General features: G+C 41.1%; 6 protein-coding genes across 12 annotated transcripts; 1 reads left to right on the top strand and 5 right to left on the bottom strand.

Annotated features, from left to right (window-relative positions):
- The first annotated feature begins 9,905 nt into the window (after positions 1-9,905).
- Positions 9,906-26,771, top strand: cplx2a (complexin 2a). Its single transcript, XM_085773172.1, has 4 exons — positions 9,906-10,139; positions 11,763-11,847; positions 22,883-23,061; positions 25,035-26,771. The coding sequence occupies exons 2-4, from the start codon at positions 11,817-11,819 to the stop codon at positions 25,224-25,226; spliced, it is 402 nt and encodes a 133-aa protein (XP_085629298.1). The 5' UTR covers positions 9,906-10,139; positions 11,763-11,816; the 3' UTR covers positions 25,227-26,771.
- Positions 26,772-27,608: 837 nt separating this feature from the next.
- Positions 27,609-48,287, bottom strand: tmod1 (tropomodulin 1). 3 transcript variants are annotated; one of them, XM_085773126.1, is made up of 13 exons: positions 48,013-48,287; positions 44,008-44,088; positions 43,822-43,897; positions 43,225-43,361; positions 38,548-38,704; positions 36,767-36,883; positions 35,038-35,127; positions 34,183-34,313; positions 33,663-33,770; positions 33,090-33,233; positions 32,383-32,527; positions 31,433-31,532; positions 27,609-29,829 (listed from the first exon to the last, which is right to left on the bottom strand). In XM_085773126.1, the coding sequence occupies exons 4-13, from the start codon at positions 43,345-43,347 to the stop codon at positions 29,811-29,813; spliced, it is 1,134 nt and encodes a 377-aa protein (XP_085629252.1). In that variant the 5' UTR covers positions 43,348-43,361; positions 43,822-43,897; positions 44,008-44,088; positions 48,013-48,287; the 3' UTR covers positions 27,609-29,810. The 3 variants fall into 3 exon arrangements, with proteins under 3 accessions (XP_085629252.1, XP_085629257.1, XP_085629260.1); XM_085773131.1 differs by having other exon boundaries at positions 43,822-43,913; XM_085773134.1 differs by lacking the exon at positions 31,433-31,532.
- An 892-nt stretch (positions 48,288-49,179) lies between these two features.
- tdrd7a (tudor domain containing 7 a) lies at positions 49,180-64,454 on the bottom strand. 3 transcript variants are annotated; one of them, XM_085773191.1, is made up of 22 exons: positions 64,394-64,454; positions 62,377-62,581; positions 62,049-62,193; positions 61,678-61,792; positions 60,287-60,379; positions 59,890-59,927; positions 59,287-59,327; positions 58,772-58,942; positions 55,828-56,580; positions 55,395-55,591; positions 54,919-55,111; positions 54,693-54,804; positions 54,321-54,532; positions 53,919-54,053; positions 52,995-53,078; positions 52,773-52,907; positions 52,550-52,660; positions 52,160-52,340; positions 51,868-52,022; positions 51,363-51,556; positions 51,002-51,162; positions 49,180-50,157 (listed from the first exon to the last, which is right to left on the bottom strand). In XM_085773191.1, exons 2-22 carry the CDS (start codon positions 62,578-62,580, stop codon positions 49,928-49,930), a joined length of 3,660 nt encoding a protein of 1,219 aa, XP_085629317.1. In that variant the 5' UTR covers position 62,581; positions 64,394-64,454; the 3' UTR covers positions 49,180-49,927. The 3 variants fall into 3 exon arrangements, with proteins under 3 accessions (XP_085629317.1, XP_085629302.1, XP_085629310.1); XM_085773176.1 differs by lacking the exon at positions 64,394-64,454 and adding an exon at positions 64,120-64,143; XM_085773184.1 differs by lacking the exon at positions 64,394-64,454 and having other exon boundaries at positions 62,377-62,598.
- Positions 64,455-64,683: 229 nt separating this feature from the next.
- stra6l (STRA6-like) lies at positions 64,684-74,288 on the bottom strand. Of its 2 annotated transcripts, XM_085773198.1 has the most exons (18): positions 74,136-74,287; positions 73,642-73,714; positions 73,188-73,288; positions 72,929-73,059; positions 72,699-72,819; positions 72,501-72,546; positions 72,275-72,400; positions 71,954-72,027; positions 71,102-71,210; positions 70,820-70,973; positions 70,630-70,705; positions 70,390-70,471; positions 69,865-69,913; positions 69,249-69,366; positions 69,016-69,135; positions 65,821-65,984; positions 65,422-65,565; positions 64,684-65,229 (listed from the first exon to the last, which is right to left on the bottom strand). In XM_085773198.1, the coding sequence occupies exons 1-18, from the start codon at positions 74,159-74,161 to the stop codon at positions 64,991-64,993; spliced, it is 1,953 nt and encodes a 650-aa protein (XP_085629324.1). In that variant the 5' UTR covers positions 74,162-74,287; the 3' UTR covers positions 64,684-64,990. The 2 variants fall into 2 exon arrangements, with proteins under 2 accessions (XP_085629324.1, XP_085629327.1); XM_085773201.1 differs by lacking the exon at positions 65,422-65,565 and having other exon boundaries at positions 74,136-74,288.
- Positions 74,289-74,729: 441 nt separating this feature from the next.
- On the bottom strand, positions 74,730-76,821 carry spink4 (serine peptidase inhibitor, Kazal type 4). Its single transcript, XM_085773233.1, has 4 exons — positions 76,728-76,821; positions 76,204-76,235; positions 75,942-76,060; positions 74,730-74,887 (listed from the first exon to the last, which is right to left on the bottom strand). Exons 1-4 carry the CDS (start codon positions 76,777-76,779, stop codon positions 74,842-74,844), a joined length of 249 nt encoding a protein of 82 aa, XP_085629359.1. The 5' UTR covers positions 76,780-76,821; the 3' UTR covers positions 74,730-74,841.
- A 1,366-nt stretch (positions 76,822-78,187) lies between these two features.
- On the bottom strand, positions 78,188-111,624 carry LOC146991463 (phospholipid-transporting ATPase ABCA1-like). 2 transcript variants are annotated; one of them, XM_085773222.1, is made up of 48 exons: positions 111,523-111,624; positions 110,230-110,323; positions 108,847-108,988; positions 108,480-108,598; positions 104,224-104,345; positions 101,933-102,124; positions 99,921-100,010; positions 94,719-94,962; positions 94,486-94,625; positions 94,277-94,393; positions 92,905-93,099; positions 91,094-91,302; positions 90,815-90,991; positions 90,510-90,732; positions 90,044-90,265; positions 89,718-89,922; positions 89,483-89,596; positions 89,190-89,364; positions 88,939-89,070; positions 88,706-88,845; positions 88,480-88,617; positions 87,791-88,020; positions 87,455-87,527; positions 87,125-87,327; positions 86,967-87,018; positions 86,747-86,851; positions 86,369-86,517; positions 86,084-86,208; positions 85,555-85,653; positions 85,234-85,423; positions 85,015-85,109; positions 84,884-84,916; positions 84,658-84,763; positions 84,277-84,351; positions 83,678-83,847; positions 83,399-83,576; positions 83,123-83,238; positions 82,893-83,037; positions 82,654-82,777; positions 82,396-82,525; positions 82,046-82,229; positions 81,784-81,890; positions 81,477-81,618; positions 81,152-81,286; positions 80,875-80,978; positions 80,610-80,702; positions 80,098-80,341; positions 78,188-80,001 (listed from the first exon to the last, which is right to left on the bottom strand). In XM_085773222.1, exons 1-48 carry the CDS (start codon positions 111,586-111,588, stop codon positions 79,858-79,860), a joined length of 6,807 nt encoding a protein of 2,268 aa, XP_085629348.1. In that variant the 5' UTR covers positions 111,589-111,624; the 3' UTR covers positions 78,188-79,857. The 2 variants fall into 2 exon arrangements, with proteins under 2 accessions (XP_085629348.1, XP_085629340.1); XM_085773214.1 differs by having other exon boundaries at positions 86,738-86,851.
- Between the last annotated feature and the right edge of the window lie 14,316 nt (positions 111,625-125,940).

Raw genomic sequence — 125,940 nt, forward strand, 5'->3', positions numbered from 1 at the left:
AACATACAGACACACACTTAGTGAGCACACTGAAAGCTCATGCATCTCTTTCCATGTTGGCTCTTCTTCGTCTTCATGTTTTCTTCTCTCACCTGACTCAGAAGTCTGTTCAGCTCTGCCTCTGACTACATTTCAAACAATACCAGGTTGGACGCTTAAAGTGTGCTTTTAACACAGGTGCAAACGAGCTATGTTTTTAAGTCCTGTTTGATTTGCGTCCACTATAAAGTTATGAAAAGATTCAATTTATTCCGCTGCCAAACTCCCATTTGCGCCACTGAATTTAGAGAAAACCATAACTTACCTTTGATTGGACAGTTTAACGGGAGACAAACCTTGTTAAATATCAGTTACTGTTTATTAATTGGGCAATGTTTCCGTATTGTGGAATAAAAATACAAACAAACATTGTCTGTGCAGCACCCTACAGTCCAGTAAAATACAGTCACTTCCACTCATTTAACTAAAGGAAGCGTATGTTTGGACAGGCACTATACCTGTCAGAGGTGTTCTGCAAGCCTCTGCCTCCAGTGCACTTTGTCTGCTCAGGTAAATGTGACACTCTGTCCTCCCTGATTCAGTTCTGTGTGTGGTGTGGTGGCTGCAGCCAATATTGCTTTAACAATAGGCTTATGTGAGCGCTGCACGGTGGTCTGTGAGCCAGCTTAGAGCACTGTCATTTTGAATTGGTGGCACATCCTCAGACCTTGACATTTGAGCTGCATAAATCTGATGAGCTAAAAAGGCAAACCATTGATTGCTGTAAACCACATACTCATCTATTTTTCACCCTGTCTAAGCATTTTATAGTGTCCAATAAAAACTGCCACCAAGTCTCAATAAAACAGTTATTAGAGTTAGAGTCAGGGAAACGTGGGCATGTACTACATGGCCATGATTCTTTTATCCCTCTATGTGTAAGTGTGAAAAACCAGTTCCGGCCCTTTCCCTGACCCCTTACTGGGCCAGGTAGTCCCAGGCCAGCTTCTTAACACCATTTCAAAGCTTCACATGTTATTATACATTTTATTTAAATGTGTCTTAAATCTCCTCTGAGATATCCAAATCTCTGCTCTTGCTGTCTACTGCGCTACCTTTATGTTCACATTTGGTTGTGTGGTGGGCGTTAATCCAGCTCCCACCATCCTGTCACGTTCCTCTCTTCACTGCATTGCTCCGTGACAGTTCTACTGCACTAGCTTTCTAGGGCACGATGCGCTCCACTCTGGACGCTTTCCAAGTGTTTTTGTGGAGGAGAGTGGGGGGCCCAGCCGCTTGCAGTATTTTATTCCTATTTCAGACAGGTACAGGGGGAAGATACAGAGGCGGCAGGAGGATTCACGCAGCTCACACGCTGCAGATGAAAGATGTGGACAGCACATGCAAACACTACAGTCCAGCGACTGGGCCACCATGGCACAGCGAGGACACAAACTTCGTCTACCCTCGACAGACGGCACAATGGTTACTGTCCTCATACACCTGCTGCACTGTAGCTGTGTGCTGTGCCTCAGTCCCCAAGCTGCAGCCTTCCTCTCCTTTTGTCCCACTTATCAAGGGCAAGTGAGCAAATCCAGTTAAGCATATTCAGTAACCTCACGCTCTTTCACTTGTTTATGTCATCCTCTATCTTTTCTACACAAGCCAGCATTGTCTCTTTGCACTGGAGTGTTTCCAGTTGTCACACTGAGCCACTTCCTTCACCACTCCTTGGTTGTGCTGTTGGACCTCAGGGAGCGAATGATCTTTTGACACCACAATATGGTGAGCTCTGATGTCATGCTTGAGTAAAGAACCTTGTAACTCTAACAATGGTAATTTACATGATTAATTAAAGCATCACTGTGCATGCTGCTTTAGCTTGAAGAATCGATGGATAAAACCTCATGAAAGATAATGGTGGGAACTCAACTCTAAGTTGACATTTTGAGAGATTTCAATGTGACAGCTGTAATAAGAGTGACTAGTTGGGAAGTGATAACAAATTCAATCCAAATTTACCTCTGCTGGCTTTTGGTCAAAACACATGAATTGATCCATTTAACAAAATCCCAATATGTAAAAGGATGCTATGGACAAATGTTATCCCATGTGCATGCACAGCAAAAATGTGAAACATGAAAGACATTTCTAAATGGGAACATATGGTTCAATCCATATTAATGACTAGCAGATGACGAAAACAAAGCCTAATGTAGCACAAATTGGTGATGATGGAGTACAACTGTCTAGATGTGAATATATTGCAAATTACTGCACTTTAGTTTTGTGTAAATGCATCTAAATGAGAATAAATGACTACACAAAAGGAATAGCCTTGGAGAAGAATATGACACCCTACCAGCTTTAGCTACTCCTAATGATGAAGAAAAAGGCACAAGAAAAATGTAATACCTGATGTTGTGTCTTCTGTGAGGTGGGGAGCGATGCAGGGGCACACTAATGAATGTGCAAAGCTTCTTCTTCTAAAGAAGTAACCAAGTGGCTTGTCATCCAATAAAATCTCAAAAGCTTTGCAATTTAACACTGTAAAGGTCTTAAGATGAGAATAATTGAATGTGATGTCGATCTGATTAATTATTTAATATTTTTTTTGTTAAACTCAAATGTCTGTCAATTGCAAAAACAGCACCATAATAGCAGAGTAAATGCTAAAATTCTGACTCCTTGGATTATGGGTGAGTGCAAAAGGCTGAACACTGCAGTTTCAGTTGGGTCGTGGTCAGTGCTTGAGCCCTGATAAATTACCTGCTTCATTTCTGTTTGACTAAAAGTACATAACCTGTTTGTATGGAATACATCATATCATTTATATATTATTTTGTTATATGGACTTCAGGTCAGAAGAACCTGTTCAGCCTCCCACCTCCCCTAACACTGCATTACACATTATGAGAGCATAGTCAGAAGGATTTAAATGTACTTTCTTCATCATTTTAAAGTTTTGAAGTATAAAAGTGGGGGAAAGCTCCATTTTTTCCACAGGTCAGATATTTTGTTTGTAGATCTGGCCCATGTGCCTATGGACTGCAACTGTTTTGAAGCTGTAATTGTATCATTAGAGGCTGACAGCAGAACAAAGGCCGGAACCAATTGTTGGCAACATCAGTCTGCCTTTTTCTGAAATTTTTTGATAAAAGGAAAAAATTAAATGTGCTGACAATAAGGAAACAGAACCAACAATGCTAAAGATGAAGCTTATTATATGTTTCAGATACATGCATGTGTAAATGAATTAATAATTCTCATCAGGTCATTCACTTTTATAAGACTGCTCAATTGACTAACACCACTATCGTATTCAGGTCTCTCTCCAAAGCTTGGTATATTTAGTTTTATTTGTGCCGATCTCAAGTGGACACACGCACACACACAGATACACAAACACACAAGCACACACAATACAGTATTCCTGATACAGTCAGTCAACAAGTCATTCAGCCTTTCAAGTCAGTCGGTCTCCTCACTGCATGAAACTGTGAAGCTGCGATGCCTTTACGCATTGCAGCAGTGTACACCTCCCTCTGTCTGGGACTTCAGAGGTCCTCTACGGGTTGATGGACACACATACACACACACACACACACACACGCACACACACACACAATTACATGCAATCCCTCCGCCTCTTTTTTCTCCTTCTTTCCCTTCCTCCGCCCTCCTCCTTTCCCTCTTTCAGTGTCTCTGGGGACCTCAGAGTGCAGCAGGAATGATGGACAGCAGAGTAATATCCAAAGCTAACGACTCCTCCCCTCTGACTTCAGAGAAGAGTCTGACAGAGGCCAGTGTGCCCTTCAGATGCAGGGATATGACCCACCCCAGTATAGAGGAAATGCTGGCCATGCCACAGTGTAAAACCATGAGGGGAAAAAAAGGGGAAGGGTTTGCTAGGAATCATGAATATTGTAATCTGCACATTAAAATATGAATACTGAGCCTCTGCATTCGAGGCACTGAAGTCACATCACAGGGACATCACATTTTGTTCGCCTCACAATGCACTGATTCAAAGGGGAGTTTCAGTCAAAGAGGTCATACAGTCATCATCAAACAGAGAAGATTTAATAAAGCACGACTTCAACACACCACAAATGTATCAGAAAATAATTTTTGATTGATTTTTCAAAGAAATGAGGAGGATCAGCCTTGTTCTTTATCTTCATGCAGATCATTTTAGCTACCTTTAATAACACGCAGGAAAGGATGAATCCTTTGTGCTATTTTGGGACAGTAACTATGTAGAAACTTGCTTGAGTCTGCAAGGGGATAGGGTGAGAGCAGGGATGTCATAAAGGTTTATCAAGGAGGCACCTCCTATTACAGATGTAAAGTGTCAGCAAGAATTTCTAGCGTCCTACAGCTGACCCCCTCCTACAAACAAAGGAACAAAAGAGAATCTGTTTATTCCGTTATCTTCACTATGGTTTATATTTGAACATTAAGCATACAATCTGATGGGATAGCGCCTGAAACGTGTAAAAAAAAAAATGGAGGATTTATTGTGCGTGATTATCTAATTCTGTTGGCTTAGCTTCAAGGTAAAGAAGAAGCAAAGGTGGTGTTCATTGTGTTGAGGGTTCATCTGAAGAAGATAACCTCAACAATCTACGATCAAAACAAGGTCCCAAAAAACAAATCATATTTGCACAAAATATGACAAATACATTTGGAGAGACTTAGGCCTAACATGACAAAGACCGGATGAGCAATTGGCAGTGGAATCTGATTCAATTGGAGAAGCAGAAGTTTGTAAATGATGAATGGACAGATACTTAAAAACAACTCAGTGGCATAATGGATAAGGCATCAGTCTCCAGAACTAGGTTTGCATCTCACACGGGTTACATTTGTGTCCATGTGTCCAGATCAATGAGACAGTGTGGCTCAGGATGTGTATGCAATAATTGCTGTCCAGTGATGACAGCTAAAAACCTGAAGAGCTTAAGTGCTTTTTATTTTATTTTATTATTTTATTTTTTTTTACTAATGTGAGCATATGCAGAGAATATATGTAGACAGTATAGTATTTCTTGGCTTAATCTAACAGGCTCTTTGATTACTGTCCAGCCTACTGTCAACATCCCAAAACATCTAGTAAAGGTTAGTCTGTTTACAAGCCCAACTGTGTGTTCACCACCAGCTCGGTGTTAATGTGTGTATGATTAATATATTTTTTAAAGGATGTTTTGGGCTGCCACTGCGCAGCACTGTGTTTCATCCTCTGAATTATCTTTCAGTGTACTTCACACAATTCAATACTTCAAAGTGACTCTGTCCTCGTGGTGCTCAGTCGACATTCTGCTAGCTTGCATATTCTATCACAATGAATGGGATTTGATATGGAGTCCTTATATATCCACTGCATGCCTCCGTAGTTGATACTTAGGGGCCAGGAGGTAGGACTGCTGGCTCTTTGTCAGCAATAAGACAATCTGTTGTGCACAGAGGTGACTGCCTGATGAGGGACTGTAGTAATCAATCAAATATTACATAAGCTACATAAACCACACATGCAGGGATATCGTTATCTTGTGTTTGGAAAATAATTGCCTATTAACTAAAATGTTACTGAAAATATGAGCACACAGATGTACTCATCCAGGAAATATAGGTTATGTTATATGCTGCTATTAGCACGCAACTATGAACGCACTCAAAAGAGTGCTGAGAAGATTAGCAGATACCTAAATTGCTTCCTTTTTACTACATCCTGCCTCAAGAAATGGCACAGTGGCACTATGTTGCTGCCCTGTGACATAATCCACCTCCCATTTGACTGCAGCTGTGACGAAAGGCAGAAGTTCAGCATTCAGCACTGTGCCCTATTTCGATATCAGCTCTTCTTTGTCCCTGGGCAACAGCTTCAGCAGTTCAGATGAAGGTAAGTATTTCCATAATGGCCATGCAAAATTGGTTATTTTTTTCTGCTGTCACTAATTTTGTTGTCCCAAAAGACCATGGGACTATAGTAGGCCTAAGGTATGAGTCAACTTAAAAGACTTAAGACTAGAACTAGTCTCTACAATGGATCACCAACTGGAGATCCCAGTTGGCTGGTGTCAAATTATTTCTATCAAATGCTAACATCTCTTCTTTATTTATTTAGAATGTTTTGGCAAAATTTACAAGAGCAAAGGTGAGGAAGACACAGCACAGCTTTGAGGTCGGAAATGTTGACTCCTAAGTCGGCCAGTCCACCGCTTCAAATTAATTGATAGTGCAGTCGAGAGAGAGAGACAGGAAATGGGGAGGCAGAGTGGGGGAATGACACGCAGGAAAGGGCCGTCCGACACGGGACTTGAACCGGGGCCGCCTGCACCGAGGACTGAGCCTCAACATGGGGCGGCTCTAACTATAACTATTTAAGACTTATATTAACGCAAATATTCCGCTTACTTCTGCTTCACGCTATTTTATGTCAAGAAAATGCAAATTCACATCATTTTCAGTTCACGGATAGAGAAGGACAATCAGACTTTGGAATTAAAGAAGAGTAGAATTTTTAATTAGTAGGCTATGCTAGTCATTTTGTGGCTAGCTAATCTGATGTCAATATGCTAATATCCTCATAATGACAATACTGATGTCATGTGGGTATTGTGCTAATAAATGTTTTTTGTTTTTTAGCATGTTAGCATGCTATCATTTGCAAACCAGCCCATTAGCAGAAAGTAAAGCTGGGGCTGAAGGGGTTAAAGGCAATAAAAGCCAAAAAAATATACTTAAAAAAAAAAGTTCTATCTTCCGACGGCAATCACTTACATTGAGTGTTTGGTCCGAAACACGGGTCTGTCAGTCACTCTGCTCTGCTGTAAGCTGAGGAGAAAACTTCTTGTATACTTCCTTGTATCCTACAACCTTTATCCAATGAGGAGAGAGAACGGCATAAAGGGGCAGTCCTCTCCATGTGTGTGCAGCCAAGGGATGCGCGTGAATGTGGTGACGTAGGGACGAGGACCAATAGATCCATGACGAGGGCGGGGACTGCTAACTGCATCGGCTGACAAGAAGTTAGCCAAAACGACCGGATGGCTTAGGCCCTACTTCTGCTTTAATGAGAGCAAGAAAACCAGCCTTTTCAGCAGTGGTATGTTAATTTGCCCTTTTTGAATGGCATACAATCCCTGTGGAGTTCTGTGATACATAAAGTATTTTGGTATAAAATGCTGGTGCAGAAGCATCAAATAGATTCACTGTGATAGTGCACCACCACAACCGTTCATTCAACATCTCACAGAGTGTACCAGTACCCTAGCTCAGGTAATAATTGGTAACTTTTTATATTTTGGCATAGGCCTACCCTACATATATATTCATGGTGACTCATTACTTGGAGACAGGCCACATGCTGACTTGCAGATGATCAAGGGAAAAACAGCTGTTTGAATTCCTGTTGTTAGAGTAACAAAAGGTCTGCAAAGAATAAATAAACAAATCACATCAGATGAAGAGACAGCAAAGCATACCAACCTGGTAAACAGAAGGCCAAAGTGAAATGCTTTCAAAACCAAAATAATTTACATTACAGTAATGAAAAACTTGGAAAACTCAGCATTATTATGTAGATGTTTTGGTATGCATGGGAAAACTGTAAGACAGCACAGAGTGGATAGCTACGTGGTTAGATATGATACAAAAGTGGATATGGGTCAAGAGCAAAATGACATTAAACCAAGAGAGTATAAATCATAGGCACATAAAAAAAATAATAAAATAATATGACAGTAGTTTTGGACAGTTGGAGGACAACAACAGCATGTGCCAGTGTGTGTGTGTGTGTGTGTGTAAGCATGCATGCTGCTGATGTTTCAAAGCCTTTCTTGGCTATAAACAAGGTGATGGATGCTTGTCCCAGAGGGTGGTGACTGGACGCAGCCTCCTATGTCTTGATTAATTGATGGGAGACAGAGCAATTTAAGCTCCCCTCGTTCCCCACGGTGCTCCCTCTCAACCTGTCTTGCCTCACTGTGTGTAAAGTGCAAAGTTACCAGGTTGAAAAAACAAAACAGAAAAGGTTTATTTTAGAGCTATAGAGTTAGTGTTGGATTGGAAACACAGTAAGTGTAATAAATCATATTCTTTGTCCTGCATGTTTGCCCTGTTCTGCCATTTGCTCTGTTTGGGATATAGGCTAAGTAGGCCAACGTTTGCAAACCATAGCATCATATCATTAGCAAAAATGCCACACTATGCTAATAATAGCGTATCAGGACTTGGTGCTCTGAGGGTGGTTTGTAATATTTCTACCACCTAGTGGCCAACAGTTAGTTAACTGAGCTTTAACGATGAATTTCCAGCATAGGCTTGGTTGATTTTTCATCTTTTCAATCATGATTGTTAAACATGGGGAATAAAATAAGAACAATTGAATACTGACTTCTCCGTGGAGCTGTTACTTCAGCAGTCTTTTCCATCCTGCCAAGACAATATTTTCAAGGGAATCTTCGAGGACTGATGACACTCCACTACTACAGCAGATATCTGCAGCCGAAGATGAGATAAATTGTTTAGAACTGTCTTAAATGGCTGATTTTTCATTTACACTCTCTTCTCAAGCCTCTGACAGTAAAAAGGGTTTTGTTTTTTCAGATAAAATAGAGATGATGGTTTGTCTGTGATTTATTTCAACTTAATGTCATCAAGAAAAAGAAGAAAGAAGAACAAGAAAATAGGCATTAGAGCAGAAACAAAACAAGATGTTGTTAGCAAAAACTGAAGAACAAACTGTCTGAACTGAAGTTCTACGGTGTCTTTCAGCTCATTGTTTTGGTTTTGGCCACAGTACACAGTGTTTCCTTTAGCAAGGCCTCCAACCTTAACAACCTTAATAGGTGATTTTTTTTCACCTGGTCCTGGATGATGTGTGTCTCCAGAAATAATGACCCATCTTACTAAAGGAAACATTACTGTGTGTCATGAACTGTATAGATTTGGGCAAACAGCTGCTGGTTAGGTTTTGGAAAAGATCATTATTTGAGTTAAAGTCAATCTTCAACATTTGAAGATTTTTACTTAGACTTTGGCTTAAGTTAATTAATCGCTCCTGGATAAAACCAACAGATTCAGAGCTAATTTCATATTGGAATCAAACACCAATATCTTGCATGAAAGCCCTGTGTTTTCAATGGACCAATCCATCCACCCCAAATCCCTGATAACATGGACTTTGGCACTCTTGGCACTACGTTAGTGTATTTGCTCCTTTGCTCAAGTCACATGGTCAAGATATAACGTAATTATGGATCATGTGTAACCTGCACCATAAAGGACTTGTTGGGCACAGAGGAAAGCCTCATTTTGCTCCATTCTCACTATTCTCATTAACCTGATTTCCAAAATATGGCAGTTAGATTGTAAATATGGTAAAACATTTAGCAGCCTGATATTATTTTTTATCAGAAGCTGGTGGTGACCAAACCAGAGCGAGAGAGTGAACTTACATTTCGGGGTGTGTAGAAAAATGACTCCAAAGGAACTATATATGCTTCTCTGTATCTTTGGATCTCCAAGTTAGCATTAACACTTGCATGTCGACATGATGTGAACAATTTCTTCTGTGACTAACTGGCAAAAAAAAAAAAAAAAGAAAAAAAGAAGAAGAAGAAAAAAAAAACCTAATAAAAGAGAATAAAACTGTGAAGGATATTAAAAACACAATTTAATAAGATAATGAATGAAAAACAAAAAGGCTCCTTTGATCTTTGTTTGCACTTTGTCCTTTGTTACAATTATTAAGTTATAGCCTTAATGTTCACTCGCCAGTACTTTCTTTTATTTCCAAATGTTTTATATCATTTCTGTTGATTTTTTCGAAACCTGAACAGAGGCTTGGCTGAGGTGATATTACATTGATGTGCTCCCTCCCTCCCCCTCTCTCCCTCTGCATGCTCTCATCTCCTCCTGCAGGGAATTCAGCCTCTTCCTCCGCCGCTGCAGCCTGACTCTGCCACAACCGGCATGTCTGCAAACTGAGAGCCAGAGAGAGGCACAAATCTCCTCCTTTCAGACGCACAACTTGTGTTTTCCTCCAACACCGCGGAAGGCGAAAAAATAAAGGTGATTATAGCATTGCGACGAGGCTGTTTTTTTTTTTCTCCATCTCTCTCGGAGATACAGACTTGGAGCAGGATCAAAACAAGGTAAATGATGCTCGAACAAACCGTAGACTGAGATGTTGGTGTGCAGCTTTACTGTACGGGACGGGATGGAGATAGGTTGGTTGGTGCACTTGGTGAAAGATGCTGATGCTGATCTAAAAACAGCCTAATGTGCATGCAGTCAGCCTCCTGATTTATGAATATACAGCATAATGTGCATGCAAGGCTGTGGTGGGTGCAGGAATAAGACATTTAACTGAGTACGTATATACCATTGTAATTGCGCCGAAATGCTGCACCGCGCCAGGAGCAGTGAGTTAATACAGTAAAGGGTTCATGTGAGGAGAAACTGATGCTGCTGCAGATGATGGTGATGGAGGCGAAGGGAACCAGGAAATGATTTAAAGACGCTCGGCTGGTGCAGAAACGACTTTGGGCGAATGAAAATGACCCGCGGACGAAACGGCGCTATAATGAGAGCAGCAGCAAGTTTCCAGCAGGATTTTTTTTTCTCTCTCTGCCTGTTCTGCAGAGGGATGCTGTCAAAATGCACCAAAACTAACCGTCTGCTCGTTATGTCATAAAAAAAAAAAGAAAATGTAAATATAGCCTAGGCTATATCATAAAGTGCAGTAAGATCGCCATAAAGTAGGGTTTAAACAATCCAACTCCTACTGAAATATTAGCCTATATTTCAGATGATAGTGATTAATGATATATTTGATTAACCTACCATAAGTTCAAGGTTTGTAAACTCACATAAATTGAGCAGCACAAAGTCCCAGCAGCAATGTTATAGAAACAAGGCAATTTCCACATAAAGTTATAAATTCACCGTGGAGCTGTCCTGAGTCACTATAAATCCCAGAGCAAATACAACAGAATTATTATAGTGATAACATGGGGAATAAAATGCCATAATGCCTGTTGTAAACTCACACATAAGAGCCATGGATACGCTGGGAGACACTGTAATGCATATTTTAAAAATTCCCCTTTGTCCTGTCATGTAACGCTCTTGCAGATTGTGTGAGGTAATGCTCTCTAAGACTCCAGCACTGACAGAAACCATGTCTTCATTTGTTCATCTTTGACCCTGTCTTTGCCCCCTCTCCCCTCCCTCCTCCCTTTTCCTATTTTATTTAATTCTTGGAGTCATTTCCATGAGGATACATCAGAGGCAGTCAGGCAGCGTCAGCATAAATCCATCCAAGATGGAGTGCGGTTGTAAATCGGGGGCGCAGGTGCCTTGACAAAACTCAGGATACAATATAGTACTGGAGGGCAAAGCCATCTTAACCCAGTTTAATCACCTTTGTTGTTCCTGGGACTAAAGCTGATCACATTTTGAGGGCGTTTAGATGTAAATGAACACTATTCAGGAAGTAGAATTAAAGTGAGTTACGGAAATTTTGTAATTATCGTTTTTGTGGTCCTTGTCGACAGAAACCAAGATTTCTGTCTGGAGGTCGTTTCTTGTCCGAGTCAAGCCTCCTCCAGCTCCTCCTCCTCTTCGTCATCATCATCATCATCATCATCATCATCATCATCTCCCTCCCCCATCCCATCAAACTTGTACATTAAACCCTCTAGAGTGAAACTGCATGTCCTAATGGTGGTATTCATCCAGTCACAGCTTGTGTATTTTCTGTCCCCTGGCTACAGGTCTGTCCCTCATAACGTGACCAGTAAAGGAAGAGAACACAGAACTGCTTCATCATGAATTTTGTAATGAAAGCTGCGCTCGGAGGTGAGTAGTCTGTTGGACTGGAGGTTGATTTAACAGCACTGCAGTGTAAAGGATTTAAAGGGATGTTTAGGGGCAGTAGCAGCAGTAGGCTACTCTAGTAGTGGCCTGGTAGTTATGCGGACACTGAAGTGATAATCCATCCTGCACCACACTACCGACTTCAAACATCAGCTACGCATTACCCTCTTTTTTTTTTTTTGTTCTTTGGGGCAGGGTAAGTTTTTGACGGTGCCACAAGCAGGATTATTGAAACCTGTTCACCATTTGTTGCTCTTTATTCCTGCCTTTAGGACTGTTGCTGATAAAATGGGACACGAGCAACAGCACCAGCAGCAGGTCTAGCCATATACTAAAAATGAAGTGAGAACCTCCAAAATATCTCACCTTCTCAGGACAGCAGCTGCCTTTTGATCTTTATACATTTTTGAAGTTATGAGCACAAGGAAAGCTCACATTTGTCATAATCCCAATAATGATGCGACAAAAGTTTAATGTGGTCTGAGGTTTTATGAGACATTATTATCCTCATTTATCCTCAACCCAGCAACATTTGAGGCAAGAAAGATATAGAAAGGCTATTTTGCCAAGAACCATGACTAACATTTTTTTTTCATGAGACTTTTGTCCTTTAAAGCCTTCAGGTATTATGCTTTAGAATATTATCTCAGCTATTATTTGCCCCCTAATTAGTCTTCATTATAGCCCTGTAATCCATCCTCCTTCCCAGCTATAGCTTCAAGGGGAAAGGCAGGAAATAAGTAGCACCAGCAGATATATCGTAGCAACTGCACACACATACTGGTCAGTCGTGATAGTGATGCTGAGCTGTTGTTGTCCAGGTTACTAAGGTGTTATGCGGTTACAGTTGGGATGTGGAGTTGAAGCAGAGCCTCCTCGGCTCCTCATTGGGATGCAGGGGATGCAAGCGCTGCCTCGCTCTGCAAAGCTGCTGCGCCTCGTGTCTGCACCATGAATTCTTAAATCAACTGCATTGCACTGGATGCTTGCTTTTACTCCGCAGAAGTCAGGCTCACTCTGCCTGCGGACTTTGGGAATACATCTGACGGTGTGGGTGTTTGCTTGTGTGTGCGTGCGAGTCTGTGCTCTGCTCTGTGCAGGAGAGATGTTTTATAGATACCGTATAGCACAGAGAGTGTGTGGTACACTGCATCTCCAGGCAAGATAAATAATGGAGGCTGCCCACGCCTACTTTTCTTTTTGAGTGTGAGGGAAAGGTGAGAGAGTGAGGGCAGATGCAAGGAGGAGACGTTTTGATAATGTGCAGGTATGTTTGATAAACGATGGCGTATTTCGGGGGACGATCGTTCTGCTGTCAGTGCAGTTCTACTTTTGTGGTAGTAGTCCTTTGGTTCTGGTCCAAATTGAATGACTTGGACACAGTGACCCCTTTCCACAGAAATGTCTGCAAAAATGCTGACGGTGCACTGATCACTAAAGCTCCCCGCGGGGCAAAAAAAAAATCCAATAATGAAACAAACCAATTAGTCAGGTAATTAATCAGCTGAGGCTGTCAGTCAATACATCAATGTTAGTGAAATATTCTTCAATCAATGAAGCTGCATTATCGGGTAACCCTGGGAATTTGTGGTCTACGCCTCAAAATTGCCTGGTTTGATTCCAGCTGGGAGGCAAAACGATACGTGCCGTCCCGTCCCACCCCTCTCCACATTCCCTGTGTGGCTTCACTGTCAGCTAGCAAATAAAGGCAAACAGATGAACACATGTGCACCGCCATGAAATTGCACACAGTCATGCAACTTTTACTCTAGCTCCACCATGAGGTTGAGAGTTTTTATTAAAATAAAAAAAAACCTCAGAACAAGAAACAGTCACAGTCGACAACCAAACAATACAACTGCACAAAGGACACTAAAAAAAATCAAGAAACAAACAATAATAATAATTAAAAAAAAAAAAATCGAGAATCATAAAATACATCAGATAATACAGTAAAGCTTTAAAATCTCTGAGGAAAATGTAAGGCTCTAGTTTGAGGGAGCTTACTGCTCATTTCCTTTGAATAGTAAATAGTCCTTGACTTGAATGAGCATTAGAAATAAGTGCTAAATAAATGAGGTGCTATTAGTTCCTGACTGTACAAAGGTCAAACCCATGGTGCGATACAGAACAATATGTTACGTGTCATTTGTTATAAAGCACGTTGATACACAAGGTTTAACTGCTAGAGTGTGATGGGGCAACATGGCAATAGAGAGCATGCACGTAAAGTGCAGACATAAAGGTTAACTGCACAATAGCTTTATGGCTGAATCAAGACAGAGAACATTTAATGAAATACAGGAAATCAGATGTTTAATATAAAACTTGATTGATTTGTAGTTTTGAGTAAAAATATCAAGCAGTTAGTTCAAAATTATAGGTTTTTCCAGTTTATGACCAAATACTTGCAAAACTAATACTATACTAACTAATACTAATACTGTCCTTGAATTTATTTAACTAAATATGATAATAAATAAAGAAAAATGGCCAGCACAGAATAAATTTAAGATTAAAAAAAATAATGTCATGCTGTTAGCTGCTCAAGTTCAGTTACTAGCATGTATGAAATTCCTACTCCAGACAGATTCATAAACAGTCACTGCAAAAACATCATATTAGGGATGACTGCAGTGTAAACAGACAGAGCTTCACCCCTGACAACCTGTGTCAATACAGGATTTAATCAGTGTTATTGATTAGCCACACAAGGTCTTCAGTCTCAACAATGGCACTGCCTGTTTGTCTGTTTTTGCCGGAAAATTTTAAGCACAATTATCTAATATCCATTCTAAGGGCATTAGTCTGCCTTGTCATTAGCTGTCAGCTGATGGAGAGGCAGACTAAAACAGACTTAGCAGTGTTCGTTAAACAGCCTGAAACACAAGGAAGCAGTGTGACTGAGGTTAAAAAAGAAATGCATCCCTGCAGTTTCAGTATAAAACCATCCACAGTCTAAAATGTAGAGCTCTGACCAGTTCACTGGAAATAATTCTCGGATATATGGGCTAAGGGGCGAGTTTCTTTCTTGAGATAATGAACATTTTCCTCTCATTATTTCTGCAGTTTGTGTAGTTTTAGGCACAAAAACAACTTTTTGTTGAGCTCCCTCAGTCATTTTTGGGTCATTTTCTGCCCCCATGCATGCCTACGCAGTGCACACACGTCTCACTGATGACATCGCCCAGAGACCCATCTATTAGCAAATGTTAACTTGAAACAACTAACACGTGAAATCTGTGTCTTAGCATTGTCATTGTGAACATTTTATGCTGATGTTAGCATTTAGCTCCAAGCACAGCTGTGTCAAAGCACAGCTTCACAGCACGCACATTCTGTCATCTGCCCATCCCTGCTCAGTTCATGACAAGATCATTGAACAGAAATGTGTTTCTGTGTCTATATTTGGACTATTTACACACCACTAGTCATCAGTCAGCCCAAATGAAATAATTAATCCAGCATGCAGAGACAAGTAACTTCCTGAACTCCTTAAACTCAGACTAAATCAAGATGGATATAGTTTATTTTTTCAATTTAACACCCGAAAGGAGAGTCAGAGTCAGACCTTATGAGCTGTTGTTAGCTTGGTCTTTACCATCCAGTGGTTGTTTCACTTTTGTTTGAACCTGGATTTGCTTGAGTGTTTCTGAGTATGTCAGGTGATGGGTGTCTGGGCGAGAGGCTCTCTGAAAGGGAGGATGTTGCCAGTGCATTAGCTAATCCTCCGAGGCTTCTCTGGTTTCCCATACTTGATAGAAAAGAGCTGTGTTTAACTATGATGATTCAGCATAAAATCCAGAGCTATAGCCTACATCTGCTGTTGGGATGTTTATTGGATGTTACTTTTTTTTTTTTTATCACGGTGCATCGAAACGGTCATTTCTCTTTTCTGAGTTACTTATAGGTGTAATAAATTTAAAGGCTGAGTCTGGAGTTTTTTTGCCCAAAAATAAACGCAGTGCCCCCTCCCCCTGCCTGTATTTTGGTCTTTTGCTTTGTTTTGTTGTGCACAGGGACGTTTCTGGGTGGAGAGCAAGAGTCAGTGTTTTCTCACCAGCCAATGGGCTCAGGTGACGCTACACAGCTGCTAGCCCCACTAGCTGTCCCGGATGTTAGCGAGTGCTATGTCTCTCTCTCTCAGCAGCAGCAGCCAGGACCGCAAAATAAATACAGTCTGAGTGAAGTGGCCCTTATAAAATATATAGCATATAGTAGCCTATATATAAAATAAATAAAATATACAGCATCTTTGGATAACTGAAGCAAAGTTTTTTATTTCTTTTAAGATCTCTGATCAAATTATGTCCCTTTCTACAATTATTCATCAGTCAAGAACTGTTGTTTTTGGGAGCCATGACCCATGAAAACCTTTTTGGAGCTTTTGCTCCAAACCTTCAGCTCAGCAGTGATTGATTTTGCTCTTGAGTGCTTCAGTGCTGACTCAGCACTTCCTAACTCTTAAAAGTTGGAGTAAGGTTGACAGAATAGGGGCTAAGTGGGGTAGACTTCAGCCCCAATGATGCAGCTCATTCAAACCCTGAAGGCCTCGGATAGCAGCCAAACCTCAAATATATTGGTAGGAAAGTTTGCAGTGTAGCCACTTCATAAAATTACATTTCAAAATGATTGTTTAACTCATTTATTATGCCTCTTTTACAAAATGTGTGATTTGTCAATGTGGGATGTGGGCATCTTAAACCTTTTGATTTTCTAAATTCATACATTTATAAAATCATATGAATGATTTAACATGCTACTAAGTCAAGATGAATGGGTTTATTAGTGGAGTCTCTCTGTATCAATATGAAGGGTCTAGGGTAGAGGGGATAGAGTGTGTCCTGCAGCTTGTTAAGCCCATTGTTTAATAATTTATCATGGCCAATTCCAACTTGTGGTTGGAGTTGTTTTATTTACATATAAAAAATGAAATAGTTTTGACTTGAATAAAGATGGGAGACAGTACTTATTTTGGACAGCTAAATGAAGATGCAAACATGAATGGGATTACTGACTCATCTCTTCTCCAGGCTGACACCAGAAGTGGTAAAATGTATGTGCTGTCTGGATAAGACACCGTACAGCGTACTCTGCTGACGATACTTAAAATAGCTTATGACAGCAAATGGCCTTGTCCTGACTAAAGCTTTGTGACAGACTCAAAGACAAAAACAAAACTTATTTAATTTTTAATCCTTTTGGAGACGACACTGACAATTGAAGTTCCAATACAAACCCATATTTTTTTTCACTGTTTTTGCAATGGAATGAATGCAAGAGATGAAAGACAGAGAAGAACTGAACTATAGACGACCCTACCACACTCAGTATTGTGTATGCTGAAGAATTATCAAAACAGTTAGCCTACTTTCTGTTGATACTGAGCCAAGAACAAGACCAACACGAGTGCAGTCAATCAGATGGTCCATCCTGACATTGAACATGGGTCATTGGTTTATTTTGACTCAATACACTGTCCTACTGTCATCAATACTAATTAGGGAAGGAAACATGTATCAATTTGTGGCTGGAAATAAACTCCAATACTGAATACTCAAGTTTGAGAAACCCAGCTGTTTCAAAAACGGCAACAACAACAAGAAGTAAAAATTAAACTTCAAACTATATTGTACACAAATGATATACTTTCCTGTTAATAAATCTTTTTGTTTTTCAAAGTATATATTTGGGGCTTTTTTCGCCTTTATTTGACAGTATAGTAGAGAGAGACAGGAAATGGGGAGGCAGAGAGAGGGGGAATGACATGCAGTAGCTATACAGTATTGCGATGCGAGATTCGAGCTGAGGCCAACTGCAGCCAGGACTGTATATGGGGTGTCTGCTCAACCCACTGCTACCTTCCCCATTAGTTTTAACGTACCTGTGCTGTTGGAGGTGAAATTAAAGAATACAGGACACCTTCACATGCTCTTGTTTTACCTTGATTCCTCAAAGTACAGGTAACCCCATTAAATAGCACTCAAATATGACTGGTTGAGGTCTCCTTGATTAGTCTACAAGGTCATCGCTGACACACACACACGCACGCACACACACACACACGCACACACACACACACACACACACACACACACACACACAGAGAGAGAGAGAGAGACGCACACGCACACTTCCCCATCTCCTTGTGCATTACTCCAGCAAATCAAATTCAGTTCATCAAACTGACCTTGAGCTTGAATGCAAGGGGGTGTGTGTGTGTGTGTGTCTGCACATGTGTGTTTGACAGTGCGTCCAGATTCTATAAATAATGCATTCAACCATCGAAGTCACAAATTGTGAGAGACACTGACAGAGAAAAAGATACAGAGCAGAAAGCCTCTTCTAATTACAACCTCTTTATGGTGGTTTTCTTTTTACTGTAAAATATACTCCTTTCTTAGATCTAGAAGAAAAAATGTTATATTTCTGTTATGTGTTATGTTCAGTTGTCAGGTTGGTGAGTCAAAAACCAAATTCTGCAAGGTTGGATGGTGGGTCCAGGTCGGCCATGTTGTGGGCGTGGCTGAGGGCAGTCGGTCTACAGCTGTGACAAAGTCACTGAAGTCCTGATGGCATTTTCAGAATACCCTTTGTGTTTCTCCATCGACTGAGCACTTGTACTTATTGATAGATAGTACTTGACCTGCTTCATGGAAAACTCACTTTATTCAATGTGGGACCTTTAAGTTAAAAAACTTGAGACACACAAGCTCAACCTCTTTTTCATAAAACCCTCCAAATATAATGGTACCAAACATCCTATATTTAGGTTAATGTTTAGTCACGGTTCTGAGCAAAGCTTCCTGCATTTAGAGTCCCGTTTGATACACTGTGCATTGTGCTCCACCTGAGGGAAATATGAGGTGGCTCAAAGGATAACTGCCACCAATAAGAGGAAGAAATAGTGGCTCAACAGTGAGCACACTCCTACCAGCTTCCCCCGCTGCCACATTTTTTTTTCTTCTGTGAAATAAGCTGTGTTGAGACAATGGTTTTCTGTCCTGAAGGCCAAACCTAAATCTTAATACTCATCCGCTTTCCCACCACACTTTGAATTTAGAGAGGGATTTGCCTGAGAACCTTGAATTGGAAAAGAGTAGATAAGTACCGTTTATCTGATGCTGTCAAAAGTTCAAGCACTGGGAGAGTTAGCTAAGGTTAGTCTACTTTCCTGCTCTGCCTCAAGACTTTGGATTTAACAAAGATCTTAGTCAAGAACCTTCAGAAGCTAAAGGATTAGATAGATGACACCGTTTATCTAAGCAGTGAACCAATGTCCAAGGCATTGAGGAGAGAATTATATTTTCATCTTTGTTGGCAAAGTTAGAGGCAGACTGCTGCTACAGGAATCTGTCCTAAAAACTCAGTTTCCATCTTTTGATCTTGTTTTGGATCTGTGTTTGTTTCTCTTATTAACCAGCACTGTATGTTGTAGGCTATTCATGTATGGAAGTATCAGTGTTACTGAACTCCCAGTCAATTCACGAGCAGCACTACATTTACATTTTATTTAGAGTCAAATTTCATGCAAACACACATGCAAAACTGACTTTGGTTCTGCACTATGGGAGTTGCCTCGCAAGGCGCTTCCTTGTCTGTACTGATGTTTCCTCCTATATATTGTAATGTGGGTTATACTAAAACAAAAGGGGGCTAAGGCCAACCCATCTGGCAGCTTTCAAATGCATACTTTATTGGCTAATATATCTGATGTCATTTTGTCAACTACACCAACCTAATGTACTGCGCAGGGCTAAAGTGTAAAGACACCTTAATCAAAAACACTCAAACATTGCTCGACGCAGCTTATGTGATGCCTGAGAGCTTAATAGTATTATTCTGCTTGAAAAGGACACTGCTGTATCTCTCACAAATGGCTCACAAAGTAGGAGCCAGTATCATAGCTCAATTTAACTTAGGGCTTTGTCTCCCAGGATCCTCTTTTTATTTTACATTCGAACAAAGACCATCTCAGTGTGTTAATAAGATTTTGTGAAACCAGACCAAGTTTGTCTTGGTTTGGCTCAGTGTTGTTAAAAGAGGTACTGGAGGGCTTTTTTCTGGGCCATGCGTGGTAGGGGAATCATTTGACAATGAGGCTTAGCTGGTTGTGAGTCATTGCTCCATTTACATGATTCAATAGCAGTGTTTACATGGGCTTTATTGATAGAGATAATTCGGGTACTGGGCTCATAAGATGATCCTGAATCCTGCTTGCAGTATGTCAGATAATCTCTTACACTTGTTCTGTGAAATCTTAATGTGTCACTCTGGGATATTTTGCCATTAGGCTACTGAGGACACCGGTGCATGTAAACATAAAATTATTTAATTTTGCCCCTCACAGAAGCTCATTGTTCTTCTCACTAAATCACAAGTAAGACATAATGAATTCTATACTATGTTGCTCTGCTGCAAACACCGATTCTTAATTGGTCCAGTTGTAATATCTTGAAATGACAGGAAATAAATGTAGATCTAAGCTGTTTCCTAGCAACGCAATTAAGACACAGGAGTCCAGTAGTCTCAGTACAGAGTCTGAATGTGTATGGCAGAGTAGTTAGTGATTAAAGTTGCATATAAAGTAACAGATAAAGTAATAGAGTAACACTTAATGATTCACCATCTAGAAAATAAATGTTATAATTAACGCAAAGTTACACCAAATATTTTTCATATACATGCATTTTACATCCACAACTGCATACACAGGCTAGTTCATGTATTTTTTTTTGCTCAACCATACAGGAGCTCATATGTGCGTGCCTGAAATAGAACTACTTAGATATTTGACCCTAACGTGTGCATAGGGACACTATAGATGCACTTTTATCTCTCCTCCTACACAGACTCACACTTGTGAAGAGCAAAGAAAGTGTATCATGGTCAGGCAGATATTGTTCTGTCAGCTCCTCTGTACCATTTATCAAATCTGATAGAAGAAAAAGAAATCCGATACAGCCGTACCTCAGTTTACTTTGGATTTTTATCTGAATGCCCTTCTCATCTCTCTCTCCAGATAAAAGTGGCTCATTAATGTGACGGATCAATTGTTTCGTTGTTGATTTTTGAAATTCAGATCCAGATCTTGGGGCTGGTGTATAATTTTAACCTTTTTTGATGGTAGTGTGCTCTGTATTTACCAGAAATCACCTGTTTAAGTGCAGCCTGTACAGGGGGCCATCTTTTTCTCTTCATCAGTTGGATGTACAGATGTTTTTGGCAGTACGCCTATTTTCTTCCATGCCGAGATTGAAGTGGAAAGATCGATACCACTCTCGTGCCTGTATGAAATTATAGCCAGCAGACAGTTATCTCAGCATAAAGAGTGGAGAACAGCAGCTCGCCTTTCTGACTCTGTCTACAAGCCACTGTGCCCAAGAAACAGTCCAGCACATACAGGAACCCCACAGGGCAGGACTACTTGTTCCCCAATTTGCTGTCTTATGCTGATTCCAGTTTTATATTTATAGAGACTCTGCTGCTATGAACTATTTGCTCCAACGTGTTGCTCTCTGATTTTCCTCCAGATCTCATATGGGACTAATGAAATCCTGAGTGAAGGGTTTGATCTGAAAATGTATCAATCACAGTATTATAATGAAAACACAAAAGTACTTGTATAAGAGACGACAAAACCTCCCGTTTTCCTCCTATGAACAGCAGTTTCTTGATGTTTTTATGTCCTTGTCATACCTTCCCATTTGCCTTCGTTGTTCTTGCGCGCATCCCTTCCTTCTTCATCCTTTCTTGTCCTCCACCTCTCCTGTCTTTTATCTCTGCGCATTTTGCTGCACTTCACTTTTATTATGCTGATGAGTCAAAATACCAACGGTACCGGGGGCAGCTGCAGACTAAGGGAGTACTCTGTCTTTCTCTCTTGGTTGCTTGCGTTCTCTCCTTAGATGCCCTTTTTTTCTGCCTCTAACCCTTCTCTCCTCCTCCTCCTCCTCCTCCTCTTCTCCCTCGTCCTCCCATCTTCACTCTCCACTCCATTCCTCTCCTTCTTTATCACCCTTTCCTTCACACCTAATTTCTTCCCCTCCTTCCTTTCCCCTGCCTTCACTTTGTCACTTCCCTCTCACTGCACCCTCCCTCTCCCTCTTCTCCCTCCTCTCCATCTTTTCAGCTGTCACGCTCTTGCTCCCCCTCTCTCTCTGGTCCCTCAGAAACTGCTGGGTAATCCCACTAACTGGAACAGCTCAGCTAATTGGACTGAATAGTTTCTGACAGATTCTCTCCCTGTCCTCATGCTTGCCTTGTTTTCATAAATGTCTTGTTTTTTTTTTTTGCAGTATACTGGTTCCCTGTCTTCTGTATCTTTCTTTCCTCTTTTCTTTTTCCCTCCCCCTCACCGCTCATCTGCTCCAATCTTTGCCCAGATCCTTTAGACCACTGGCTTTCTGTGTTCATCTTCATTTCTTGTCTGTTGATGCTAAGTGACAGGATTTTTTTCCCCCTTACTCATATTTGCCACACTCAGCATTTCTCTGCCTTTGCATCATGAGGCCTTATGGGATGTCGGCTATTACTCCTATAGGAAGAGGAAGCAGCTTTGCATGAGACATTAGGGGCTGTATCATGGGGTATAAAAGAAAAATGGCCATGTTTGATGAAAAGAGCAATGTAAGTCATCCTGAAATAACCCTAAAAGAAAATGTGTCCCTGATGGCCTAAATGGGGTTTAACAGGCTTTTCCACCCAGACAGAAATAGGGTCCTCTGGAAAATAATGAAACTTTAATGGAAAGAAAATGGACGAAGACACTGAACTTGACATCGAACAAAAAGTTAGCACAGAATTACAGATATTTGCTTTTTTTATCCTTGATTTTATGACACTCTTACAGTAATACTTCACTCTGTATCTGTCTGCCTGACTGCCGTCTCTGCGTCTACTTGTTTTACTCATCGAGTCTTACTAACTAATTTGATAGTTTGACACACCAATGTGAGAGGCCTAGTAGAGCTGCCGTTGTGTCTCATGCCTCTTCTTCTCTCGCCCCTCTTCTCAGGAGGACCTCCTGATGTGGGCAAGATGCTGGGAGGGGAGGAGAAGGAGGAGGACCCTGATGCAGCGAAGAAGGAGGAGGAGCGACAGGAGGCACTGAGGCAGCAGGAGGAGGAGAGGAAGGAAAAATATGCCAAGATGGAGGCTGAGAGGGAATCGATGAGGCAAGGCATCAGGGATAAGGTACAGTGTAATGACAATAACATTCTACAATAGGCTATTAACTAATTCAATGAATACAATACAGAATCAATAAGACAAAGACAGCCCAAACAGAGATTAAAAATCATTCATTAGACCTACATTGGCTACAACCAGCTCTTTTGACTACTGACATTTTCAAAATGTTCTCACATCCTCGTTTGATGATTTTGGATGCTGCCCTGTCTCAATGATAATGCAGCTTTAAAAAAGGCTTCACATCTTGGCTGCATGACAGCAAAATTCAATGACAGACCTGTGTTTGAAATAGATCATTATCCCACTATTTTTGTTTGCTTTTATGCTATTTTTATCTTTTACTGAGACAGTGAATATGCACTGTAAAGCACCAAAGACACGTAGAAAACAGTAGATGAATAAAATGAGGAGCCATGATCAATTAAAATCAGTGTGGGATAAACAAAAATGAAAGCCAGTGTTTTACTGTGAACCAGGGCACAATGATTAATATAATATGCATTGTGTGTGGTACTGTATTATGAAGACAGATTGTCTTTCTGTCTGAAACAATCTCTAGTAGGTCAGTATTAATGAGTATTTTATTGAATAAAAAGTGAGTTCGGCGACAGTTAGCATCAGTCAGCGCAAGTGCACTGTTTTTTCCTGACGATAATGACAGGTTGTGGAGCTGCTGTGAAGGTAATGGCTGCAGTGTAACCACTTCACTGTAGAGGCTGTGAAAGACTGTGGTTCAGGCAGGTCTAAGGGGAACACTGTGAATCAATGGGATAAAAAGCGGCACTCCTCCCCTGGCTCCTCACATCCCCGGTTCTCCTCAAGTCCTCCCAAAGGAGAACAAAGAGCGAGGAACAACTCCCAAAGTGCTCGTTACTGAAAGGTTTCTGTCAGCTTCTTCCACAGCTTTATCCCAACGTGCCAGATACTGCGGGGAATGTCCATATTATAGCTGAAGCCTGTGACTCCGCGTGTTCACAGTATGAGAGCTGACAGAGCAACTAGAGCCACATTTGTAAATCTGTTTCTCTCTGATATCGTTGGGAAATTTAATGACACAGAAATGTTTGACAAATTCTAGCTTGTTTGCAGAACTGCTTTTGTCAAACAAATCCATAGCTACCATACATACATAGTTTTGACATGAACTGTCATGGTGTGAACGATGAAGCAACACCTACAAGACACCTACACAGGCTTTCAAGTAGGAATGGGCAAAAATATCGATATGGCAATATATCGCGATACTTTATATCGCGATACGATATCGATATTCAATATTTAAATATCGATTTTTTTTTTTTCAAATAATAAATCATGTTTCAGACATAAATCCAGTACAACTTTCGCACCTCTGCTCCGCGAGATGTCACTGTACTGCTACCTCAGACAGTGTGTTGTACATGCAAATATATGTTGTTGTAACTTGCACTTGTATAAAATGGCATGGATAATTTGAATGACATTGTTTTGACTCAGTTTGTCCCATAAATTATCACTATTATCTGATGTACATACAACTCGGATTTTAAGATGCATAATGCCTTTTACATTTTTCAGTGAACTAGCCTATGTAGAATATCGTAGAATATCGCAATATATCGCAAAATTTGGATATCGCAATATCGTATCGTATCGTGACTCAAGTATTGTGATGCGTATCGTATCGTGAGGTCCTTGGCAATACCCACCCCTACTTTCAAGTGTATTTCCAAATGTTGCTGATACACCCAGACAAGAACTAGATTTTAAAAAAAGAGAGGATAATGGGGTTAGCAGCTGAAAATATGAAAAATGGAAAAGGCTAGTAGTTGGTGATCAATCAATGTGATAGGCTACATTTAAAATTTGACACATAGCAGATGGTGGTTCTACCTGACAAGTGGCCTGATCACTGACAATAAGATGAATGTGGTTCTCCTCTGCAGTTTCCCATCATTCAGCTTCCCAATGTTTCTAACTCTGTGTTTGATCACCAGTATGGATTGAAAAAGCGCGAAGAGGCCGAGGCCGAGGCAGCAGCCGCCGCTGAGGAGCCTGCAGCCGGCAGCTTGACCCGACCCAAGAAGGCCGTGCCGGCTGGCTGTGGTGATGAGGAGGAAGAGGAGAGCATCATGGACACAGTGATGAAATACCTGCCAGGCCCACTGCAAGACATGCTGAAGAAGTAGACTAGCAGGCAAGCTAATGCTAACATTATCTAGCTTAGTTCATAGGCTACATTCACAAGGTTGGCTTAAGGTCAGGGTTTTTTTTCTCCCCCCCATCCACGTCAGTGCGTAAAAATGAAGTTAAAACACAGGGTGGTCTTTTGGTGTTCGGACAAATCAAAGTTTCATGTTTGGGGAAAGGAATGAGATGTGAAGCAGCAGTGTGAATTTCAGCCATTAGACTAAGCTAGGCTGACCCTATGGCCAGATGAATGTTAGCTTGACTGATGTTGACGTTAACGTTTCACTATTGAAGCTGACAGCAAGCGGAGGGGCTTAGCCTTCTAGTCTGTGAAGTTTTAAACTCCTTTTTCTCTCCTCTGCGGTAGCTGCAGAGATCTCTCGCAGCACTGAAAAATAATCTCCTTGTCCACTACGCTGTTCACTCAATTTGTACATAATTAAATGAAGACATGAGAAGCCTCAAGATGGGCAAACAATCATAAAATAATATATGAAATTATTATACTAACTGTGTGTCTGTCTCAAAAAAAAAAAAAAAGTGATAACTTGATAAGCCATATTTTAAAAAGGAAATTTAAAGACTATTGTTGTGTGCTGCCAAAGCTACTGTTTTGTGTTCGACCATGTCTCAAATTTATGTAAAACTTTTTGCACACAGTGTTACACATTCTCTGTAAAACCTATTGTCTATCTACCCTACACTCCTACAGTGCTCAATATCAAAGTGTGATAACATTCATGTAGCGTAGTGTTAAAAAAATGTTTCTAATCCCCCTGTTCAGTGCGTCTCCTTCTTATGTCTTGCATGCCATTTGTCTGGACAAGTTTGTTGTGTGAATATGTAAAAACTCACCCACCCCCTCCCTCTTCTTTATCATGCAAAAAATATTAAGGCAATAACTCCTAAGTTTGAGTGTGTTTTCACTACCATGTCAATATAACCGTTAATATCAGTAATAATAATTAAAAAAAAAGACATGTATGCATTCAGGAAAATTTTATTTACAGGTTTGCAGGGTTTTCTTTTATTATTGTTTTTTTGTTTTGATGAAGAATGACCATTATAGCCAAAACCTTAACCTTTCAGCCATAAAACAGGAACTTATAGTATATATGTTATTACTATCAGGATCTACTACTCGGGAGAGGATGCTGAAAGAAGCTGTATGGAAAGATAAACAACATGTGTTACTGATTTTAAAACTAAGATAAGCAGCGTAAGTAAATAACATAAAAGTCTGAATTTTGAATCATGTGAAGATAAAGAGGTAACTTCCCCAATACACACACACGCACGCACACACACACACAAACATACATACATACACATTAACACTGCAGTTTGGCTACTGATTGAGTTTCACAGCAAAACCAGACGTGTTTTAAAAGATGAATTGAAGAGATGCTTGATTCAGTTCTAGTTATTGTTTTAGCGGTGACAATAAGTCGCCGAGGGTGACGTGGAATGCTATGAGCAATAAAGGATTATCATGTATATTTCTGCCTGAGATTCAATAAAAACTTAAACCCTGTTCACAGACATTAAGAATGTGTTATCCTCTTTTCTGAGTGATGTGGGGGTTGGCACCGAAAAGGGCGTGAAAAAGTGAAGGTGAAAAGACAGCCAATGAGCTTTAAGGTCCTTCCACTGATCTACTGTAGGTAAATTCAGGCCTTACTGTACTTCACACATTGATTGTCAGTCAGAAAAGCACAGATCTAAGTAATAAAATGCTTCTTCTGTTCCACAGTACTGGTATTGTGGAGTCGAAAAGAAGAGAGAGGATTTCAATGCTAATGCCTGTGCCTTTCCTATCAAGTAATATGAGCTATAAATCTCTGCCGTAAAAAAATTACATCACTATTCTGGAAAAGATGATCCTACTAAATTATTCAGAAAGCCGCAGCCTCTCGTTAGTGGTTTCAGTAAATTTAGGTTTTTTTCTTTTCATTTAACTGTCAGTGACACCAGCACTATCTATAACTCAAAACATGTCAATTAAATCAGCAGGGTACATCAAATCATAAATAATAATATTCATATTTGACAGCTTAAGGTTTCATACTGTAAGTGAGCCGGCACAAGCATTTCGGTCACAGGAATAGATTGGAATCTGCACATTGAAAATATAAACCATCACTGAGAATAAATAATTAAAAATAACAGAAATGTAATGCAGTGCTAGTCTTGGTCTGATGAGGGCAATATATGGTCAGGACAGATGGACAGTCCAGCCTGGTTGGTGTGCTGCATTTCTTCCATTTCACCACTGAGTGTCACTGTTGCCTCTAAATGGGAGAACACTGTGCTCTACACATTTATGTATTCTGTTCAGCGGAATATGAATTGGGTTTAAGCACAAGGACATTGCAGAAAAGTTCTTTTCAAGCTTTATTTATCCCATAAACAAAAATTCAACCAAAAGAGGTGAACTATCTAACAAAAACACAGAGTCAAGCATTACAATACCAGAGAACCCTCGACAGAAGAAAAGAACAGGACACAAAGACTGTGAGCAACAGGGACAGAGCCCTCACTGACACTTAGCCGTCAGTTACTTATTGTCGCACAAACGTTTACATCCATTAATAACCATTTGTTCAACGACACTCACAGCACTGACAAGAAAGTAACAATGCAGAGATACTGTACTGCATACAATGACATTAAATGGGTTATCAAACCCTGTAACATGCTGTCAGATCTTAAATCTTTGTCAGTCAGTTTCAGGTACAATTGTTAGTTGTACCTTCAAGTCTGTGAAGTTTATCCATTTTCTCTATGCAGTAAATACAGACGAGTTTCATCATGGAAAAAAAGGAAAAAGTGCAGACCATTCCTGGTGATTTTGACTGTACGTTTTAGCTCTAGTTCCTGGTTAGACAGTAGCTCGCCTTTCTTTTCTCTCATTTCGCTGTTGATTTTAAAGTTCTGAGAAATCCCATTGAGTGCTGCCAAATATACATAGCAGCGTTTATCATGATCAACGTACGGTTGGGCGTCGGTGTCGGTAACAAGGATGTAACAGTGTTGTACCTTAAAGAACATTTTCGTTTATGAAATTATTTATTTATCATTTCTGAATTCCGTTTTACGAACTCTTCGTGGATCAAATCAAGATCAAAGTGTAATACAATGCTTCAGATGTTCAGTGATTGATTTAAGACCCATCAAAGAGGTAACAGGTATTTTTTAAAACTGCTAATCATCTGAAAACATTTTCTTACAGTATTTAAATAAAAATGGTTCTGCATAATGTTACAGCTGTAAAGACTTAAGAGGTTTCCTGTGTTTTCAACTCTTTTTTATCTAACATCCATCACTGAAACAGCCCAAAACTGGACTGAGGCATTAATGTGAAACCTGTAATAAACATAAAGTCAACAGTACCAACCAGTTCATATTATGGCACACTTGTTTTTTTTTTTTTTTAGCTCCAGTAAATAAAAATAAACAAACACAAACAATCAACAAACCGGACCTGGTTCAAAGTGTAGCAGTAGCAGAAATCCATTCAAATACTTGTATTGTACACTGAGTATTGTAGAGACACAATGGTGTTTGTATGAAACTTTGCTGCAGGTTGATTGGATCTGATTTCAGTGAACTGGCAGTTGTTCCCAGCCAGTAGGATTTCTCTGCAGAAACTGCTAATATGAAAGCTTGATAGTGTAACAGAGTAAATAGTAATTAGATAGGAACATTTTCATTTACAGCAACCTGTTTTACACTCTTTATTACACTATCCAGCACATTGGATCCAAGTTTTGTCAAGTATCTAAATTTCTTTCTGACTTTTTCCCTAGGTCTGTCACAAATAAATATATTCTATATATATATAGCAACAAATCTCACAGTAGCCAGGTTTATTTATCTATCTGTTACTGAAGAATCTGTATAGCGAGTCACTAAAATACTGTTTAGACCAAATTGGAAAACGGCTGTAAAATCGGAATATCCACCAATTTAATATGGGCTTTGGTGTACCATTGATAGTAATACCTTGAATGCTGACATTGATGCCACCTCAGAAACTGCTGGGAGCAACCGTAATGACAGCACAGATCATTTACAGCACAATAATAATATTTAGAATTCATTCAACTCAGTGGGAACACATTGCCATTCACCTGTCAAATGGGTCCTCATTCAAAACCAGACCTCCAGCCCCTTTAGTATGGAATCTAGACGTTTCATAGGATATTAAAAGGATTGACACCAAGCAATGTCTGGTTAGTTTCTACAAAGAGCTGCAGATATCCAGATCCAAAGTCCAAGGCAAAAAGATCATCAATCCAATGTCTCTTTTTGCATGAACTGAAAGCTCAGAGAGACGGTGTTGATTAATACCATTGCATTCTTTAATATCGACTAAAAAATGTCTAGAAAGCAGTGACAGTTCAGACGTTTACTACAAAACCTTGAACAACTGAACCTGGCATGGTGGTCTTGGTGGCTTGTGAGGCTGAAGAAGGGAAGAGGTCCCGGAAGAGATGATGGCGATCAAGGGGGAACAGGGAATCGAATGACACCCTGGTTTCTAGACATTCGTCCGACACTTAGGGAAGATGGGTCCTCCCTCAAGCCTTCTCTTTCTCACTATGGATGGAGAGCAAGATGGAGGGAGGGAGACAAGGGGGAAGAGAAAAATTAGACAAACAGAATCATCATCATCATCTTACATGTAAGCTAAAGCAAAGCAAAGCTGGCCTGGTTGATTTAAAGCAAAGAGAAGCTGAAACTGAAAAGAGGGACAAGCAGGACAGAAAGATCAAAGTTACACAGGTGGCTGCAGATGAAAGTAAAAAGCTGTCAGGGGAAAAAATAGCAAGAGACACAGTGAGGATGAATGATGAATACTATGGGGACCTTGGACAGTATCACGCTACGGGCACCTGTGTATTTATTTGTTACAGTAGCAATTAGGAATTTAATTGTACTTTAATTAAGCTCAATTTTATTTTGCAAAAAAAAAAAAAAAATCAAATATATCAATGAAATATATTGACACAATAAAGTTAGAACTAAGTTTTTACTTGTTGTAAAATAAAAAAATAAAAAATAATCTTTTGATCTACAAGATAACTGCCACACAGGGAAGGTCCAAATGAGGCCCCTCATACAATCCTTTATACTGTATAGGTTCCCAGACTGCAAGCATAGTTTTCAGTTGTTTTGTGTCTCTTTATGGTCGTTTTCTATGGCAGCTTTGCGTCATTTTTCATCGGTTTGTATCTCTTTGTACAGGTTTTGTGCCTATGACTTTCAAACAAGAAATGATAAATACTAACAGTAATTTCACACAGAGGTGCTGTCACAAGGGGCTCCCACCCTGACCACTCAGGCCCTTGGACCATGTTTTCCCAGTTGGTAATCCATCTTTGTGCAGTGTTTGGAAGAGGAAACAGAAGAGCACAGAGGCTGAGCAGAGAAAGCATCATTTCTCCAGACAATGCAGGGACAATAAAAAAAATACCAGATGAGGAGAGAGAGAAATCCCACAAAGACCGAGAAGAAAGAAATTGCCAAAGATCATAAAAAAGCACAGATTCACTACTTGGAAAGTTGTTGAATGAAGGCCAGTTAAAGACCATGAGGATTTCTGGAGATTCACAGTGCAGCCAAAAGAAGAGACAAGTCCCAGAGATAGTTAAGGTGAGCACAAAAGAAGAGTTTCATCCACACAGTCAGAGTTCAAACACTAAAGAGGCGGACAGTCAATGCTGTTCTGGGATCAGTGTCTTGGGTATACTGTATGTGAAGTTCCCAAGAACTGTCAGAGTTTAGATGTCCACTTTACAAACTTTAACTTATCTGAAGTTTGTTCTTGTGTATTTCAGTTCTGGATGTAGTGGACAAAATATGAATCCATATAACCCAGTGTATTGCCTTTTAGAGCAGAAATGTGGCAACAAAATGTAGCCTATACTCTGACTGCAGTGGAGGCGAGAGAGCAACAGCTAAATTTGCGAGGCACCGTCGGAGGCCTTTGAAAAGAGATGACTGGAAGAGGAGAGGAGGGAAAGTGATGATAGGTGCTGTGGAGAGGCAACAGAAACTCTCAGAGGAGGATGACAGGAGGTGGCAGCAGTTTGTGGTTTGGAAAACGACCAGGAGATGTTGGCAAAAGAGAGACAAGGCTGAGCGGTCAAATGGTGCTGTGTTTGTGTTCAAGGTTTTTTTTCTCTTTTTTCTTTTTTACTTTGTCTTGGACTTGAACTTTTTCCCGAAGGCCCTCTCCAGCTCAGGGACAGATAGAGTGAGGGTGAAGGAACCGTCCGTTTCTGACCTGATGACTCGGGCTTCAAGATGACGGGGGGAAGGGAAAATCATGACAGATTATGACACACCTTCAAATGATTGCTGACACAATACAAGAATAAGATGAAAATGTCAAAAACAAAAGGAACCATAACCTGAACTAAATCATAACCATAACTGTCATTTTAACCTCTGGGGGAGGATTAACTGCATTAATTCAGCTGGTTCTCACAGGCTGTTGAAGAGCAAACAACCTGACACATAGGCTACAGTAAAAAAAAGTTGCCTGGACTCGCATAAAAGGCATGAATACAAGCTGAGGATGTGACTGAGAGCGAGCCACAGGTCATGTTACATGGTAATGAGACAGGAAACCAGCCTATTGACATGAATGACCGCCTGTTTCTCACTATGTACATTTGTGTTCACCCTGTGTAAAATAAAAACATTTAGCTCAAAGTACTAACCTATGTATCTAGTGGCATGTGCAGGAAACATTTTCTCCACTAGTTTCATTTCATCTTCCATCTCATGCAAGCAGTCTTTTCTTAGTGTTGATGTCATAACTTAGGAAGGCACTGTTTTGATTGGCTGATGCTTTCTAGCCAATGATGTCACTCTGATTCCTCCATTAGAGTCTGATTAAAGTATAACTCAAAGAGATATAGTGGAGATAGTGTCGGCACTGACGCACGTAACAACCAGCACTGCCAAATACGATTCTGCTGAAAGAAAGTTATGAAACGGACTAAAGCATAGTGAGTCGAATCAGTACTGAAATACAGTATGTGCTTGAAATGTTATCACTTTGAGAGCCCAAGGACTTTTGTCATGTTCCCATTTCTGTTTCCTGTGTGTGTGTGTGTGTGTGTGTGTGTGTGTGTAACCCACCCAGGTCGTTGTTGTTCATCATGGCGTTGGAGCCTCGGAGGCGTGGGCCCTGCTGGGTGAAGTGGTAGCCAAACTTCAACAGCGTGGTGTTTTTCTCCAGCATGCTGGCGATCTCCATCTCAACCTTGTTGCCTAACGGCTGACTCTGAGAGGTTTTGGAGGGAGAGTGCGGGAGGGAGCAGAGAGGGGAAAGGAGGAGATGGAGAGATGCACATGTTAGAGGAAAGGAAAGATAAAGGATAAAAGATGCCAAGAGGAGGAATCCGCAAACTGAAACATTAGTGGCACTACTGATAACACGGTGAACTGATAGCAGACGATGCAGCGGCGAGGGGGCAACATGCTTTGTCAATTTTGGGAAATTATCGTTTCAATTAATCAATCGGTGGAGCCAAATGGCAAAGACGTACAAGAGAGAGGAGAGAGATACAGAATCAGTGAGTCATTCAACAAATTGCACTAACAGGCGAGCGAGCAGTGAGTCAGAGATGTATCACTGTGCAATATGAAACATCACAAGGCAGTCGAGGAGCATTAGGCTGAAGTGGCAAAGATGTCCTGTGTACACAACGTGACTCACATACCCACACACACACACACACACACATTTTTGGGCATGTTAAGTTTGTATGAGTCTGAATGCACCCTATGCAAGTGAGTTGCCTGTGTAGGTGTGTGTGTGTGTGTCTGTGTGTGTTTGCTGGTACCTGATTGTCTATCTTCAGCTCCAGTAGCGTGGTGTTATTCTGCAGCGACTCTATGAGGGCCAGGATTCCAGTCCCTGTAATGAAGTTGGACTCAACATTCAGGCTCTTCAGCGTCGTGTTCACCCTCAACATCTCAGCCAGGGCCTGAGGAAACACACAGCACATAATGAAGCTTCATTCACTCACAGCTTTACAGTCATTTGCTCTATAATCCTGCTATTACTATGCCAGAATGAGGGATACAGCACCATAAAGGCTCTGTGAGACTCACTGGCGCATATGTCTTATTAGTCAGAAAAAAAAGGAATAGAGAGATATGTGTGACATAAATTATTAGGATGATCTCAGACAGACAGATAGACTAGACAGATAGATAGATAGATAGATAGATAGATAGATAGATAGATAGATAGATAGATAGATAGATAGATAGATAGATAGATAGATAGATAGATAGATAGATAGATAGATAGATAGATAGATAGATAGATAGATAGATAGATAGATAGATAGATAGATAGATAGATAGATAGATAGATAGATAGATAGATAAAACATATAGCTATAACTTACATATGCTACAGGGTCATTGCTTCTGGTTCCTACAATACTGAATCGCTCCACCACAGTGTTCTTCATCAGAGCCTCAGCGTACGCCTTCAGAGTTGGGATGGGGATGTTCTGTGAACAGAAACAATTAAACATTACATATTCAAAATATTGAACATTAGGCACTACCATAACGTATTAATATTTACAAAATATATGATCTAATTTACATTCAAATGTATTTGTGCATGAAATGGTTTTTTTTTATTTCATCTGCAAAGTATAAACATAAACATTTGTGCACCAAAGTTAATTTTGCTGTATTTTTTTGGACAAGTTTCAGTTAAGTTGATACTAGAAAAAACGGTCATGGACAGATGTCTATAGTAACTGAGGAACAGATGTTTCATATTCAATCAAAAACTTGTTTCACTTAAGAAAGAAGCCAAAGTAAATCTTGGTTATTTTGAGATTGTTAATGCAACATGAAGCTCATACTCCCAACATGATATTCACTCACTCTCTCTCACACACACACACTTACCCTAATGTTGTTGAGGTTGACCTCAACTAAGTCAGGGTCGTTCCTCTTCACTCTCGACAGGGTCTCTCCTACATCAGTGGAGTTGGGCTCCTCATCAGGGACTGGTTTATACTGGGTGCACTGGATAACACCTGTGATACAACACAATTATACAGTACATAATCCACTCTAATGAGTTTCCACTTGAACATGCAGTTATAAACGTGCTTCATGTAGTGTCCTGTGTATCAACTCTGAAAACAAAGCCAGGGAGTCAGGTGATTCTGAAGTTTAGAGCTGCCTCTTATTCTGCAATGAGATTTTCTGACTCTGAGCTTTATGGGAATCTATAGGACGAGAGATTTAGTCAAACAATGGTTCATTAATGTGTATGTGTGTGTGAGGGGGGATAAAAGTAATATCAGCATACAGTCGTTTATACTATGCAGTGAAGGATACATAGATGACTCCTGGCTAAGGGACAGGACAATGTAAGTGTGTCTGTATAGACTAGTTTTAAAGTGTGTAACTTTATTTGTGCATGGATGAAGCACAACAACAAAAAGACTGAGTCTATTATCCTTGGTAAAATAAACCAGCATTCTGCCAGGATGAGATCATTTCACTTGATTCAAATCCAACACAACTCCAACTTTAACATTTTTCCCGAGTGAGGTGATATTTTCTTCAAACCCAGTGGAGTGATCTGCTGTATTTCAATCTACTATTACTAGTTTCCTACACCAGACATCTGTGTTTAAATCAACTGAAGACAGCTCATACACCCTGCACATTTCTCCAGATCAAGACATATGAGTAACATATAATACATAGATTTTTGGTAGATGTGTGCAACAGAGTGTGTGTTTTATGTACTGTTGAGGCCTTGCTTGTTGACTATGGTGCTGCTGGCCAGGGCTTCGTAGTACTGCTGGTTACTCATCAGGGTGTGCATACCAAGGATGGCTGGAAAACAAACAAGAAGACAGAATGAGGATGGAGAGACAAAGTGAATAAACGGAGCGTCAGAAAAGAAAGAGCGTCAGAGATGGTGAAAAACGTCCAGTTGCATCCGTACAATGGACCGACATGCTGATACAAATGGCACAAAATCACCAGCAGCATAGCAAACAAGTCAGTCTGACACTTTATGAGTTTAAACAATCAGGCAGTTGAACTCTGTGAGGTTTTATGTGCAGGGGTTTCATTTGTAAAATGCACTAGCTTGGGTTTTTTGTTGGCTGACGACTACCCCACTACATCATAACTATAGAAGATGTCAAGGTAATGTATGAGCCTGAGAAGCCACCAATCAAAGTGTCCTGGCAGCAGTGAATCTCAGATATGTTCTTGGAAGCAGGATACAATATAAAAGATGTGATTTAGAGCAAATGATCACCTCATCTGTTTGTCAGAGAGGCCGAGAGCACGAGAACAGACTGTGTTTACAAAGGCATAAACAGTTAGGGAACACAAGCTACCGTGGGTCTCTGGGGGCTGGCAGGATAATAGAGGTGACTGTGGGACAGTAGTAGATAAAACTAACTCTACACAAGTTGGCACAGTATCACAACTTCAACTTAAAGCCTGGTGCTATTACTACTACTACTACTGTTTCAAGAAAATCACGATTCACTAGACCGGGACTTGCTTATTTAAAAATGTACATTTTGGTAGTGATGAATTTAAAATCTATTATTTAAATGTATGTCAAAGGTTAATGACACGTCAGTGCTCTTATCTGCAGTTTAAAACATCAGTCGTACTGTAGGCTCGTCCTGGCAACAGACTGAAAATTTGTGCATGCAGCAAAATATTTGCCACAGTAACAAAAATGCCATGCATCACACAGACTGCACCGTTGTCTTGTGTAATGCACGTACGGTTACAGACGTCCGTCCGGTTGTGAGCTGAGCTGGACGGTTTTGCCAAATATTTGTTTAACACAAACCGACAACGTGAACATGACAGAGGAGTAGAGTCGTTTCATGCAAACACTTTGTGCAGTCTACAGATACCCTGGATGGTGTTCAGCTAGCGAACAGAGAGATCCGGCAGGGATGGAGGAGGTGGAGAAGATGGAGGGGCTGATGGAGAGATGGAGGGGAAGGGTGGAGGAAAGGTGGAAGGAGTGCTGGAGACGTGGAGAAGAGTTAGATTGAGGAAAAGTTGATTAACACGGGCGAGTTAAGTGAGATGGTGTGTTGACAGTGATTAGTGAGTGTGAAGGTGAAGATGAAGAATAGTCAGACACCTGCTGTTTAAAAAGATTCAAAACTACAAATCAAGATCATTCAAAGTTTCATTCAGAGGCTTAAAGCTCCTCTTTGTGTTGATTTTCTTTTTTTTTACATTTAAATACATTTGTATTTTAAACATCAGAAAAAAGACAATTCATTACAAAATGATAAACCACAATAGCAATAACCCCAATTTTACTTTTTGGTGCATAGAAATCAGTTGAGAAAGATCAACATGTTGAAACTATTCTGAGTGTATATGTGCATACTGGAGAGAACTAGAAGCAATAAGCTCTGTACATACAGTACAGTACTGTATAAAGTATGTGCAGAGATTTGTTTGAAGGTGTGAGTGTGTGTGTTACCTGCAATATCACAAAGTTCAGCATCACTTGCACTAGCGAGGGCTTCCTCTAGCTCCGGCTCCAGAGTCACGTTCTCCATGATGGGGTCCACCCTCTTTTTAGGTACCCACGCTTTCCCTGCAACATTGATTCAGCAGACGAATATTACATGAAGTACTACTACCATGATGGCTAGTGTCACTACCACCTCAGTCGTAGCTCATCTCATTATTGAAAATGGCTTAAGTATTTGTGGGGAATTACATAAAGCCAACAAAGTCCATGTACAGTACTAATGAGGTGCAGGTTGTCCTGGATGTTTACATGAACACATCAGCGCTGCATATTTAGACATATAGAGCAGTGGTTCTCAACTGGTGGGTCGGGACCCAAAAGTGGGTCACGGACCCGTTCTGGATGGGTCGCGGACAGCTGGTGAAAAAAGTAAATAATATTTAATGCACATCTGATGTTGGACATGTCTTTTATTTTGAAAAATAACTTGTTTTGAAAGGCACACGCAACACGTGAACACATGCAGTTGTAATGGTCCTCCTCAGTTTCTTATTATTTGCTCCATTTGCTCTGAATGCAAATATCAGTTTCTTATTAATGTGGCCTGAATGCAGTGAAAATACCTTGTTTTGTGGGTCTTTATTTTGTGCAATTTGATATTTATTCACTTTTGTGAATATGCTCTGAATGCAGAGATGCATTGGAAGTCAAATATATTGTTTTGTTGGTCTCCATTTTGTGCAGTTTTATTCACTTCCGTACATGCAGTTGTCATGGTCCTCCTCAGTTTCATTCATGTGCCCTGAAATGCACTTTGCTCAATAAAGAGCAAAATTAGTTTTTAAAGGCTTTAAAAAACAATTCTTGGTTTGAATTCTATAAAAGTGGGTCGCGATTTAATGACCATGGGAAAATGTGGGTCCCAGAGTGAGACTAGTTGAGAACCCCTGATATAGAGAATATAGCTCACTATGAAAGATAAATCACTGTCATAACTTATCACCTTCATGTAGGCAGAGAAAATATTCCTTCAGCATGCCAGTTTGAAAAAATCATATGGAAATACAGTGTGTAAAATGGGATCTGTTGAAAATACAAAGGTCAAACCATGGTGACACATCACACACACAAAGGCCAGTCTTGTTGACAAACCAGCTCGCTAATGCAACAGCTGAGTCGTCTGAGTGAGTAATTCCTTCATGTCACACCTGACTACAGTTTTTTTTAACCAACAACAAGGAAATCTCCAGTGGGTTTTGTCTGCCGCCCCTGGCTGCAAGTGGAGTGGTGGCGGCAGAAAGCTCAGACCAGGGAAAGGAAATCTACCGTCTCTTCATGCAATTCATATGAACCAGTTTGCAGCTACTTTTTTGTTCCACATGGAGTTTTATTGCAAGTCTGTGGAATTAAATTGAGATTTTGGGGGTGTAGAGTTTCACATAGGGATGTCTGGTATCTCCCACCATCCATCACATCCCTCTGTGTCCTCACTAGAGTAGAATCTACCTTTAGGGGATTAAAAAAACAACAAAAACACACACACACACACACACACACTCATGGATGCCTCAGATTCCCATTTGTTTATAATTATGTTTCTCTTACGCTACCTCTCAGGGATTGGAGAGTCCACCCTCTCCCTAGCTCACATACTTGGATATCTCAGTTATCTTTAATATGCAGAGAATACAAACAGTGTTGACATTCAGTGTTCTTGTCATTTGTTCACATTGTAAAAACAGTCCTTAGAGCCAGCTCTTCATCGGAGTGGTCTGAGGAGCTCTCACCTCTCTTCTCCCCTGTGAAAGGCACCAGGTCTTCTTTGTCTGGATGCTCTTTGGCTTGTTTCTCCAGATGGGCCAGGAGGTTATCTCTCTGAAACGTTCCCGTTGGAGCTTTCTTGGTCTGGTCCTTCTGCCTCATCCCGGCTGGCAACAATGCATTCTGGACAGGGACAGGAATTTAGATTAATTCAAAGGACTGACACTGGTTACTGGAAGAAAAGTTCAGTTGTTTGAATTTGTCTCACTCCTTTTTTTTTTTCCTGTAATACCTTGTAGAACAATGAGAAACAAATTGGTTCAAGATTTCTTCTTTGTTACAGTAGTGTTACTAACAAAACAGTAATGTGTTATGTCTTCCCAGCATCAGTGGCCGTAATGTTTTGATAAGCTTCAGTAAAAATGATGGAGACCTTTTTAGGCTGGAGTAAATATTCAACCTTTCTCATCTTGATGACGCTTGAGAATGAGGACACCTATAAGTCATTGAAGCACCAAGCACCAACCTTAGGGACAAAAATGAAACAACACGGAAGTACTAAAAACTGCTCTTTGTCAAATGGCGAATGACGAGGGTTCCTGGGGTATTTTTCTATCTCTATTTCTATTATGAAATTGGATGTGTTGCATGTATGGGATGCTCCAACATGATCTAGTTGTTGTTTTTCCAACAATGGCGATAAAACTCTTGACTTCACTTGACTCGAAGACACTTCTGGGTACAGCCCAGCCTGGTACAAAAAATGGGTTTTGGTCTCTACAACTAATTCCTTCATTTATGACAAATCTAAAGGGTGTGAATATTTATGTACCACACTTTTAAATCTTAATACGGCTTAAAGTTCTGTGTGATTCAGGGCATGCTCCTTTGAATGACAGATGGCTGAGTGTATACCTGCTACAAACTAACATGCTCTAAAGCCTTGGCTCCACTCTTGCTGCTCCCGTTTGCCCATTTTTATGTTTGCCTGGAGTTGGACAGAGGTCAGGTATGACATCAATACGGCTCATTTCACAACAGATCCCCAGAAACCTTTGTGTGTCTTCACTTCACTGAGGCTATGTCCACCTTTATTTACAATCTATGGTCGTATTATCTGTAAAACGAAAACGGCACGTGTGATATGATGCAGGTCTTTACAGTACAGAGTTACAGAGTCAGACATGGAGATGGTGATGCCACATCTTTTCTGGTATCTCTGCTCCGGACCAACACAGGACCAAGACGTTTCCCAGAGCTTTGCTGCATACCAAGTTATTTTAAACGTACAGTAACATTCAAAAACCAAGCTCTTCAAAGTGCTACTTATAGCTTCATATCTTATCTGCCCTGTCAGCACTCAGAAGCCTCTCTCTCCTCCCCGCTTACTTGTCTCTCTCACTCTCACTTCATTTGCTTTCAGTCTCTCTCCTTTAATTAGAAGCTTCCCAAAAAAAGACACCCCAATAACCCCAAAGCAGCATTTTCAAAATGATGCCAAACAACCTACGCTGACCATACTTTTACAGTTGTTTGGTTTCTGTTCCTCTCATTCAACACCTCCGGTCCAGTATGGTTCATAAACATTCACGTGACTTACACTAGTATATATGGTAAAGCCAAGAATATATCACTCCAGCACTGACAAGCTTTTTGGGTCACACGCTTACACAAGCTGTAAATAACAGGCCTCTTACACTCAGCCCCAGTATGTTTTTTTGTTTTTTTTTACCAGCATGAGACCGACTCACTCTCCTGTCTCTTTAACTGTACTCACTTCACTTCCGTTGTTTCTCCCTGTATTTCCACTCCCAGCTGAACTGGTCTGACTCTCTCTCACAGGCCACAGTAGACATCTACATATAAGCACATGACTGTAACTTTTACAGTACATGTCTCTGAGTCTCTGACATCCAGGGCCGAACTGTTAAGACATGAGAGACATTTTCTTTTCAAACCTGCGTTAAAAGATTATTTAGCCACTTTGGGGGGGGGGACCAAGATTGGGAATTATTAGTCTATCCAGCAGCTTTATTGTTTGTCACTTAAAGCAGAAGTAAGCGGAATGTTTATGTTAATTTAAGTCTTAAATAGTTATATCTTCCGACGGCAATCATTTATATAGAGTGTTTGGTCTGAAACACGGGTCTGTCAGTCACTCTGTTCTGCTGTAAGCCGAGGAGAAATCTTTCCTTGTATCTAGAGCACTGGAAAAGAGAGTAAGGACACCACCATCGACTCCCGTGGTAAGGGTTTTGCGCCCAGAGTGGCAGGATATGGGTATTGCAAAAGCGCCCAGAAAACCCATCCACTCCAATGTATGTGTGTTGCCCACTTGCTTGTAAATTGACGAAAAAGGCTGTGTTTTTGTTTTTGGGTGTCTTGGTCATATCAAATTATACTTATAATTTGTTTATTACAAAATGTAGATTGAAACATTCATGTAGACAACTGTTTTTTTTTTGTTTTTTTTTTACTCGCTTATGTGTTAATATTTATCTGTAAAGGATCCTCAATGATGCTATTAACGTGGGTGATCTATAAATGTCCTTAAATTATTGAAAATACCACACTTGCTCATTCACCAACAATGCAGAGATGTCAGTTCTTGGGCGCTTTTACAATATCCATATTCCTCCACCAGGAGGCGCTTCCATTGAACCAATGCGTGTCGTTACTCTCTTTTCCAGTGCTCTACTTGTATCCTACAACCTTTATCCAATGAGGAGAGAGAACGGCAGAAAGGGGCGGTCCTCTCTGTGTGTGCAGCCAAGGGATGCGCGTGAATGTGGTGACGTAGGGACGAGGGCGGGGACTGCTAACTCCATCTGCTGACAGGAAGTTAGCCAAAACAACCGGATCACTTACTTCTGCTTTAAGGTAATGAAAAAATGTAAAGTTAAAACAAGTTTTAGGCTCAACAATATTCAGTAATGAATTGTGATAATAGCTAGTAGGTGAGCGGAAAATGGCAAAATTTCCCTTTTCCATGACTTCATTACATGTTCCCAACGAAGATACTTGTGATTGTTTTTGTTTATTTGATAGGAATAGATACAATATACATGGACACACTCAACAGCTGCACAGTGTTTATAACAGATGCCTTATCGCAACTCCCGCCACTAACGGGCCTTAACTCTTAAAACAGGATGTTGGAGCAGGGACCCAAAGAAATCTTTAATTTCAAGTAGTTTTACTAGTGTGTAACCACATGACTGTGACGCAGTACTGCAAGTACTAATAACATAAGTGTTCTTTGGCTGATTGACAATGTATTTATCTCTCTACGATCACAGTACAGCTGGCAGACACAATGTTTTTATGCCCGGCATAATGAAGCCTTTTCAATGGTCTTACTGGAACTGATGTGGGAGGCCTAGCTACAGTAGGAGGGGTATAGTGCGTCTCAGAAAGAGGACACTCCAGTGTTGCGTAACAGGTTACCCTCATAAACAGGCACAAACAAGGTAAGCATGCACACACTGCCTCTAACTGCGTGTTCTGTTTATATCATGGAGTCCCACTGGTCACTCAGTGCTGGCATTAGTGTCTCTCTCTCTCTCTCACACACACACACACACACACAGTCAGCCGTCCAGACTATTCCCTTCCACTCATCCCCTTGGCATTGAGGGGGAGTCCAGTCACTTTGTGGGCAGTTAGACATTCATCAGAAAACTAATACAGCTGCTGTCCCCACCCATGATGACTCACTGAGGCTACGAAGCTGGTGGTAAATGTAAATGCTGAGATAAATACATCTTAGAAATCAACAGAAACGCAACACAAGGACTAATTAATGTGCGGAAACTGTGAACCTCTCAGATGAGACTGCGCTCAGTACAAGATTTGATCCCTGTAAACCCTGTAAATAGCTTTGATAACCAAAGTTGTCTCCTATAGTTTCTCACTGATATACTGACTAATGGTTATTTTCAGGATGGGGACCGTCCATCTATATTCATTCATTATTATTTTTTTAATAACTTATCAACAACAATAGCGAAGAAAAAACTCAACTGCCATTGTCCAGGTCCAAAGTTAAATGACTGAAACAACAACTCGATTATTAAAACATTCTGTCAAACCAAACATACACCTGTTATATACTGTATAAATCACACCAGGTTAAATTCTATTGGATGCTAAGAGTACATTCAGCTACTTACACCTTCCTTATAGGATTACTGATTTTTTTTTTCAGTTGTTACAATTCTGGCTAAACCATATCCTCTCAAACAAACCTATGAGTCATCATTTATACTACTGTCTTAGTCGTCTTTACATTGAGGGCAGTCAATGTGAGAATATTAACTCTAACCATCTAAATAGTTAGTTAACACTAACTTCCCGCAAGCTGCATGGCTCTGCAATAACTGGTTTTGACTGCATAGCATTCGAGGCGCAGTCTATCAGCTGCCACCGAACTAACACTGGTGAAACATTATTTACATTACAGCCATTTACGTGGGGGTATGTGCAAATGCATTCAACACAATTTGACTGGCTTAGAAACAAAAAATGACCAGCTAACATCAATTCAAATGAAAACACATGCACATGTGGGTGTTGTGATATACTGTAGACTGCAGTATATTACATAAAGGGGCTCCATTAAGCCTGAATGACCCCATAATTCTCCACTGACACCAACACAGAGACAGGAGCGGCTTCTTATGGACTTTATATTGTAAACTTACATCGGGATCCAGCTCCTCTAATTCATCCTCTAACCGCTGCAGCTCCTCCTCTGAGAGTTTATTTAGCAGCTCGTCCTCATCTATGTCCCTGTACTTCTCCATCTCCTTCCTCATCACCGACATGATGGAAAGCACACCTGGAAACAGGAACTATTTCAACATGAAATGCATACAAACTCTTTTAAAAAAAATCCCTGATGCTGCATTTTCTGTTTGTCAAAGATGATTGCGTGACATCAAATATCAGTAATGCTAAGTAGTGAGTTTCAGAAGATCACAGTCCATAATCCCAAAAATCTAAATACTGTATATTTAGTCCAGCTTTCTTCTGATTTCTGGCAAGAGTTAACTTTCACATTATGTCACAATCTTAATCAGAAATTTAAACGATTTTGCGCTTAAACTTGCTTTGGATGAATTCATTTGCTATTAAGCCAATCTTCTACTTCTATCACCAATATCTCTTGTCTTTTATTCTCTTTGCAGGGTTTAGGTTTCTTAGATGAGCCAGAGAAATGAGATTCAGAGCTGCCAAGGCGAGTTTACACTGTACAAACACATGCAGGGATTTGAGATGCATTCCAATAGTTCCCTTACCTCAGTAACCCCTGCACACGCAAAGATGAAATGTAGATCAAGATCCTGGAAGACCCTGGGGTTTGAAGAAAGAAATCTGTGGATGGAGACAGCTGGTAAGAAAACAACGAAAAGGCTGATATGATACAGACTAACCAAGCATCACTCAATGTTTTTCTGCGGTAACATCTTGACTGTAGTACTCACCTCAATGACCCCTGGCTCAGGGGTAAAATAACAACGCAGGCAGCCAAGTGCCTGGAGAGCTCCTGGGAAAGACAGGCAGACCTAGAGGAGGCAGGAGCAGAAGAGTGAGGAGAGACTAATTAGAAGGCAATTTACATCTCTGAAATAAATAATGGAAATAATAACACATTGCTGGTGGTTAGGGCTAGGGGTGACCATCCCATATTATCTACTGTCATGGACTGAGGATGCATTCTTCTGTTTCACATTCATCTAATAGTGTATATTCTGTTATGTGTCCGAAACGGGGTCATTCCTATGTTCCCTCAGCCCTATGTTCCCACATTTCTAACTTTTGTTGTCACTGAAAATTAGGCTCTGTGTTCCCACAGTTCTTTGGTCCCACGATTGGTTGGGTTTAGGCAATGAAGAAAGGAGTTGGTTAAGTTTAGTAAAAAGACCCGGTAGAGGCTAGACAGGCCAGATAGATAGAGTCCAGTGGGAACATAGGGCTGAGGGAACATAGGGCTGAGGGAACATAGGCACGCTCCTGTCTGAAACAACAGACCTTATGCTAAGCTAAGCTAACCAGATGCTATATGTAGGCTACATCTTCCCATCTCAACCACCTCTTCATAAACACTTGGGATTGTTGTACATGGTTTCATTAATGCACATGATTAAGAGAAATATTTTTTGTGAATTAGGTAACCAGAGCAGAACATAGCAAGACGCTTACATAAGGCTGCTCTGACCGTCTAGTCTGAGCCTCGGGGTAATGAGGAAGGTGTTGTGAAAATATATTTGACAAGAAGAACAAAGCTCGAAATATTTGAAATCACTGACAGAAGCCATCAGAGACTCAACAGGAGTTTAGGTTGAATATTAGGTTAGGTTATAGATAGACATGAGATAAAATATACAAATCAGCTGTTTACATCAGTACCAGACCACACAAGTGTGATTTGCTGCAGTAGCTATATGACCTATTTGCTTTTATTTTCCATGCCTGTGATAGCAGACAAATCTTTCACTAGCACAAGTTTTCACATGTTTGCAACTCATTTTTTTCCCTGCTGAAACAAACAGTACATCTCCTTCCACATCATATCCTGTTGCTGACCTATCTGCCATGAAGTGGTGTCAGAATGCAGCTCTGCTTTTTCTCTCACTGCACTCTGCAGAAAAGTATAAAAGTCAACCCCCGGATAAACCAAGTATCTGGTCCGGAAATGTGTTTTTTGTTGTGCTTTCCCTCTCAGATGGCAGTGTGGAGATCTGTTCTCCTGTCTCTCTCTCTCTGTCCAACTCTCTTCTGGCAGGTCTGAGCACTGCAGATGACTGATGATGGTACGCTGCAGCGGAACATTTGTGGGTCACAACACCAAATGTTTTGGCATATGTGCTGCTTCTAAGTCCTGGTTCCTTACAACTCTTGGTCAGGGTTTGAAATGCGTTGTGAGCTCATGCTGATGGATCCCCACATGACAAGACTAAGAATAACTTTACAGGGCCCGATGCATGCAAGGCTGAGAATGGACTCAAATTAGGCAGGAAAAGGCCTGAGCTGGAGCTTAGAAAGCAACACGGTGCAAGAGATTCAGCATTCAGGAGATCACAGATGTGAGTGCAAACAATTCTTTTTGATCTTAAGTATATCAGCAAGTGTGTTTTGGCTAACCTCCTAAAAGGCAGGGTCATGCATGCCATTCTTTTGTTCTGCTTTCTCTAAGCTCTGTGACAAGACAAGTTTCCAAAACCAAAGATGAAGAACTGGGCTGAACTCCAAAAAATGCTGCAAGTCTCCTGGAAGACACAGACCTGCTCTGATGATATCAAACAGACCCACGCCTGTATTTATAACGCTTCTGCTTCATTAGAGGACATTCATCGGGCAGAAAGGAGGAACCGCTATCTGCATGTACCCTGTAAAGTCAGCATCAGTTGACTTGACCCCTCTAAACCAGGCCCGTCCCATCCTCCAGCCTCTGAGAATAGCAGCACTGAAGCAGGATCATTAATCAAGACAGATGAGTGTAAAACCTTGAAAAGTGATGTTATATGGCATCTGCTCTCACATGAGCACAGCCGCTCTCAGGCTGAAGTAAATACTAAGATACTATTCGCTTTAATGTAATGAAGCCACTTGCGCAGAACAAGCTGCTACGCTGACCTGCTTCAACTGCGATGTCTGGGTAAATCTCTCTGCTGGATATTAAACGTAAACCCCCGGAGAAGCTGCGACTTTTTCAGCCATGAAATACCCATAAATCTCAGTTACACTCACACATGCTCTCAGAGTGGCCGAAAACTTTTACAGCCAATATATCAGCACATAAACCAAAGTGAGGGCACAGCAGTGGTACTTCACTTTTTTAGCAGATGACTTCCTGCTAAATGTCTTGAAAAACCTGTCATGAAAAAATGTCACAGAAGTAGTGTGTGGACATTTCTAGTTGAGTTTCTTTAGTTGAAGATACTGCTGCCTGGTTTCAAACTCAGTTTACAAATATGTTTTCTAAAACTAGCTGGTCTGACTCTAACCTTCACAGATTTGCATACTTATACAACTATTGTATGTCTTTTATCAACTGAACACACACATTAAGACATGAATATGCTACAACCCGATCTCTGTCAAGATCCAACGGAATTCTGACCAAATGCAGATTGCAAGTGTGGGTGGGCCACACGATCATTTGTCGACATTCATATGCAGTTGTTACAGTTTCACAGGTCTCAGAAAAGGCCCAGTAGAAAACAGCTGAGAGCAACTGTCCAGCTCTGCTGTCTCCCACATGAGGCAGAGATGAGCTACAGCACAGAGAGTGTGTTTTTTCTGCTCTGACAGAAACAAGGGTGTCCCCCTACTTGGTAGATTAAAGATAACATTGAAACATATCATAGATAGACCATTACTCAGATAATTAGATAACTAGGCTGTGCTATGTAGTGTATCTGGTATTGTTACCATATAGTTTATATTATATGTAAAATTGATTACACTTAAGGCTGCTGTGTTTCTTTCTAGTCTCTACTTTGGGGACCAGTATGGAGTTGTATATCATGATCTGTATAATCAGGGGCCTGGCAGCTCACTTGCTGCCTCAGACCTGAGGTCAGGCCATTTGTGCATTCTGCAGAGGTCAGAAAGTTTTAGCACATCCAGGTTAGCCCTCGATGTGTTACATTACTCAACCACACAGATGAAAAATAGACTGATGAATGCAGGAAAGCATGTTTTAGATGTCTTTGGTCATACAAAGACGCTCTATCAGGTTTGTCAAGATGAACTACGGAACATGCAGGGCTATGCTACAGAAAACAGCTGAAAACTAAAACTATAACAATGGCCACAAGGCTCAATTTAATATAGTGAAACATCTAGGTCACAGAACAACTGACGACATATCAGCAGACAACTGCTGCCCCTCGCTGCACTTGTTGACTGAAATCCAACTTGTCTAAGGTGGCAGTACCCACAGTTGACATACACACTTGATTGTGTTATACCATCATCCAAAGAGTCACAGTTTAAGGTCACGAGCCCACACCTGCCATGGATACATCAGACAAGATAACCAATGCATTAGTTATCTGAAAGTGAACTCGTGTTTCCATTTAAGACTGCAAGAGATGAGGGGAAATTCATAGCATTATTAATGATTATACTGAGATATCATCACTTTAGAAATGCAACCATTGTGTCCAGGACCCCAGTGAACTTTAAGACTATTGCAGGGACCGGTGCAGGGTTTTGGTGTTTGGACATGCATTCAAGATGAAGCCTACAACAGCCATTAAAGCATTCTCCAACAGGAAGGAAAACACTGACAGGAAAACTAAATTAAAAAAAGAGGGGGAGAAAAAATTCCCTGAAAGTCCCATTTTACTCCTAGTGACCTCATGGAAACTTATTTTATTTAAGCAATTTATAAACAATTCTCCTGCTCATTATTTAACTCTAGAAATGCAATCTTCACTCATTTGACTGTGCAGTATAATTTTTTGCATTTATTTCCGTACCTCCTCCAGCGCTATTTATAGCCGGACGGTCCCGCTGGGTGACAGCAACGAATACTTTGACCAGATATGGTTTCCTTCAGAGCCGCCTGGAGTCACACTGCGAGCTCCGCTCCGCTACAAGCGCGCAACCCGGGAAAGCGCCAACGACTCGGCTAGACGACACCGTCCATGACCGGCGGATAATCCCAAAATTCAGCAGGTTTCAAGCGTGTTCGCAAAGTTTCCTCCCCCCCGTTCCTGGTCGTCTCTCGGCGGGTCTACGGAGGCTGAATCCCATCTCCCGCAAAGGGCAAAGTAAACTTATGGGGAGAGATCCTCCTCCTCCTCCTCCTCCTCCCTCTCCCTCTCCTCCCCCCACACACGGCTGCCCTGTCACTCCAGTGATGTCATGAAGCGGCTCTGAGCCCATTATCGGACACAGTTGTTTGACTAATGCCCATCCCGCGTCCAAGTATGTAAAGTAAATACCGCAACGATGCTAAAAGTCCTACAGTCAAGCTGCCACTGGAGAACAGAAGAGTCACTGGTTAAATACACAGATACATCAAGAGATAACTCATCAAAGCACAGCAGAAAACTAGAATCAGCTTCTTACAGTTGTATCTACCTAAACAAGTACAGGGTTAATGAGCATTTGAGTTGTTGAGTTAAGACCAAAAAACATTTGTTTTGTCACAGAGCAAAATAAAGTCCAGGTGACTGTGCCTAATTCAAAGTAATTCCTTCAAGGTTGTCTTGAGATATCACATTCAAGAGGCCAAAACCATGTTTTGTGAAGTGACGGTGACCAGATCCCTCCGGAGATTTTACTGTAGAAAATTGGGATTAGACAACTACAAAAAACATCAACTTTAGTTATCATATAGTGTAGATCTAGAATAGTGGGTGTCCACTATAAAAGCTCTATGGGTGAAGTAATTTAAGTCCTGTGACTTCCATAAAGAAGATTGTCATTTTTGTTCAACACACATTCACTGTGTAACATTTTCTTTTGTGTGGTTTGATTATTGTGGTTTTGGGTTGTTATCTTGGCCTGGGCTCCCTCTGAAGTTTGAAAGCAATGCTTTCAAGACCAGAAATAGAGATATATCACTAATTCATTGGCAGATGTCTGCACAGTGCACACATAACTTTTTTTTTTTAAAAGCTTGCAGTCAAAATACATCCTCAATTGTTTCAGAATTTTAATGGAATCAATCTGTGTGAACATATTTTCATGTTGAAGAAACACTACAAAAATTACAACCTATTCATTTAGTTGAGTAACACAAGATAATAAACCAAGGTGTTCCAATCAGTGAAGTTTTACCAACTACACAGATTAATGCAATGAAGTCATTTCAGTTGGATAAATGTAAAATATGTACATTACATACTCAAAGGTAAGTGCAAAATGAGAAAACACCATCACATGCATAAGGCACAGCAAACAAAAACAAATCAGATAGAGGCAAAGCCAAATTACCAAACCATGCAACACACAGGTGGTTTAACTTGAAGGAACAAAGTGTTGATGAATCAAAATTACTGTTTCTAAATTATTTGTTATGACATGCAAAGGGAAGATCTAGCAATGTACTTCCTCATCAAATGTTAAATTTAACACCATTCAAGCCAAGTCCTCCGACGAGACAATGGTCTGTCAGTCCTTAATTTCAGGAAAATGAATTCAACAAAAAAATATCCTTCATCTCAATGTCACAAGACCCTTGGCCATGACAGAATTAGGAGGGTTTCACTCGAGTATTAGATTATGGGAATGATCCAGAATCGTGAAAAAGGTGAGAATGCTTGGCTTCAGAAGTTCACTGAGCACCGTCAGCTTTTAGAAACGAAAATACGGTGGCTGGTTCAAAAATACATGTACAGTCTGTTTTCTGGCTGATTAATTTCCCACCGTGTTCGAGGAGACATCCTAGGCAGCTGAAGACAGCTCACTGCCGATGTCAGCCATGATGCTGTGGATCCAAATGTCCCGGTCCTCTAATGTGGTGTCCACCAGGTAAACTGTCAACCGACGGTCCCGCAGCTCACCTGTGTCCGAGCCATCCTGCACGCTCTCCACGTGAGCAACCAGCGCTCGCTTCTCCACGTGGTTTCTGAACAACATGGAGGCTTCTTCTGACCACTGACGTGTCGTCACACCTGGAGGATGGAGGAGAAATGTCCGGTATGAGGATGGATACCAAGTCACCACCAAGATATTTCAACATTTTGGCAAATTTGACTATTGCCATAATACCTACAGTCATAGGAGTAAGGTTTATCACCTTTAATTGTTGGTGCATGTTGTTTTGAGATCCGTGGAGCAGAGACGTGAGCTGCTCAGCGGATACAATGAAGGTGAACGGTACAGGTCCCTTGTCCCTCAAAACTCATCAAATATACAGTCCAACAACTCCATGTGACCTGCACATTCACCACGCTATGAAATAATCATGTACAATTATGTAACATTATGACACACAATGCAAATACTCTGAACTACTTGCACTTTTTAAATCACTCCGCCCAGGAGCGATGTCTGAAACACAGTTCCGGCTACGCATTTGCCTCGAAAACAACTCTGTCTCATAATGTTACAGGATTATTTCATAGCGTGGTGAATGTGCAGGTCACAACTTGTCCACAAGCATGTTTAGGAGTTGTTGGATTGTGTATTTGGTGAGCTTTGAGTGACAGGGGACCTGTACCCTTCACCTCCATTGTGTTACCTGAGCAGCTCACATCTCTGCCCCGCAGATCTCAAAACAACATGCACCGACAATTAAAGGTAATAACCCTACTCCCAAGACTATAGGGATTATGGCAATAGGCGAATTTGCCACAATGTTGAACTATCCCTTTAATATCCAGGAATTCAAAACTAAACATGAAGCATATAACCTTCAAATGGAAATAGTGGCGATGTCCCTCACATATAAATAACAGGACCTTAATGCCTATAAGATCAGTCCAGCCACGTAAAGATAATGATGACTGCACTCACCTGCCAGTTGTGCAGCGATGGCCTGGAAGGGCAACTGTCTGAACTCCTCTATCAGGGGCCTGATGCAGTTACTCCGCACCAGCTCATGTTTGCCGTGATCCAGCTCATAGACGGACACCAACCCGTTGGCTAGAATCCCCTTCACCTGTACGCGCTGCCAGCTGAGTGGAGACAGTTGTTAGCTGAGTCATTAACCATCAAAACATAGCCACAGCACAGGACAGACGCATTCATTTACAGACAGTTTTGTCATACTTAACACAGCAGTGTCATCATATTGCATACCTTAATACTCTTTCAAGATTTGCATTAAATACACAAGAGTTTTGCACAAGGTGCAAATTCATATTAAAACACTTACTTCTTGTCTATTTTGGCAGCAAACACATCTCCTTTCTGGATGTGTGTGGTTGTGTTGGTCTTCAACGTCTGGTTATAGTAGAGGATCATCTCCCCCATTAACACCACCAGCTTATGCAGGTCCTGCCAGGGCTGCAGCACAAAGTAACCTGGGTGGCAGGCCACTGGCACAAACACATCCAAATTCTGACCGGGCTGAAAGGAAAAGGGGGGAGGAGACATCACTACATAGTTTTGTTGAGAATTTCTCGAGATCTAGTTATTAAGTGTTAAAATGCACATCAAATGGTAGATAAACTATAGTAAATTGCTCATACATACAAACTACATTAGGTTATATACGAAAATAGTCACAAACAACTAAAATACTTTACAACCTACTGGCACAAAAAATATATTCCCAGTCTGCTTTAAGTGGAGGCATCGAATGATTCTTCAAACAAAGACAGGACGTGTCATAATACAACTTCCTCTACAAAACAAAAGTTGGTCCTTCTCCACCACACCTGAGGAAGCTCCAGTGAGGGAGGCAGCTGAAGTGGCCGCTGCTCAGTTTTGCTGTTTGTATCCAGATGAGACAAGTCGTCAGCTCTTTGAGCAGGCTGGGTCGGTTCCTGAACAACACGTTTCCGGGCCAAGCTGCTCAGAGTCGACTTCTCCACTAGAGCACCCAGACAGGAGCAATTACACAAAACACAGGCAAACAAAACACACTCATGTTCAGAGCTTCAAAATTAAAAATGTCAAAACCAGTGTGATTAAATGTGAATAAAAAAAAGAACAAAAATGTAGTCTTACCTGTGTCCATGTTGGTGTTGCTGCTTTTGATAGTGTTATTGTTCTGTGATATGATTTTCTGCCACAACTCTGAGCGAATCAGCTGATGGTTAATGCTGCTGTCCAGTTCCTGGCTGGCAGAACCAACGAAGAGGTACATGTAGACCAGCACGCCTCCTTTGTGCTCCTCTAATTTCAAGATCTGACAGAGACACACACAGACACATACAAAGTCAGAGAGACCTTGAGATCAGCATGACTATTTCACATTGTTGTGAAGAAACAGCCTCATAACCTGAGTCCTTTAATAAGGCCTTATTTGTAGGTTTCATTTGAAATGTGTGTATATATTTGGATTATGACACAAGTTTAACTTAGCCGTGTGCTTAGCTTTATATTAGAGTATGTTACCTTCATTTTGCAGTCTTGAGAGTCAAGGACAGCCTCCTTCAGCCACAGGACAGCCTCTGGACTCCAGTCTCCCTCAGGAAGGTTGAGGTCGGCAAGTCGACATTTGATAGCCTGGACAGAGAAAGAGCGATACAGCATTAGCATCTTTAGAAACACAGTTTAAATAAAGAGAGGTGCTGTGCTGACTGAGCCTTTCAATACTCCAAACAGACAAACAACTGACCTGTGGTGGGATTATGGTGCAGTCTTTGAGCAAAACAGGTGGGATCTCTCTGAGATCAGTCACCTCCACAGTTGCTGGGATACCCAAGTCAGTGTAGAGGATCTCAATCACTCTGTTGCTGAACATGTTGGTGATCTGAAGACAACAGAAACATCTCTCAGTAGTTTCAATGTCCCAAATAATTAGGCTTTTCAAAAAGATACTCATCATTCTGATCTTTACCTCCACTCTGGACCACTTTCCTTTGTAGCGGGCTAGACAGAACTTGCCACTGAAGGGTCTGGACACCAGGGACTCAGACGTCATCTGATTGGAGCAATTACAACGGCAGTTTTAAAGGAAAAGAAAAACTGAGTTGGATGTTACAGCAAATGCAGCAGGAGTGGGTGTCACTCTCGTCACAGCATTGACAATGGCTCAAATCACCTTCAACAGATCTGGATCTTATGTGAAGAACAGCTAGAGCTACCTGACAGATGTATTTTGGAGGTAAACCGCTGAGTGCTTTGATGCAGATTTTTGACACAGATTCTGTATTACATCAGGAGAAAGTGAGATCATTCAAGTACTGCAGTAAAAAATCTGTACTGCTCTGAGAATCAGAGGGATGGCTCTGACTCGTGTGTGGCTGCTTTTGTGTTTGCATCTCTGTCTTGCAAGTGCTTTTCATCAGCCATCAACAGTGGAAAAATAAACTGCAACGTGTTGGAAAGGTTTCAGAAATGTGTGACAACAGTATTGTGTGTTTGATTTAGTGCGGGTTTACTCTCAGTCTAAATATTTGGATAGAGTCATCCATGCTTTTATCGCATCATATCTCAACCACTGTAAAACCTTGTTTGTCTACCTCAGTCTCTTAACAAAAACAAGCTGTGCAATCAACATAAGGGTCTATTTACACAAAGCACAACAAGCCACTGCTTTGGAGAGTGCTGTTTAAGAACATAGTGTAGTTATGATAACCAGGGACTCATCTGTAAATTCAAACTTGTGTGTTATCGTGACACATCTTACATCCTCTCTGTGCATCAAGCAGCAACTACAGAGCCACGCCTGGCAATTACACTGCAGCTACCCTTTATATCACCACTCTAAAACCTGAACTGTGAAAGTGGAGGTATTTTTGTACTGTGAAACCTTGTCTACCTGGGAGATGAAGAAGGCCTCGACTTTTTCCAGTAACTTGCCAAGTCTTGCTGTTCCTCTGGAGGGCAGCTGGCAGTAAATGATACCATCTGCGCATACATTTGTGACGCACACATCCTGGTAGGTCACATTTACCTACAGGCAACAGAAAGAGTCATGTTCAATTAAATGAGGAGGACTGACAACAATTATATGTCAATGAGTGCTGACAAGGGAAACCTGCAGACTTCCTGTAACACATAATTTGGCCACGGCAGCACAGAACAGATTCATATGTGAACGGTGCAACAGCACCACTCAGTGGCAGTCCTGATATTTTAAAAAAAATCCTCCTTGTGGCACAAGAGTGCTGCCGTAATGTGGTGTTCTATCCCACTACATGTGATTAATGCTATAACTCACAGTCAGGGGGTTGTTCATGGTGCTGTCCTGCAGCGTTTTGAGGCAGGTGGAATTAATGTCGACATCTTCATCTTGTGAAGTGTCGTAGAGCACCGCCACAGGCATCTCGGACTGTTGACAGGGCTCCAATGTTTCCATCAGCAGAATCTTCCCTACTGCCAACTTTTCCAGGGTGGACAGGACCAGTGGGTGGGAGCTGAAAAGCTCTAAACCTGATGGGTTAAGAAAAATTGGAAGAAGGGAGCAAAAAAAATAAAAATTAATGACTCATTGCTAATACTGGCAAATTTAAATATTTTGTACTTGATAGACAGAGAATACTGCTGTGATATCTTACCCCAACATGAGAGCAGTACTTCATTTTGTACGTACCTGCGAGTCGAACATTCGTAGCCTGGAATGGCAGACTGAAAAACTCTTGGTGCAGCTCAAACAGATTCTTCCAATTGGTCTCCACAGAGAAGCCATAGTCCACATAATATACCTGCCAGACAGACATGCAAACTCACTCACCCATGCTGTAGCTACAAGATGTCTTCTCTTCTAGCAACTTGACAACCCCAACCCTTACTACAATCAGCTATGGTAGGTTCATTACCTTGACCTTGCTGGGCTCCATAACCTCCGTGATCTGAGCCCTGGCCAGCTCATCTGCATCCTCCCCTCTGACTGCTACCAGCTGGCCGACAACAGGCTTAGACAGATGTTGCCGAGGTGGGCCTCTGTTGTAGAAGGAGCGCATTGCGTCCTCCATGGCCTCCTGGGAATTGGAGTAGTTCTCACCGACATATCTGATCAGACAGACAAATATTTTAGGTTCCAACTCACCTGATTATTATCTCTACGAAATCTGTTCATGGTTGTAGTTGCATATATTTGTTTTTATGTTAAGATTGCATCACGATTATAAGAAGAAGTTTAAGATGCTTGAATGCAGCCTGTCGCAACTGACACCAATGTATGATATGGACAAATATGAAGATGGCATATTTAACAATTTGCACCTTATGTTAGCTCATCTTAGCTGCACTGCCAATTTAAATTGCATTAATGCGTGATTACATGATGTCCTACCTTACAGTGACCACATTGCTGCTCTTAGCGTCAGTGATGAGCACAGAGGGAAACTGCTCAGAGGGAGGAACCAGACGGGGAGGAACCACAGGGCCCTGCACCTCCAGCCCAGAGGGCAGGGGTTGACTTCTGCACTCCTGGCTTTCTTGGCTGTCTGTGGCTTCCATGTCTGCTTTGCTGGAGTTATACAAGATGGCCTGACCACCACAAAATACAATACACAAAATAAATGAGACATCAATATGTGCAAATAAAGACAAACGGGTGAGAAAGAGTGTCCCTGAGCTGTCAGAAGAATCAGATCAGGGACACTAGCTGAAAGGCAATGTTCACTTGTCACCATCAAGAGAGTCAATTATGAGAGTAAGAAAATCAATCTTTCAAGGAGACAATGTGGTACTGTTGATGATGATTGCTTATCGCTTTCACTTACCTTGTTCTTATTGCCTGGAATGGGGTACTCCACAGTGCATATATCCAGCAAAGCAGACAAGTTTTCGAGCACATGCTCAGGGAACGGTGTCTTGTACGTGTCCAAAAACAGTGCAGGCAGAGCATGGGCCCACAAACCAGTACTGTACTTCGACAGAAGCTCATTTAGTCTCTGACGCACCTCAGCTGACACAGTGACCGCAGAAGGTTTTGGAGTGGGATCAGAGGGCGGGGAAAAGGTGACCTTCATAAGGGATAAAATATCAGAGGCCGGTTGGACAGGGGCGGCTGGTGCAGAATCCTTGGCCGGTGAAGTCCAGCTATGGGCCAGGGGTCGAGTGTTTTGGTTGTGGGCAGGCGGAGTCAAGTTGGGATTATCTTTACATCCACCACCGGGATTGATCACAAGACCGGCACACGGGGGCAGTCGGGGAGCGAGCGCTGGGTTGCGGGCAGGGCTGCGCAACGTGACTGGGGATAATACCTTGACTGGAGAGACAGAAAGGCACTGTGGGGGGAAAACGAAAGTGGGCTGAGCCAAGGGGCTTCTGGGGAAAAGCCTGGGTTTAGGGACAGGGGGAGACGGGGAGAGTTTTACAGGTGTTGAGGGATTTGATGAAACGTGCAAGGTGTTGGTGCTTGGTGATGTTGGAGTGGAGTTGACGGTGCCACTGCTAGAGACAGCAGATGGCTTGGGAGGCAGAGGAGGGTAGACCAGCCGGTCAACTCGGTTGGTGCAGGAGGGTTGCTCCACCTGTGAGGGCCAAATGAGCAAGAGACGGTGACAGAAGGAAATATGATTAGACTCCTTTTAATTCATGTTGAAGGGATAGTTCACCCAAAATTCAGATTTCACTCATTATCTACTCACCCTCATGTCGACTAAGGGCTGGGAGAATTTTCAGAGTCCTCCGTGCCTTCTTGGAGTTAAAGCAGTATTTGTCCATATAACGGTTGTGAATGGTGCTCACTTTCAAAAAGACACCAAAAAACATCCAAATACCTCCATGCTGCTTGTCTGTAATGTCCCTCTTGTATTGAAGCCCCAACATGAGAAATTGTTCCACCGGACACAGGAAGAGCAGTGTCAGTGAGACACTGGGAGCTTCCGCTACAAACAAGCTTAAAATATAGACTTATTTAACTTTTTTCAGAACAATTTCTCATGTCGGGGCTTCAATACAAGAGGGTCATTACAGATGAGCACTATGGAGGTATTTGGATGTTTTTTGGTGTGTCTTTTTGGACGAAGAAAAGTGAGCACCATTCACAACCATTATATGGACAAATACTGCTGCGCGGACCCCCCGTAACTCAGAGAAGGCACGGAGGACTCTGAAAATTCTCCCAGCCCTTAGTCGACATGAGGGTGAGTAGATAATGAGTGAAATTTGAATTTTGGGTGAACTATCCCTTTAATGCTCTATAATTAAAAAAAAAAAAAATGGCACAATAAATTTCTGTGCAATTGTGAATATTCAAACTGTGTCATTAATGTTTTCTCTGGTTAAGAACTAGGAAAATTAAACATAATTTAGCAGGGGTTGCGTTAACCGGATATTTTCCGTCATTGACCGTTTTTTTAAAACGGTGACGGAAAGATTTTGAGGCCATCCGTCATTTTGACAGATTGCAATTCACAGCCATGGCTGTCTGGCCATGTGCATTTGTTTACAATGAAGCTGGCGGATAATCAATAAATGGAGCGGTGGATAAAGATATAAAACATATACAATGTCTCAAAGTCACTACGGTGAGAATTAGATTTAAAAAAAAAAAAAAAAACCTCACAGCTGGCTGGTGCGCTCAGTAGAACGTTGTAGTACCTACCCCAGGCCTGTGTGGAGCGTGTGTGGCTGTAGCGCTGCCACACATAAACACTAACAACAGAGAAGAAGACAGAAAGCTTCCCGCAGTATTCAAACTCCAAACATTACAAGTGGATTAAATGTTGATGGGAGTCGCGTCAGTGCAAATATGACGGTCGATAATGATTTAACGGGCGAGATTCAGCTGCAGTGTCCGAGGGGCCGACAGTAGTCAGCTGTTGTTAAGTTACACAGGTGTCTCTCGGTACAGGTAGAGCGGTGGGGGTAGGACACACTCGCCGCGCACAACTCTTCTAAAGGTAACGTTAAGCCTTCTTTTAATGTATTTTGCCCGCCGTGGCATTGTTTATAACACGTAAAGCTGAGTGGGTTTTGTCTTGTCTGAATTTGTGCTGCATCTGGCTGTGTGGTCTATAGCTTCAGTTGTTTCAGTGATGCGCAATGGCTGCGTGCGTGCGTAAAAGAGAAATGAGAGGCACAGAGAGAGAGAGAGAGAGAGAGAGCTAACGCCAGTGCACTATGCGGTGCCTATGTGAAAACGTGCTCCTTTGGATGTTTTGGTATAACACATGGGTTAGCATGTTGATTGTTGACAGAAAACTGATGTCATCATCAGGTATTTACGTTGTATTTAGATGTTGAGTGGCAGAAAGTGACCCCCGCATTCACTGACTGACCCCACAGTTAGATGTGCTCTGACGCAGACTCTGCTCCGGAGCATTCTCTGTTCAATTTGTTTGGACTTGATATGAATTAAACATGAATTAAAATTGAATGCTATTGAATATGGCATTATTATCATTTAAAAAAATAAATAAAGTGACCGGTAAAAATAGATTATGACGGAATTTTTATGACACCGTCAGTCAAAATGACCGGCGACGAAAAAGTCTAGCGCAACCTCTGTAATTTAGAGAATGCAACTGAAACACACTCATTGAAAAAATAAATCTGATCTGAACCATTGATTTCCTCACAGCATTTCCCCAATGTCCCAATATTGGATTTGTTTCAAATGCATCGCAGTCAACAAACTGATTATAACTCTATGTGGGTGGCCACTGCAGTGACAAACCTTGGTGTTGATGTGTTTTTACATATAAAGTACCATCTCACCATGCAGATGTGTGTCCACTTTTCCAGGTCTTTGAGCGCCTGAGGGTGGAGCGTCTGACCAAACATTTCACTGTAGACAGTGGATATTTTCGACATCCACAGTCCATTGTAGTAGTTCTGCAGAAGTTTAGTTATCCGGCTTTGCGACAGCTCCACGTCATACACACCAGACTGCAGGAGGAGATTTGATTCATCACCACAAACATGCCCCCATGTCGTTTTCATTTTGATTGTCTTGATATGATGATATAAAAACTAACAAAATACAAACTGGAATAAATAAATGCTGTGACATCACTAATCGGTGTGGGGCTACAGGCTGTATTCAAACACACAAGACTTTAAATACCAAGCAAACACACATTTTCTTCTTGCAGCTTTCTTTTGAACTCACGTTGTAGGTGCTTGCCTAGTGACTAAATATAGTAGAGCTCCTAGCTGGCAGCTCCTTAAGATAGTGATCAAGGCTGTGCAGTCGATACCAGTACAAATGGCACGAGTGAGTTTTTCTGTACCTGTGATTGGTTCTGTCTGGGGGCCGGTTCAGGAGGCTTCTCTGTGTAACAGAGCAGAGGAAGAAAGAAATGTTAACAAGATCTGGTATCAGTGAAGAGTCACCAACAGATTGATTTCACTGGCTGTTAGTTAATCTGATTCTCATACTTCAACGGATTTATGTTTTGGTAATGTTGTCAAATGTTATTATTATAGATAAGATATTATAGACCGCTCTGCAGTTACTTTCCCAATGACACATGTAAAACATTTCAGCTGTTTTTTTTACTAAGCTTATCTAGTGCATCATTATCAAGGCAGATGGTTATTTCTTTTAATCAACTGTTAATGGCTCCATAAAGCCTGATTCCTAAATAACATCTATTTACTATGACCCCAGGCCGGCCATGTGTGAAAAGGCTCCACTGCAGTCGAATGCAGCCTTGTACAGTACAGTACATCATACAGAAGTATTCAGTGGTAAAATATGTTGTATTTAAAATGTTTTGATGACGCTGATTCTAAAATGTGCCATTCACAATACACTACCTGGAGCAGAGTCCACTTGGTTAATAAACTGTGGTGAATAAAATGAGAATACAAAGCAAGAGGGTCCAACATACCTTGTGGCTTGTGGCAGTTTGCAAAGTTCTTCTCTTTCCTGTTGAAAACACAGTCTGTTAAGTAAATTGTGATTTTCATAGCATCGTTGTCATTCAATACAAATGTCTTTTGCAGTTCTAGATACAAGGATAAGATAATACAGATTTGTTTAGTTGTGTATTCCACATAATATTAATAATACTGTCTGTATACTGATATAATGACCCCATATCCGAAACTAGACTCATCTATGAACTGTTTAAGAGGGGGTATATCATTGTACATGATATATCATGACCTATATATCATTGCTTAGACATTGAATAATTGTCCGTAAGAAATATTTTGCAATTTAAACCTTTTTACAAATGAGTTTGTATGGCAACTTAAAAGGTGTGTCTGTATGTGTGTGTTCACCTGACAGGTATGGGACATTGTTTCACAACTTGTTGAGAAACCGGCTGTCGGTGTTCGACTGGTGTAGCAGCACTAAACCTCTGGTCCATCTGCCTGATGTTTGGGCAGAACACAAGTAAAAACTTTAGTTAATTCATCTTCAAAGTCTGAATTAACTCACATTTTGGTTACAGAAAGAACTCACTATTGGCGCATTTCCACTAGCGCGCTTCGGCTCGGCTCGGCTCGGCGCGCTATTTGCGTGTTTCCACTAGCACGCAGTACCTGCAACCAGGTACACTTTTGGTATCACCTCAGCCCTGGTTCCAAGCGAGCCGAAGCGTTACTAAAACGTGACGTCAGCCGACTGCCTTCCACTGATTGGCCGATGAGTGTCGTCACTGGAAGCGACGACCGACAACAGAAATGTTCCTGCTGAAGCCTGAAGCCTGTTATTACCAGAGAATTTCTAATATTTAGACTGGCTCTGTTATTACGTGATTTTATTAAGTTTTAATATTTTTTCATGCGAGAAAGTAACTGTTTAGATCCCCATGTGCGGTTAGTTTATCCAAACGACGGCTGTTTAGAAGTTTGCCCCGATGTTTTTCGGAGAAGTGAAGCTCCAGGTCCGAGCAGCGACCGCGACATCATAGAGGCAGCAGCCCGGCTCCTGACGTGCTCCGCCGGCCAGCCTACGAGCCTCGCCCCGGTGGAGACACAAGAGCAGCACTGCCTTGGGGTCTGTACGCACAGAAAACACCACATTTACATCAATAAATAAATGTTTTACAATGAACCAGGCCGATCTCAGAGCTGGCAAGACTCTCCGGTAAGGCATATTGAACGGTTAAATGCCGTTAACGGGACGAGAGCAGTCAAAACGGCGGTTTAAAGCTAGCTACAGCGAGGGTAGGTTCACTTCCTGTTTACAAAGTAAAAGCACCAATTCTATCGTAATGGCTTTCCTTCTGATAAAAGGCAACGGGTGTTTTATTTTGTGAAGATAACCGGAAGTGCGTTGCTCACTACGGCTAGCTTTAGTAACGCCGACTTCGTCGAAACAAAATTGTAAACAGCTGGTATTTAGTCAGATTTTCAACACGTTGGGGATCTAAACGACTACTTTCTCGCCTGAAAATGTTTCAAATGTTGCTAAAGTTATATATTTACAGAGTTTAGAGCGTTGCTCGGCGCCGTGTAAATGACGTCACGGCGGCACTAGTGATACTCAGTTGTAATGGAAACACAACCAAACCGAGCCGTGCCGTGCCGAGCCGAGCCGTGCTAGTGGAAATGCGCCATATGTTGGTTTTGTGGCTGGTTTAGGTATTTGTCTTGTTGACAATCTAACCAAGTGTAGCCAATGGTGATTATCTAAAAGATAAAAGCTGCAGACCAACGATGTCTACCTGTAATCCCCCGCTGCACTGAAACCTCTGTGGCCGCCATGGGAATAAGAACGGTTCCCTGCCCAGTTAGAGACACCAGCAGCTGACGGCTGGCGGAGAGACGACCTTGGCCTCACTGAATGCGTGAAAAAAGTGATAACAGAGCAGGTTAGGTGATGTGATGTTGAAAACAAAGTTATGTATTGATGAATGATAAGGAATCACCAAGAGGGATTTTGGAGGCTCATGCTGTCGCCTCTCATCCCGTCTGCAGATCCTCATCTACTATTCACCAGAGACTCTTTACAGTGTGTTGCTATTCTGTTAACTTGAAGGCATTTGCCTGATAAAAGAAACAAAGCCACATTATCCTTGTAGCAAGTGTCTCCTACCATTGAGCATGTAGGGGTTGGAAGGTTTGAATCTCATCTTGCAGTTGATGACTTGCGAGCGACCAGATTTCTTTGTGGTCTTCTGCCTGGCCACGAGCTCAGCAATGTGGGCCGTCTCTTTGCACACGGCAGCAAAGCATGTCAACTGCAGGGTAGATTCATTGTTACGCTTACAGACACATGGAAAAAAGTCACAACACTGCTTATAAACAGGCTACATATGCCAAAGTACAAAACAACAATTTAGAGTCTCTATGGTTTTTGCTGATGCCAGCTGGCCTGAGGCAGTAGAATAAAAGATGCAAAAATATTTTAGGTCAGCCCTCACCTCACCCATTCGGTACTCCAACCTCACCACAGACGGGATGCTCCTGAGAAAGTCCTCCAGTTTTGAGTGGCCGAGCTTCTTTAATGGGATGGGCTCTCCACAAAGTGACCGGTACTCTGACTGAAGCTTGTGCACGGACACGCCTGACTTGCTGGACTGAAGTACAGACCGCAACATTCTCTTTATGGACTCACTGTCCGACATCCTGGTAAAAACACACATTGAAGAAGAAACTAATTAAAGATCATTGAGGTCAAAAATGTACATTTTCCATAGACGTGTTATGTCATTGGGGTCAGTTGCATTTCTGTCAATACTGGGCCCAGAGCCATGTTTCACGTGACTTTCTTAAAATGCCAATAGAGGAATAATATGACTAGCCTGATGCATCAGCCGCTTATTTCATTACATTTCAAAAAGTGTCTGAACCTGAGCCATAGGGATTCGTTTGCTTCCGGGAGGCGGTTGCTTACATTTGCTTCAACTAATCGCTGCTGCTTGGTGGTCACGTGTGCTATACACCGGTTAAGCTCATAGGTTAATCTTGAGCGCTTGAGTTCAACGTCATCGCCTTCACTTACCCGTCTGTTCGCTGATTGGTCCGTCCGCTCTGGCGGACGGAGCAAACCGAAACGCATTGCTAGTGTCCTGACTACATTGTTGAGGCAAATGAAATTTGCCGGAACCAGTAGGCGGCGCTAGCCTGGCTATAATATGACAGCAAACCAGTTGATTTAGTCTACACTGTATAATGTAATGTGGTATAATAATAATAATAATAATAATAATAATAACTTTATTTATATAGCACCTTTCACAAACAAGTTACAAGGTGCTGTACAATAACAACAGAAATAAAACAGGTCAAATACAATGTCCTGGCAACAACATAATAAAACCACCAGAGGAATAAAAATTGGATTTAAAATTATAAAATCAACCACCCACAAGAAGGTAATCATACAATAATGATAAAACAAAATTAAGTTCCACAGCTGTGGAGGTATGGTAAAAGCAAATCATGGATGTAGGCAGGGGCCTGACCATTCAGGGCTTTAATAACAATTAGTAAAATCTTGGAATCAATTCTAAAACTCACGGGCAGCCAATGGAGAGTTATGTGGTCACTTCTACCTTAACTACCTGTTAAAAGCCTGGCAGCTGCATTTTGAATGAGTTGCAGTCTGCAGATGTTTCAATGCTGTGTTCACACGGAGATCGCGCCGCCCGGCTTTTTGCTGATCACAGCGTACAGAGCGGTACAGTTATGATATAAAAGCATGTGTAGTGGTATAGTGGAGTTCAGTGCATGAATGTGAGAGTTTTAGGTTATTTAGTAAATTTCATACACAACATCATACACAAAGGGAGAATCAGTGACATGATGAAAACAGCAACAGACATACTGTACCTGGAAATGACAATCGTGTCTTTACTTATTGCCCTCACCAATTTTAGTTTAATCGTGTTTGGTTATCAGTAGCATTTAATGACTAAAAGTTTAATCCAAAAACAATGGACCTTGTCTCCAAGTCATCGAAACAAGGTGCGGCGGGGAAACCAAATCTGTCGCGACGTCCTTCAGACTGAGGAACAGCACATATAGTAAACCAAGATCTAAGTTAACGTGACACGTGATGAAGTGTGGTCTAACAGCTCGGTGCCTAGCATTTATAGATCTAGTTTTATAAATGAGGTTAAACTGATTTTAGACCAATCAATACCCTGTAAAAAACCACAGACCTTGCTGGACACCGGGCATCTATCCGATCAACTCTCATACACAAATTAACATTGAACATGTGGACGTTGCTAACAGCTAGCTTGGCTAACACCGGCTAACGGTTAGCGCCATATGGCTTAGCGCGTGGTAGTTTGTTCGGCGCTAGCCAGAAAATAAAGTTGTTGTTTTCGACCCCAGTTCACATTGTACAAAGAAACAACATTCATCTGCGATGAGCAACTAAACATTAGCTCGAAACGTGTTGACTTATATATATTTTCATTTTAAAATTACCTTTCACTTATACGTAGCTCGCCAAACGCTCCTTCGTCTTTTTCCACCAACTCAAACTCACGCAAGTCACGCCCACAGGGTCAAAAGGTCACGTCGATGCGTTTTTCTTAATTAAATTCAACAAAGTTAATTTTAATATTTAAGTAGAAAGCTAATTTAAACTTTGACAGAATAAAATTAAGAATTAAATTAAAAAAAAAATACATTTTTGTTTTTATTTACAACTGTAAGCATTTGTAGCCTACTAAAAGTAGCTTATTGTATGTGCAGCAAAGCCATATTTACAAGTGCAATGTTGAAGCTCTGTTTAATGCTATACAGTCGATTTAATCTTTACAGCATAAAAGTTTATTTACAAAAAACACTATAACAACAAACATGACAAGCAGAATACTTGTGCAATGTAGCTCACATGATTTTAGTAAAATAACATAATACAAAAAGAAGAGGCTACCCATAAATATACTGGATGAATGCCAATCCCTGGATAGGCACAGTAGGCTTCCTCCATTCACAAAATTAAGATGCACCAGTTAAGTCCTCATACAATTCTGGGTTCCTAACCATATGCATAATTCTTTGGTGATACGGCAATGTTTAACAGTTCTCTGGTGGTGTGACTATGATTTCTGGAGGTGAGTGTGGTTCTTCTTGGTGACCCTGTGTTTGTGAGGCCATGGCCCATGCTTGCACTGCTATGTTGGACTGGGGAGACAATGGTGTCTGTAATGATGTCGAGGAGAGGTGGTGCTTTCTTAGCAGAATCAGATGAGGGTTTCTCAGTAGAGTATAACACAACATCCAGCGTCTCCTAGCCCTGCTATTCACAAGGGGTTCTGCAAAAAAAAAGGAAAAGTTAGACTCAATAAAACTTTAAATGAAGAAAAAAAAATCATCAGAAAATGAGCTTCATAAATGGCACTAATAGATGATATTTTGGTTACAAGTTTTGGTGCATATGCAGTGAACAGGTGCAAGCAGTGAATTATGCATGTCAGAGCTACACACCCACATACACATACACCTACCAGATGGCATGTTGCTGAATGTGGAGTATGCAGATACTGTGTGTTTCTCCAGCTTATAGGAGACCAGCTGCTGGCAGAAACACACCATGACTGGATTGCTGTGATAGTGATCAGCAATGATCATCCCGATCCATGTACTGTAGCCTGGAACAGGAGGGAAAGTATGTTAGATCCACTCACCATACATTAGAAATAGCACTGCTTTTACAGTACTGTAGCCTATATCACAGTACCATTACATCACATTTATTTTTCTTTCCACTTATATCTCTATTTTCTGTTCTTGTCTTGAGAGACACTGCATGCTAATGCTTTGTGAAATGCTGCCATCTCTTGGAAGTTTTGGGTGTGACTTAATTTTGACTTGCACATGTTTTTGGGTGAAATAAATAAGCTCACCAGCGTCCATGTGTTCATATCCTCTCTGCATGATGGTTCTGTCAATGCGAGACACCAGCCATGTTCCTACAATCATGCTGCACAGCAACCTCAAGATACAGTTGCTGACCCCCATCACCACATTGTAGAAAAAGAAGAAGTAGTTGAAGCAGTGGAACGCCTTCCTGAAGAGGAGAGGGAGGAGAAACTCTTAAGCCGCAGCACTGTGAAATGCCATCATTTTTACTGTATCAGTCTTACTGTGTGGAGGTCTGGGGAAACATCTATAAAAGCACTCTACAGCCGATATGCACACTTAAGAAACAAAGCAGGATACAGAGAACACGAACCTGATATTTATAAAATCCCACACATTGACATTTATGGATTTGGTTAAATTCAAAACAGCGCAGATAATGTACAAAGCAAGAAATAATCTACTACCAAAAAATATCTGGGGAATGTTCACAGAAAAAGAAGGAGGCTATAATCTAAGGGGTGATCTAAATTTAAAAAAAAAAAAACATAATGTAAGCTGTGGGGTGACTTTGTGGAACAGTCTGGAGCAGGAGATAAAGCAAAGTACAAACATGAATATATTTAAAAAGAGGTCTAAAAAATATTTCTAAATAGGTAAATGGAAAATGAAGGATTAAAATAAATAGCTAAATATATTGGATATTATATTGATATGGATATGTAGGCTAGTATATGTTTTATGTTTAATGTATGTATATTGATATGCATATTTATGTGTAGGGGAGAGTGGGGTAATTTGTGCCATGGGGCAAGTAGTTCCACCCCTGTTATCTAGAAAACCATAGAAGAAGAAGTTGGTCATGTGACCACATATTTTTTAAGAGGCATCCATTTCACTCATCCTATCAAGAAGGGAGACACATGGCTTGAGAGGAAAGCACATTTATGTTCAAAAAACAAGTTTTTGCCCTCCAAAGTAAAAATTTCTATGATCAAGGTTTTTTGATTGCCATGTTTGAACAATTATAGATAACTTTGAAAACAGTTCACACATGTTTTAGTGCTTTATTAAGCTACACCATGAGTCTATACAGTTAGCATGATGCCAGCTCAAAACAGCTGGGGAATCCTTTTTTCTCAAAATGCTGGGCTTGGGGTAATTTGTGCCAAAGGGCCTGGGTTAAGTTGTGCCAGTGGCAGTGCTGTCTGTGTATAGGAGAAACATGGCAGTGGCACTGATTTGCTTGAAACTTAACATGTGTGATGAGGGACCGCCCCTGAACACACCTGCCCAGTCTGGTTGTGCTCGTAGCCTGGTGGATGAACAAAACATGGCGTTTCTTTGCGCCACAGCCCCCAGCGTGCCTCAGGCCTCCGCGACTACATGGGGACAAGCGAAGGCCCGATCATCGCCGCTTCTGGCTTTAATTTTGTATTGAATGTCTTGCTTTTATATAGCATTAACATTTGTGAGATTAAAATGATCTGTTTTACTTCAATTATCAATGGCACAATTTACCCCAGTGTATTCTCTCTAATGGCACAACTTACCCCGCACCGGGGGCAAGTTGTGCCAGAATTTTTTTTTTTTCTAAAGCTATATTTCTGAAACGGTTGATTTAAGATTCAAAGTGATTGTTCCCAGGGATGCACAACATCCTAAACTATATGTACATATATTAGTTGGGGGCATTATTATAATGCCCTTGCTTTAAAGGCAGTTTAAGTAAAAATTGGCACTACTTACCCCACTCTCCCCTACACACACACACATATATATATATATATATATAACCCATGATGAGCAGAAAGGGGTGGGAAATCTTGTGCATATTATGATTTGATGATACTTATTTTACTTATTTATTTTAGACACTTTTGAAATGAAATTAATTCATCCACATCACCTGCCTGTTTCAGCAAATAATTGAAGTCACTTTATATTGTTGAGTAAGTAAGGAAATGCTCAACAAGTTACTGTGTTAATCTACTGTCCTATTACCAGCACTTCCCTCTTCCATTGTTTCACTGTTTGCTGACAAATAAAGGACCACGGTTTAGTGCCAGATCAGTCTGATAAGAATAAGAATGAGAATGACTTTATTAATCCCCAAAGGGAAATTAGTTCGTATGTCAGCTCATCTACCATTTGCAGAAGAATTAAAAAGCCGTTTGGCTCAGTGGGTAGAGCAGGCGTTCCTGCATCCGGCTCCGGATCAGATTCTGACATGGGTGGCCTTTTGCTGCACATCATTCCTCCTCTCTCTGCCTCCTCATTTCCTGTCTCTCTCAACTATACTATCAATTAAAGGCAAAAAGGACTTTAAAAAAAGCCTTATGGCTGTAGGTCTGAAGGATCTTATGTATTTCTTCGTCTTGCAGCGAAGAGAGAGGAGTCGTCCACCACCACTTTTTTGCTCCATCAAGGTGTTGTGAAGGATGATCTGAGTTGTTCAGAATGACCTCTAACATCTTCAGTGTGCATCTCTCCACCACCTCCCCAAACCTGGCTGCAATCACAGAGCCAGCTTTCCTATCTCATTTTTTCCATTCTCCTTGTGTCTGATGCTGCCTCCCCATGCAGACCGCAGCGGAGAATAGCAGCACACTTGCCACCTCAGACTGATAAAACATCTGCAGCATCTTACTGCAGATGTCATGAGATCTGAGTTTCCTCAACAACAAGATGCTGTTTTGCCCCTTTTTGTAGAGTGTGTCTGTGTTTAGGGACCAGTCCAACTTATTTTCCAGGTACATACAACTAGATATTTATAGTTTGACACAACCTCAATGTCCACCTCACAGGTATGCACAAGCTAGAGGGGGCTTGGATTTGCAGAAATCCATTATCATTTCCTTAGGGGGCAGTTTTTATGACTCCAGTCACTGATGGCTTGTATCAGATCCCTATATTCAGATTCCTGTCCATTTCTGATACATGTCACAATAGAGTGTCAGTCGAGTATTTCTGGATGTGGCAGGACTCAGAATTGTATTTGAGGTCTGCTGTATACAATGTGAACAGGAATGAAGCCAGGACAGTCCCCTGTGGAGCCCCGTGCTGTTCATTAATGTCTCAGAAACACAGTCCCCCAACCTGACAAACTGTGGCCTGCCTGCCAGGTAGTCAGTGATCCAGGAAACAAAGGAGGGATCTACTCCCATCTCTGTGAACTTGTCTTTGAGTATATTGGATTGGATGGTGTTGATGGTTATATGACCGAAAAATATACCAACCTGTTGTTGAGAGCCAGGGGTTTTTGTTTATCTGTAGGAGATAGTTTGTCCTGGAGGAAGAAGACCTGAACCAGAACTATCTGGAGAATCACCAGGGCAATCACTACACCAATGGTCAGGCTGAGAGACATGTGAGAAAAGAAACAATTGATCGGTCACTGTGCCTGTCTGTCAGTCAAACCATTCACTCATATGCTATCATATGTCTGCAGTTACAGGGAGGGCAGACTTACATGATGATCCCCAGGTTAGAGAGCATGCTCAGGACTCGTCCATGCTGTATAGGAAGAACCAGCCCATAGACCAGGAGCAGGGCAGACAGGAAGTGGACAAAATGAACAATCAGATAGCCTAAGAAATAAAAGGAAAACCACAAGAGAGAATTATGCAATTATATCATATATCTCATTATGTTTTACCATTTCAAAATGCAGAGGAAGCTTAAATGTGCAATCATATCTCGCATGACAGAAAGAAAGAAATAGATTAATGCAAATGATCTCAGCAAATGAAATGTTTCAGCCAGACTTTTCACTGCATTCACATTTACACAAATGCTATGAATCTGTATTTTGATTCAAATACCAATATTTTAGAATAAAGCCGTCTGAATGATATTTTAAGGCAGTTTGCTGTTTATTTTTCATACATTTCCTGTCAAAAGAATCAAATAAATCACAAGTATCTGGTCTGTTTTTTACTGAGATACTTTGTTTTCTTCCTTTATGTTTGGTCAAGACATTTTGATGTTATTTGTGAAACCACATGAAAAAAAAAACACAATCAGATGATGTTATGATCATATCACATCTGATTTTTTTTGTGGTTGTTTTGGTGGCAGAAACTCACCCCACAGTGTAAATGCTATCTGCCATCCAGAGTATCTTGCAATGGAAGCCTGTGAAAATCAACCATAATTGTTTGTGGGTCAACAGTATGTGTGAACTCGATATATGCATACTAATATGAAAGGCTTAACAGAATGAGATGAAAAGATTCACAGATGCACACAAAAAACAAACATTCCCATCTGTTTAAAACACCCAAACGGACGTTCACACATTTAAAAATGCTCAGACGGCCCCAAATGTGTGATTGGTTGAGCTGTGTTTTGCTTCTGTGTTTAGACAAGCAGCCACAATCTGTTCTCCACTGTGGGAGCCTTGTTAAGATGGCTGAGAGCCAGGACCAAACTGTGATAATCATGTTGTATTTCTGCAGAGCTGCTGGGATGCAGCAGCTCGGTTGTGTGGTTTTCAATGTGGAGCCCCCCAAAAAAGTCACACACACTGACCTGCAAACGCTATCTGGGCCAATGTCACTGTCAGTGTGTGTGTGTGTGTGTGTGTGTGTGTGTGTGTGTGTGTTACTTACAACGCTGACAGCCGAACTAGGGTTATGGAACTTCTCAGGGATAAAACCTCTCTGTCCTTTCCACAGTCTCTTCAAGTGTTTCCTATAGCATCAGTACACCATGTGATAGCTGGTGAAAAATTTCTCTTTAAACCTAAACATGTTATTCACTTCCTGATATTTGTTTTTCAATTAACACGTTTGAATTAAAATATCAATACGTTTTCTTTGTTTCATATGTTGTAGGATGTCCTACTGTACCTGTAACAAGCCAAAACGTGGAAGGTGTAGGCAACCGAGTTAAGACTGGCAAAGATGGTAGTAGCCAGCCAAGACTCTAGGGGGAATAAAAAAATATGGATTTATCTGGAAACCAAAATGATGCTGTCTACCATGCAGCTCATAGATGCACCAGACTACTGTATATAAGGGAGTGTATAGGCCAACTCACTCCTTGCCACATCAATGAACTCCTCCAGCTGTGGTATCATGGCTCCCAGAGCTTCTGTCTGGTTACAAGAGGTAACCAGATATTCCAGTGTGTTCTTCCAATTTTCTATTTGGTCAAAAGCCACATCACTAAGGCTGTAGTCCGCTAGAGTCATCTAAGAAATTAGAAATGGTCAAATGAGTAGCTACACCAGGACCTGAAGCAGATGTATTACTTGTGTAGCATTTTCTAAAACAAAGCCTGTTATTTGGAATTTAAAAAGATGTCTTGCTGTGTCTTTACCGTGTATAGGCCTATGAGAGATATAATGACGGTGCCGATGATTCTGTTGGGAAACTTGAAGTAGGGGTCCCACTCATACACTTTTCTCTTGAACCAGCTGAGTGGCTTCCTGCAACACAGAAACCACTGTAAATACTATGTATTGTATATGTCCATGCCTATTGCTGATGTCAAGTGGTATGTGAATCCTATAGTTACATTGCAACATCTGGAATCTTTAATGTAGAATGAGTAGCACACATTTCAAACTCTGACATCGATGCAGTTGAGAAACTGACTCTCAAACATCGGATGCTTAAGCTTGAACACACTAGACTGGTCAAGATTTCATGTAGGGATACATTTAATTGCCAAACAACAGGAAAATAATTCAATGTGTGTTTCTTTAATATATTTTGTGAAACACGCATACCACTCAATATTCAATACAATTTTTCACATCACAGTGAAATTAATGGCAAATTGTTTTTTTTGTTTTTTTTAAATATTCCTATTAAATGCACATGATTATTGGCCACCTGGTTAAGAGCAAAACTAGTGGGCATCATAACAGACATGCAAGAATTGTCATCATCAGAAGAGTTCATTTGCAAAAGCAGATAAGTGCCATTTTGAAAAAAATGAGCTGAGGCTTTGTAATTATTCTTTGAATAGTGTTGCTTTCAATAAAACTTTTTTTTCTGTCTGTTTTGTTACATCTCAAAGTCACTCAACTTTGGTTTGACTGATATCACCTCATGTAAATAAAAAATAAAAAATGAAGATTCTAGAATTTTTTTAAAAACGGAGTTATCTGCTTTTGCAAATGAACTCTTCAGCATTGGTGCATGTGCGGATGAGAGTGTGTTCTACCTGTGTGTGGGTGTTTTTGTCAGCAGTCTCTTAACATGCTGCACCTGGTGTAGCTCATTCAGCTCCTCAGGGTCCTGGCAGCAGATTCAGCAGATTTATTCCCACACAGAGTTTATTATTCAGGAATTCAGGAGGGGGGGAAATAGTTATATAATCACTGCACATGCTTCATTAGCAACAAAAAGTGTATTGGTTAGTCAGTGTTCCCTAAAATGTTAAGTAGTTATTATGTCACCACATATTTTGGGAGAACATCCAACCAACCATATCAAACTGACAACAAGAATCACTTGGGTAATTTTATTTTTTAGCCCAGCTCACCTCCTCTTCCAACTGCAGACGTATGCGAATAGCCTTGACCAGAATGTACACAAATCGACCCAAGAGGAAGACGAGGGACAGGATGCAGGGCCACTGGACAATTACCTTCTGGTGTTTCCCTAAAATCTTTAATTTCATACAGATTTATGCACTTCTCTTTCCATGGACACACACACTGTTAGATGTATATACACTTTAGCTTTCATAGTTTTTAGTGTTCGCCTACCTGACCACCAGGACAAGTGAAAGTATCCCAGACTACAATGATGATCCTACAAACACATTATTAACATGTTATTTTGGTGTTTTTGTCACTTGTATGTTTTATTAGTTGTTATGTTGTACCATATAAAAACCCTTCTGTAGAACTAATCAACATTTTGTGAGATATAACGTATATCTGAACATATAAATGAATGTCTACCAGCACAGAGAGTAGAGTATTCCCAGCACAGCACCAGGTGCTCTGAAAGGTGTGGACAGACAGGCAAAGAAAGGGAAATACACAAGTCCCACTTCTAAAGCTCCAACCAGGAACACTATGGCTGAGGAGAAAAGGCCGGAAGCATCATGTCAGGCAGTGTACAGTATGTGTTTACTAAAGTATTTGAATTAAGAATGATATTTACAAAAAACAGAAAATGGAGGGAGTACCTCTGGCCCAGGCTGGGACCGTGAAGGGGATGTAACGTTCAGAGAAGAGCAGCAGGACGCTGCTGGACACGGCACCAAATGCAAACCCATAGGACCAACGGTTACTGAGGCTGCCTATCGTATCCAAAGGCCTGGGACACATTAATGACAACGCACCATGAACATGAATAAAGCTACACTGCTGATGTGGTTACAGTAACAGGGAGGTTGTAACTTGTACTCCTTCTCGACATATTCACTGTTTTTGTTGTTGACTTACACCACAATGCCAAAACGCCCCTGCAAGAAGGGCAGTCTGTGGTCGATGGCCAGTCTCTGGGATCTTCTCTGAAGGAATGAGAGAACCCCAACAATCACCACCTGAAAGACAAACAGATCACTGTAACTCTATGTGACAATGAAAGATAATAGAAAATAAATGTCCTATCTGAGTTTTTCAGCTCAAGCTGCTGTCCCTTCCTGCTCATTCACTGCTGTAAATGTGTAGTTTTGTGTGAACATCACAGTGTTAACCAAATTGAATCATTAATAACATGCACTGATGTTTATTTTAGAGTATGATACAAAACAAAAAGTCCCATTTTCATATGGCTATAACTTTTACAAGAAAGATGAGTGTGATTATAGTAAGTTAAGTTGACTTTTCCTTTCTTTTCCTTTTCCTTTTTTTGTTTGTTTATTTATGTTGCAGGTTAAATGGACAGACAACCTACTGCTGGTATGAGTGACAGGTGCAGGAAGAGATCCATTGAGATCCCATTTTGACAGTCCTCAACTGTGAAGACCCTGGAGACACAGTGACAATAATTGTAAGCACAGCCGACAGGATTTAGGGTTGAAAAGACAGGAATAAAATGAAACAGAATGGACCTGAATGAAGCAGAGACGAAGCTACGATGACCTGATCTGACCTGAAGCAGACTGAACTTAACCAAACTGAAAAGTTAAAAACTGAGCAGATGTGGACATCAGAACAGATGTGCATGTTTATGCAACCTGCAAGTCATCAACATATAACAATACGAGTTCTATCCTTCTGATGATATAACCCCATGTTCACGAGCCTGCAGGTTTACTATTCCTGTCCTAAAGAGCTGCTGGAATCAGCTTGTTTATCCCAAATTATACGCAACAGTGACACAACCAACTGACAGCTGAGAGTAATAAAGGAAAGAGCAGCACCGTAATGTTAGTAATGTTTACTTACTCATGCTCCAGTTGGTTTCTAATCATCCTTAAAAAGTCAACTCTCTCAAGCCTAAAGAGCCTTGTTCCTCCTCCACAGTAAAGATAAAGGAAGTGACTGTGGATTGATGCCTCTGCTCTGTTTCCTGGTTTTCAACCATGTGACTCGTACATTTGACCTTTGACCTCGGGATACAACACTTTGCTTTACGTCCTTCACGTGTGTGTGTGTGTGTTGTGTGCCCCTGTTTTCTCTTTCATTTTTCTCTATCATATCATCACCACACACACACACACACCCATACATGAGCATTATTGACCACTGTGTTACTCAGTATAAGAAGTGTAAACAATTACTTCACCAGAGGAGATAACCAACCGATCATTCACCTCCTGTCTCCGCTTTAGAAAGGATCATGTACCTCAGGCTGTGTTATAGTAATCACAAAGAAGCCTTTCCCTCCTTCTCCTCGTCTTTGTTGCAAAAACTGCATGTTTGAATTTCAATTACTTTTAAATTCTAGCATCTGTCTTAGGCTACTACTTCATACATGATCCAACTTACTGAGTTTTGGATTTATTTGATAAAAAGAAAAAAGACAACATTACAAGGATGTTCATGCTGATTCATTTTTATTACACATGACATTTATTTCAAAGATCCATGACAAGACATGTTATCCAGCTCTGATTTGACACTGTGGTGGTGACATCGCCTCCTGCACAGTTTAGCAGCTCCCATCCTTGACGATCAGAATTTCCATCTTGATGTGTCTGTAGAGAGAGAATGACAGCATCACTTGACTATGATTCATACTGTGCTGCTTGGCTCAGTATAGGTGCAAGAAGTGAAATAAAAAAGTATTTTTGGAAAATCTCCACATCCACAAGATTAAAAAAAAAAAGCCTAATAGTAGGCCTAATGATTTTCAGCCACAACAGCAGCATAGCTTTATGGATGATAATGTTAGATCTTTGGTCCAGATTTAAATCTACTCAATGGACTGGTACAACATTTATTACAGACATTCATGTCCCCATCATGATTATTTATGACAACTATCCACTCATTTTTCACCTATGGCTGATTAGGTTACATTTTTATTTTTCAGATGCTTAAACACCAGCAAAACACATCCCCAGCTTCAGTTTTTGTTTAGTTCCTATCAGCAGATAATGGCATGGCACACACACACACACACACACACACGCACACACACACACACACACACACACACACACACACACACACACACACACACACACACAGAGCAGCTGTTAAAGAATACAATTAGCCTAGTGTTGTGACTGCCAGGATGTTGCCATGGTCATGTTAGCATTAAGCTCAAAGCACACAAAGCTCCTGCTGGCATTGCTGTAGACTCTTGCTGTTGACGCATTACATCTGCAAATAAGGCAGTTTATTTTGAAGGCTTGGGAGTGACATTATTAATAAAAATTATTATGAGTCATTAAAATATCAAATACACATTACAGTAGCTTGCAAAGCACTTATCTGCAAAGATCGCATGAAACATTAGGTGTGGATATTATTTAGTCATCAGTGGTGTTAGGGTTAGGGTCGGGCAGGTTATATGAAGATAACAGCTCCACTCCCACAAACCAGAACATGATTTACAGACTAAATATGATTTTTTTTCCTGTCATGGGTCAGCTGTTGTTGCCAGTTAGTCAGAGTTCAGGTTTATGACTGCACTCCTTGCATATTTTTCACCACCAGATGGCGACTGAAACACTTTCCCCCTACATGAAGTCAACTTTGGTGGTGTGTGAATGCCATGAGAGAGCAGCAGCTGTGTATACTCACTGTCTCTGGACACACAGGGCACACTCATTGGGATAAGTGTTTCCATCGCTGCCACACACAGGAGCAAAGTTCATAGGACAGGCCTGAATCTCACCCATGTCGGATTTTGGGCAGGAGGGCTGTCAGACAATTGTAACATCAACGTTCAATGTAACATCACTATTCAACTGTGATGGAAGCTTTGGGGGTTAAACAGGTTCATACAGGTGAAATAAAAACACACTGATGTTTACGTTTTTGTGTGTAAAGGTATGTGTCTTACCTGTCTCATGGCTTCTGATGCCTTAGTTGCATCTGTGAAGAAAAGCACATGTCTTTTATAATCATACACTTGTAATAATTAACCTCATTCCTCATAAAGAGCCGATACCGCAAACAGAAACATATCATGTCCAAAACAACACAGTGCAAACAACATGAATGTATCTAAGACTAATTACTCCATCTCATATATTATCTTTAATAAACTATATAAACAAATGTATCTGAATTCCTATTATGCAATCCTAAAATATGGTTTTAAATGTAATAATCCAAAATATGAATATATAAATTTATTATATGGTGCTCATAAAAAGTATGCAAACACACACACACACACACACACCTGTTTACTTTATTCAAACACTGTAAGATAATAAAAAAGGAAAACTTCCTGTTAGTGTAAAAACTTAACAAGCTTTTTATGTTTGATTCAATGGCATCTAAACAGAACTAAAAAAAGCTGCCTGTAGACACAGATTCCATTCAAACTACAGAACAAGAATACTTCAAATTGATTGTTACCTGCAGCCACGCAAATGAGCAGCAGTCCCAGGAGAACAGCTCTTCCAATCATGATGCTGGTGGATGAATAACTCGGAGTGACTGAAACCTCTGAGTGTGTGTCTGTTTTAACTGGCAAAGGGGCTGTCTGTGTGTGAGGGGTGTGTGTGCGCACGTGGGAACACAGCAGGTGAAAGTAGACACACAATCACATGCACAATCTAGAAACTCATAGTCATCAGCACACATTAACACACACGCCCAAACATACCGTAAACATATCCTTTGTTTAGTCAGTAGCTACAAACTTCCATTTGACAAACCCACATTAGCTTTTTTGTGTCTGGCTCTCAACTACACAAAAGTACCATGGCACAAAAATGATCAAATAAGGAGACATCATTCAAAATGTGTTATTTTTTATTTTATTTTTTATTAATGTAAAGAGTAACTATACACAATGGGTAACAGACTCAAACTGTTATTTTAATACTTAAAAATGTAAACAAAGAATAATATAGAGCACAAGAAGAGAAATAAAATCACCACCTTTGTACTGTTTCACTTTTCTCTCTTTATCGCACTTATGTCTCTACTTTTTACTCATTTCACTCTTTTCTCTCAATCACATGGAATCCCTCATCCTCTGATTCCAGTTTCAAACAAATCTTTAAATGCAGCGGTGTAGCTTCAATTTGTCTGAATCATTACCTGTTTCTGTTCCAGTGCAGAGATTTGTTGTTAAATATTTAATTTACCACTTATCCAAATCCCTACTTCTACATGTTTGAAACGAACGGCTATTAAGCCAATAAAGTGCTCACTTTTAAAAGAGGGGTGAAGGTGGGTTTCTGGCTCAGACCCTCAGTGTTGGTAAAAGGGTCAGCCTGAAGCCCCACGACTGTTACTAGATCCCCGAGATAACGGACACCGCCCTCCAAGATTCCGTATGACATAGAGCACCCGTAGTGACAATCTAATCAATTTAAACCCTGGATATGGTTTCTTTTTTTTTTTGGAATATAAAGCATCGCAAGCACAACTCTAATTGACGTGGTCCCTGTTTATGAGTGGTCTGGCTTATTGACTGGGTCTGGAAACATAATATGTATCTTAACCTCGTGTGTAAAATTTGAGTTAGTGACAGTACAGTTAACTTCACTGTGGCAGCTTATTAATGAGAACAGACAGAAAGGTTGGAATTTGGCAACATCACTAGAAGATAGAAACAACAAGTAGTCTAATGAAGACTGAACTGACTGAACGAGCGTGTATATCACAGAATCAGTTTTTCGAGCTGCTGAAAATGAAAAGAGGACTTCTGTTCGGAGCTGATAGAAAAATAGAAAGAAAATTTGAAATGAAAGCACAAGTTAAACTTGACAAAACAGTTGCCTCCTCACAATTATGCTGGTTGATTTAAGATACATATTCAGTTCCATTTTGGCACAGATAACTTTTTGTTCACTCCACTGGTAACATTTTCTTTTCTTTTTCTTTTTTTTTAAACTTGACATCACACAATTGCTACTGTACATAATATCCACATCGGTGCTGGCTCAGGTCTAAAACACTCCTATCATGCCCTCACATGTATAAAAGTACATTACTAGAAGCGTCTCCTCGTTGTATGGGAACTGTAGCTTCAAGAACATTTCCACATGATTCATCTCACCACTAAAATCACATTTTTTTTTACAACAGAATTTGGATGTAGACTCTCCATATATATATTTATGTGCCAGTAATCCAACAACAATGAAGCAGAGTTCAGTCCTTTACAAGCTGATCTGACGGCATGCTTTGGCAAACACAGAGGTGCCGATAGTCGAGGCGTGTTCGCCAGTGGAAAGCATGCATACGTGTCCAATGAACTTTCAAAAAACTCCTCAACAATCCTCAGCTTTCTTGTGTCCGTTGTGATTATCGCTCAGTTCCGCTTAAAGAGGGCAGGGTGAGTAAACACAAGCCAGTACAGGAGACTGCACATCTTGTACAGACATCAAGCAACCACATGTTTTTTTTTTTTGTTTGTTTTGTTTTGTTTTGTTTTATGACAATAAAGGACACCGATTAAAAAAAAAAAAACAGTCAAGTTTTCATTCGTCATCTGGACAAAAAGCTCCTTTTTGTGCTTTGATGTCTGTTGGTATCTGTCTTATACATTCCTTGGCAGCCTACGTACATTGTTGTGTTTAATGGAGTGCTCAGATTTCTCTCTCCACCATGATACAGTATAGGCACTGTGCTGGACGATGTCAAGGACAAAAGAACAACAAATAATAAAAAAGACAACTTGGTTATCAATCTTAATTGTTATCCAAAAAAGGAAAAAAAAAACTCCACAGAGGTTATATTTGTCAAATACAATTAAATTATCTTTAAAAAATCTAATTAGTAAAAATTAATAATTTTGCATGATAGCATGTTTCTGACTGAAATCACTTGGATTGAAAATGCTTTTTTTTTTTTTTTACCATCACCTCCATTACAAAACAACTGTGCTTGGTAACGAAGTGAGATTGAGAGAAGTTTGACCCTGAATAAAAAACCAGTCAGTCAGTCAGTCAGTCAGTCCATCTTGTAGCAGTTGGCAGTGAATGATCCAAACTTGGGTTTGTTTGCTTTATGCTGCTGTTTTCATGACAAGAGTAGCACGTACACAGCCCCACTGACTACTGCAAACTACTTCTAGGATTGGGGATCAAAAATGAGATATTTTTTTCTTTCATCCCCGATGCCTTGTCCATTTTCCAGTCTGACAGCATTGTAATCCTGCTGTTCTTCAAGTGTTCTGAGTCTTTTTCTCTCTCTCTGTCCACATAGTGAAGGAGAAGCACCAGTCTCCAACCCTCACAGGAATATCTTCTCATTTTAAATATATTTATATATGTCTTGCATTGATTTGCATTGAGTTTTCATTGTTTCAGTGTCTGTCACGATACCTGCAGTCTCTGCCTTTTTCAAGAGGCTGTGCGCTTCTGATGTGCAGGTCCACTGAGAAATGATAACAATTAAAAAAGACTAAAAAATAGAAATAAAAAAAATTGAACATGTTCAGTCTCCCCCTCAGGATAGTGGTCCATACTTTCTGAGGTCAGGGGAGGTGTGGGGGAAGCAGAGCAACTCCCAGTGATGCTGTGTTGAGCAATCAGACGCAGCTCTCCCTTGTCTTGTTGTCCGTGAGGAAGGAATTTAGCTGGGAGAAGTCCACTACCACAGCGTCTCTCTTGTTCAGATGGACGTCTTTCAAATGGTCCTCATCACTTTGGTCCTTGGCAAAATTTACAAACACCTGTGGGGGAGGAGGGGGACAAGGGAGAGGAATAAGTCTTTGCTAAAGTTGAAGATGACATGAAATCTATTTAGAGCCACAGGTAAATTTGCTTACTTGGTCTAGAGTGGTCTGAGAGACGGAGTAGTCCTCTATGCTGAGTGCCTCCTTGTTCTTGGAGAGCAGGGAGAAGATGCGGGCGAGGGAGGTGAGGGATGACGGCAGCTGGTACTGCAGCATGTTGCGGTGTTTTTCCTTCAGTGTGCTGCCTGGAAGCTCGTGCTCGATGAAATCCATCACCGGCCGAAGATCTGGGTCCGGCCCCGCCACCCGCAGAATGATGGTGTAACCATCACCAAATCTAATGAGGGAAAAGAGGGATAGGACTATTTTATCAAACTGATGTGGTAACATGAAGACAACTTTGTTCTTTTCACATCTCCCTCGTGGCCTAGAGATAATCTAGTTTCTCTAAGTTAGAATACTTACACAGAAATAAACTAACCTTAAGATCTAAAGGGGGAACACTTAAAAATATTTCTGTATGTGAAATTATTATCAAAATATATGCGGCGTTGTGAATTATTATGTTTGTAGTTGTGTGCTGTTGCTCAGGTGTGTGTTCCTACCTGTTTTTGAGGTGTTGTACACTTCCCAGGCAGCGGAACCTGCCATTGACCATGATGGCCATCCTGGTGCAAAGTGCTTCACACTCCTCCATACTGTAAGAAACACCAAGGTGAGGTTAGTCACATTGGGGAAAATACAGAAACTAACAAGGATGAAAGGGAAGAAATTCTCTATTAGATGCAAAAAGAAGTTTATGGTGTTTGGTGTGCAGTTGCAGTTGCAGTTGTACAGTTAAATGGATGTAGTTCGGACAGTGAGTCTAACCTGTGAGAGGTCAGGACTACAGATCGTCCCTCTTTGATGATGCTGAGGATGGCGTTCCATAAGGCTCGCCGTGCTTTAGGGTCCATGCCTGTTGTTGGTTCATCCTGTGCACAGCAAAAAGAAGATATTCAGCTGCTGCTGCTAGAATACAGTGCTGTACATAGTCTCATGTCCTCAGAAACTCTGGCCTTTACATGTGACCTTGCTACACTGTATATGAAATAAAATATAAATAAAGTATTAATTATATTATAATATTGTTATTCGTGTAACTGACCAGAAACACAACAGGTGGTCCTCCTATGAGTGCAATTGCAGTTGACAGTTTCCTCATGTTTCCTCCACTGTAGCTGCCGGCTGACTTGTCCACATATTTGACCAACCCCAGCTTTCGGATGCCCCACTCTGCCACCTGGTGGACGGGATAATGCTTTGATTACAACCACACAATATACTGTATACATACATGCACTGTGTTTCTATTGTTTATTGGCATATCTCATATCTAATATAGGATTTTAAGAACAATTTATACATAACAACACCAACAAAACAATACAGTCCATTTATGCACGTGTAGTGTGTGTTTGTTTGTTGCTGACCTCACAGACTTCCTTCTCAGGCACTCCTCTCAGGATGGCGTAAAACTCGAGATGCTCTCTGCCGGTTAGCAGATCATTGATCGCGTCGAACTGAGGACAGTAGCCCATGTTCTGATGCACTTCGTCTATCTCAGAGTTCACACTAGAATGAACATAAAGAAGAGCCTTATTAAGTCATCTCAATGATGCAGGGGAATTTCCCAATTCCTTGTGAATCAGACAGGCTACAAGGGAGAATATTTTATCTAGCATACAACAAATGATTGGAAGTACAGTATTTTTCCTTTGTGATATGATGTGTCCTCACCTTTTGCCAGCAAGGTAGGCCTCCCCACCGGTCACATCAGAGTCGCCTGTCAGCATCTTAAAGGTGCTGGTTTTTCCTGCTCCATTCACCCCCAGCAAACCGAAGCACTGCAGGAAAACAAGTAACTTCAATTTTCAAAGATATGTAGGGCTTTCTCCTTTACCCAGTCTTAGAAAACTCAAGATATTAGCTGGTAATCATTTGAAAACAGCCCTTCAACACTCAGGTATAACAAGTGTAGGAGTCTGAATCTGTGTCGTACCTCTCCAGGGGGGATGCCAACACACAGCCGGTCCACTGCTGGCTTCTGTTTCCGCTTGTAAATCTTGGTAAGCTGTCTGAGCTCTAGGATGTCTGTATGTCCCCCTCCACTCAAGATCCTCTGTCGCTCTCTGGCCACATCCTCATCTTCCTCACCGATAGGCTTTAGATGACTGGTGGATGACCTGGAAGATCACAGGCAGCAAAGTGAGAAGAGGTCACATTTAAGACAGACTTTGTGTGTAAATTATTGAGTTATGAAGACATATATGAGGTCTTCAGTATTCTGTGTTATGCGGAGAAGGGATGTTAAATGAATCTGTAGAATACAAAAGTACACGTTTCACCCACCTGGCCTTGATGCAGAAGCGGTACTGAATGAGGACAGTGATGCAGAAGAAGATGACGCCCTCTATGGCCATTGCAAACAAGTTCTTTCCAACCATGTCCCAGGCCAGAGGGGAGCGGAATCGATTTTCACCTGCAACAGAACCAATGTTTCAGCACTTTGAGAAAATGCTCTTGAATACCTTGTCAAAACCAATACAATAACATTTTATTAACATAAAGAATACAGGGCACTTGTTTGTAGAGTCATGCTGTATTTACCAAATCTCTCCAAAGCATCAGCCATTGCCTGATTCTTCACCATGTCAATCAGTCCTCTGCCCAGACAGAAGTGCGGGAAGATGAGGAACACGTTCTTCAGGATGTCGTTGATACCACCGATCTCCTGAAACGGGAGTGAAGTCAACATCTACAGTTAATATCAAATCCAGTTTAATCATCCTTCCTGTTTTTGAATCAACAATCAATCGATTGACTACTCCAATGAAGCCGTTACTCACATTGCTCCCAAACAGCTCCAGTACAAACGTGGAGACGCTGCCATTGATTCCTATCAGTATGTTAACGCTGGTCAGAACCACGTAGGCAGTGCTGGGAATCTTGAAGAAAAACGAGGCTGGGTACATCAGAGGGGTGATCGACCATCTGGAAGGAGACGCAAAGATCATTTCAGGTGAGAAAATTCTGAAAGAAGGAAAAATGACTCAAAGTGAACTTGAGTCCAACTCACCCGTAGAGCAACAGCAGCAGAGCCAACACAGGCAGATTGGTGGAGGAGACGTAAGCGTCTTGTTGGAAACACACAAAGATGATGATAACGAGTGTAGCTGGGACAATGTAGTTGCACTGCAAGAGAAGAAGAAAAGGGGGATTCATAAGCTTCAAAGAGATAAAAAAAGACATTATGTTGTAATTGACTTTGACTCTTCTCTTTAATTTCTTGTTCAGTTTTGAGAGAAGCCAGTTGAACAAAGAGTGTGACTGGCTGTGAACTGGACTGTCTTACCATATCCCAGACGAAGTTGGCCAACCAGTAGAGGAAAGGCTGCACTCCACTGATGAACTGCATGTGTTTCGCCTTGTTCACTCTCTCCTGGATGAGGAAAACCACAAAACTGGCAGGGACAAAAGACATGGCGAAGATCACGCAGATGGACACCAACACATCCACTGATGTCGTCATCCTGAGTGAAAGAAAAAAAGAGCAAACGAGAATGAGACACGATGGCATCTTTAGAAAACCGTTAAGAAATGACAGGATTTCCAAATGTAACCCAATACTCACAGTGCGACCTGGGACAGCTGCTCCTTGGTGAGGTTGAGTGGGTGATTGTAGGCAGTGATGCCAAACTTTGTGGCGTCTTTGCCGGCTGGCAGACTTGCCCGCAGGATGCCGTTGTTCATCACGTTGAGGAAGGAACCGATGCTGTGCCAGCCCTTGTTGTTAAACCAGATCTGAAGAAAAGAGAAGCAGATGTGACATTTTAGTCTCTGTAGCCTCTGGGGAAAAACAGAGCAGCCTGGAGGGAAATTACAAGCTTGAGGATCGAAGTAAAAAGTGGAAGATTTTGTCTTTGAAAAGTGGCTCTGTTCCCACTAAATGATTTACTTTGCACTGATTTGCTCTTCAGCCCCAGTTCTATGCCTTTCTTTGTTCAGCATTAATGAGCTCCTTTTATATTCGCATGAGTATTGTAGATGTGCTTAGGTTGTGACTGCTGCAATCATTGTTTTATTGCTTTGTGTACTTTTTTTTTAAAGGTAGAATTTACAGGAAGATTCTTGCTCTGAGAAAAGTAAAAAAAAAGAAGTACGAGGTGTACATGAGTGAGAATTAAGAAAAAAAAGGGCATGAACTGTGTGTGTCTGTGTGTTTGTACTAACCTTGACATTATTCTTGGTGTCCAGTCCTTGGATAAAACTGGATAGACTGCCAAAGAAACGATCTGCTGCAGTCCCCTGGTGGGTGGGTGAGGCAGAGAGAGAGAGAGAGAGAGAGATAGAAAGAAAGAAAGAAACCTCTTTAGCTAATGGGTAATTGACACTGTTAAAACCTGCAATAACTTGAGCTGATCAAATCACATTGCACTTCGCCAATAATTACCAAAACATAAAAATGCTAAAATGATTCCCTGATTACCAGAGCTATTGTTTTATCCTCAACAGTTTAAACTGCAGCAGTTAAATTTAGCCCATTAATTAGCTTAGCTTCCAGAGGCCTGTTAGGTGTAGCATGTAAAATGATACTGAGGTGAAATCACTTACCCTCTCCAGGCGGAAACGCCTTCTTAGCTCTGCGATGGCATCGTCGATTTCATCTCTATTGGACAGCATGTGAGAATTCCTGGCCCCCAGGGAGAATCCGCCATATCTGTGGAGAGCACAGTCATTTTAACACCAGTGAAGGACATGACAGAGCTGCTGCACTTAGCTCAATATTATCGATATGCCAGTAAACTGAAGATGGAACATGCAGTGTCAGATAACGTACCTGAACTCGTTGACCCAAATCTTGTTCTTCAGGCTGTAAGAGAAGAAAAACATTTAACGGTTAATAATTCCTTGACCAAGAAATGACACATTGAAGCCAGAATTAACACAAATGCGCAGGATAATTCTTACCTCTTGCCAATAATCTGTGCGTAGGTTTTGACCAGATAATCTGAGATGTTTCTGCCAGTCAAATTCTGAAGAGTGTCTGTGTCACTGATTTTCGTCTGGAGACATAAACAGAAAAAAAGTGAGTTCACATTTCTTTGTGATTTATTTGTATTTGTCAGAGGAAGTGTTTTTTTGTGATGATTGACAATTCTGACTTCATAAATGTTTAGTGTTACCAACCTGTGGTGGTGGCAGTCCGCCGGCACCCGCTGGACACTCTGGCAGCATCCTCTTGCGCCCTCCACAGCTGCACTCACACAAGGGAGACGGGTCCTCCATGGTCCAGTTGCCTTCGTCAAACAAGTCCTTCACACTTTGAGAGACTTCTGGGACTGACCACTCGTCCTGTACTGCACTGCAGGGTGTGTCCCTAGAGCGTAGAGTTGAGACAATTTTGTATTTGAGAACACTGACCAGTAAAATTGCCATATACCATATAGACAACAACTCCAGCTCTTTATATTTCTATGTTCTAACTTTTCACAATTGTAAAAAACTCACGGTATAGGCTCTCCTTCCATGCAACGAGTCCCAAATCCTGGTTTTTCTGTCAGAGCTCCCAGCAGTTTATTGGTGTGGGGGTCCTCAGGCATGTCATTACTACAAAGACACAGATATGCCATAAAATAACATTAGTTGTTCATCCTTCTGTCACCGAAGAAAGGAATATTCAGAGTTTCACAGCTGCATTATAACTGTTACTGCAAATCCATGCCATGATTGTATTCAGTGCAGTTTCAGCATTTTTCCCTACTTAGTCAGTGAGATTAAAATTCATCAGTTAGATAACACGTGAATGTAAGTTAGGTAACCTTTTACATATTTTATCAGTTGTGCAGTTTTTAGATGGAAACAACACAGCTCTTTTGGAAAATGTGCTGATTCGTTTCTAATTTTAACAGGATATGAGAAATATTGAGGTGAGTTCAAGTTTAGGAAGCGGTTTGACATATAACTGCTGAGGTATCATATTATTGCTTTGACAATAAATGGGTGAAAAACAGGAAAGAGACAGAGGACAAGCTCTCACCTGATGAAGGTAAACTGTTCTCCATACATGCTGGGATCCAAAGCCAGACTGGGGTACTTTCCAAAAGGAGGAACGATCAGGCTGAACACCAGGGCAATACATACAAACACTGCGGGGAGGACGATCTGAAAAATAACACAATAAAGATTTATTACACTGAACACACATGAAATCAGTTACAACTCAGAGCTACTGCTTCATTATGAGATTCAGAAAGAAAAACAGTTGCACTGCTGAAGCAAGTCGGTTTCCTCTACACATGCAGTGAACAGAGCATCGGTGTACCTGAGCAAAGAAGCCTTTCCTGGAGCGTCGGGCATAGAGAAATCGTTTCCAGAGTAATGCAACAAACTGCTGCCTCTTCAGACTCCAGCCTTTGACCTGGTATGAACCTTTGCCATCTGTTCCACTGAGCCAGTCGGTCTCACGGGATTCTGGACACAGACGCCATGATACACATGAGCAAACTTGCAACATTGTAAGTGTCTGTCCTGATTTTGCCACATTGCTAATAATAACTGCCTGCTATGGCAACTTTATTGGCACTGCTTTCCAACATCAATCTAGTTTCCTTAAAATAAACTAAACATATATAAATGGCAGCAACAAGACTGTTGCTATCATTTGACTGCATTGTGGGTAGTGCAGTTCTACCTGGGTCACCTTCAGAGTCGTTGAAATCAAAGTCATCTTCAGTGAAGGGCTTCAGGCAGCTCTGGTGGTCTCCGAAGGCGTGACGACGTCTAGTCCTGGTTGGCACGACTCCATCTGTAGCCGCAGGACAGTAGACAAATGAATTTAACCCACCTCAATTTCATGTTTTCTATTTTGTTTAACACTATAATAACTGTGGATTGCCGTATGCATGATAATTATTACTCACCTGAAAGCTCCACAGCATCAACTCCACTGTCTTCTGCCACTTTGAGGAAAATCTGAAAAGTTGAAGGACACAAGATTAATCACTCTGGATAAACGGAAAATTTAATTTCCAACCAGCAGTGGATGCATGAGTGTGGGGGATCGAACAGTATTCCCTACCTCTTCCAGGGTGGTATCAGATATTCCATAGCTGGATATTGCCAGGTCGGTGAGTCTGTCGTCAAGCTCGTGGAAGAGCTCCACAAAGGCTCCATCTTTGGCGGACTGGTAGGGCAGGACATAGGTGATTTCATGGCCGAGGTCCTCCACCAGGCGAGCCTCGGGGACATGCTTGAATATCACGTTGGAGATGAGGGAGACATCTGTGGGGGGGGGGGGCAGAAAGAATTAGTGAGAGGAAAATTAGATCAATATCTTTTATGGCTTGTCAAGTTGATTCCACATGAAACTGTCCTTTATTATGGTTGCTGATTTATATTCAGTTCCTACCAATAGTTGTAGTTTCACTCTCCGGTTCGCTGCCCAGACCAGCATCTGAGCTGCTCTCTGACACGCTGTCCTCCTAAACATAAGAGATGAGATTAAGGTTAACATAACATTTCTTTCAAGTCTTACTTGACTAATTAAAGACTCAAATCTGTAACAAGAAAAATCTGTCAAGTCCTTGCTTTGAGGCACAATGTGAGAGATGAACTGAGCTATCACTCAGACATAAAAAGAACAAGCCTCTCTATATTACGTATGTCAGTAGAAATACTGGAGAGGAAATGAGACCAATTATCATTAATCCTTCAAAAACTCACTGCCCAGTTACATCTCTTTTACCTTCTCTGTTTTCTTGCTGTAGCAGACAGTGCTGGCAGAATTCCTGCAGGACTGAAGTGTCAGGTCATAGTCTCTCTTCACCAGGGTCAGGTAGTAGCCCGTCCCCAGTTGAGTCTTCAGGAAGAGCGAGGAGCCTACACAGCACAACTTTCCATGGGAAATGATGGCGATTCTGTCACCCAGGATGTCAGCCTCATCCATGTGATGAGTGGACAGGATGATGGTACGGCCTGAGAGGGAAAAACACAGTCAACTTAAGCGGATAGATCCAGCTTCCCTTTGGATTTTAGGAAAAGTATAGTCGAGGCAATCTTTCTACAGTATCAGTCCTAGATTTAATCTATAGGCATGCTGCTGCTACCACTCTCAAACCACTCAGCTTATCATTCAGCCTTCAGATTTGTTACAAGAGATCCCTATAAGATCCCTTTCTCAAACCACCTCACTTCAGTGTGCACCTGCTTTACTGAGCGCTGAGTATTGTATCCTATTGTTTTCATTCCCTTTTAATCTTGTTTGATCTGTATTTTTTTTTTCTGTATCTCTACATCAATGCAAATGAGGGAAAACCCAGTGATTTTCAAGGCTAAAATAAAGGTTTGATGATTGATGTTAACTTCCAACAAGACTTTCAACTAATGATTGATGAAAATTGAATGAAATTAAACACATCAAGTAGTTGCCATCACCTTGTCTGTATTTAAGCAGCAGGTCCCAGATGCCCCTGCGTGCATAAGGATCAACCCCAGCGGTAGGTTCATCCAGGATCACAACCTTTGAGCCACCAACAAAAGCCAGGGCCACTGACAGCTTTCTCTGCATCCCACCTACAAAGACAACAGGGACCAACATTCAGAATGGCACCTCTCAAAATGGACTTACAGAAGGTGCAAAATGTACAACAAGCTGACTGACCGGACAGGGTGCTGGTGCGAGACTTTCGTTTGTGAGGCAGCCCAACATCGTTCACAATCTGTTCCATCTCAGCCTTCACCTTCTCCTCCGGCAGGCCCTTCAGCCGGGCATAGAACCAGATGTGCTCCTCAACCGTCAGCCTAGATGACAGCAAGCCAACAAATCACATGATAAACAAAACACAAGAGGCTAAATGCATGGTAAGAATTAATTTCTTGGCTCTGCATACATACATGCTGAAAAGCACGTTGTGCTGGGGGCAGACGCCCAGATTCTGTCGGATGGTGCTGAGTTCATTGCGGATGTCCTTGCCAAGGATGTAGGCGGTACCAGAGGTGGGCGGGAACAACCCCGTCAGGATTGACCTATTAGAAAGCGGCAAGGGACACAACAGTCAATCAATTTCTCAGCTGAGAACTTTACAAATTCCCATCACTCTTGTCTTGGAGTATTGTGCTTGTTGTGTATATGTGTATTATCTTACATAGTTGTGGTCTTGCCAGCGCCGTTGTGTCCAAGGAACGAGGTGATCTGTCCTTCGTAGAACCTAAGGGACAGTCCGTCCACGGCCAGCTTGTTTCCATGGCTGTAGACCTTCACTAGATTCTCGATGTAGACGCCCGGGTCGATGTGACCTGGCTCCTCCTCAATACACACAGCTGTGGATGAAATTAAGGCAGTGACTTTTTAGCAATGACGTAAGCTAAGGATTGTGAAGATAACTCTATACTTGTGACAGTGTTTCACAAACGGTATTAAATTTGAAAATACTTGTACCTTCAGCGTTACCCTTTTTCGACAAAGGGGTGGAGAGGTTCTTGTTTTCTTTCTCCCCACACCAGTATGTTCTTGTGAAAGGGAAATACCAAGGCCTGGGGATACCATACTGACCTGGAATGGGAAATTTTCAAAATAATTAATAATATTATAACGTTTAACTCATACACCGTAAGGTTAAAAACAGTAAGTTAACAGAAAAATGCCACAATTGTAAACTTCATCAATGACTCACCAGGAAACACGGCTTCAATGTACCAAGTCATTATTCCATACAGAACGGCGTCAAACAGCATGAGGCAGATAGAGGTGGTCAGGTTGTAGCTGTCTTCCTCCAGAGGGCTGGCCAGCAGGTTCGACCACTGGATACCCACACCTTGCTCTTCAAACAGGGCAAAGTACTCACAGCCGAACCCAAAAGCAACGGGAGACAGCAGACTCTGAACAGATCAGAGAAACCAGAGTTTAGTGGAGAAATGACTGACTGCATAAAGTATATCAATATGTAGGCGCATGCATGTGCTGCGTGAATGTGAGTATGAACAAATTTCCTCCACACACCACAATGACTTTGGCTCCAAAGCCGACGTAGTCTTGCCAGGCAACACACAGCACGTAAGGCAAGTAGAGGGTGAAGTAGATGATCCCGCCGCAGGCAGCTGCCAAGTTAGCACGGGAGAACAGGGTGCTGATGAGGAAACACTGCATGATGGTTACAACGCCGAATGAGCCCAGAAAAAGAAACACAACCCCTGGGTCACTGTAGGGGAGCAGGTTTCCCATCTGAAAAAAAGGGTGGAGAGGGAGAAGAGCAGAGAGGTTACAACAGAATGATATCACTTGTTTTCCACAGGATGAGAACATTTTTAGACAATGAAGTATTGTGGTCACGGAAAAACAAGAGTGACTATGAAGTCAAATGTTAGTGTGAATCTGAGTGAGTTTTCTCTCTATAATTTGTTGACATTCTCATGTGATGATGTCCTGCATGCACGTGTGCAGACGTGTGCCTGAGTCCGACACCAACCTTCAATAACATCACCAACAAGCCAGCGCTGATCAGCAGTGGGATTAAACTGCTGATGAACCAGCTGAGCCACAGGGTGCCGTTATTCAGTCCCATGATCCTCATGGTCTCCTTCAGCCGCGCCTCCTTCTCGTACACGACGCCCTTGATGATGATGGCAACTGAGTACATCCACGCCAAGGTCATGAAGAGAGGCATCGACCGGCTCATCACCCGGAGGAAACTGAAAGAAGAGACAAAAAATGAGTTAAACAGCCTCTGTGCAGGGAAATATCTGAAGCTTTCTTCCCGCATCGTTTACTTACATGTCATCAACATAACAGGGGTAGGGCATCTGCTGAATGTAGATGCCTGTCTTCTCCTTGCTGCCAGTGATGGCTCTGATGATTCCATGCTCGATGACGTCCTGCAGGTAGGAAAATCCACCCCAGATGTAACGAAGGTCTTCGAAGGGGTCTGCTCTGGGACCAGGGTCCCAATACCTACAATGCAACATAACAGATTAAAAATCTCGTAGCAACAGAAAACTCAGGAAATCCGCAAAGAGTCACAAACATTAAAACAATCATGCGCAGTCTGCTTACCCATCTTTAATCTTGTTCGTCCTCTCCACGTTGTCAATGTCCATGCGGATCTTGTAGTTGACGTTGGGAGGCAGGTCGGTGCTGTTGCTATGGGCGATGTCAGGGAACACGATTCCTGCCCAGAATTTCTGGTTGTCCAGGAGACCCATTGACTTATTGACCAACCGCTCTTCATTAGCCACGGGCTCCAGCTTGTCCAGGTTCACACACTGAGGGAGGGAGAGTAGGTTCATGCCATGTGTTAATCAGCCTGACCGCAACAGAGAATTAACTGTTGTACTGTATATATAATGGTGTCTGAAGAAACAAGTTTAAGGATGGATGGATGCTGTCTAGAGCAAGATATGATTAAAAAACTAGTTTTTTAAAAGGTTAATGGAAAATGGTTCTCATGGTGTTGTTAAGCTGCTGTTGTTTACAGTCATCGGCCAGTAGCTCATTTGACTGATGCCTCCAAAACAAACTGATCATAGTCATAAAAATCCTCCTCAAACAATCACATGCTTTCCTCCCAAATATTGCTGAGAGGCTGTAAATAATGTGTCTTAGGTAGACAATGAGTAACCTTAGCACATTAAATTTGTGCCTGATTTGTTGAGACCTCCTACAGATTAGCCTCTCACATATTTCGCTGACATAAGCTGATTTATACCTCATCCCCTCATACAGAGTACGTGAGAGGCCACTGAGTTCAGACGACGTCGTAATGAAAATACGGCACGAGAGCTGCTAATGGTTCGGCGTGACCGGCTTTTATGGTGTGTAAGGCCTTGACATAGTGAACTTATTGGTATGAAAAATAGAAGTTTACACACATTATATGATCCTCTTAGAGGGCAAAGCACAGTCACTAGGTTAGGGGGAGGTTTGGAGTGTTGCTTAATACAAACAAGGTCAAAGAAAATTCATTTGGTTCAGTATTTGTGTGACAGGAAGAGACCGAACTGACCTCAAGTTAGGGTTTGAAATTCTCCGTTTGTGACTTATTACATTATCCAAAGAGATCAGAGAGGAGAGTCGGACGAGCTGAGTCTAATGTCATGAGGTGGATTCAAAACCACATCAAAATCATCTGTTATATTTAGAGGATCACCAGTCTCTTATCAGCTGTCTATGTCATCAGTTTGTGGAGTGGAAACATTTATATTTTTCAATGTTAATTTTCAGTATTTACTGAAATAATATGATCCTTCATATAAGTCAGTGGTATAGTGCCAGGCTTTGACCACTGAACCATGGTGTTTGTTTTTTTTAGCCACCTCAGTGAAGAAATCCCCTGACACAGATGAATAGGACAATAATTACCTATCCACTGGGGCATGAACATTGATCAACATTTGGCAGAACTTTAGGGCGGGGAATCGGGGGATTGTTTACTGTGAAGGCTTGGCTCTGGCATACTGACCCAATACACAGAGACAGGGAGCGGTGACACACTCTGCATGGTAATGATATAACTTTACAGGGGAAGGAGAGGAAAAGAACATTTGATTTCAAGGCTCTTGGTAGCCGTAACACGATCCTAATGCAGTTCTAAGTGATATAAGGGAAACAACGGGAGGTTTTGTAATGTTCTGACCTAAATGGGTAATTGGCGTTTAACCTGTTTCTTCACTAAGTTTTCTCTGCATTTTGACCTATGGATAAATAACAGCCCTTTTTTAGACACCACTTAGGAGGATTCACATATGGGTTGACATATAACTTACTAAGTATTTTTACTACTGATGTTACATTGTTATAGTTATTATGCACTTTGTTAATGATGTCTTTGTGGTAGCGCATCCTTCATTTTTCACTAACACACTAACCTCCATGAAGCGTGAGATGGTCTGTATGGCCTGGTCAGTTTCATTGAACACTTCTCTCCAGGTGTAGGTGGACCCTGCAGGTCTGTGGTCCTCAGACGCCTTGGACAGGAAGTCAAACACATCTGACACATGCCACTCAGTCTCACTGAGCTGGCTGTTTAGGAATGCAGCACTGGCATTATTCTGCAGCAGCGTCTGCAAAATTAAGAAAAAGTGAATTATGTTGATTATTATGTACAATGTATTCACGTCTCAGAGTCGTTGTGTAATTTCACATTAAAATCAAGTGAATTTCATACTGTGATTAAACCTTTAAAATGTTTTTTGACCTTTTGCAGCTTGACCTGTGAAATGTGTGTCAAACAGCAGTGAAAAAAACAACAACTCACTCTATGCCTGAAGGCTTGTTTGGTTCTCTCTATTGACGCAGCTCTCCAAGTGTGTTTGTGTGGCCCCTGACCTATTTTACTTTTCATTTCATTTTCAAAATCACTCTCTCTGATAATGCAGCTCTTCCCCTCTTTCCCAGACAGAGGAAAATCCATTTGCCTTATATAGTTATTTAAGCCCTTTAATTTAAAAACAGAGCAAAATTACAATTACATTAAACTACTAGATTGAAGTTATGAGACACATTATGAACTCAAAAATATCACCTTTCACCACTAGGTGGAAGTAGTGCTTATGCAATTTCCACAAGAGAAGGGAAGGAAATGCATTAAATCTATGAGACTTTTTTCATATGCACATGCATGGCAGTAAATGTCTGATCCTGCAACACAGACAGAAGATTTATACCCATTAATCGTGACAGGACAGGTTATCCTGTGAACAGGAATACCAGCACACTGTGTGCTTGTCCCCACTATCTGATCAGAATGGGAACAGATGATTTGAATGAAGGCGAGCCTGGTATTGTTTCATGTTTTCCGAATTTTTTTTTAAACCTATCTCAATGAATCATGCTTGATGGTTGACTTAAACTCTTTGTCTTTTTCAGTTGATGTCTCTGTCTGTGTGTTAGTCGTTGATTTTTGTCTCCCTGACGTTCATCCTCTTTGCATCTGCCCTCTTTCTGCACTCTTACTTGCACTTTCATCAGCCTGAGAAGAAGCTAAAGCACTGACTCTCTTTGTGATATGCAGTGGTAGTCATATATATATATATATATATTTTTTTTTACAAGAAAAGATTTGGGGTGGTGACCTCGAGAGATTTCCTTTCAAAGTCACATCAGAGACATAATTACACTTCTAGTCAGAGAGATGTACAGATTACTGCCTTTAAACCCCTGATGTAAACAGGAAGAGCAGTGAGAACACGGCTCTGATGTGTGTACGTGTACTGTATGATGTCAGCGGATCCCACTCACCCTGACCATGTCCATTTCTTCGCTATTCTCCATGAAGCTCCAAATTTTGGGCCTCATCTCTTCCCACATGCCTCCGAGGTCCCTCAGGACTCCGAGCTCCTGGAAGGTCTTATTAACCTGCGGCGCACAGAGACACACCCTCAGTCATTTAATGAACTTTAAGTGATGGCCCTGATTACATAACATGACATTACAGCGGCCTCTTGTACCTCATGGATGATCCTCTGTGTCGCGGGAGTATCCGGGGTGTACAGGATCTTCCCCATGAGCAGTGGCTTCAGAGCTCTCCAGATCATCCTGGATATAGGGCTGGACTCCAGGCTCCGCATCATGTTGTTACAATAAGGGGCTGGGAAGTAAAGACAGAGACATTTTTAGTCTTTTGATTTTTTACGTGTTAATCTGAACTCTGACAAAACTAATGAAAAGGTCAGTTCCTTACTTGAGGAGTTGTCGTATGCAGACAGGGGTTCACTTTCGCTGTCATTGCCATGGTTTCCGAACAGGGCCTTGTAGTTGTTGTCTTCGTACCAGTTGAGAGACTTAATTTTGAGGCCGCCCCCCTCTGGGTGTCCGCAGACGATACGTGACACAGCCTGGTACATCTGGTTTGGAGAGCTTGTGGCATTTGCAGTCAGATACAGGATCTCCTTTCGCATATCCTTCCAACTGTTCATACTTGAAAGCTGGTGGAGACACAAACACAGAAACATTGCCATGAAGATGTTTGGTCACAAACATTCAAAACTGGTTCCCTTTTCACCACCATGAAAAGTAAATGGCCATGACACCTTTCAAAATACAAAATAAAGCTTTTAAACATTGCGTACCAAATGTTAAGGTCATTACCGCAGTCATGCTTTAAGGTGACTTAAAGTTCATGGATAGTAATGTCTGAACCTTGAACAGGGGAGAACTAACTGATTTTAGACTGAGAACTGTATGTATCCCTGCTGTGAAATTAGTCCTACGTAATATCATCTTCCAGGAGCAGAAGAACTCCATGTACTGTTGATGAGTTTACTTAATGTCCTGGATGTTAGTGTTCTCATATACTGCAATTCACTGAGAACTGAAAACAAACATGTCTACAGGTGCATTTGACGGACTATCATATCATCCCTCTTAACAGAGGAATCTTCCAGTACCTGCTCATATGTCCATGTTTGTATGAGGTTGTGTGTGGTGATGTACTTATCAAAGGTTATCAGCTGTGCAGTGAGTGGTGGTATTCTAGACATGGAAGTCAAGTATCGCACTGCGGGGTGGAGACACTTAGCACTTAGCTGTCTGCCTGACTAAGATAAATTTGACTGCTGTGCCCACTCCAGTGTTCATGTGCATGTGCGCGTGCGCATGCACGTGTAGATTTGCATTTCTATCAAGAGGAAAAGTCAGAGAGCATGTAACATGTCATGTTACTTACATAATATTTCACTATTACTTACATAAAATGCAGTTATGATGACATATAGTTTCTTTAAATTGTAAAAAGACTGTATTCACTAGGGGATTAGGTGGTAATAAGTACATTTAAAGCGCATGCACAAATTTCTTTCCTCTTTTTTTCCATCCATACACAACACCTTAATAAAGTTTAACCCATGTGAAGGAAACAGGGCTATGAGTGTGTGGGGAAGCTGTCAAAAATACTCAACAAAAGAGCTCTGTCATATTCCTCTTGTCCCCAGAGAAATTTCTCAGTCATATGCAGCGTTACATCATTCTGGGAGTTCATTTTGGTTCACTTGAAGGTTACTTCAGGTCAAGGAACAAGTCACAACAAATTCCCCGTTTATGCCTACGAATTGGTCAATGGCACTCACACTTGTGTCACCAAGCCAAAATGGGGAAGGAATGAAAGACGGAGGTTTATGTTTTTAATGCAGCTAAAAACAAAGAAAGGGCAGAAGAAGAGGGGAGCTTTTGTTTCCTGAGCATGAACCAGGGGAGAGGGCTTAGAATAAGCTCGGGCTCGGTGTGTGAGGGATGGAGGGTGACGAAATCAGACTTTCCTGAGGTGAAAATGTGAAAAAGAAAGAAAGAAAGAAAGAAAGAAAGAAAGAAAGAAAGGAGGTGGAGATGAGTGCAAAAGGAGTGGAAGGTGTGAGAACAAAGAGAGGTTACTGTCGGTCATTCTGCTAATAGGCACCTCCGCAGGCTTCTCAAGCAGACACTGACAACTGTTACTGAATACACACTCACTGCTTTACAAACACACTTGCACACAACATCCCACAAACGGGTGGGATGAGGCACAAATGTACAGAACATCCTGACACCATGAACAACAAATAACAGTTTTTGCTGTGGACTCTCTTCCTTTAAACCAACTGTTGTCCGGTCCACGGAGTGTAATTCTTATTCTGCCTGTCAACAAGGTATTCATCGACACTGTTTTCCAACAAAGCGAAAGTGAGACCGATCTGTTTCATCTCAGATCACAAAGGCACGCACACACACAAAGACACACACGCACACTCCCTGACATCGTTGTGTATGTGGTTGCTTTGCAGCTGAGCCCTCGGCCACATCAAACTGTCACATGCTTTCCTGCTCGTTCACGCACAAAAAATGGGTGTGATAATTATGTGTGTGTGTGTGTGTGTGTGCGTGCGCGTTAGACTGGGTACATATCTGGGTCTGTGTGTGTGTGGGTGGTTTTCTTGTGTGACAGACTGTCTGTGTATTTTTGCATTAAAAAGGTCATGGGTGGTGCAAATGCGCCTGTGTGCGTTACATGTGTGGGTAAACATGCACCATCATCTGTTCATTTCCTGAGGCTACAGTAGCTGCAAAAACATTGCAGTGAGTGACAGAAACCTCATCCTCTGTCCTATTTGTGTCAAAATCTTTCACACGCAGAGATAAATATCCGACCCAACTTACAACTCTGCCAGCCAAGACTTCTGTCATGTGTGTATCAGTTTGAGCGTGCAATTGCCTGTGCACTTTTGTGCGACTAAATATATGTTTCATTTACCCTTAAGGGGAAATCACTATGTTAAATTGTGTGACTCTGTGAGTAATACACACACGCACGCAAGGCGAGCAGACAGCAGAAGAGGATTGTCCCAGAGTAACCTCATCCAGGAGCCTGTGTGGGGTTACTATAGTTCAACATTTCCACTCCAGCACACAGCGATTTACACCAGAGCAGCTCAGGGAACAGTCATGAATTGATGAACATGAAATCAAAGATTTTAACAGCATCCAAATTAGCTTGTGACCTGAGTATCATTAGGTTTCAGAGTAGAATCACTTTGTCTTGAGGTTACTAGAGTTCATTCCTGCTCCCTCTAACAATGTAAATTGTCAGACTGCAGAATGAACGGTGTGAAGTCAAACGACAGATGTTAAAACTGACATTTGTTTGTAACAGTAAGAGGCTGAGTTGAATTCAGAGACTGATGATCAATCCTTTTATCCACATATCAGGTTCTGGGTTTCTCCATGATGACAACGATCAGGCTTTGGAACAGAGAGGTTACTAGAGTTTATTCACTCCCTACTGGTTTGCTAAGCAACCGCTTCAAATACTTCAAAGGCTAACAGTACAAGGAAGATGTCACTAAATGTTTTTGATTATTCCCAAAGGAGGAAGAAATTAATGGCCTTTTTCCCCCCTGTAATTATCACTCAACGTAATGAAGTCTTCATTATAGGGTGTTGTATTGTTTTGGGAATGAGTCGCGGTGCACATTATTAAAATTCAAATCTCTGCACCGCTGGGCTCCCGAGTGCAACACAATAATCTGCTTACAAACTTAGAAAAAGGTTAGGAGGGGAACATCGCAATTAATTGGGATTGAACAACAAATAAAGAGTATTGATGGCTGTTGAACACTGTTGAATGCATATAAGTTTGTTAAGTTAACCTAATTTGTCATGTGGCTGTGATATGCTGGTTGATAAACACTACCGTTTATTCCTACACAGTGCCGAGTGAACACCTTCATCATCAGTCACCAGTTTGCAAAACCTGGGCCAAACAGTATGCAAAAATGGATAGATGTAATCTTTGTCTGATAACATGAGTAGGAGTTCTTCGCAGCACAGTTTTCCACTTGGTGCTCCGCTATGGATAGTCCCTGTAATACTGTGTGTTGACTGTAGAACTTTTCAGACCCTTTTCAAGATATCCATTCCACTGGCAGCATTTTTATGTGGTTTGTCACATGGCCTACAATGTGAAAACGAGCTTTTTCTTCCCTCCTGAAAAGACGTTTTGAAAACACATTATGGCTGCGGCTCTTTTTGGCCTTCCAACAGCGATAAGCTCTGGATTGAAACACAGGCAGGCAGATGATTACGAATTAAGAGTTTACATGAGTACATTTCTCCGTTCTGCCAGCCTCATAACTCGTGGACCAACCAGGCAAGCTAACACACGCACATAATCTGCTTCAAATACACACTAGAGATAATATCACAAGAGTGTGTTGACATGTCATACCTGATGTGCCACTGGCCTAAATATAAGCACAAAAGTCTCCACAGGGGTATAAAAGATCAATAAGTGTTGGTTCACAGACAAACAAAAATTGTTGAAACTCAGGATGTTGTGTAAGAATGACATTGTGTTGACATGCTTCCACTTCTGTCTTTTGCATATTTCATGAGTTCGTGTTTGCAAATCTTTTACCCACTCACACAGTGCCAAAAGAAACAAGAAAATGATCAGGTGGGAAGGTTGAAGTCAGTGATTCCACCTGCTGCTCGACAAGAAATACCACCACAGCTGCAAACATACATACACAGACACACACACACTGGTACGCACACAGCTGGTTCTTTATGTTTTGCCAACTCAGCAGAAAAGGAGCCTGAGAGAAAAGAGACTGTGTGTGTGTGCGTGACGACAGTGCAGGTTTTTGGCTGAGTAAGGCTTTTGTGCCGCTACCTACAGGTACGTTCACAAAGCAAAGCCTGTTTGTTGTTATCTGAGCTACAGAAAAGAGTTTGTCAGTGCACATCATCTTTGTGTTGTTAATTAACTCCGAGTGGAAAGTGGCTTCAAAAACAAGGGGTGGCATATCTAGAAACAAAATCAAAGCACTTTGTCACTATGGTAGAACACAGTTACTGTGTCTTCAGAAGACCCATATAAAGAGACTGCTGAGTGTGGGGATGATGTGTGATCAGTCTTCACAACACTCTTTGTAAAATCTTTACAAAACATTTAACATTTAAATATGTATTAGAATGAAGCAGTGTGTCTTGACTAAGGATCCTCCTTTAATCTTGTATGTAAAGCACTTTGGTCAACACCTGTTGTTTTTAAATGTGCTCTAGAAATAAAATTGACTTGACTTTTCACTGTTATTATTCACTTGCACCTGAGAAGCCCACTGCAAACCAAACTGATCTCCCTAAATCATATATACTGTATGTACTTAAGTTGTCAGTTTGACCATGAACCTAAATGTCCCAAGTGGCAAAAAAGAAAAAAAAGCAGTGTGTGTACATTAAATGGCATGACTTTCTTGTTTGGTCATTCTTGGTAGGAATTGATTTTATTCACAAACATTACTACTGAAGACTGAACTTTGGAAACAAATACTTCAGCAGTCCAGTTTGAACATGTTATAACATGTGTGGGTAGAGTGATCTGTGTGTGTGTGTGTGTGTGTTGTTTATCTACCTCCACGGCCAGTGCTCCCAGGCTCTCCAGAAGACTGTCGGTTGCAGCTGAGACGTCCTGAACGACTTTGGGGTCTGACCTCACATCCCTCTGTTGGAGAGAACGCGGATTATTAATGTGTTGCAGACTTGTCCATGGTACTTTTGGTTTGCATGCAAAATTTAAAACAATAAGAAAAAAATGGCATATGTAGCTGCTGTAATTCATGTATTTCATGTAGCATATTCCCAGACTTTTATTTGTATGTGCCTTTCCTCTCCATCTCTTACATTCACAGCATTTATTGCCATTCAGCTAATTTGTTGTTATGTTAGAGAGGGGGCAGGAGGCTGGGGTAAGGGAGATGTGGGAGAGAAAGCAGAGGAACAACATTGGGGTCGTAGGTGAGGGAAGAAGGGAGGCGAGAAAGAACAACAGGTCAGTTTGGCTTTGACCTCCTGTGTTCCTGTCTGTCAAACTGCCTCTCCCTCTCCCTCTGTGTGTGTGTGTGTGTGTGTGTGTGTGTGTGTGTGTGTTCTCATCTATCACACTTTGCTGTCAGCTGCTGGAAAGGCTGACACTTGATAAAGCGCAGGCGTCGCTGAAGACAGAGCAGCCGTCTCAGCAGAGAGAAAGATACTGTAGTTTGTATTGTACTATGTTTTCACTTGTTTTTTATTTTTATTCCTTTAACAAAACTTCTCTCTCATACACATACACGCAACCAATATTTAAAGCAGTTACTGGTTGTAATATTATGGCTGACATACTCGCATACACAAGTTAACTAATGGGAGAAAGCTGCTTTACATAAAAATGCTCCTGACCTCACTGACTATTTACCCAATTTTGACACTTCTGGAAAGGAATTTACACTCTTGCATCAATATTTGTTTATAGAATAAGAACAAGATGTGAGTTTTATGGGTGAATCAGATCCACAATGTGCCAGAAACTGATTTCATTCTCAAGTATTTCTAATCTCTGTAACTTTGCTGACTTTCTCCGTGTCTCTTCCTTTGTCTGTTTCTCCCTCTAAAGATCAGCGCAACAGAACACAGTGTTTTTCTCACATCTTGCCATCCTTCTCACCATCGTGACTCACATGTAGGTCATGGGTTTTATGGGAAGGGGGTGAGCTGCTGGGGAAGATATGGGTGGACGAGAGGTGACAATGGACAGGAAATGAAGGGAAGAGGACGAGAAGTGGGTGGGGGGGGGGGGGGGGGGGTGAGGACAGAAAACTAGTGGTTATGGAAAACAAAGTTTTGTAGTTACCAGAAAAGACAAGGGATCAGGGGATTTAGTTTAAATGGATGAACAGAGCTGCCAGAGTTATACAAACAGTGATTCCTCCTGTCACATCATATTAGTGTCACAACCATTGACTCCACTTTAACAGTCACAGTACAATGATCTCAAAAGGCTATTACAGCCAGTCTTTGAAGTGCAGGAACAACCTTCTACCGTGCGGATGTGTGTTTGCATTTCTTCTCTTGTGTATCTTTATGTGTGTGCACTTGTTCATGTCCCAGCTCATATTCTGTAAACACCCAACTTGCTGAAAGGGGAACAGTGTTTGAGAAAACAGTGAAAAAACAAAATAGCTATGACCTGATTTGTAAAGGCTGAAGAGACACGCTGTTGTTTCCAAGTAATAATATGACTCCCGGTTGACTGAAAACTATTGCATTCTTAGAATATCCAATATTGGCTTCCTGGCATCTTGCTTACATTGGAGGACACCCAACTATTGAGTGGTAAAACAACACAAGTCAGTGATGAAACAATGTACTCTCCAGTGAAATGGGAGGGGAGGGTCGTCCTTGCTTGAGGCCAGTGGACAAGATACTTTGTCCCAGTAAAACTGTGTGTTTGTTATAATCTGCCTGATGGTCTCATGATGCTTTTTGTGGGTTTTTTTGTTATGATACTCATGAAGAAGCATTACACTTCAGTGGATTAATCTATTTGATCTGGCCATCATACTCTACAACCGGTCTATATGCGTGTACCTTGGCAGATGAACTCACCCGAATGGGCTTGAGGAAGTCCAAGTTGGATAGGAAGTGGCTCTGGGCCTGGTCCAGCCAGTCACTGGACGACTTGCAGATAATTTCTTGAGTCATACGGGACACGTTGCGGTCAGCAATGTGGACAAACTCTTCCAGTGGCGTGGCGTTACAGAGGTCTCTGAGATGGAAGCCGAAACCCTTAGTCAGCACCTAGACAAGGAGAAAAGAGAAAGATCAGCAATTAGAGAATTATGACACACATGTGAGTTAGATACTGTGAAAAGAAACAAGGGGAAATAATAATAATAAAAAATGTAGGTACAGTAGTCATTGCTTATTCTTCATTTTAAATATGTAAAAAAATGTAAATGCAGAGTATTTTAACTTCAGTCAAAATGCCACAGGATAAACATGTACTGTTTGTGTTTCACCACATAGTTTCTTTAGTGCTTGTTCTTGACTCTATCGAGCATCAGTTACTTTTCTAAAACCTGACCATGAGAACGAAACACTGACGCTCAGAGAAAGATATTAACCAGAGCAAACCCAAGGGAAAGAAATGTTATGAATGTCAATACTGGGGCATTCCAAGGATATCTTTACAAAAGCTTTTTGATAAACAATATAATCCAAATAAAAATCCACTCCAAGAGATGTGTGTATGACGATAAAAAGCAATATCATTTTCACTATTTCTGATAAAATTGTCTTCACGCCTTTAAAAAAAAATTGGTCGAACAACATTACTTGCAAAAGCGCACAGCTGAGCCTGTGAGGGCTGAGTGACAAATGTCCTTTTTCTGGGACATCAAGGACTGGACAGAGGCTCTGTTTTCTCTGACAGAGTCAAGATGTTCATAAACATGTGAGCGTGTTTATAAGTGTGTGTGAGAGAGAGAGAGGCAGAGAGAGAGAGAGAGAGAGAGAGAGAGAGAGAGAGAGAGAGAGAGAGAGAGACGAGCACATTGACTTATCTTCTAAATGTCCTTGACAAGTCTGTGTTATGCCATAATATTTATCACATAGGCAGAGCTGGTAATCTTTTCATTGGAAACATATCAGGGATTACAAGTCAGGATTGGTGATCATATTGAATGCCAATGATTCAAAACATATTTGACAGATTCTTCTTCTTCTTATATAGAATAATTGTGAAAAAAAACAAAAAGTGGTTTCCATATAACAAGTGGCATCTCAGTCATTTCCACCTCTGTCCTCATACAATGAGCCAAGAGATCATCTAAAACTAACATATATATACTCCTGTGTCCTCTATAGCCTGTACTATACCCTCTTTGATCAATAGATGTCTGGCAGAGAGAGACAGGGGAGGGTGGGGGGTTGCACAGACTCATTTGGTGTAACGTGAATTTGTCTTTCAGCCTCTGTCGCTGCACGTGAGGAGAAATCGGGGAAGGGGAGGAGGGGAGACGTCATGTGACCTTGGCCCACCAACTGCAGAGGAGGGATGTTGTGACGGGCTGGGATGGGAGCTGTTGTTGGGGTGGGCCTATGTATCCTAATGAGTAAATGTATGTGATATGGGATTATACAAATATACGTGATATGAATGGGGGGGGGGGGTTGTGTGTGTATGTGTGTGTGTGTGGTGTAACTGCAACACCGATTATCATCTCAACTACAAAAAAAAGGAATGATATGAGGTGCAGGAAGAGAGGAATGAAATGAAGAGCAGAGGAGATAACAATAACAGAAAGAGGAGACTGAGTGAGAAATAGGAAAAACAGAAAAATGAAAATAAGAAAAGAAAAAATCAGTGAGGATACAGGGACGAAAGGAAAATAAAATCATTATTTCCCAAATAGAATTATACTTTTTTTTATGAAGGAAAAAAAAAACATAGGGAAAAGAAAGGCCTAAAAGCATAGGCAAAATCTACCCCCCCCCCCCACAGTGATTTTTCTGTGGGGTATTAAGGGCTTAGCTGTGCCACAGCAGAGTCCTGTGGCCGTCGAGCCAAGGTCACTGGATTAATGCACAAGCACTGTGGCCAGGGGAGCATGATTATCTCATATGTGAAAAGTACACAAGAGAGAGGCTGCGTTGAGGATGATGATGTGCTTTTCAGTATGGGCAGCTGACAGGTTGATCCATGTGGATTAATCATTTTAGTTACAACGATTTCAACAATCAGTGATTTTCATTGTTTGCCGATGAGGGGAAATGAAAGAATGGTTACATTTTTAACTGTGGAAACGTGGATGTAAAGAGTGCATTGCTGTTCTAAAAACTGCAATCAGATACATGAGGATTCATTTTAGGAAACAATACTATATGTGACAGTTTACCTTCTCCAGATTGACGTCGGCCTCCACTATCTGCTTCAGCGCATGGCGAGGAAGTGAGGCATTGTGGTGCAAGAAGTGAGAAAGAGTCTCATCGTCTTGCAAGAAGTCCTTCAACTTGAAACCTAGAGAAAAAAGACACAGAAATATTAAGTCAACTGACCATCAGGCACAACAGCCATGGAAAATAAAGCGTCTTTACTTTGTGGTTGATACTGATAGCAGGACAGCCAGCAGTGTTCCCAGCAGCGGAGGTGGTAAAATCTTATTTCCACTTTGGGCTTTTAACCACTTCCTCACTTAATGGCGGAGCAAAACAAGTTAAAAATGTATCCTGCCATATGTGACCGGCATTTATCGAATTCCCAGACTTTCCTTGTGTGGATTATACATACAACACAAATCACTGGATTTACAGTCTGATGCCAAATTAATTCATATATCTAATATAAATAAACAGATACAGATTTGTCTTCACTGGCTTTGGGAACTTTTTGTACTTCTGCTGCATTCCTGAGAAGTCAAAGCATTTATGAAACTGGCCTGAGTCAGCTGTGTGGCTGGACGCAAACACGCAAGCACACACACACACACACACACACACACACACACACACACACACACACATACACACATACACACATACACACATACACACACTCCTACACTCTGTGAACTCAGATGGGGGTTACTATAGGGCATTCCACTTTGGCACAGATACTGCCACTCCATTCCCCTTCCTGCCTCCATTTCTCCTTCTTCACCTTTCACCTAGTTTCTATTCGGTGAAACTCTGCTCTCCAAAAGTCTTATCAAAACCTACTGAATGCTGAGTCGAATTTTGATTGCTGTGTTTGAACATGTCTTCCTACTCCCCCCTCGCTCCCGTCCCTCTTCCCTTAATCTCCGGTAACTCTATTCCTTTTTACGATCTTTTATAGCTATCAGATGAAAACCAAACGCAGACACAAACACACACTGAAACAGGAAACACTTTGCTGTGACCAAACCGAGCATCCTCTGGGAGGAAGTGAAAGAGAACAGTGTGTTTCTGTGAGTCGGGGGAGTGCACGTGTAATGCTGCCTCCGTCGCTGTGCATGCCGTTTGTGTTTGAGGTGTGAGTGTGTGTTGCACAGACATCCCTATCTTTTGTACTCTCCCCAGGCCTGTCTGTGTGTGTATCTGTGCACCTGTGCCTGTGTGTGCATGCATGTGCCCTCTATTCTCAGAGGGGAACAACCAGGGAGTGCTAATAAGGTCTAATCAGTGTCCCTGTAGGAAGTCGAAGCTCCCATGGTGCACTGCATCCAGGCCCTTGAGGATACACCAGACTAGGTGGTGCAACCTTGTTAAAATGGACAGTCAGGGTTAGGGTGGATCTATGTGGATCTATGCGTGTATCTAATTCCCTTGTTTTATCTTATCTATGTGTGTTTATCTTCGTCTTTGAGCAGGACAACAAAAGTAGTAACAAACCTTATCTGTGTTTGTTTGTGTGTTTTTTTTCCTATGTTGGAGCAGACAGGAAACAAAGGTTAGTTTTAAACTAACACGTGCATGTCTGCACAGGCCCATGGTGGTGCAAATCTTGTTTTAAATGAAATAGCACCTTGACAACTGTGTCATCACAGACTCATCCACAAACAGCCTGTAATTTTAGTGAATGTATGCCCCAAATGTTTTGGTAGTCACATCGACAAAAGATGGCTGCTGCATGAAACCAGCTGACAAAATGGCTGTGTGATGGATGGGCTGTTTCAGTGCAGAGACTGAAGGAAAGATGACTTGTTGGATTGTATGTCTGAGTGCGACTGATTTGTCTGAGAAGTGAAGCTATTTTTAGGTTAAAGATATTATGTTGAGGAGGTAAATGTAAAGTTTGAAGTTGACATGTTGGACTGCTGTTTATGGTTGAACTGATGAGTGCTGACTTTACTCTTTTCGATTCCTAATGAAGAGTGCGATTCAAGGATGTGTGTGTTTTGGTGTCTGTGAAAAAACAAGAATAGGCAGCAAAGTGTCCATTTTAAGAGATCAGACTCAGACATGTCAAGCCTCTGAATCAAGTGGAGACTTTTAAGGCAGTCAGTGAGATAAAATATGAAGGTGGTGAGAGGCTAAAAATATAAGATGTTCTTCTCTATTATGCAATCGCACTCTCAGCCTCACTTTTGTGAAGAGACAGATGGTGGGATACCTGTAGCACATCTAATCTTAATGGCAGTAAGAAAACCTTTCTATCCTTAAAAATGCTGCATGAATTTGTTGTTACAATGTTTGTTCATTTTCATTCTGTACTGTCTCATGGCAGAAACACATTAGACATGATGAAAAAACAGAGAGAAATCTAATTACTACTACTATACGTCTGACCTTTATCATCCCCCCTCTTCCATGTTAGTGTAAATCCCATTCTCTGACCCCGTCAGTCGCTGAATTATTAACCGACACGTGAGGGGCTCTTTGATCCACGCTGTTATTCCTATAGCGTCACTCTGCAGCGGCAGCGGTCGCTCTGTTTGCTGTCTCCCGCTTCATGACCGTCCCCACGCTACATCAACACATCCCTCACGTGGCTCATAGACAAATACAGAGGGGAATACGGACATGGGATTGAATACTATCGGAACGCTGTGCATTAAGAAATCAATTGTGATGAAGTGCACAGATGCCACAAACCCTTTTTGAAATAATTAATGATGCTCAATAGAATATCTTACAAATTAAAAATGGATTTTAAAAAAATCAAGGCAGAACCCTGGCTCTGCTCAGTGTGGTGAAAATGTAAAAGAAAAAACATTAATAGCAGATAATAAAACAATCCATTACTGGCTATTAGTGGCCTGTAATGTATACCGCAAACAACATGGCGGAAGATAGAAGAGACGTTTCTGTTGCATACAGTATCCTGTGATCTTGCTCCTTTTTTTAGACCATGCCTCTCTTTGTGGGAATATTGTAAAACAAACCTTCGCTCTGGGCTTACAGAGCAGACGGAAGCCAACACAATAAAGAGCCTTGATCATTCTGCTTTGTTGCATCATTTCTTATATTAGACTCTACTCAATGTACTTTAACATTGAGGGTCTGATGTGAAAGCAAGCTAATACCCTTCTATTTATAGAAAGCAAATGGACGGATTTCACATGAAAATGAGAGAAATATTACTGAGGCAAAACAACCTTAATGGAACAAACAAGACACCGCCATCTAATTAGACTCGCTCATTTCACTTTAGAAATTAACTAAGGTCAGTGGTTACATCACTGCTGTTTACTGTTCCTGCAACCTGTCCTGTAATGCCCTTCCTTGTCTTATTATCCTTTGTTTTATACAGTATTGCAGCTTTTTCGTAACATGTTTTCCTTTTTCTTTTTGTCTTTGTAAGCATGGTGGAGCATGGAAAACAGAGATTGCTCCCAGCATGCCTCTCACATCGGAGCAACGGGTACCAAATTCAAATGGAAATCATTTCCTGAGCAAAATCTTTTCTGTGCAAAGTTAATGTGTCTGTGTGACCTCTGTTCAAGAGAAAAGTATGTGCAGAGTTCAATGCAGCCCTCTTTCCTATTTTCAGGTTACTTTGACTGAGTCAGCAGCACAGCGGGGGCATCAACAACATGTTATTTTAAGAGGACGATCTTTCTCTGCTCTGCAACAGCTGAGGTCAGGATGATGAAACAGATACCTTAGCGCTAATATTTAAGATAACATTTGAATGTGTCGGTAAAAATTTGATAAGAGAGTCAGTGGTAGACAACTTCTGCAGTCTGTCCTCATACACAGGAAGCCGCAAACACTCCAGTCAGAACAACATGGCATTTTACTACCAGATCTGTGCTGTGATTATACGGTGGGTGATGCATGACTCTCTGTTTTTTTCTCATGTCTTGTAGACCGCCTCTACCACGTCACAAGAACGCTTAGGACATGGGCCCACCATGGCTGGCAGACAGTGATAAGGAAGGGACATGTTACACCCTCAACAACCCCCTGAAGACTCAGAGTGCGCCTCAGCTCTGCAGCAGTGACCTTGACTAGTCACGTTTATCTGGTTTGAGCAAGTTACTAATCAGCTTTTTGTTCATTTATTCAGTAATCTGTAGTCATTTCAGTCAAAAAACCCTTCCTTTTTTTAAATGTAGGTGTTAATTTACAGTATTACAAAGCTATGATGAAAACTTGACAGTTTAAGGGGTGGGTTCAACAATCGGTCATGTAACAGCTTTAAAACCCAGAAAAAGTAAGTTGTCCTTACCGGCAGTGTTCTTCTGCAGCTTCCTGAGGGCCCTCAGCAGTCCTTTGTATCCCTCATAGCTCTTATCGTTTTGAGTGTACAGCAGGATCTTCTTGGCATCGTTGAACAGACGGGAGATTCTGATCACATCCACGGAGACACAAGAAAAACACACTGTTTCACATCCCTGGATAATTTCAGTCCTGAGAGGATGGCCTCTCAGTTATGTAAAAGAATGTATTTGGTGTTGAATCAAAATCATTATTATTGTTTATAAAGGGCTGAATAAAATCACCACAAGGTCACACAAAACACCTTTTTTTTTTCTTTGAACTGAGTGAAAACCAAAGCAGTGTGTTGGTTGACTATGAATAAATGTTTTACTTACATGGAATCATTGAAGTTTCCCACCACCCCGGGGCTCTCTCCAGGGGTGGGGTTGCGGAAGCAGGGGTTGTTGGCGTTACAGATGATGCCTTGTACCCAGGGCAACGTACCTGCTGAGGGCATGGCCTTGTTCGGGAAATGGCCTGGAGAATTAAAACATATAATTATGATAAGTTTGAAGTTTACATATCCATTTACATACATCATTAGACCCAGTTCTTCTTAGAACATTTGTCAGTCTTGCAAATCAGGTCAATGCTACCATTTTCACAGTCTTCTCTCAGTAACAAGCTAGTTTACTTTACTTTCTCTCTACAAAACCATAACAACCTTTAAAAAAAAAAGCCTTTCGGTCTTTAAATAATCATGTCAGCTCTTTTAACAGCAGTCAAAAAAGATCATTAGGTTCTCTGTCCACACAGCATGTGGACTGTGACACATATGCCACAGCCATCACTGCATTTAGAATCAGCTTTAGAAGTTGCTGACTTTATCTTGTATGAACTCTTATCAGCTGATTTTACTGCTACTGCTGCAATTTGCAGAGGTTAACTAGCTATAGAGAAGACAAAGACAAATATACAAAGTGACAAATGGGTCAGCAAGTTGACACACTTCTTTGGGGTTCACTGGGTTAACCAGGTTTGGACTGGTTTTACGCTGCAGTTTGGTGTCAATGATTTTGTTCCAAATAGGGAACTGGTTCGGTCGTCAACCGATCGATCATTGGCAAGTTCATCATGATTACATAACTACACTTGATCTGTTTGAAAGTAGGTACTTTAAAGTCTACATTTGTGAACAGGCTCAATCCTGTGTTAACTTTTCCAAATCTCCTCCATGGAACTGACTCACCAAAAAAAACCAAAATGACGTATGTACACAAAATGATCGACTCGTATGAACAAGTTTTCTAAAGAACATGTAAGAACTGAAATTAATAAGCAGATAATGGAAGGAAACTGAGTGAGTGCTTTCATTTCCGAGAGTGAAAAATCTAATTTGAAGAGCTGTGTGAGTGTGTGTGTGTGTGTGTGTGTGTGTGTGTGCTTTCAACCAGTGATAATCTTGCTGAGTTGAAACATGGTCAAAGTTGTGAAACTGGCTCTGACAACAAATGATACTGTAATTCTTTTCCAGGAGCTGAGGGTCCGATCACATGTTCACAAAGTGCAAACAAATATTGACAAATCCAACTGATCTATCTGCGACAGTAACATGGAAACCTTGGATGACTCACAAGCTGCTCGTACCTTGAACCGAGAGGCAAACATTTGACAATGCATTCAACAGTAGTATAAAAAAAATCTAAATGGAGTGAAGACAGTGAAGACAGTTTTGGCTGCTTCCCTCCCTTCCCCTCACTCTCTTAAGGTCTGCTTACATTCATGTTGCTCGTAGGGTGGATAGTGTATCCGGACCGAGATCAGGATGAAGAAGATGAACAGGGGCCAGATAATCTCAATCAGCAGCTGGATCTAAGAAAAGAGGACGACAAAGGATGTAAACAAAACATATTAAACAGAATTTTACACTTGTGGAACATGAGACACGTAAAAAAAGATGTGTCAATCAGTTCAACTAAGGATAATCTCAACTACTTTAAAAAAAAACATCTGCAGTTGTGTGCATGTATATGTGTGTGTAGAGAGGGGGGGGGGGGGGCTGTCAGCTGTTGTCCTTTATATACAGTAATCCCACCATGGGTCTGGGTAAAGTATATGGGTTAATTAGGGGAGACAGAGAGAAAGAGGTCTGCAGGGTTTAAAGGACTATGTGTTTGTCCATCTGCTCCATATGGCCCCTCCGCTTCAGCTGCCTGCGTCTCAGCCGTGTCCAGCATGGCAGACGCGCAGGACGGGGGTAGAGTGTCTAGGAAAAGGCACTGTAGTCCTTTGTTGGGAAAATGACTGGCCTGAAAGTCAAGCAGCCACAGCCGCCACTCTGGGGACAGTTTTCTGATGAACAACTGGTTTAATTGTATGCAGATGAGCCTCTTCACAGATAAAGAAGTTCTATGCTGCAGCTTGGAACTGAATTTGATTCACATGACTTTGAGTGTGTGGGCCTCGACCAGCACAAAATGGCAACAGGATAATGGGTTTGACACGTGAATGTGTCATTGTCACATCTTCGACTGACTCACAGGAATCTGTAAACTGTAATGCTTTTCAGTCTGGCTGAGATATTCGCTTCATTTCCATTGTTGTGGGCTGCACATGTATTGGTTACACGCATATTAATGAGGAAATGCATAAACATATAAAGGCTTTTGTGCTGCACTGACGACGGGTCACATGATACTGGAAAAAATCATGTCTGACTCAAAAGTCGACAGTCCGAAAGTGTGACTGAGACAAACCATTCAGGGAACAAGAGAACTGAAAATAGACCGCCACCATTTTGTTCTCTAAATGGCTTCAGTTTTTTTTTTTTTACGTGCTTAAAAATCTGCTGCAATACATTGTTTGGATTATAGAGACACATTAATATGTGATACTGAACTCAGCGGTGAAACGTCTGGTCAGAGAAACAACATAAGCAATGTTAAATCATTTTTAAAACTGGTATAAAAAAAGTAAGCCCCATAAAAACAAACAGCCAAGTGCATAATTTACTGTGCACTGATCCAGCCCTTTGTTCTTGTGAGTCAGTAATTTGAAACACTCCTACTTACAGTCTGTCTCCGTCTGTAGGTGAAGTTCTTCCAAAGCAGTAAACCCAGTTGAGTGAAGACTGCCATGTTGCCGTCTTCCTAACCTCGCTGAGCACACTCCAGCTCCTCACTGTGACCCCAAAAACAGACAAAGACAGAAGGGTCAGTAACTGCAAACGTGCACATGCTCAACAGGCAAAAGCACAACTCACAAAGTCAAACAAATAACACTTTACACCACTGTGAAAATTCCCCAGATTAAACACACAGTCAGCTGCTGAGCTCTCTTCAGTCTGGCTTTGTTCTTGTGGAGAAAGACATGGTTTACAAAAAATGTAATTCCCAAGTACAATGACGCACAACATGATGTGAAAACAGAACAGAAAAAGGGCACCAAGTACCACCAAGCTGTGATCATGCTAAAAAACTGGACATGAAAAAAAAAGAGTCAAAAATAGAACTTCTCATAAACAAATACTTGAACAGCAATCATCAAGGAGAGGCAGTAATTAACACAGAAAGCATTACCTGCCTATTATGTGCTTCTTAAAGAAAAGAAAACCTTAACAAAAACAGTAAAGAATCATTGCTGACAGAAAATGGGTACGACAACAAATTCACCTATTGAAGAAAACCGTTTATCAGTCCAGCCTTAAGTGCAGCACCACTCAGCAGCACATGAAGTCAACTGATGAGTGAAGAAGGAAGGCTGCTCGCCACAGCAGGAGTGAGGTCCACTTGATGTAGACTCATCTGTTCAAAGGTCACGCTGCAGTTTGACTGAGAGGATGAGTGGGTGGTGGGCAGTTTTCATGTGGTGAAAGTTTGGCAATCCTTTCATCATCCCAAATTTCATCGTGTTCACACCTCATTATCATGCGTGTCACTGTATTTGATGTAAATGCCCCAATGATATATCACCCACATCACCCTTATTGTTACATCTCAACAAAAGAACCTGCTGATTAAACACATGACAGGTAGGTTTTTACTCAAAGCACTGTGATTAACAAATAGACTTCTACACCTTCACACCCATGTCTTAGAGAGACCCTTGGCTTTGTCAGCATTAATTAAATGGCATTTAATTCTTCCCGTATGACATCCTGCGTGGGGCGTGCACTTCTTTGTGCCTATTTGTTTACTGTATTTGCAGTTTCAAAAGTCACTTGATTTGTTTTTTGCAACATCAGACCAGCATCAGGTCCATCCATTAGAGCCAGTAAGAAGACTTACTGCACTTTTGTAACTCTGTGTTTCCTCGTACCTTTTTTTTTTTGAACTGACTGGAAAATAAAACATAAAAGCAACAAAAATTGGGAATTCTCCGGCTAATTTTGTAATCCTGTTCTCAGAGACGGACACCTGGCTGTCCACAGATAAATCAGGTCAGACAGTAAAGACTGAGACCCTTAGATCCCTATTAGGGTCACTGTGGTTTGTAGCATACTTAGCAAAAAAAAAAAACATTTATCTTTTAGCTGTAAGCTTCATCTCATATAATCCCCACTCTATTATTAATAAAGAGGTAATTAACAACATTTAATGAGTACATCTCCTAAATTCATAGCACAGTATAAAGAAAAATTCAACTGTTACTGATGGGGTTAGGGTTAGCGTTAATGGAGCCTCGTTTGTGGCTGTTTCTTCAGGTTTGATGGCAAGTAGCTGGTAGTCTTTAAAGTCAAGGCAATGCTGTTTATTACGTTCCATGTCCTTTATACAGAATGAAGCTGACTGGTAGAGAGCGGAACAACACCACAAGCATGTCAAGGACACAGTAATGACCAAACATGATGCTCTCCCCTGATCAGTTACTTGTATAATGGAAAAAGAACCTTCCTTAATGAAATGGTAATCCAGTTTTCTATGGGTTTACATGAATCTTCCTCTAAATGCAGTCATGACACTCTATTCACATCCAGCCACTTCCCCAGCAGTCGCTATGAAGTCACAGGGTGAAATTCATTTATAAAGTCCTGACACAATTTATGTCTTCAAACATTAAATGATTCCCCCTCTACCAGTGGGGTTGCACAAAAAGAGGTCACAGTATGTATCGACACAAAATACAATATAAGACCGATGTTAAGTTAACAGCGTTGGACTTTAAACAGCAGTAACTCTTCTGCAGCCCACGAACTAACACGCAATTGGCTGTATCAAATAAAGCCACTGGAATGTATAATATGTTGCAATAAAAACCAACAGGAACTTTGAGATCAACAAACAGCACAGTGACCGATGTACACGATCTGCTGTGCTGGTACATCTGTTTTCTCTGTGAGTCACTCTGTTTAAGCTGTCAGCACTCACAGCACATACTTCACCGTTTCATTGAGAAAGAATATAAAAACCTGCTGTGGGCTTTCTCATTAACACATAATCAAAAAACAAACAAAAAAAGAGAAGAGATTCAGACAGTATGATTTTTTTTTCAATATCACTGAATAAATCACTGCAAAAGCAGCTCCTAGTGACTCAACAAGGACAATGGGAGTGAAAGACAAAAACAACATCAGCAGGAGCTGGTCTTGTGTGGGTGTTCATCAACATACAATTTACACCTTGGCCATGTTTTGACGTACATTGGATAGATTTTTCCTTCCTTCCTATGAATCACAGCCAAAATCCTATCTTTTTTCACTCGGTGTTTGTTGTCGATTTTTTTTTTTTACCTAAGCTCCATCATAGTGTGATTCCGGTAAACACTGGTGAAAATACATCGCATGCAGAAGTGAGGGGTTTTTTCTATCGAGTGTTTACTGTTGAGCAGCCAGAATGGTGCAGAGCCAGGGTGCCTCTAGTGGTCGGCACACTATTTTTCCTTTTTTCATTTTTAGACTTGTTTACCATCAATCCTTGCTCACGTGTTATCACACTCATACAGAACCCCCAACCAAGTCCATCTTCTCCATTGTTTTCAGGACACACTGACATGTCATTCAAAATGGAAAACTGCTCAAATTCACTTTTGCCAGTGAGAAAGAAAGACGAAGTAAGAAGACCGTCGATGCTTTTGCAAGAAAGAGACAATTGGAATGAAAACAGTCGACGTCGACACTGCAGATCAAGAGACGTGTATATTAATTGAAAACTGTAAAAAAACCCCAAAAAAAAACAATACATTGCAGCGCTGTCCTCGCACACGTATTCGAAAAATAAGAAGAAAAACAAGAACACGAGAAACAAATGAATAACAATGCAAAACAGGCTGCAGTCGACAGTCATGGAGCGCTATAATTAATTTTGTACTAAGACCCAATAACAAGACAGTGACACTGTCAAAACTCATCGTCTAACTGTCTTGACTCATGCACTTGTGTTTCATTGTTCTGTTGAACTGAGGTTACTGTCGGTCACTCAGCTTCGCGATGCTGAGCTACAGCAGCGTCAAATCAGACCAAATGAATCTGATAGGAAGATGAATGGGCCTTCAGAATTAAAGCTGCAACAAATGTGACCTGTAACTCCTCGTCATCAGGTGATGATGCTTTTTCATTATTCGTTTAAAAATGTTTAATCTGAGGAGAGACAAGAGAGATGGACAAGATATCTTTTCTTTGTGCTTCTATGTTATTATCTGGGTCGATCGTCTGCGTCATATAAAGACGTTGCAACAAAGAGGCTTTTATTTTTTAGTTGTCCCACCGGAAACCATGTGTAGACTATAGGTTAGCTACCTTGACTTTACCTCCGACAGACGGACGAAGATGATACAGACACTCATGATAAAAGAGCAAAAAAACAGCAAAGAAAGCACATGTCATTTCACAAAAATGACAGCAATACTTTGAACATGTAATGATAATTCAGCACACTGCAGACCGCGTTCAACTCGAGACGTTAAAACGAGAAAAACAACAATTCTCAAGGTATTATATCCAATACGCTACCAAAATATGTATTCTTCCTTTTTGACATTTACAATACTCAAAGACATTTCAGAAAATTAAGCTGATAGAATATATGACCACACTGTGATATGAATATGTTTTAACTGTGACACGGTGGCATACATCTCTTTGTTTCTCCAACAAAGAAACTCACAAATCCCGCACAAAAACAGAAAAAAAACAAAAAAACTCACAGACCTTTATCCTGAAATGTGTTAATATCCACTCCTCTCTTCTCATGAAGTGATATCCTTTGTTCAGAACATAACTTTATAAATGGTGAATACACTTCACTCCTCCACGCTCCTCTGGTGCTCTGTCTCAGTGTCGACAAAACTGTATTTTTTTCCTCCAGCAGGCTTTTATAGCGCTGCTCGCTGCGGAGCTGAGCGGAGCGGAGAGAGCAGCGGAGGTAACTATCGGGCACCGTTTGTTGCTGCTCCCAAATAAGGCAAGCACGTGCGGCGTCAAAACATCTCTTAAAGGGCCAGCAGCCTCTTTAATGCGCGGCTCTGCTTTTCAATTACTTCCAGGCGGCCAGGCCCAAGAGGTTTGATAGGAAAATACAAAATTACTATAAGGTTTTTTTTTTCTTTTACACTAAAACTACTTTTAACTGTATTAGGTAAGTTATATATATATATATTTTTTAAATAACCAAAAACATTATTCAAGAGACAATTCAGGCAAATTGAGCAGTGCATTACAACAATTTACACTGTATCAAGACAACACACACAAATGCACCCATAAAAACAAAACCAGAGCTATTAAAAATATGACATGACATGACATGGAAAAACAGTAATACTATAATAATGAAAATGACACAGAAGAATGGCAATACAAATGAGAAGCTCTACACCTCACCTTATGGTGAAAAATAGCCAAGAATCATTTTTGTGCCATAAAAAAAAACATGTTAAATGATTTTAGTATTGCATAGGCAATGTGAAAGTCACTGTATCTGTGAGTGTGTGTGTGTGTGTGTGTGTGTGAGTGTGTGTGTGTGTGTGGGGGGGGGGGTAGATGTGTTCAGTTTATGGCCCAGTCTGAGTATGGGGGAGGGGGGTGAAGCTGTGAGCAGAGGGACAGGGCTGGTTGGGAGATGAGGAGCTGAACAGTCTTGAGGACAAAGGTTACCCCCCTCTTTCTGCCCTACAAAAGCCACCTATAATCAGTTACTACATCATTTTTAAGCGGTGGCATAATGTGGACTTGATGTCTTACAGTAAAATGTGAATGGATGAATAATTTCTGTTTGAAACCAGGGTAACCTGCGGGAGTAAAATTTTCAGACAACAAACTGTATGCTCTATTAGTCTTATCGCCCCAAGTCCTGTCTGGAATCAAATGTCACATTCCCAGCATCCTCTATATTTTTGTTCTGCGTTAAAAGACCGACAGTAGATGAGTGTGAATGCAAATGTACAGTATGTCCATGTAACTGAAACCATTTGTCATGTTATGCTGTGTTTCCACTACTTGGTACCAGCTATGTTAGCCCTGTGGCAGATCCTTGGTCTTCCCTGTCTCTCACCCACTGTGTGCTGGAGTAGTCGCCTGCCCTCCCTGACCCTGGACAGGATAAGCTGCTTAGAAAGTGGATGGATGGATGGATGGATGGATGGATGGATGGATGGATGGATGGATGGATGGATGGATGGATGGATGGATGGATGGACAGCAGGTCACATGCAGTGTTGTTTATAGCTATGAACAATTAATGCAATATCTACAGTACAGCAATAGGCTACACATCTCATGCTGTATGCACATTTCTCCCAAGTCACATCTCTCTATAAGTTTAAGTCACATAGTCTATTAGTAAAACTCATATCAGAACCACATTGCGCTGTTATTTTTAACCATCATCGCTTTATTTTACAGCTTGTTCTTGCTGCTGTGACTCATGCTGTCCTATGGTTATCATACTCATGTTTCATATCCTAAGTGGGATGCTACTGTTTGACTGACTCATTAAGCAACTAATTTCCCTGTGTAAGTAGACACATTTTTCAAATAACTATAATATGTTGTGAGTAAGAAAGTATTTTTCATTTTTTAGTCAGGAAACAATAACCAAGACAAACTGTTGTTGAGCTATGAATAGTTGTCACTCCTAGTTATTCATGAACTTCAGTTTGACAATCACCTTTACTGTTAAAGAGCCTACATAGAGCTTTGGCATACCGACAACCACAAATTCTGTGTTTTTTTTATGACACATAAAAATCCACAGCTAAATTTCCAAGAAGTGCCACTGTGCCCCTAAATGCATCCCCACTGTCTTATTCCCTGTTCCATGAAAGTGTCCCTCTGCGTGTGGCTAAACAATGACATGCCTGTCCTGGTGTAACCTCGGGATAACAGGACCTCTTTGCTGTCCAACGACATTCTGTTCGGGAGAGACTGTAAACATTTCTCATGTCACCAGACACCAGTGCTTGGCTGGTTCTTGTTTGTCTGACTGAGTGGTTGCATGCCACCCACACTAGATTAAACAGAAGCAAAAAGCTATTCTGAGGGACTCCAAGAGGAATTTCAACTTCATGAGGACACAGTTGGGGTCAAGAGAGAGAGGGGACACAAGACTGCACACCTGACACTCCTTGTGTTACACTTTAACAATGCCTCCTGCTTATCATACATGTTTAGGGTCATAACAGTCAGAGTTGGGGAGACTTGAAACTACACGTTGAACTACGTAGCTTAACTACAATTTGCTGCAACTTGCTGGTAGTTAAACTACATTCATATTTTTTGGGGGTAATTTTTTGTAGTTTATTTACTCAATTTACAAACTACAATTTTGGCCAATAACATTCAATATTTTATTTAAAAAAAATACCTATATAATTGTGTGCAGAACTCCCTTTGAAAAAAGGCATGAACTATGCCATGACATGACAAGCCAACACTGCCTCTGATTGTCTGGCCCTGGCGTTCTTGTCATGGTTTTTGTTCGAGACACACCAATCTAGAATATGTCTATCTCTTTGCAATTTTTTTATTACATATTTTGTTGACTGATTTACATTTCTGATTTACAAGTGGGTATTGGGGTAGGATTTTAATTTTCTCTTTATATTTCCAAACATGTCTATAGATTACCCAACATGTCTATGTTGAACCTACAGTATGTTGACCAAAAATGTCAGCTTTTTTTCTTTTAAAAAATAAAATAAAACTGAGTTCAGAGGCATATTTCTGCTGTCATGTGAATCTTTTGTTGGCTATTATATACACCGAGTAAATGTAGTTGGTAAAGCTACTTTTTTTAGCTTAGCATTTCTGCAGGGGTAGAAAGGTAGTTTGGCCAAACTACTGCCTGGCTGAATTACTCAGTGTTGGGGAAGCTACTTTACAAGCTACTGTAACGTAGCTACACTACATAAAGTTGTTTTTTTGTTTTCACAATTCTGCACTGCATACTATAAGAGAAAACACACCTTCACAAGAAATTAAAATTCAACCACAGCTGACCCACACTCATACCATCATTAACATTTGATTACACCACTGACAAGTCTTCACAACAAAGAGCAGAATTTCTCCTGAACTCTAATCCTATTTGTTTCATTATCTTTTGGTGACGTTTGAGAGAAGCTACAGGACCCGGTGTACAGTCCTGGCTTACTAATGTACAAAGAACCTGACAACCATCTGGCAGTGATTACCAAGTCTGCCTCCACTATTTTTTGTTTTCTTCTCTTTGCCTAAGGATGCAGTAGACACGGTGGATTGTTCTTTTCCTGCCCTGTTCCATTTAAGTCTGTATTCAAAGACATGGTAAAAGGTCTATGAAACTAAAACATTGTTCATGCTTTTTAAAATGATTGAACTATTAGCAAGGTTTATATAATAACAAAACCTTGAGAGTGGTTAAATCTAATCAGCTGCTTTATTGATTTGTTTATAAAGATATTTACTGTATAAAGATATTAAATTCCTTTTTACTGTAAATGATAGTTTCTAATTGAAAAGTGATCAAATTAAAGAAAAAACAAAACATGCAATTTAATGTTTTAATTTCATAATTTGTGTTCCCATAATAAAGAATGAAGTTTCAGTCAAGACAATGTAATAATTCATTGAATCATTGAAGTAAACAGCTTGTCTCCTTCTGGCTTCACAGAAGGTCACAGGTCAATGTCATCTACACAGTAATTCCCTAGACTGTACAAGCCTTCATTGTCTTCCTCCAGGCCATTTGAGGACACTTACTGTAACTTGCAAGTTTTGCACACAACAAATCATGCGCACAGTTTCAAAGTGTTCACCTTTGCCAAGTCAAGGACAAGAAGTTGGAACCACGGAATAAATGCAACAAAAGTTAGTTTTCATCATCTTATACTACAAGGACAGGGAAAATACATGACTATAAAGTGGGGTAGTGTTTGAAACCGCCAAATATCTGTCTCTACTGAGTTCATCAGTTCAGCGCTTATTCATTGTGATTATGCGTAGTGAACTGTCAGGTGCAGTTATTCCCACTGGCTGGAGAACAATGGTTTGTTATGGCTGGCGCAGCATGAGCTAGCTTACACACTCACCGCTTATGGGATCACTGTACTATAACCCACTTGAGATGTTAAAACGCTCTTGGATTTTCTTGGCATTTTGGCTCTAAGGAGATGACAATGAGGATGGGAAATCCTCTTGCAATGGTACACAGAGTTAGAGCAATTGCAAGCTGCAGGTCTCTTTAGGAAAAAAAAAAGATAGTGAAGGAGGAGTATCTGTGCGCTGCAGCCCCTCCACAGGTGGAGGTCGGTGCTCTCAGGGAGGACCAGAAACTTGGAGAGTAAAAAGAAAGGCCTGGAGCACACAAATCAGTGGTGATGCGATGAAAAAAAAATATATCTATGCAAAAGTTGCGGAAAAATAGGACAGGTACTGAGTGAAGAGAAAACTGTATTTGTTATTTAGATTTGCAAAGTGGAACTCTGGGTCATTTGGGTAAGGGGCATGTAGGAGGCAAGCCATTAGGAGGCTATTTTAGTCACTCTGCAATAACAGCACTGACATTTATAATCTGTATCAATCTGAACACATTTAGAGAAAGATTTAGAAGAGTCGACAGAATGGTGATGGCTGAAAAAGAAATAGAATGATTGCATATTCAGCACTCTGTGTGCTAAGATATCAAATATTCATCATCTTCAGGTAACACATTATACAGTTCTGTTGTGCGTACATTAACTTTATCACGGAACAGATCAACTAAATAAGTGTCATGTAATGGTGAATCTGTTATTCTGAGAGATCAAGTGTGTGCTTGTGATCCGGACTCATTGGTGTTTGCACCAGAGTTTAAAACTGCTTCCACAAGTTCCTCTGTGCTATTGCTAAGGGAAAAGGAGGGTAACTGTGGAATGCAGAAAGGCGAGAGAAATGAATATGCTCAACATGTGCATAAGTACAGGCATTCATTGGAATAAAGAGCAAAGAAGAGTGCCAAGATTTAAACACAGTGCAACCCAGAGTAACAGTCGATCCAGGCCTTTCTGTGTTTTTCATGCCACTGCAGTATCTGCATTTGTGCACATGTTGCGCAACATCGCTATCTGCCTCAATTTCCGGCATTCATCAGCTTCTCCTTTCTTCTGACTAGAAGTTGATATAAGTCAGTGTTGCCAGAAAGAACTTAAATGTCAGATTTAACTCAACAGTCAATATCTGAAGTAAGAGCTGCACTTTATCTTTCTTATAGATAATGTTCATAAACCTTTGTCCAAAAGTAGCCAAACATACAAGCTTATAGGATAAATCACTCTCTCAAATACCATGCACTTATCTACAAAATGTAAAATGTTATGATAAAATTCCCCTCAGCCTCAGAAAAGTATTCTAATCTTTGTATCACAGAAACTTGGTGCAAAGCTAAAAACCATTGCCCTCTTATGACTGTATTGTTAAGTCTTAAGACTATAGTTCTGAATTGGCAAACAACTTTTTTACCGTTCAAATAGGGCACCTACACACTTCCTGCAATCGTAGTAGTTTCTATTTTTATCCATTCAAGGTCCATAAGCCAATAACCTTGATTACGGAGCTACAAGCCATTTATCTCTGTGAATCCTGACCTTTTAAGATCATCATGGTCATTTATACAGGTTGAAATAAAGGTAACAGGAGCCTAATCCTCATTTTCCTCAATGACCCACGAGAGCTTATTCACCAGAGGATCTCTGACTACAGCTTTTTAATTGAGAGACTTCAACTGAAAGTGAAAATAGAGCACAGTTGCACTGTTTCATCAAAGTTTGAGCACAGAGGATAAGGTGGAGAAACTATAATCTCTTTCTGAGAAAAGTAAGCCTGTCTTACCATGGACAGTCAATGGTCCTTTGTTTACTGACAGCACTGTTTGTATTTTGAGGGTTTTGGAAATTTTGCTCACTGAATATACATGTGTATCTGAAATGTAACAGCTTGATGTTCAGTTATAAATGTGTCTCATTGCCTCCTTTACTGACATTGGAATTTTTTTCTTCTTTTGACTGTGGCTGTGGATTTGATTTCAATACCTGCGTTCTTCTCGTCTTCAAAACTCAGAGCTTCCTCGTTTCCACTTTGACCGATAGTAACCTCAGGCACAAAACAGTGAATTTACAACGGTTTTTTTCCCCGTTTTTTTTTTTTAATGAAGCAGCAACATGGCTCCGTCTCCACCGTGTGATTTCCGTTGTCGAGCTCCCAACGCTGTTGTGGTTAAGAAAGCACGACACACGCCTGTATGTCGGGTGAATGCTGCGGGTATAGACAGGCAGGATGAGAGGAAGAATTGGAGGAGGATGGAGCGTTTGTCCGATAGTAACCCCGGCACAGAGACTGGAGGAGGAGGGAGAGATATGTCCGATAGTAACCCCAGCAAAGAGTATGAAGAAGGGAATCATGATTGGAGGGGGGTGGTGTACGGAATGCCTATTAACTCTACACTGCAATAAATGTGTCACATCTGTTAGGAACGACGAAAAATACTTTCTTTTGTGTTTTGTTTTGTTTTTCCCTTTTTGACTCAAAACCATGTAACTGTCACATCGGTTACGCACGAGCAGATTTGCGAAATGCACAGGGTGTCATTTCTAATCTGAGATTCGTGTCAATAAACATTTAGCCTAATAAACTGAATCGGTGATTGGAAATATTATTGAAGAACATCAAGGTGGGAGAAGGCGAGAGAGAACAACGTTGGTGGCTGGATCTGTGTTAGATAAACATCGGTTAGAGTCTCTCTCCTCCTGCACTCAACGTCGACACGCGTGTCGCCTTCAGGTACTGTCGGAAATACTGCAACTGAGAATGGAGACGAGCATTGAACAAGAAAACAAAACACCGGTAAGCCATAATACGGCTTGTATAAACAGCCGGTTTATCTCAGTATATTATACTGAGATTCAAGTCTTCACCAAAATAAGACAGTGTTGTAGGCTATACTTGCATTTAACTCACTAGCCCACATGTTAGGGCTGCCTTTTAATTTTGTGGCTTTTTACTTTTTGACTTTTACTTTCAAATAAACATAGTAGGCTACATTAAAATTTTAATTGATTGTATTTTTTTTCCTGCAGTGTACCAACAAAGATGTAGGCATAGGCTACATAAAAACATAGGGTATTGTTTCCTTTTTCATACTGTTACGGCCTATTATTGTTTACAATTGCAATCATCCTGCATTCAGCACTGTCAGCTATATGGCTTGAATAAGACAAAAGATTAATATCACCACTGTCAGGACAATATCAATTTGTTGACAGATTGTTTGGTTGCTCGTGGAAGTCAGTGTTTCCCCATCACGGTCCAGTTCACCTGAGACATTCCTTTGTGTGATTGTAGCTATATATTTAGGCCTACAGATACTCACAATTATAATAGTCCAGAATATGTAATTTACTCTAATTCTTTATTCTGACCGAAAGTAGTCCAATTATTTTACAAGTCTCACCCAAACAATCGTATAAAAGAGATGAAGAACAGTCCCTGAATGCACCGTGGTTTGACCGCTGGTTACCTCGTGCTGCAGCCATCAGAGAACTGGGTGAAAGGGGAATGATGTCACTGCTTGGCTGAGAGCGACTGAGGAGAACAATGAAGGCAAAACACTGGCTGGAAATGGTTACTTAGCAGAAATTTTGCAACGAAGAAGCTGATTAGAAAACAAACAATTAATTATGAATATCACAAGGATGACCGACTGCTAACCTACTAAATTCATACAACAAGTATGCAGGGTCATTCTCAAGCGACAGCATTTTTTTTAACCTCATAATGAAATCAGATCTTTGGAAATCAATGATGATGACTTCATAATTCAATGATTTTTTCCCCCTGCAGAAGCAACACTGTCATAGTCAAAGAGCACTGTGTCTGTGTTTCTTTGTTGAATCTGTGAGGAGTTAGATCAGGTCAGCGAGTGAGATCAGACCTGAAGGAAGGTCAAACATGCGCTTCAAGGGATAAAACATGAATCATCTTTCATTTACTTTGACATGACAAGACATTTTTAGAGGTCTGTTAGTCCTGAATAGCACTGGTTTGCTTATGTGACCATGATACAGAGCACTGTCTGATAAAAGATGAATTCTAAGAATTCATCTTAAGCATCACAAGATCAGGGTTTTGTGTTCAAGACAGAACTATCAGATAAGACTATACGTAACCTTAAAGTATACTTTAAGTGATACTTTATAACCTAATCAGGTCAACATGAAACCAATCCCATTGATGCTACTCACAGCTTCTGTGTGCAGCATTCTTGTTACATTATATACATAGCATTTGTGTCCATGGTGTAATGTGCTGTAGTTACAGGCTATATAGGACATGTCCAACAATTTGTCATTAATTCCCCCAACTCGCAAGTTATTGAGGGAACCATCATAAATGATTTGTTTTGCCCCATATACATGTTTTTCTGTACATAGTGTTTTAGTGCACCTAACACTTGTGTAATCCATGTGTTCCACTGCTTCACTGTATGTGTCCTACTTATACATAGCTGGTGAATGAGGCCATTGATGTAGTGCTATGTTTTTCTGTGAAATGCTTGGAAACAATTCAGTTTCATAAATCATGACCCTAACTAATTTGTTAAAGTTATGTGTGCACTAAATGGGACACAAGCCTTGTCACAATTACAGAGTTCACATGAATACACACACACACATTTCCAGCTCATGTGGTACAAGTAATATCTGAGCAATATATCATCCTTGTGTGAGATATAATATTTAATTTAGTTTACACTTGAATCGAGATAAATCATCATTTTGTAGACAGTGGTGTTGAGTTTTCCTCTCTGGACTTGGAGACAAGGGAAAGAAATATCTCAGGATCTTTTTGCTATTAACCTATATCAAGCTATATTTTGTCTGAGCTGTGTGTAATCTGACAAACTTCAGGTGATGTCACTTCAGCCAGTGTTGGTTGGGTCTGAAAATATTATTTGAACATGAGGTGTGGATAAAGTAGGCCTCTGTTGCCTCCTTCTCATTTTTTACTTGTTGCTCGAAGCTATATTCCCCACTTCGAGACTGAATAGCCAACAAAACTAACTGCAGTCAAGTTGAATTAATGCTCCAGGTGTCATGACAGAAAAATGTATGGAAAAAGTGTCAGACAGTGTTACAGGACTGCAATACTAACTAAGCAGAGTAGTACTCTCTATATGCCCTCTAAAACTTGTACATACCATTTTATCCTGGCTAACAGGTAGTATGGCATGGCCTCAGGAAAAATACACACAACTTTTTCTTGACTCACCGAATTTTTCAGTTGATTAAACTGAATACATTTAGATTTGATGTGACACAGCGCGCTCTGAACATTTCACTTACCACAAGCACACAAAGGACCGTGGTCATATTGAAATGCAACTGCTCTGACCTCCACCATGTTCACAGACAAAATATTCAGTTGTATTTGATCACACACAATCTTTTAGTGGTGTGGACAGAGAATTGCTTCAGATTTCTATGGACAAAGTGCAAAATACTAAATACTCCCTCTCTCTTCAGGTTGCTTTTGCTGGCACCTATCAACGGTTGAAAGTCACGAGTGTGTGTGCAAGCATTTGGATTTGTGTGTGCATGTGCATTGTTTAAAGAATGTCTGAGGTGTTGACCACAGTCAGTGTTGACATCAGCAAACATCCTCTTTCCTTCACCAGAGTGTGTCAGAGTGTCTCAGAGAAAGTCACATGCTGTCAGAAAGCGCTCAGTGAGCCCTGTCCTTAAACGTGAGGGAACTGGGTTAAACATTTGTTTACATAAGAGATTGTCAGGATGGACAACCCTAAGAATGCAAAATGGATTAGTTAGTTGGATTAGATATGATAATACACTTTTTTCCCCCAAGTACACATGACAGCAACAAAAGAGCAATCACAACAAAAGCAACCACTCCGACAACGGGAGGGGTGGGGGTGGGGGGACATAGGAAAGAAAGTGTAGAACATTTTGCATTGGACAACATGGGAGAGTTCTTTCTTCTCCACATCTGTGCCAGTATTGATCTGATAAGCTTTGGTCCATCTTTT

The sequence above is a fragment of the Trachurus japonicus genome, chromosome 1, assembly GCF_045865225.1.
Source record: "Trachurus japonicus isolate A0001 chromosome 1, Traja_1.0".
In the NCBI taxonomy this organism is placed as follows: domain Eukaryota; kingdom Metazoa; phylum Chordata; class Actinopteri; order Carangiformes; family Carangidae; genus Trachurus; species Trachurus japonicus.

What these genes read in the sequence shown, in the direction of transcription:
- cplx2a (XM_085773172.1), top strand. Translation starts at nt 11,817, where the DNA reads ATGAATTTTGTAATGAAAGCTGCGCTCGGAG. An exon ending in AATGAAAGCTGCGCTCGGAG is followed by an intron (nt 11,848 to 22,882) that starts GTGAGTAGTCTG and finishes CCCTCTTCTCAG; the next exon opens with GAGGACCTCCTGATGTGGGC. An exon ending in GGCAAGGCATCAGGGATAAG is followed by an intron (nt 23,062 to 25,034) that starts GTACAGTGTAAT and finishes TTTGATCACCAG; the next exon opens with TATGGATTGAAAAAGCGCGA.
- tmod1 (XM_085773126.1), bottom strand. Translation starts at nt 43,347, where the DNA reads ATGTCGGTGATGAGGAAGGAGATGGAGAAGTACAGGGACATAGATGAG. An exon ending in TAGAGGAGCTGGATCCCGAT is followed by an intron (nt 38,705 to 43,224) that starts GTAAGTTTACAA and finishes GTCCCTGTCCAG; the next exon opens with AATGCATTGTTGCCAGCCGG. An exon ending in GCAATGACCCTGTAGCATAT is followed by an intron (nt 33,234 to 33,662) that starts GTAAGTTATAGC and finishes GTGTTTCCTCAG; the next exon opens with GCCCTGGCTGAGATGTTGAG.
- tdrd7a (XM_085773184.1), bottom strand. Translation starts at nt 62,598, where the DNA reads ATGTGTGTTTTTACCAGGATGTCGGACAGTGAGTCCATAAAGAGAATG. An exon ending in CAATGTCCCATACCTGTCAG is followed by an intron (nt 59,928 to 60,286) that starts GTGAACACACAC and finishes TGTTTTCAACAG; the next exon opens with GAAAGAGAAGAACTTTGCAA. An exon ending in CAACACCAACATGGACACAG is followed by an intron (nt 52,023 to 52,159) that starts GTAAGACTACAT and finishes TGGGTGCTCTAG; the next exon opens with TGGAGAAGTCGACTCTGAGC.
- stra6l (XM_085773198.1), bottom strand. Translation starts at nt 74,161, where the DNA reads ATGATTAGAAACCAACTGGAGCATGA. An exon ending in TCACTTGTCCTGGTGGTCAG is followed by an intron (nt 72,401 to 72,500) that starts GTAGGCGAACAC and finishes ATGAAATTAAAG; the next exon opens with ATTTTAGGGAAACACCAGAA. An exon ending in CTCTCATAGGCCTATACACG is followed by an intron (nt 70,974 to 71,101) that starts GTAAAGACACAG and finishes CTAATTTCTTAG; the next exon opens with ATGACTCTAGCGGACTACAG.
- spink4 (XM_085773233.1), bottom strand. Translation starts at nt 76,779, where the DNA reads ATGATTGGAAGAGCTGTTCTCCTGGGACTGCTGCTCATTTGCGTGGCT. An exon ending in GCTCATTTGCGTGGCTGCAG is followed by an intron (nt 76,236 to 76,727) that starts GTAACAATCAAT and finishes TTTTCTTCACAG; the next exon opens with ATGCAACTAAGGCATCAGAA. An exon ending in GCCCTGTGTGTCCAGAGACA is followed by an intron (nt 74,888 to 75,941) that starts GTGAGTATACAC and finishes CTCTCTCTACAG; the next exon opens with ACACATCAAGATGGAAATTC.
- LOC146991463 (XM_085773214.1), bottom strand. Translation starts at nt 111,588, where the DNA reads ATGGCAGTCTTCACTCAACTGGGTTTACTGCTTTGGAAGAACTTCACC. An exon ending in TGATGCTGTGGAGCTTTCAG is followed by an intron (nt 86,852 to 86,966) that starts GTGAGTAATAAT and finishes CTGCGGCTACAG; the next exon opens with ATGGAGTCGTGCCAACCAGG. An exon ending in ATTTGGGTCAACGAGTTCAG is followed by an intron (nt 84,764 to 84,883) that starts GTACGTTATCTG and finishes TGCTCTCCACAG; the next exon opens with ATATGGCGGATTCTCCCTGG.